The sequence below is a fragment of the Pongo pygmaeus genome, chromosome 1 (assembly GCF_028885625.2).
Source record: "Pongo pygmaeus isolate AG05252 chromosome 1, NHGRI_mPonPyg2-v2.0_pri, whole genome shotgun sequence".
NCBI classification, from domain to species: Eukaryota; Metazoa; Chordata; class Mammalia; order Primates; family Hominidae; genus Pongo; species Pongo pygmaeus.
This window is the reverse complement of record NC_072373.2, coordinates 213,988,368-214,109,953: the sequence shown is the minus strand read 5'-3', so window position 1 is coordinate 214,109,953 and position 121,586 is coordinate 213,988,368. Positions and strand designations below refer to the sequence as shown.

Below are 121,586 nucleotides of genomic sequence, written 5' to 3'. Positions count from 1 at the left end.
CATCTTAGACATATTATTGGAGACAGTAGAATCCTGCATCCAACAGGCACTTGGTGCAGATCTAAACCCACTGAGCTATGAGCTCATGTTCTCTATGTTCTATTAAGTATCATGAGCAGAAATTGAGCTCTTTGGCTTTTACCCACTGAGTATGGCTATAGGAGAGGTCTCTCTCTCTCTCTCTTTTTCTCTCTGATTATTTGCATGGTTATTTTTTGCCATCAGTGTGGGTTTTTGGTTCTGATGTTATGAAGTGAATTTCTTGGGACAATCTTTGTTGGGTCGTGTTGACAAGGATCCAGTCCCTGTTTGGGGATACATGACAGCTTATCTGGTCTGTGAGTCTTCTTTATTGTCTATTTGTTGTCCTGAGATAATGGTATTTCGTGATATTTGAGACTGCAGCAATGATAAGTTGTTCAGATCTTGTCTTTCCAATGTTTGGTAAAAATTTTATGGGCCCAATGGTTGTCAATATCTGCAAGAGTGGCATCTCTATTACAAGAGTGATCTTACTACTCAATGTCCCCCCTCCCACCCAACTTCGTTCCGTAGAAGCTCTTGGCTTTAACAAACTTACTATATCTAACAGTCATCTTAGTACAGGAAGAAAACTAAATCTGTAGCACGTAAGGAGCAGTTTTCTTTGATTGGTATATTCGGGTTTCTAACCAGCTGAAAAATTCAAATACATGTCCTTTAAGGATTAAGTTTAAAGCACACTACAGAAAGGAGAGAAAAGATTTATATGATCACATATAAGCAATGGAGTCAGCAATATGAGCGCTTTTCACAAGTATACAAATCAAATTTAATAATCTCCAGAACATTGAGGAAGTTCAGCCCTTAATGAAAATGAATGAAAAGAAATTATTCACCCACTGTTGTATGCCCTGGAAAGAGAATGTCCTGCCAGACTCAGAAGGGTATCACAATATTACTCAGATTTTCAGCAATGAAGGTCCTCCAAAGATCTAATGATGTTCATATTTTCAGTTTATTTCCTTCACTGATAAACATTGTTAATAGATACCATTGCCTTTGTTTTCACCTCAAGTGATGTTACTTAGCACAGTTCATTTCTTTAGAATGCCCCCTAGTTTGGTGGAAGGAATTTTCCTGCTTTATAAATATAGGATATTTTCTCATGAAACAAATTGGCATACTCTTTCAGTGAAGTGAATAGACAAATTAGGTCTCTAAAATTGTAAAGGAGTCACTGCCCCAATTATCTTAGGAACAATAATAATCACTTATATAAAATTAAAATAAGGAAATTAAGCCACATATGGTGGCTCATAGGTACAGTCCCAGCACTTTAAGTGTTGGAGACCAGCCTGGGCAGCATAGTGAAACCCCTGTCTCTACAAAGTTTTAAGTATTAGCTAATTTTTTAAAGTTGGCAGGGCATGATAATGCATGACTGTAATCTCAGGCTGCAGTGAACTATGATTGTGCCACTGCCCTCCAGCCTGGGTGACAGAATGAGACTCCAAACTCAAAAAAAGAAAAGAAAATTAAGAATTTGTTGAAAATTGTTTTACTACAATGCTAGGCTGCATGTCTTGCACCTGTACTCCCAGCAACTCAACAGGCTGAGGTGGAAGGATTGCTTTAGGGCAGCTGTTGGAGACCAGCCTGGGCAACAGGGCAAGACCTCATCTCTAAAAAAATACAAGGCAAGCTGAGCCAGGAGGATTGCCTGAGCCCAGAAGTTCCAAGTTGGTCAGCTATGATTGCCCCGCTGCACTCTAGCCTGGATAACACAGCAAGACCCTGTGCCTTATTTTTTATTTTATGTTTTTTTTACTACTTATGCTTTTTTATTTATTTTTGAGACAGAGTCTTGCTCTGTAGCCCAGGCTACAGTGCAGTAGTGTGATCTCAGCTCACTGCAAGCTCTGCCTCCCAGGTTGAAGCTATTTCCCTGCCTCAGCCTGCAGAGTAGCTGGGATTACAGGCGAATGCCACCATGCCCAGTTAATTTTTATATTTTTAGTAGGGACAGGGCTTCACCATGTTTGCTAGGCTGTTCTCAAACTCCTGACCTCAAGTGATGCACCTGTGTCGGCCTCCCAATGTGCTGGGATTACAGGTGTGAGCCACCTTGCCCAGCCTACTTATGCTTGAAATGTGAGGTTTCATTAGGGAAAAATTTTCTTGTTGAATTTCTAACATGAAAAAATTAATAGATTTAGCTGTAGATTAAATTAATGGTCCTGGTAGTTTGGTACAATAAAATAAATGAAATGAATTTGATAGCAGAGAGGTATCTTTGATGCTTTTGAACAATTAAAATAATGTAATATTTATTATATAAAGACATGAAAAAGTTCATTACATTATTATTTATTTATTTATTTATTTATTTATTTATTGAGATGTAGTCTCACTCTGTCGCCTAAGCTAGAGTACAGTGGTGCAATATCGGCTCACTGCAACCTCTGCTTCCTGGGTTCAAGCAATTCTACTTCCTCAGCCTCCTGAGTAGCTGGGATTACAGGCGCACACCACCACACCCAGCTAATTTTTGTATTTTTAGAAGACACGGGGTTTCACCATGTTGGTCAGGCTGGTCTTGAACTCCTGACCTCATGATCCACCTGCTACAGCTTCCCAAAGTGCTGGCGTTACAGGCATAAGCCACTGCACCTGACCCATTACATTATTTTTTAAGAATCATTGTGACTCTTTTGACAAATTAGAATGGTTTAACAATCTTGGTTAGGCTGGGCACAGTGACTCACACCTGTAATCTCAGCACTTTGGGAGCCCGAGGTCAGGAGTTTGAGAACAGCCTGGCCAACATGGTCAAACCCTGTCTGTACTAAAAATACAAAAATTAGCCGGGCATGGTGGGGGGCTCCTGTAATCCCAGCTACTCAGAAGACTGAGGCAGGAGAATCGCTTGAACTCAGGAGGCAGAGGTTGCACTGAGCCAAGATCGTGCCACTGCACTCCAGCCTGAGGGGGCAACAGAGTGAGATTCTGTCTCAAATAAATAAATAAATAAATAAAAATAAAATATAAAAAATTAAAATTATGTGTTGAAGTAAATTAAATATATGGCAATGAAAAGAGGCCTAGCATGACTGACTGCATTTTGCTCCTAACCCTTCCTACCCTGTGGTGATATCTTCCAGGTTAACTGCTTTCTCTTATTTCTGCACATAGGCCAAGCTATCTATGGGAGGGATTTAGCTTACAGTTTAACTTTAAAGCACAGATTATAATAATCCCTTCCCCAAACTAACTCCTGAGAAGATAGAGAGGTTGTATACACAAGTAACAGTGTTATGCTGAAGATTTATAAGAGCAGTGTGACCTGACAAAGGACAAAGAATTTTCACCATCCCCTTGGGCTCTCACTGCAGCCCATGTCTGTCATTGTCAGACCTCTTCACCTCAATCACCTCCTTCTTCCTCCCTTCCCTAACGTACAAGTAGCCTGAAAATCATACTAATTTAAGATGGTTCTTTAGGAGACTAGTTCACCATCTGTTCAGTTTGGTGGCTCTCTGGAATAAAGTCACCTTCCCTGCCCCTACACCTCAACCCTCGACTTATTGGCTGTCATGCAGCAAGCGGTGAGTGCAGTAAGCAGAGATCACACCACTGCACTCCAGTCTGGGTGACCCTGTCTCAAAAAAAAAAAAGAGAGAGAGAGAGAAATTTGGTTTTAGAACCAGACAAATTAAATGGGAGACTTACTTCCAATGAGACCTAGAAATGTCTAAATTTCTCAAATTTCTAAAAGAACTGAGAAAATTGCCTCCATTGAGGAAGTAAGCTGAAGGAGGTAAACTGTCATGTTTTCTGAATTGAGAAATATTGAGGAGGCTTTGACTCTTTTGCCTCCAACTGCTCCTTCTCCTCCTGCCCCTGCACCCGCATAGTCTTTCTTACCTGAGCCTTCCTGTCCTGCCTTGCCTCTTCTTCCATCACCATCACCTAAGGAGAGTCCCCAGGGCTCTGGCCCTTTCCCTGAAACTTCTGTTCTGAGAGTCCCTTTCAAGGTAAAACCCAAACCCACAGGAAGAGGGGAGCCTACCGTTGTGTATACCACTTCACCAAAATATGAATTAAGAATATTATAAAGGACTTCCCTGATCGAAACTTAAATACATTTCACTCTTCTCTTTCTAAAGCAGGCTCCAAGATCCTATAGGCTTTGGCAGAAAATTTGACTTAACTGTTGAAACCTTTGAGCCCAAATATTCTGATCTTTGTCAATTAATTCAAATGCTGGTGAAGAAGGCAAGGCCACTAACTGGTTGCAAAAGGTAAATTGGAAGGATTTTCAAAAAGGGACTGAAGCAGAACATGAAAGGTTCACATTTTCACCAAATATCTCCATGTTGCCATTTCCCAGGTCCTTCCTAAAAATATAGATTGGAGGATAATTCAGCAATGTACTAAAAAGCCAGACAAATCTGTCTTTGCTTAACTAAAATGATTTGAGAGCCAGGTGTGGTAGTTCATGCCTGTAATCCCAGCACTTTGGGAGGCTGAGGTGGGTGAATCACTTGAGGTCAGGAGTTCGAGACAAGCCTGACAACATGGTGAAACCCTGTCTCCACTAAAAATACAAAAATTAGCCAGGTGGCTACTCAGGAGGCTGAAGCAAAAGAATTGCTTGAACCCAGGAGGTGGCGCTTGCAGTGAGCTGAGATCCTGCCACTGCAATACAGCCCGGGAGACAGAGCAAGACTCTGTCTCACAAAGAAAAAAATAAAAAGGAAAAAGGAAAATAGAAAAAAAATAGCAGGGTAGTAGAAATATAATGCACACAAGAATGATAATCATGAAGACAATCTGATTCTAGAAGAGTAAGGGAGCCTATTCCATTAGGGAACCCACTGAAAACATCAAATCCCAGTTCACACCCCAGGGTGTGGGGTCGCGTGCCTGTAGTCCCAGCTACTCAGGAGGATTAGTAAGGAGCTTTGCTTGAATTCGTGAGGTCAAAGCAGAAGTAAACCATGATCATGCCACTGCACTCCAGCCTGGGTGACAGTGAGACCTTGTCTCAAAAACAAACAAACAAACAAAAACCCACAAAACCAAACAACAAATTGTCACCTCACTCTGAAATGACAGTGGCAAACACCACTTTGCTATTGGAAAATCAAAAGAAAAACAACTCCCTCTTTCTATCAACCTGGCCTCTTGCTCTAACATGTCTGACCCATGGTTTAAAATGCCCAAAAGATGATGTACTGAAATTATAATACACTTACCTGTTCTGCACCAGCGTTTATTTTTGTCTGGAGGAGATCACCATCCATGGTCCTATAAATGTCTAACTGCATGGAATGAGGAAGGGCAGTGTCTTTTAGGATATTTGGTTATATATATGTATATGGCTCTGAAGAAACTCAATGTTGGGCGAGTTCCCTCAAACTTTCCACTAGGCATGACCACTGCTCTATTATAGATAGAGATTCTGTGGGGCAAAACCTGAGAATTATGTGCCTGGCTATCAAGAAGATAGCTCCTTGCATTTTTTGGGGGAGAACACTTTTGCTTCAAGGGAGTGTTTCCTCCCAGGATTAGAAATCTTTCTGTAACCTCAGGAAACATTGCTAATGAAAACCAGGCATGGTGTGCTGCACAACTTGTAGTAATAAGTCAGAAGTTAAAAGGAAAAGGCAAGTTTTCCTGTACTTGGCTGACTCCAAGACCTGCAATAGATAGAGCCCTAGCAGATTCTTAATTACACTATCTGAAAAGTCAGAGCCCCAAGGAATGAGTTCTGGAGACTCTCTCAACACAGTCCACCCCTAACAAGGATAAGAGGAAAAAACAACAAATCCCTTCACTACCTTCTCTTTCCCCCCTTCCATTTCTAATTATACAAGTTTTGTTAAGTTCCTGATTTCCCTTCAGTGCAGCTGCAAGGTCACCAGCTATACTTGCATTGCAAGACCTGTCACAGTTTGATTAGCTGCCTTTCTTCTGCTTCTGTAAGCCCTCTTGCCTGCCCCACGAGTTTCGTGCCATCAAATTCCTGGTGTGCCATTGAAACTGGCTGACCCCCTTTCAGAAGTGTGTATAAAGTCAAGCCCTGTCTTTGTTCAGGGCTCAGCCTTTGGATTTTAATCTGCTGTGCCTGAGTGCAGTCAATAAATCCTCCTGTTCCACCTATTGGTCTCTCCGTTCTTCTGATTCCCACAACAGTAGTAGGGGACTGCGTTCACACTTTCCCCTGGTCTTTCATGGTATGAATAATAGACAGATTTTTTTTTTTTTTTTTTTGCCTATAGTCGCAGGCTCGGTCTCAGTGATTGTATGGTGTGGTCAGCTGTTTTTGTTTTTGTGAGACCTCGTTTTCTTTTTTCCTGTCCTGGGACAGATGTCTGTAGTCACTTGTCTCCTCGGGAGACAAATTTCAGTCTCTGTGGGGGAGGTCTCTCATGTTATCTGTGGTGGTACTACGCAGGCGGCGCTAAGGGATCTAGGCTTCCCTGCTTTGTAGATTGCTCAATGGTCCCAAAGGCCTAGTGACTTTTAACAGCACTTGAAAACCTTAGTGTTTTTCCACTGTCCCCAGGATCACCTCTTACACAGCCTCTTTTTTTGTTTGTTTGACTTTTTCTCTGAGAGACAGTCTTACTGTATCTCGTGGCATCTTGGTTGACGCGATCCTCCCACCTCAGCCTCTGGAGTAGCAGAGGCATGCGTCACCACAGCCAGCTAATTTCTGTTCTTGTTTTTGATGTTGTGGTGGTTGTTTTGTTTTTTTAAGAGTTGAAGTTTCGCCATGTTCCCCAGGCAACGTGCTCCCGGCGAAGTAGGCCGCCCGCCTGGGGGCGGGCTGGAGCCACGTCCCCGGGCTGTGGTCGCTGTGGGCACTGCGGGTACCGTACCCACCGCTGCCCGGCGCTGGAGGCCAAGAGAGCATTCCCGACGGGCTCCGCGGAAGCCCCGCCGCGTCCTGCGGCCCATCCTGCCCGAATTGTCACGGGCTGGGGGCGTGACAGGAGGCCGGGGCCTGCCCGGACGCAGCGGCCTGCAGGGCGCAGCCGTCCCTCCGCCGGTCGGGGTACCCTCGCTCAGTCTATGAGATAAATAAATAAATAAATAAATTAATTAATTAATAAATAAAAGATGGAGTCTTGCTCTGTTGCCCGGGATGGAGTGCAGTGGAGTGATCTCGGATGACTTCAACCTCTGCCTCCCAAGTTCAAGCGATTCTCCTGCCTCAGCCTCCTGAGTAACTGGGATTACAGGTGCATGCCACCACACCCGGCTAATTTTTGGATTTTTAGTAGAGACGGGATTTCATCATGTTGGCCAGGCTGGTCTCGAACCCCTGACTTCAAGTGATCCACCTGCGTTGACCTCCCAAAGTGCAGGGATTACAGGCATGAGCCACTGCACCAGCCAGAAGGGGGCATTAATATGCAGGCACTGTATAGGGCAACATCTGTGTGCACCTGTTACAAATCTTAATGCCGTGCATATGAGGGGTTCCTTCGTGTTCCCCTGGGGATGTTTGAGGTTGCCTGTATGTGTTATGTGTGTGTACATATCTTTAATCTCACATATGCACAGGTGGATTGACATCTCTGTTTGAATGTATTCCCATGAGCTCATGCCATTAATTCACCATGGCAGGAAATATTTACTGAGCGTGAGCCATGCCATTCCACAGCCACAATTCTAGTGCTAAGGTACAATGAGGAAGAAAAAATCGAGGTTTTCTGAGCTCACATTGGGATGGGGGCATGGTGGGGAGACACAGACATCAGTGTAATAAACAGAAACCACGACAGGGCTAAGTGTTCTGGAGGAGAGGTACATGGTGTACTGAGGACCCTGAGGTTGACCGAGGTGCACCTTTGAGCTTTGCGTGCATGGTTTGGGTTTGTGGGCTCACCTGCATGTGTCCACGCAGGCCCCATCTGCGTGTCTGTGAATAGGTGCATCGCCTCATGCACACGTGCACTGCCCCTGGGCTTGCCCTCATGTATCTGCTCCCCAGGGTGCCAGGCTATCAGCCTACAAGGCATTGTGGGTCTGGGCCCAGCCTGTCACTGCTACAGAGGCCTGAGCCTGCCTTCCCAGGAGGCCCAGGACTCTCACCCATGACCCTTCCCTGCAGCTGGAGCAGACTCTGTGGCTGGAATCTGGGGAGCTGGAGACGCAAGAGCCCAGGAGGCTGGTACGGCAGAGCGTGGAATTGCGGAGGCAGCTGCAGGAGGAGCAGGCCTCCTACCGGTGCAAGCTGCAGGCCTACCAGGAGGGCCAGCAGCGGCAGGCCCAGCTTGTGCAGCAGCTGCAGGGCAAGTTCAAGGCCACCCATTCCTGCTCTTTCCCTCCCACGTGTTCACATTGCCCTGCCCCCAGCCCTGGGGCTCACAATCAGCTCCCAATCCCCAGATTCTCCATTACAAGAAGAGGTTCTCGGAGCTGAAGCAGCTGTTGGAGAGATCTGGAGAGCTGGAGCAGCAGAGGCTGAGGGTGGGTGCCAGGGTGGGGCAGGGGCAGGCCCTGTCCTCCAGCTGCTCAGCCTGATGCTTTAAACTCTCACTCACCCAGGACACAGAGCACAGTCGAGACCTGGAGAGTGCTCTCATCTGGCTGGAGGAGGAGCAGCAGGGACGGCCAGGGCTGGCAGGATGGCCCCCTGGGCGAGCGCCTACTGATCCCTTGTGCCCCATTCAGGAGTGCCAGCCTGGCCCAGGTGAATGCCGTGCTCCGAGAACAGCTGGACCAGGCAGGCTCGGCCAACCAGGCTCTGAGTGAGGAGATACGAAAGGTGACCAGTGACTGGACACGCAGCCGCAAGGAGCTGGAACAGTGGGAGGCGGCATGGAGGTGCGAGGAGGAGGTGGGCATGGGGGTGCAGGGAGGCCAGCTTGACTCAAGAGGAAGGGGCACTGCAGATGAGGGAGGACTCAGAAGCCTGGAGAGGGAGAGGGAGCACTGTCCAAGGGAGCATGTTAGCAGAAGTAAATAGACGTCATCACAATAGCTGGTCTTTATCAATGTGTAGCATGTACCATGTGCACGGTGTGCATTGACCTTTATTCCTCGTGATAACTGCGTGTGATAGGTGCTATCATCCTCCTCATTTTAAAGAGAGGTTAAGGCCGGTCACGGTGGCTCATGCCTGTAATCCCAGCACTTTGGGAGGCTGAGGCAGGCAGATCACCTGAGGTCAGGAGTTCGAGAGCAGTCTGGCCAACATGGTGAAACCTCATCTCTACTACAAATACAAAATTTAGCCTGGCGTGGTGGCACACACCTGTCGTCCTAGCTATTCAAGAGGCTGAGAGATCATGCTACTGCACTCCATCCTGGGCAACAAAGCAAGACTCTGTCTTGAAATGAATAAATACATAAAGAGTGGTTAAGTAACCTGCCCACAGTCATGCAACTGGCAACTGGGATGAAAAGCTGGGTCCCTTGCATTTTTGCCCTTCCTTGCTGCCTGTTGCAGCCAAAAGAGGACTTGAAACCCAGGTCCCTGTGCAGGAGGGAGCCATGAGTCTTGGGAGGCTGAACGTGGCCGCTGCAACACAGCTCTATGCACAGGCCCACAGGAAGACCCACTCTCTGAACGACGGTGCCTCCCGGGATGGTCGGAGATGAGGGAAGCAGGGGAAGGGAGTAAACCCGCTCTCACACCAACACTTCCCTAGGCATGTCTTCCCTCCAGTCCTTCAATGCCTACTTCAGCAATGAGCACAGTCGCCTGCTCCTCCTCTGGAGGCAGGTGGTGGGGTTCTGGCGGTTGATCAGTGAGGTGAAGATGTTCACTGAGAGGTGAGGCCTGGCCGGGGATGGGGCAGCAGCTGAGAGCCAGCCCTGCTCTTTCCATCCAGCTCAATTCAGTTGAATTTCAGTTCAACTCAATACACCTACTGTGTACAAGGGCCTGTGAGGACACAGAGGCCACTTGTAATAACCATTACCACAGTCGTGGCAGTCAGCATTTATTAGATGTTTACTCTGGGCTAGGCTCTTTGTATATTTCATTTCAACTAATATTCATAGCTTCCCTGTGAGGTAGGAACTGTGTTCATTCCCATTTTATAGATGAGGACACTGAGGTGCAGAGAGATTGAGTGATCTTCCTGAGGTCACACAGTAGTACATAAGTGGCTGAGTCGGAGTTTCAAGTTCCTGACCTTTTCTTTTTTTTTTTTTTTTTTTTTTTTGAGGTGTAGTCTTGCTCTGTCACCAGGCTGGAATGCAGTGACACAATCTTGGATCACTGCAACCTCCACCTCCTGGGTTCAAGCAATTCTGGCTCAGCCTCCTGAGTTGCTGGGATAACAGGTACATGCTGCCATGCCTGGCTAATTTTTTTTTTGTATTTTAGTAGAGACGGGGTTTCACCATGTTGCCCAGGCTGGTCTCGAACCCCTGAGCTCAGGCGGAGCTTTAGCCTCCCAAAGTGCTGGGATTATAGGCAGGAGCCACCATGCCAGGCCGAAGTTCCTGATTTTAATCCACTAGAATATTCAGCTTTGCTACCAAGGACCTCACAGCCTCTAGTGATGAAAAGATGTAGATCCCCAAAATTCTCGACTGAGGAAGCGAGTGGTTAGTGATATGTACGTGGGACAGAGGGAATGTCCTTGAGGCTCAGAAGGATGGGAGGGGTGGGGAGGTCAGAAAAACCGATTTGTGGAGATGGAATTTGCACTGAGCATCAAGGGATGGGTACGGTTGAAGCAGAGCAGCAGGCACTCCAAGCAGCAGCAAGGCATGAGCAAAGGCATGGAGATGGGAGCCCATGGCAGCCAGGGGTTTGCAACAAAAAGCTGGTACAGGGAAAGGAGAACCTGCCTCAGCGGGGGAGCTTGGGCCTGCCTGATCTTTGAGCAGGGGTGTCTGATCGGTGTGAGCAGTCATCTCAACAGTAGTGTTGGGGGGGCTGTGGAGACAGCCCCAAAGCAGTAGGCCAAGGTGTTTCATTCAGTGTATTAAAAACATTTTAGCTAGTAATCTTTTCTTTTCTTTACGGCTCACTACAGCCTCAGCCTCCTGGTCTGAAGCAGTCCTCCTACCTCAGGTCCTGTGCAGCTGGGACCACAGGTGCATGCCACCAGGCTTGCTGATTTTTTTATTTCTTGTAGAGTCGAGGTCTCACTTTGTTGCCCAAGCTGGTCTTGAACTCTTGTGCCCAAGTGATCCTCCTGCCTTGGCCTCCCAAGGTGCTGGGATTACAGGCATGAGAAACTACACCTGGTTTAATAATCTTTTCTTAATATCATCAAATAGCCAGTGTCTACATTTTCCATATGTCTCATAAATGTCACAGATAGGCAAGGTGCGGTGGCTCACAGCTATAATCCCAGTACTTTGGGAGGCCAAGGAGGGCAGATCATCTGAGGTCTAGAGTTCGAGACCAGCCTGGCCAACGTGGTGAAACCCCCATCTCTACTAAAAATACAAAAATTATCCATGTGTGGTGACACATGCCTGTAATCCCAGCTACTGGGGAGGCTGAGGCACCAGACTCGTTTGAACCCAGGAGGCGGAGGTTTCAGTGAGTCGAGATCATACCACTGCACTCCAGCCTGGGTGACAGAGTGAAACTCTGTCTCTAAATAAATAAATAAATAAATAAAAAGTTACAGATAGTCTTGCCTTAGTTTTTTCTTTACAATTTGTTTGAATCCGGATCCACAGACATTCACAAAGTGTGAATGGTTGCTTTGTTTTTTGTTGTTGTTGTTGTTGTTGTTGATGTTTTGAGATGGAGTCTCACTTTGTTGCCCAGGCTGGAGTGCAGTGGCAGGATCTTGGCTCACTACAACCTCTGCCTCCTGGGTTCAGCAATTCTATGGCTTCAGCCTCTTGAGTAGCTGGGATTACAGGAGTGCGCCACCACGCCCAGCTAACTTCTGTAGTTTTAGTAGAGATGGGGGCTTCACCATGTTGGCCAGGCTGGTCTTGACCTCAGGTGATCCACCTACCTTGGTCTCCCAAAGTGCTGGGATCACAAGACTGAGCCACTGTGCCCAGCCCATGTTTTGTCTTTTAAGTCCCTTTTAACTTATTTGTTCAGGAAACTGGTCTAGCTGTCCTTGGAGATTCTCATGGTCTGGATTTTGCTGGTTGCATCCTTATGGTGTCAATTAACATGTTTCTTTATCCCATGTATTTCCTGTAAATTGGATGTTGGATCTAAAGCTAGGTCAGATTCAGGTTCTTCCGCTTGCTTTTTTTTTTTTTTTATCAAGAGTCCATAAGTAGACTGCATTCTTCCAGCAGAATGCCCCTATGCCTGGTGTCTCTCTTTTCAAGATCCAACCCACTCATCAGAGGCTGCAAAAGTGAGCTTCTCATTTAGTCTCTCCTGTGTATATTAATTAGAATTCTACAATGAGGCACTTTCCCTCCTTACTATTGGATTACCAGTGGTACACTTCCTTCAGGAAAGGAAAGGAAAGGATTTAACCTGTATTATGGACTTGAAATACGTTTTTTTTTTGAGGCAGTCTCTCTCCATCACCCAGGCTGGAGTGCAGTGACACAATCACAACTCATGTTAGGCTTGACCTTCCAGGCTCAAGTGATCCTCCCACCTCAGCCTCCCAAGTAGCTGGGACTATAAGTGTTCACCACTATACCCAGCTAATTTTTTTTTTTTTTTTGAGACAGGGTCTTGCTATGTCTCAAGAAATGGGCCACCACGCCTGACCTTAAAATACATTAAAAATGTATTTTAAGGCCAGGCGTCATGGCTCATGCCTGTAATCCCAGCACTTTGGGAGGCTGAGGCAGGTGGATCACTTGAGGTCAGGAGTTCAAGACCAACGTGGCCAGCATGGTGAAACCCCATCTCTTCTAAAAATACAAAAATTAGCTGGGTGTTGTGACGTGCATCTGTAATTCCAGCTACTTGGGAGGCTGAGGCAGGAGAATCGCTTGAACTGGAGAGGCGGAGGTTGCAGAGAGCTGAGATTGCACCAGTGCACTCCAGCCTGGGCAACAGAGCCAGACTCCATCTGAAAAACCAACAAACAAACAAAAAATTTTGTAAGTAGCATTTAAAATTTTTATATTTTACTTTTGATTAAGTCACATGTTCACATTTCAAAAGGGTACACAGTAAAATGGCTCCCTCTCACCTCTGACCCCAGATATTCCCATTCCTTCCTTGGAGGCAGGCAGCACTATCAGCTTCTTTTTCTTCTTATATATACAATTTTTTTCTTTCTTTTTTTTTTTTTTTGTTGGCCACCAAGTTACCACGAGAAGCATTGTCAGTTTCTTTTGCTATTTTCTTTTCTTTTTTTTTTTTTTGAGATGGAGTCTCATTCTGTCTCCCAGGCTGGAGTGTAGTGGCATGATCTTGGCTCACTGCAACCTCTGCCTCCTGGGTTCAAGCAATTCTCCCACCTCCGCCTTCCAAGTAGCTGTGATGACAGGCATGAGCCACTACAGGAAATACTCCAGCAGGAACTGGGTGCAGCGTACCAGACCACTATAATTCTAATTACAGGGTGTGGAGGTCAGATACGTTTTGTGGCTATTTTGTCTCTGTCTGTGGCTTGCTTGCCTTTTCACTTTCTTAGTGGTATCTTTTGATGAGAAGGTGTGGCTAATGTTGATGAAGTCTCATTTATCATGTCTTTCTTATACCTATATTTTTTCTGTGTCCTGCTTGTTGGTAGGGTAATCTTTGCCTACCAACAAGTCACAAAGTATCCTTGAAATGCTTTATATCTTTAACTTTAAGTTTTGGTGTATAATGCACCTGAAAGTACTTTTGTGTGTAGTGTGAGGGAGAATAACATTGTTGGTGTCCCCACATCCATATACAAATCCATTAATGGAAATGATTTATTTTCTTTTATTGAACTGCTTTTATTGAAAACCCATTTATTGACCATATAGCTGTGGTTCAGTTTCAAGTCTCTTAACTCAGTCTGTTTATCTATTTGTCACTCCTGATGCCTTGTCTATAATAGCTTATAGTAAGCCTTAAAGTCAGATAATACAAGTCCTTGTTCTTTTTTACACATTGCAATAAATTTTGAAATAGGTAATCACTCATAAAACCATCACACACATCAGGATATGTTGTCACTTCATCCGTTTCTGATATGGTTTGGCCGTGCCCTCCCCCAAATCTCAACTTGAATTGTACCTCCCAGAATTCCCATGTGTTGAGGGAGGGACCTAGGAGGAGGTCATTGAATCATAGGGGTGGGTCTTTCCTGTGCTATTCTCCTGATAGTGAATAAGTCTCACTATCTGATGGGTTTATCAGGGGTTTCTGCTTTTGCTTCTTCCTCATTTTCTCTTGCTGCTGCCATGTAAGAAGTGCCTTTTACCTCCCGCCATGATTCTGAGGCCTCCCCAGTCATATGGAAATGTAAGTCCAATTAAACCTCTTTTTCGTCCCGAACTCTGTTATGTATTTGGCAGCAGTGTGAAAATGGACTAATACACTCTCATTTCTGAGTGGGACACGCTCTCACTCACATATGCTGGTTGCTGACTTGTGACTGAAGATTCCCTATTGTACCCTCTAGGGACAATACATCTCCAGTTGTCTGCGGGGAGGAAGAACATGCAAAAAATCCACAACACTCAGTACAGAGTCTGGATTTAGTCCCATTAGTCTGAATATGCCCTTATAAAAGGGACCCCAGGGAGCTCTCTCGCCCTCTTTCTACCCCCTGAGGGTACAATGAGAAGGTGGCAGTCTACAACCAGGACAAAAGGCCCTCACCATAACCCTACCATGTCGGCACCTTGATCTCGGACTTCCAACCTCCAGAACTGTGAGAAATCAATTTCTGTTGTGAATCAGCCACCCAGTTGATGGTACAGTGTTACAGAAGCCCAACTAAGACAGAGATGGAATCCTATGGAGAGTGTCTAATTTGCTAAGCTGGTCATGAGGCGGGATGTTGCCAGTTAGAAACAGGAAGAGCTGACATTTTGTGTATATGAAAGAAGACAGTGGACAGGCCCATTGTGTCGGCTTTGTCTGCCTTGGCAAACTGGAGAGGGAAACTCCATTCACCATCGCCAGCCACGGGAGGACCGGGAGGAACTCCAGAGGAGGTTAGGTCGACTTCATGGTAACTTTAGATCCTGAAACCTCCCAGGATTTTTCTTGTCTTCCCTTTGCTCTCTCTTCTGTCTACCCAACAGGACAGGACTCGCCGCCTTTCTTTCCTGGCAGAAAGGGGTCCGTTGTGGACAGGACCAAAGTGAGCAGCCGGTTTCCCCTACGTGTTCTTCCTGGCCTGGGCATCTCGGGAGCTCAGGCTGACCCGAGACCTAACTCCCGGCGACTGGGACCAGCAGGAACCTGGAGGAGCGCGCGCACCGGGGTGGAGGTTGGGCGCCGGGGGACGAGAACCGCAGTCAAACCCTCTTCTTCCCGGGGCACTGCGCACCTGCACCCGGGGATGCAGAAGGAAGTGGCCCATAAAGCTTCTCTGCAACCGAAAGAGGCCTGAAGCTCCAGGAGGGCCGAGAGGAGCCTCGTTGAGCGAACCCAGCCTCTGCCTGGCTGGCCCTGGTCAACAGGCTCGGAAGAGTCCGATTTGAAGGACAGAGCGGGAGAAAAGACCTAAAGGTTTCCAATCTCATGATGTGGAGATGTTAAAAGCCTCCAATCCTAAGGTCCGACTGTGCGGAGGAGCGAGGGTGTCTCAAGCTGTATCGACCCCCGAGCCTTCATCTGGAGAGTCCTCTCCACAAGCTCAGAGAGCAGGACAACGCGCATCAGTGGTTCTCAAAAGGGGGCAACTTCGCCCTTACACTCCTCTCCCATCCTTGCTGGGACACTAGGTCACGACTAGGGGAAGCGGGGAGAGAGAATGTTAACCCCCTGGCATCTATCTAGTCAGCGGAGGCGACGGATGCTGCTAAACACCTTACAATCCACCGGAGGGCCCCTCCCCTTCCCCGAAGTAGCCATTCCGCAGAGGTGGAGAGACTCGCGTGAAGCTCAATGCCCACGCACTTAGCCGACGGGAAATCACGAATTGATGACCAGTCGGCTCTTGGATCGGAGGAAAAAACTCCAGCGTCAGAGGGAACTCTGGAAGTTTTGCCCGGAGCAAACGGAAGGGTGGTGTTGCCATCGCCTAAGATGGGAAAATGGCAGGTGTCACAGGTTGCAGGGGAAGGTCGGAGACCAGCTGAGGGCCCCGGAGCCTTCCTGGAAAGAGTTTCCCATCCAGCCCGTCTCGGTTCCGCATCCGTCTGATTCCTTATGATGTTGAGGGTGCTGGCGTCTGGGTCCTTTCTGATGCAGCGGGTGCCCCCGTCTCACCGCGGGCGCCTCCCGTCTCCCGCCTCCTCCTGGCAACCTGGTGCGCGGCTCCGGACCTGGCGACCCACGACCGGCTGGTCACTTGCTGCCGCCTCGCAAAGGCGCATCTCTAGTTCAGTGGTGAGCTGCGGCCGGGTCGCTGCAACTCGCTCCAGGACTCGGGATTCGGTGTCCCTCACGGAGCCCTCGGTGTGTCGCCTGCAGGCTCTTTTTTTGAAGAAAGCAGGGAGGGAATGGCCTTGTGAGAGACTCCAGGAGCAAAGAGCGACCCTCAAAAGGCCCAAGTCCTTCCAGAGCTCAGGGAAAGTGTCGCTTCTGGCCGAAGAAAGGAGAGAAAGCTCCCTCCCGTGTGTCCCTGGTGGTCTAGTGGCTAGGATTCGGCGCTTTCACCGCCGGGACCCGGGTTCGATTCCCGGTCAGGGAGTTGTTTCGCACTGGCCGCCCTCCCGCAGGAATCTTCCCTCACTAGGCTGTCAGCCGGCCTGCTCCAAGGGCCAGAGGCAGAACAGTCTCCGCAGCGAGGGGCAAAGCCGGGCGAAGGAGGGCAAGTCCTGGTGGACCACCTCTCACCACACACCGCTCCTGTTTATCTCCGTGTCCCTCATCCGCGGAAGCGGCTTTAGAGAGCGACTGAGCGTCTCGCTCAGGTGTACACAGCCGTGCAGAGATGCCAGCCCCCGTGGAGCTGCACCCAATGAGCTCACCCTCTTTCCGTCGCCACTTCGGAGGCGCCTATCGGGCTGAGCTGCGAATAACTAAGAGAGAGGCCAAGCCAAGTCATGGCGTTTGTGCCAGCCCCGGACACGGGCACCGGCCAGTCAGCGGAGCCTCCTCACCTCCGTTGGCAGCTAACGCGCTCGTTAGGCCTTCGGAAGAGGCGACCGGAGGCGATGCCAGCGAATTTGCTAGGGGGTGAGCGGCGGGTGAGGTCCTCGAGGGCGGTCCCGTTTGCTGATTGAGCGGTAGAGGGAGGCGATGTTCGCTGACCCAACAAGGACAGCAGGTTGAGCAGGCACAGATGGAAAACTGCTGCCGTGCCCTAAGCAGAAGGCAGGTGTAAAAATCAGCACTAAGACGTCGAAGCGATGGTACCACAGTGAAATCCCACGATGTCTACACTCTACCGAGCACATGTGCACGCTCCCCCTTTTCCATTCAGTACTCCCAAGAGGGATTCAAAGAACCCCGAGTCCACTGTAAGCTCAGGGGACAGCGGGAGCCAGGGAGGTGAAGTGCACCGAGGCAGCGGGCAGAACCGCGGGGGTGAGAGGGCGCGGTGGCTGCGAGGCGGCAGCCGCTGCTGAGAGGCGGCCTGGGTTGTCTTGTGGGGTGACCGTCGGTGGAATCTTTGGTGGAGAGTGGTTTGGAAGAATGGCGAGGGGCGGCAGTGGGGAGGGTGGTGACCCTGAGCGACCGGCCAGGGCGAGGAGGCTGTGCTGTCCCTGCAGGCCATGTGCTCCTTTCCACTTACCTGGCAGGGGGAGACCGTGGTCACGAAGGGGGTTCTCCCAGAGTGAAGCTTCTTCATCACACTCTAGAGTTGCTGATCCCTGTGATTTCCTCAGTGTGGGAAACGGTGTTTGTGCTGGAAGAGGCTGCACTCTTTACCTGACATAAGGGGGTTCAAGACTGACATCTCCTCACGCCCACCCGAAAACGTTTACATGGCTGCCTTGTCTCTTTTTTTTTTTTCTGTCCTAAAGTCGCCTCATCTTCACATCCCCTCATTTTTTCTTCCACACTCGAGAGTGTCTCCCTCTCTCATTAAAAGCTCCACCTAATATTTGAAATATCTCAACCAGAAAGACTGCAATAAATACATTATTTCATTCGTGGAAGCTACAGGCCAGCTAGGTTGAGAGTTGCTTGATATTTTCTGCTAAACGGTGAGGCATAGAGCACTTGGAAGGTTTCTTTTTGGGACATTGTTTGTGTACTCTTGGGTTTCCTTCTTTTCCCCAGACAGTATGGCGCTGTGGGGCCAGGGGTAAACCCTGCTTTCCGGCTTTCTGGCTGCAGATAAAGGCCGCAACTGGTGCAGGAATGAAAAGCAAACCAAAAGACACGTGGGTTCGCCCCCCTTGGGTCCAAGATAGAGTCTGACTGTACCAGGATTCGGATTAGAACAGAGGTTGCTGCAGGCACAACGCAGACTACTAACCAGTGTAGAATCCCAAGGCGCCCCACACCTACTGCCCATCGTTTTGCTTCCCCACCCCTCTTTTATCTATTTATGTATATTTTTTGAGAGACAGAATTTCGCTTTGTCGCCCAGAATGGAGGGCAGTGGCACGATCTTGGCTCACTGCTACCTCCGCCTCTCAGGTTCAAGCGATTCTCCTGCCTCAGCCTCCTGAGTAGCCGAGACTACAAGTGTGGGCCACCAAGCCCGTAGAGACGGGCTCTCACCATGTTTGCCCGGCTGGCCTCGAACTCCTGAATTCAAGTGAGTGATCCACCCACCTCGGCCTCCCAAAGTGCTGGGATTACTGGCGTGAGCCACCGCGCCTGGTCCCCCGATTTGTTTTTTATTAATGTAAAGACATTATACGATTTTTACTTCATTCTTGGGCAGCTATAGATTCTTGTGATTTTCTCTCACATCTTCTCCCCATTTCCCCCTCTCCATTCTGATACATGTCCCATTTTCTCTGCATCCAGCCGGTGCCCTCTGCACGGGTATCCTGGGCTGTCCCATTGTGTCGTCCTGGTCTCCCCTGCTTCTCCCTCCTCCTTTTCACGTTTTTCCTTTTGACTCCCCTGCCTCTTTCCCGCTCCCGTCCCACCGACCCCGTCTACTGAAGCCCAGTTGAGTGAAGGGAGAGCAAGCGGAGCAGATGATTGCCTGAAGGCGGCGCAAAAAAACAGAAAGAGCTACCATGAGAGCCGTGGGGGAGTTCGGCTTCCCTTGCGCCCTACTTAGCTCAGGCTGGGGTCGCAGATCCAGGCATTTCCAGAGGCACTGGCTTCTGAAGCAGGCGAGGGTCAACGCAGGGTGAAGGACATTCGGCCGCCCTTCTGGCTTCAGAGTCACGCAATGCACGCGTTTCTAACGAGCAACAACACGATTAGTCGACTCAGCCTCTCCGGTTTTCCGAAGCTTTGTAGTCTGCACAGTTGTCCTGCAGAAAGCGAATGGCAACCCCTTGGATTTAGTGATTGCTTAATCTATATAGAGATGAAAGCAAGCAGTTGATGTTGTCTCTGTGGCGCAATTGGTTAGCGCATTCTGCTCTTAACCGGAAGGTTGGTGGTTCGAGCCCACCCAGGGACGTGATTTTAAATGTCGGTGGTTGTGGCCAGGCGCAGTGCCTCACGCCTATTAATCCTAACACTTTGATAGGCCGACGTAGGGGAAGCCTCCACTGAGCTCAGAAGTTCAAGACCAGTGAGAATCCCATCTCATTAAAAACAAAAATTGCAGGTTTATCTATCTCCTCAGACCTATCACTGTATTGAAAAGTGAAACACTGTTCCCTTGTGTCTTGTGCATCCCATGAGGACACAAAGCAGAAGGTCCCCCTCCAAGTCTCCTAGAAAATAAGATCTCTGCATAACAAACTAGGTTGTGAGTGTGGGAAACAAAGTATTTGAAGAAACAAACTTCAAAAATTCTGCCTTGCTTTCCACAAAAATTAACCCATCACGGTCTGTCTTCAAGGGGCATCATACCTCTTCACATAACTCCTCTCCCTGCCTTTATGCTATTGTCATGCATTTTACTTTACACCTGTTATAAACCTTACAATCCATCTCTATTACTTTTGTTTCAAGAGTCAGATGTGTTTTTGTTTGTTTTTGGTTTTTTTTTTTGTTGTTGGTGGTGGTAATTTTAAGACGAGTCTTATTCTATCAGACAGGCTGGAGTGCAGTGGCACAGTCTTGGCTCACTGCAACCTCTGCTTTCTGGGTTCGAGCGATTCTCTGACTCAGACCCCTGAGTAGCAGAGATTACAGGCTTGGGCCACCACATCTGACTAATTTTTGAATTTTTAGTGGAGAGGAAGGTTCACCATATTGGCCAGGCTGGTCTCGAACTCCTGACCTCAAGTGATCCGCCTGCCTCGGCCTCCCAAATTGCCGGAATTACAGGCGTGAGCCATCGTGCCCGGCTAAACAGTCAGATGTTAAAATTATATATTTGCCTATGTAGATGTCATTTCTAGTGTCTTTTCTTTTTCATCCAGATTTTCATCCGGTGTCAGTTTCCTTCTGCCTGGAGGACTCCTTTAACTTGTCTATTAGGTGTCTTAAACTTGCACTATCATTCACTGATGCTCTGTTCATTTCAAAAAAAGAATTGTTGGCCAGGTGCGGTGGCTCACGCCTGTAATCCCAGCACTTTGGGAGGCTGAGGCAGGCGGATCAGGAGGTCAGGAGATCAAGACCATCCTGTCTAACACGGTGAAACACCGTCTCCACTAAAAATAGAAAAAAAAAAAATTTGCTGGGCATGGTTGTGGGTGCCTGTAGTCCCAGCAACTCAGGACACTAAGGCAGGGGAATCGTGTGAACCCAGGAGGGCGGAGCTTGCAGTGAGTTGAGATCATGCCAATGCACTCCAGCCTGGGCAACAGAGGAAGACTCCATCTCAAAAAAAAAAAAAAAAAAACTGATCACAAATAATTGTATATTTCTCACTGCATCTTGTGGTCAGAAAAGTTTGAGAAACTGCTCTACACAGGCAAATTACAGGTTCAATCTCTCCATCTACCTCTTTATCTCTTCTCTATTTTCCATGCTATGCAGACAAGACCATGGAGAGAGGAAGGCAAATTCCATCAATGGGTGGTGTTAAGCCTTTTCTATGAGGTAGCTGCACATTTGGGGCACTTCAATACTGGTTACTTCAGATTCTAGTATAGATTGTCCTTTTCATTTCTAGCCACATGGTAAAATTACTTGGGAGCTTTTTACGACTACTAGTGGCTTCCACCCACCTGGAAGCATTTCAATCAGAATCTCTATGTGTAGAGTCCAGGCACTTGTGTTAGTTAAAACCTCACCAGGCTTTATAATATGACAGAGTGGTTTGAAGCTACTGAGTAGACCTACCCTATTTCCTACCTTCCTCTTTGTTTCTCTTTCATCACAGGCTTCTTTCCCACGAGAAAGTAAAGATTTTAGTCTCTGTTTTCAGAGTCTCAAGTAAATCACTCTCTTTCTCAACTGGACTTCCAAGGCAAAGATTTCTTTCTATTTATCTGTCTGCATTTTTACAAAGTTGGTCTCTGGTTTCCCTTTTCCTAAAGCTAATTCACCACAAAGGTGCCCCTCAGGTCAAGGAGCTGGGCTTTCATGCACCTGCACCTGTCAATCATGGGTCAATATTTTGCAGGCAGGGTTGCTGGGTGCTGTGGAATTGACATAAACTCCCAGGTTTTGCCAGCTCTGAGCCTCAGGCAAGCTTGTGACTAAGTTACTCCAGTAGTCTGAGGATAGTCCTTACTCAGAAGGGTCTTCAGAAGCAAAAGCAAACATAGGCATGAGAGGGTAAAAAAAAAAATCTCATGTCATCTTGGCTTATACCTAAAAGAACTTGTGCAAGAATGGATATTAAGGTGGGTATTGTACATAGCAGAACTTAGTAAATACCAAGTCTGGGGTTTAAGGCATAGGCTGAGGAGATTTTGCAGATTTGTAAACATTTTTGCCAACTTGAACACACTTTTGTTTGGGTTTGGTTTTTCTCCTCAGTGGTAAGAGCTATGCACAATAGGGTAGCTAAGATATTATAATTTGAATCAATACATTTGTATTTTGCCAAGGACCAAGATGAACTATGATGATTTCAATTTTTTAGTACTTTATTTTCATCAGTTTGAAAATTAGGACTTTTGCTCCTTTTTTGGCTCATGGCACCTTTCTGGTTTTCACATTTTCTCAAAGGCCAGTAACTTAGAATCTAAATTATGATTGCTTATTCTTTCAGTACTCTAGGGGAAAGTTGATTTAATCTTGACAAATTGTATTCAATTAAAATATTTGTTCTCTTAAATCTTTTCTTTCTTTCTTTCTTTTTTCTTTCTTTTTTTCTTTTTTTTTTTTTGAGATGGAGTTTTTCTCTGTCACCCAGGCCAGTGTGCAGTGGCACAATCTTGGCTCACTGCAACCTCCACCTCCTGGGTTCAAATGACTCTCCTGCTTCAGCCTCCCGAGTAGCTGGGCCTATAGGCACATGCCATCATGCCTGGCTAATTTTTGTATTTTTAGTAGAGATGGGGTTTCCCCATGGTGTTCTCTTAAATCTTTTCACCTTTTACATTTGTGCTTCTTTTCTCCAATTTGCGATAGTGGAGTGTGGCTTGCAGCTAAATAGTATATTTCTCAGAGCTACTTATTCCTGGAGCCTAGCAGTCTGCGGGCCTGGAGGGGGAGCATCTAGAAAGCAGCCCTCTCTAAGTTGAGAATAACTATGAGAATTGTGGGTTATAAGGCTTTGAGCACCTCGGGCCTCCCCGTCCTCTTTTGTTTCTACTGTGCGGTGTGACAAGAGAAGGAACTCATCTGAGAGTGACTTCATATTGTGGCCTTTCACTGCTTAGCTCTGGAATTTTGATTCAGGCAAGCCAGGGGGAGTCTCTGGTATTCTTCTCTGAGAAGAAGAATTCATTATACAGCTGGACGATGGAATGTATGATCTGCCTGTAGAAGTTAGAGGTGCATCCTGATCCAGGAAATAATTACAATTTAGGCAAGTTATATATGCTTGCTTAAGAGAATGCTTTCTGCACAATTCATGTTCTTCCTTTCTATCTTAGCCTAGGGGAAAACCGTGGGGACTCAGGGCTGGAACTTTACTGTGATGGGGCAGAAGCTTAATTTTCACATGATTCTCAACAAATGGCAGCACATCACATGTATTATCATGTCCAATGGCTGCAATGTGAAGGAGGTTTTTCCGAAATAGTTTCTGCTTTGATAAAATATTAACTAGATGGATTCAAAGTCAAATTTGAAGAAAGCTGAGCAGGCAGAAGAAACAATCAGTGAACCTGAAGATAAGGCAATGGAAATCATCCAGTCTGAGGAACAGAAATAAAAAAAGATTGAAGAAAAGTGAACAGAGCCTAAGTGAAAAGCAAGTGGACCAACATATGCATTGTGGAATTTCTTTGTTTTTGTTGTTGTTTTGGGGAGATGGGAGGGGGGATGGAGTTTCATTTTTGCTGCCCAGACTGGAATGCAGTGGCGCGATCACAACTCACCACAATCTCTGCCTCCTGGTTTGAAGCAATTCTCCCACCTCAGCTTCCCGAGTAGCTGGGATTACAGGCATGCACCACCATGCCTGGCTAATTTTGTATTTTTAGTAGAGATGGGGTTTCTCCATGTTGTTCATGCTGTTCTCAAACTCCTGACCTCAGGTGATCCTCCCACCTCAGCCTCCCAAAATGCTGGGATTAGAGGCATGAGTTACCCCTCCCAGCCTCGCATTGTGGAATTTCTAAAGAAGAGGGAGAGAAGGGCAAAAGAGAATATTTGAAGAAATAATGGCTGAAAACTTCCCAAATTTGATGAAAGACAAGAATACAAACACAGTAGCCTAACAAACTCCAAGTAAGATACACTTAAAGAGACCTACACCAAAACACATTATAATCAAACTTTCAAAAGTCAAAGACAGAGAATCTTTAAATTGGTAAGAGAAAAGCAACTGGTCACATGCAAGAAATCTTTAATAAGATTATCAACAGATTTCTCATCAGAAACTTTGCAAGCTGGAAGGACAGGAAATCAAAAGCTGCCAACAACCAGGAGGGGTGGCTCATATCTATAATCCCAGCACTTTGGATGGCTGACGCAGGCGGGTCACTTGAGGTCAGGAGCTCAAGATCAGCCTGGCCAACATGGCAAAACACTGTCTCTATTAAAAATACAAAAATTAGCCAGGCGTGGTGGTGGGTGACTGTAATCCCAGCTACTTGAGAGACTGAGGTGGGAGAATCACTTGAACCTGGGAGGCAGAGGTTGCAGTAAGCCAAGATCTCACCACTGCACTCCAGCCTGGGTGATAGAGTGAGACTCCATCTTCATAAACAAACAAAAGCTGCCCGTGAAAGGGAAAAGGATCAATAAATGGATATTACAAAAAGTCCAAAGTCACAGAAATATCAAGCCAAAATAAACTGGGTTCCTGACTGGAAATGGAACCCAGGCTATGGCAGCAAACCACAGAAGTTCAGTACCGAACTGCAAGGTGGAGCAGACTTTACTGTGAATCCTGGAAGGGATCCAGAGCAGGCAGTTTGAGCTTATGAAGAATTTTAACTTTGTTTTGGGTCAAATTTTGCTCTTTAATTTAGTCAAGAGAATTTTTTTCCCTACACAACACACATAATATTGTCAAGAGAATTTTTAAGGGTAGCCATGACCCTACTATGTGTGTTTGTTTTAATTTGATCTTCCTATCAACTGTTAAAATAAGAGATCTCTAAAATGTTTTTTTTTAATTCAGGTGTCTAATTTAAGGGATCCATCTTCAGGCAATTGTCAATCAGAATTTCCAATGGTGTAATTATTGCAATAGCAATTCAACCAAATAGCCCCTTTGTGGAAAGCCCAGGATGTCATTTTCCAGGTTAACTTCCTGGGAAGGGCATAGAAGAGGCAATCCCAAAGATTCCCCTGCAAGAAAAAAGTTCAATGCAAGGACTAGACCACAGATGGGTAAGGATGATGTTTGCCTCCAGTAACCCACAAATTTGTGGGGGCTTCCCGTCACAGACCTGTGAATCTATAATACCATGTAGGCCATCTTGGGATTGAGCTTTCCTAGAACCAACCAGGCAACAAGAGTTGAGATGACAAAAGCCTCAAAGGGATGGGACTTCTTAAGACAAACCCCAAGATCTTGACACGGTCAGAACAAAAAGGGTGCTGGGGTTCCCAGCCATTTTCAGACAGGCCTCCTAGTATGACCTGAAAATTACCGCCTCTTTCCAGATAGTGGAAACCAAAAGAAAGTGCTCCCACTTGGTCACAAGTCAAGCTCTCAAGGACATAAAATAAGATGAGAAGGAACCTTAGCCGGTACCCACTTTTATGACAGAATAACACATAGAGACAAAGACAAAGGAAGAGACAATTTCTGGGAAGAAAGGGATTAAACAATAGGAATTGGTACACAAAATACCAAAAAGCACACCAGAGTCACTACACCCAAGACTAGTCACACAAATCCTTTTCTCCAATTAATCAAGATTTTGGAGAGAGAAAAGAAAGAAACAGTGATTTTTACTGTCCACTTGATGAGATTCCACACAGAGAAGGAGGCCGGGAGCCTGACTGGTAAAAAAATTCTTACCCTTATGACAGCTGATCAGATTCTGGGTTCTTCACTACAGCTTCCAGAAGAGCAGAGCTTTCCTATCCTGCTTACAGCTCCAAAACTGTAGGGGCCATTGGAAACCCTCCCTCTCAACCCTCTGAAATTTCACTCAAAAATCAAGTCAGAAAAGGCAAATTAATTGGAGAAAAGGCATGAAATGTACCAACATGTGCATGGGGAGAGTCACAGAGTGATTACCCTCCCCTACCCACAATGGGATGCAGAAGCTTATATACCATCTCGAGGTAACAGAATGAATGAGGGCTCAAAGCATGGCCAAAACCAGGTGCAATCAGAGTCAGAGGTATATCCAATTATTGTGGGCAAGATGATTGATGGGAGGGAGAGAAAATGAGGCTCGGCTAGCAAAGGTGGTCTTAATATATAAATGAAACCTTACAGGTAGGATCTCTCAGAGAGAATAAACCCTAAATGTTTCTTTCAGACCTTTACAGGTGTCAGACTCTCCGTTAATCTTTCCTAGATCTGGGCAAGGAAAGACATGGCTGTATCAATGCAGATTCCCTACAGATGCAAATCTCCTCAACAAAAGACAACTTTGCAAGGCTACCTCTGCAGCTGGCTTTCTGAACAGACATCTCAAAATATGTCCAAGAAGTGTATTTTGGGGTAAAATATTTTTAATTCCTTCACATCTACAGCCTGATGCACCTGCCGTTTCAATGCACCATTGTTGGTGGCAACTCCATTCTTCCCTACACTCAAGCCAAAAAACCAGGTTCTCCTTGAGGCTAGTCTTTTTCTCACAGCACACATCCAATTTGTCAGAAAACTTATGTCTCCTGTTTGGTTAATTACAGATTTTGATCTGCCAAATCTTTCTCTTTCTTGGTGTCTGAATTTTGGCAATGGAGTCTCCTGATACAGGCAGGATCGATTCTACTGACGATTCTCAAAACCGTCAGACATTTAAGAGCCTTAATCTCGGGGTCAGGGTTTGGGCCACCCTTGAACCTTTTCTTTGAGCCTACCCGTCAAAATCGGCCTGGCCAGGCCTGTCTTCAAGGCCCATGGACAGGGTCAGGTCATCCTGACGCTTCTTGAAGCTTCTCCCGCCAGGTCGGCAGCCACCCTCCCCTTCCCTCTGACCTGCAGAGAAGCTTCAGGGGGCATTTATTCAATTTGCTAGGAACCCACGGGCGCAGGTTCACGTGACTCTCTGGTTCCCACCGCACCCACAGCCCTCCTTGGTCCTCTCGCTGTCTGAAGCGGGTAGTAATGTTCCGGGTGAGTTTGGGTTCTGAAGACACCTAGTGAAGGACGGACCGGTAGGGAAGGGCACTGGCCCCTTAGGTCCTTCGCAGCCAGGGATCCGAAAAAGTTCTTGAAGAAATAGAAAGGGAGAGTTGGAAGTAGATCAAAGGGAAAGAAAATCCTAGATTTCCTATCCGAATGCACCATGAAGAGAAAGTCCGCCTCCTCTGGGACGCGTCCTCACATCGCTGGTGAACAGAGTTCCATTCTCCATTGGAGACCAAATCAGTTGACTTTGGCTTGACTCCTAGTGAAGAAGCCCCGCTTTGTCCTCCCCCGTTTAGCTCTTGATCCTGAAGCACTTGATTTTCTCTCCCGGGCTTTCGATGGATTTCAGGGATGCAACTGAGAAATTTGATTTTAATGCACTTAATTGAAGTCAGAATCTTTTAAAGTATTTTTGCAAAGAAAAACGTTTCCTTTTGCAATGAAGACATTCAGATGTGAGGAAAGTCACTAGGCTCTCACAAACACAAATTCCACGTCAGCAGGTAGGTTTGACCCCTCAGGTTGGGCACATTTTCACTGCACTGTTGGAACTTAAGATGAATCTAGGACATTCATGATTAATATTTTTAGGTTTTTAGTACAATTTAATATTTTAAATTTCAATACGCATTCTGAACATTGTATAACCAGCACAAGAAACCGGCTTTACGCCATATTTACAAACATAGGAAAGAAACATGATGTTTTAAAAGAAAATGCTTCCTAAATGGCAATATTTTTAAAGTACCCAGAGAAAAAAAGTTAACCTAGAATTCTATGCAAAAATAAAATTTCAAAACTGTGAGTGAAATAAGGACATTGAAAAACATACAAAAGCTAAAAGAATTCACCAACCCACACTACAAGAAATCTTAAGAGTCCTCCAGGCAGAAGCAAAAAGATACCAGATAAAAATGTGGACCTACACAGAGAAACGAATATTGGAGATGGCATTTAGAAAGCACGTACTACATGTTTTCTTATAATTTAAATCTTTCAAAAAATATTTGACGTAATAAATAAAAGTAAGAATGAATCACTTTTTAAAGCTTACAGTGCATAAAGTAAAAATACATAACACTAGGATAAAGGCCAGAAAGGGAGGCATAATGATACTAGAAAGCAGACTATGATAAATTAAAGATGTATCCCAGAAACCCTAAAGCAGCCTCTGAAATAAGAAAAGGGTTATAGCTAATAAAGCAACAAAGGAAAGAAAACGGAATGAAATAAAAGCTATGGAAACACTATGCTGGAACAACAACCCTCCAGGCCTCCACCCTATAGAAATACACCAGTGGCCAATGAGAGTGTACAAGAATGATGACTGCAGCATTATTTGTAATCATAAAATAATAAAACCAACGTAATTTTAAAGATATATGAAAAGGGTTTTCTTTATTTAACAGACAAGACAATTGAACAAACAAACAATGGAGGCAAGTCCTTTGCCTCAAGGAACACAGAGGGTCATGATGATGCTACTCCTGCAAGGATTTCAGGGTTCCCAGAAGCCTAGTTTTCTGTCTGGTTCTTCTGGAAGATGTTATTCTTGGGGAGCAATAGGTCCTCGAGTTTGGGACTCTTTCAGGTTCTCTCTCCATTTCCCCATTCTGCTACAATAAACAAACAAACAAAAACAATTCTCACTTCCAGAAGATCCCGCCTGTGCCTCTGCATGCGCATTTCAGGAGGTCTGGATGTCTGGTCCACCGCTCCCCGTCTTCTTTCCCAGCTTTTGCTTTTCCCTTTACCTGCTCTCGCCCTACAGCCCCACGGCGGGACAACCACCCAGCTGGGCCCCCGCGGCTCCACCGCGCAGAAGGTGCGACGGAGGCCCTGCCAGTTGCCCGCCCTGCGGGGTGCTGAGAAATCAACGCTTTGTAAAAGGAACTTCCCCATGGAAGAAAATCTGTTGATTTCCGCTCTCAGGGCTCTTCAAAGGACTAAAAGCTAAAGGCGACGATGAATTCATTCGACAAGTCCTAGTCGTGAGCCCTGGTGAGTACCAGACCCTGCTCCCCCCAGGGGACCCACGAGCGACCCTCACCACCATCCCTGCCCTGGTGGAGCCCCTGTGAGGAACACAAGATCTGAAGATGGCAGCGGAAGCTCCTCAGCGGCCCCCACAGCGACTGGGCAGGGTGGGCACAGGCTCCTTCAATGGGTGAAGGCGGCGCAAAGAACCGGAAGAACCATCCCCGGAGCCCGCAGGGCGTTCAGCTTCCCTTGGGCCCCCAGGCGGCTCGGGCTGGGTCGCCCACCGGGGAGTTTCTGGAAGCTTCTGAAGCAGGGGAGGGGCAGGGCGGGCGAAGGCAATTCGGCTGTTCTTCTGGCTCCAGAATCTCCTAACGCGCAGGTGTCCAACGTGACCGGCGCGACTCACCGCTCTAATCTCTCTGGTTTTCCAAGGCCTTGCTCAGTGGTCCTGCCGGGCGGGCCCTGAGAATAGACGGAACGGAGGAAGTTCAGTGAGTGCGCCCTTCCTATATGCCCAGTAGAGTCGGAAGCGCTTGTCTCTGTGGCGCAATCGGTTAGCGCATTCGGCTGTTAACCGAAAGGTTAGTGGTTCGAGCCCACCCAGGGACGCCTATTGGAACTTTTGAAGCATTCACGCATTGTCAATCACCAGATAAATGGGGAAGATTTTATCTTCCCGAAGTCCCAAGCCACTAATTTATGACTGATCCATGTCAAGGGCCCCCACCTTCCCAACCAGATTCTTAACTGGGTATCTCCTGAAATGCTGGGTTTACACCTGTGTAACTAAGGAATCCTGAAACAGAGACCTAGGAACCCACTTCTGGTGTGATAAAATTCTAATTCAGTCCCTTATACGCCTAAACGAGTAATTTACATACCTCCATTTTTTCATATTTTAGTAGTGGGAGTCCACTATTACCTCCAGGATGAGCCTGGGTTTCCTCATTGCTCTATCAATAATGTGACCAGTGGAATCATTCATCCCAATAGTGATCTTCTCCATCATTTTTGAAAACAGTATTTTTCCTCAGTTTATGCATGATTTATTTAACCCTTTTCAAAATGTTTTTGTTAGCCAGGTGTGGTGGCATGCACCTATAATCCCAGCTACTTGGGAGGCTGAGGCAGGGGAATCGTATGAACTTGGGAGGTGGAGGCTGCAATGAGCTGAGATGGCACCACTACACTCCAGCCTGGGCGTTACAGTGAGACTCCATCTCAAAAAAAAAAAAAAAAAAGTTTTTGAGATGATGTTAGTTTCATGGTTTTAGGATTACAAAGAAGGCTGTAGTCACCATTCTTGTACAGATATCTCTGGTCATTGTGGAAATGATTACACTGCAGACATTTCTATAGTGTAGAAAGCTGGATGCGCCATTGCTACATTATATTGCTTACATAATGCTTCTAACTTGAGTCCATTCTGCAAATGTATCTTTCACGGGAGCAGTACCAAATAATATTCCAATATGAATGTTTATAAGAGGAAAATGTGCAGGTGTGCAGTTGAGCTGCGTGCCTCTCCATGGGGCCCATGTGCATAAAATGGTGGCATTAGTAATCATCTGAGAATGGAGTCTGTGGCCCTCTGATGTCAAAAGCTGAGGCAGAGGACATGAAAACCCTTGCTGTACGTCCTCTGTAGTCTGGCCAGAATTATTCCTAGGTCGGTGGTCTCTTATCAGGAGGGAATGCTGCTTGCTTGTTTTGTCAAAACCACAAAGGGAGGGAAAGCATCAGGCTGTTGGTTGATAACAGTAGTGAAGCAAATCTTTCCAAAGGCTTGGTTTGTTAACCCTTAGGAAAAACAATCCTAATTCTTACAAGATGGTGCCATGCATTTCCAGGCTCTTGGTGTCCCAAAGAACTCTACATGACACACAAAGCAGCAAAGCAAAGCAAAAATTTATTAAGCACAGTAACACTCTCGGAGTGTGGAGAGTGGGCTGACCTCTGGGATGTGAGATCAGTATTAGTTTGGTGTACTTTGGGTCTTTGTATGTGTGGCTTTTTTTCTTCCCTTCACAAGGATGTCTAATCATTAGCCAGTGTTTGCCTTTTGATTGATAGGTGGGTTGTTTAGTTACTTTGGCCCTTGTGTGCTTGCACATTGCCTCCATCCCATAATTTTAAGTACATGCATGATATGCAGTCCATATGCATGAGTTTTAATGAGCTGATTATGATATGGAGTCATGTTAAGGATGCTTTTTTTCTCTAATGCACATGCGTATCTCTGAGGAGCTGCCCCTTTACTGGTTTGGATCTCGCCGGCCATGGGGTCCTTGCTTGCTTTTCCTTTTTTTTTTTTTTTGAGACAGAGTCTCATTATGTTGCCCAGGCTGGAGTGCAGTGGTGCAATCTCGGGTCACTGCAACCACCGCCTCCTGGGTTCAAGTGATGCTCCTGTCTCAGCCTCTCAATTAGCTGGGAGTACAGGAGTGCACCACCATGCCCAGCTAATTTTTTGTATTTTTAGTAGAGAAGGGATTTCACCATGTTGGCCAGGCTGGTCTCAAACTCCTGACCTCAAGTTATCTGCCTGCCTTGGCCTCCCAAAGTGCTGGGATTACAGGCATGAGCCACCGTGCCCAGCCTTGCTTGCTTTTTTAAATCTTACCTTTTGTTTTGGCTGCTCAACTTCTGCCTTTTATCTTGCTTCTTGCTCTCCCACACCATCACCTTGCTTTTCTTTCTGCTTTCACTCACTCTGCCTTTTATCCAACTTCCAATTCCCTCTGCTGTTCTCCTGCCTCATAATGGCAGTTAGTGAGAGGAGGTTTTAAGGTGGCATGTCTAACCTCCTAGCCTGCCACATCCAGAAACCACTTTCGAGGTTTCTCTGCAGTCCTGTCAGCCAAGAGGGAGTCCATTCAGTTGGTTGTAGGGCCTAGGGCTTATTTTTATTTCTCAATCCTGACAAGATAAGGCCGGATTAATGCAGATTCTTTGCAGGTGTAAATTTCCCCTCCAAAAGACAGTTTTGCAGAGTTACTTCTGTTTGCTGGCTCTCTGACAGCATCTTAAAATATGCCAAAGAAGTATATTCTGGGGTAAAATATTTTGATTTTCTTCATCTATCCAGAGCTTCACCATGCTGACAGCCTCCAATCCAAGCATACCTGAAGCTTTTCTTTGTTAGTTTGTTTGTTTGTTTGAGACACAGTCTCGCTCTGTCACCCAGGCTGGAGTGCAGTGGCGTGATCTCGACTCACTGCAAGCTTCGCCTCCCAGGTTCATGCCATTCTCCTGCCTCAGCCTCTGGAGTAGCTGGGACGATAGGTGACTGCCACCATGCCTGGCTAATTGTTTGCAAATTTTTTAGAAGAGATGGGGTTTCACCATCTTAGTCAGGATGGTCTTGATCTCCTGACCTTGTGACCACCCACCTGGGCCTCCCAAAGTGCTGAGATTACATGCATGAGCTACCGTGCCCAGCCCCTGAAGCCTTTCTTTTTAAAAAGCTTTCCCACCCTTATGACTGCCTTCAAGTCTCTGCCAAAACGCAAATAACAGTGACTGACTCCCTGCTATAGCAAGCTCAGAATAAAGAGCCTTTGCTTTTTTTCATTTGGGTGGTCTTTGTTTATTTGCAGAAGCTTCAATGTAGAGTTGACAAGGACTCCAATCTTTGACCAAACCTTAGTAGTTTCCTCTGAGCCCTTTTCTCTGTTACTTCTTCGCCTGCCAAGTCCAATTTTAGGAAACAATACTGTTGAGTCTAGTTTATCAAGAGTCTTCGCAACCACCTTTCATAGCTAATCAAGTTCCTCTTAGTAATTTTCCATCCACTGACTTTCTTATCTTGCCAATTGGCTATAATCTTCAACTCCTCCTGCTGTATTTGAGGTTGAGCCCAGTTCTCTGCTGGTCTCTCTTGCCTACTGTAGTACATACAATAAAATCTGTCTCATGTTTTTAACAAGTGTCCAGTGTAGACCCTCAGAAACTACCTTTACAAAATTATGACAATAAGAGAAAGCTGACATGGCTGACTCCATCTCGGTTCCAGCCTCACAGGCTAGCTGTCTTTGCTCATTCCTATGCAATTTCTCCCAAGCTATTTTTGGGAAAAATCGAGTTTATAGTTTAAATCAGGGGTCCCCAACCTTCAGGGCCACAAGACAGGTACTAGTCCATGGCCTGTCAGGAACCCAGCCGAACAGCAGGAGGTGAGCTGCAGGCTTTCAAGCATTGCCACCTGAGCTCCGCCTCTTGTCAGAACAGCATGAGCATTAGATGCTCATCAGAGCTCGGGCCCTATTGGGAACTGCTCATGTGAGTGATCCAGATTGTGCACTCCTTATGAGACTGTAACTAATGCCTGATGACCTGAGGTGGAACAGTTTCATCTGGAAACCATCCACCACCCCCTTCCATGGAAAAAGTATCTTCCACGAAACCAGTCCCTGGTGACAAAAAGGTTGGGGACAGCCAAAAAGGCTGGTTTCAATGATAACCTTCCCCAAAACTAAATTACCCCTGTAAAACTAATGAAAGATCGCCAAGTTAGGACGATGAAAGGGGCCTGATTCCTGATAAGATGTATGCTTCGTTAAATAATTACCAGCCGTTATTCCAGAAGTCACAAGATTCACAGCTTCCCCAATTACTGCTGTGAAGAACATCACTATTGTAGAAGCTAAGATTGGCCTCTTGAGATGTCTTTTCAGGCTTTTGCATTTCTGACCATTGGATGGCACCATCTGGCCCGAAAATCAACCAGTCCCTTTGCCCTCACCCAGCAGCTGACTCCATGCAGGAGGGCCATTTTCCATGCCCCTGTGATTTCATCCCGAACAATCAGCACAGCGCAAGCCCTAGCCCCCTCCCCAACAAACTATCTTTGAAAAACCCCTTACCTCCAAGCCTTCAGTGAGATTGGTTTGAGTAATAACATGTCGTGGCTGGCCTGTGTCAATGAAACTGTTTCCTGCAGTGCCATGGTCTCCTTGAATTGATTTTGTGTGTACATTGGGCAGGAAGAACCCATCAGGCAGTTACATCTGCAGGACGGTGCCAGTTCTTTCCACAAAGGCTGGTCAGATACCCAGAAAGTATTTCTCCACTACCACCTGGACAATGTGTCTCCCTGTCAATCTCCAGGGAATGGGGCCTGGATCAAGTATTTAGTATCCAGCAGTTACTACCCTGTCACCTAATCCCTCATTTTCAATATTTTGCCAAGCTTCCAGTGGCCTAACTGGCCACCACACCACAGAATCTTTACTTTATGGTCTCCAAGGAGAACTCTCCACTCGATGTTTTGTGATTTGAACAATGGAATAGAACGTGATACTGGTTGGCTGGGGGAGGTCCCCAGACATTGGTGGGATCTCGACCCCAGCCATGGCGTCCAGGCTCTTGACACCATCTCGAGAACAAAGTCAAAGATGAGTCAGCAAATAGTGAAAGAAGAGATTTATTGCAAAGCAAAAAGTACACACTCAAGAAAGGGGAGTTCGGGCATACTCGAGAGAGAACAATGGGTTCTGGGGTTTCATCTTGATGGGTTTCTTTAACCAAGGAGTGGAATATTCATGAAAATTCCTGGGTAAAGGTGGAGATTTCTCGGAACCGCGGTGCCATCCATTTTTACATCAAATATTGGTCTCAGAACTGTCATGGGACCGGTGGGTGTGTGATTTAGTATGTTAATGAGCATATAATGAGGGCCTAAGTAAAACCTCCATCAAATCCAGCACCACAGTGGGTCCACTCAGTCTTAGCCAGCTTGGTCCACACCCTGGTTTTTCAGCGTCTTAACAGCCCATAGCCTCAAGTCATGTAAATCTGCTGCCTAGAATTAGTTATCCTGTGACCACCCGGTAGTATTCCTGTCTCAAATCTACTTGTAAATATTCAAATGGTCATTGACTTGGGCATTCCAACTTTGCTTACTTCACAGTGTTTCCTGCGTAATATATAAGAAAAGATGATCCAGACATTTGTTAAACTTCTCAAATAAGATGTGTCCCAGGTATTTGTGTCAAATTTGGGTGATTTTGGTTTTGTCTTTGCAGAATATAAAAAACTAACATGAGGTAAGCACTAAGGTGTGGAGATGGCTGTGCAAGAGATGACAAAGTCCAACACCATGCTTGAGAGTGTCCAATCATCTCTTCTGGGGCAGCATATTTTTCTACAATACTGAATTTGGAAAAAAAAAAAACCAACAACATCAAAAAAAGAAAAACAAACCTACAAGATTCATGAAACTAGACAACTGTCTTTATAACATTACCAGTGATAAAACCAGTAAGGAAGGCTGGTTTGCAGTCATCTGAGCAGCCTCTTTACTTTCATAAATATGGTTTCTCTCTGATATTAAACGGCTTCCAATTGCAAGTGGAATGCTACATCACAAGGATAAGGACGCGAAGAGAACCGGTTTCTTCTGTAATCTGAAACACTCTAGTTTGAGAATTAAAAGCCATTATTTGAAGAAGGGTGCCCCCCAGCTCCATCTGGCCTCCGAAAGGTTGCTTCTCAACACAGGCTAAAGACCAGCTTCTTTGGGAGAGAGCAGATGCAGGGGAGGGAGAGAAAAAGGGAGAGGCAGACGTCATTTCCCCTTGCCGGCTCTGGCAGCGGATTGGTCGGTTGAGTGGCAGAAAGGCAGACGGGGACTTGGCAAGGCACTGTCGGTGACATCACGGATAGGGCGACTTCTATGTAGATGAGGCAGCGCAGGGGCTGCTGCTTCGCCACTTGCTGCTTCGCCACGAAGGAGTTCCCGTGCCGTGGGAGCGGGTTTAGGACCGCCGATCAGAACTGAAAATCCCAGCTGTATGTGAGGGCTGGAAAGGGCTCGAGAGTGCGCAGGGAAGTGACCGTGTGTGTAAAGAGTGAGGCGTATGAGGCTGTGGCGGGGCAGAGGCAGAAGATCTCATACTTACCTGGCAGGGGAGATACCATGATCACGAAGGTGGTTTTCCCAGGGCGAGGCTTATCCATTGCACTCCGGATGTGCTGACCCCTGCGATTTCCCCAAATGTGGGAAACTCGACTGCATAATTTGTGGTAGTGGGGGACTGCGTTCGCGCTTTCCCCTGACTTTATATAGTCGGAAGAATAGGCTGTACGTTACGGTTGTTTTTTTTCCCTTGTTTCTTTCTTTATTTGCGTTTTAGCCTTAAGTGTTAATCCTACAGTGGGAAACTGGGAAATAGAAAGTAACATGTAGCCTATCCGCGGTGGGAGAAAAAGCGAGCATCAGCCTTATTGGCGTTGTAACACAATCTAACAAGGGTGAAGTCCGCTCAGCTCTTCCCTTTCTATCCCGGCTGCTTTTTGCGGGGATTGGTCCGTGTTCCCCAGACTCTTGGTTTCTCACGCTGTGTGAAAATCTTCGTGTTTTTTCCTACCCCCCAGTCACCTCTTACACAGCCTCTGCTTCCAAGCGCAGCCCCCACAGGAGTTGGTAGGATTTCTGTGCTAGCGTAGAAACTACGCAGTCTGACGCTGTTCTCTGGGAACGCTGTTCTCTGGGAAGAAAGCAGGCCTTTGGGGCTCTCAATCCCCAGATTCTCCAGTACGAGAAGAGGTTCTCGGAGCTGTAGCAGCTGTTGGAGAGATCCGGAGAGCTGGAGCAGCAGCGGCTGAGGGTGGGTGCCAGGGTGGGGCAGGGGCAGGCCCTGTCCTCCACCTGCCCAGCCTGGTGCTTTAACCTCTCTCTCACCCAGGGCACAGAACACAGTCGAGACCTGGAGAGTGCCCTCATCTGGCTGGAGGAGGAGCAGCAGGGAGGGCCAGGGCTGGCAGGATGGCCCCCTGGGCGAGCGCCTACTGATCCCCTGTGCCCCATTCAGGAGTGCCAGCCTGGCCCAGGTGAATGCCATGCTCCGAGAACAGCTGGACCAGGCAGGTTTGGCCAACCAGGCTCTGAGTGAGGAGATACGAAAGGTGACCAGTGACTGGACACGCAGCCGCAAGGAGCTGGAGCAGTGGGAGGCGGCATGGAGGTGCGAGGAGGAGGTGGGCATGGGGGTGCAGGGAGGCCAGCTTGACTCAAAAGGAAGTGGCAGTGCAGAGGAGGGAGGACTCAGAAGCCTGGAGAGGGAGAGGGAGCACTGTCTAAGGGAGCATGTTAGCAGAAGTAAACAGATGTCATCACAATAGCTGGTCTTTATCAATGTGTAGCATGTACCATGTGTACCGTGTGAATTGACCTTTATTCCTCGTGATAACTGCATGTGGTATGTGCTATCATCCTCCTCATTTTAAAGAGAGGTTAAGGCCGGTCGCGGTGGCTCATGCCTGTAATCCCAGCACTTTGGGAGGCTGAGGCAGGCAGATCACCTGAGGTCAGGAGTTCGAGAGCAGTGTGGCCAACATGGTGAAACCCCATCTCTACTACAAATACAAAAATTAGCCTGGTGTGGTGGCACACACCTGTCGTCCTAGCTATTCGAGAGGCTGAGAGTTCATGCCACTGCACTCCATCCTGGGCAACAAAGCAAGACTCTGTCTTGAAATGAATAAATACATGAAGAGTGGTTAAGTAACCTGCCCACAGTCATGCAACTGGCAGCTGGGATGCAAAGCTAGGTCCCTTGCATTTTTGCCCTTCCTTGCTGCCTCTTGCAGCCAAAAGAGGACTTGAAACCCAGGTCCCTGTGCAGGAGGGAGCCATGAGGCTTGGGAGGCTGAGCGTGGCCGCTGCGACACAGCTCCGTGTACAGGCCCACAGGAAGACCGAGTCCCTGAACGATGGTGCCTCCCGGGATAATCAGAGATGAGGGAAGCAGGGGGAGGGAGTAAACCCGCTGTCACACCAACACTTCCCTCGGCATGTCTTCCCTCCAGTCCTTCAATGCCTACTTCAGCAATGAGCACAGTCGCCTGCTCCTCCTCTGGAGGCAGGTGGTGGGGTTCTGGCAGTTGATCAGTGAGGTGAAGATGTTCACTGAGAGGTGAGGCCTGGCCGGGGATGGGGCAGCAGCTGAGAGACAGCCCTGCTCTTTCCATCCAGCTCAATTCAGTTGAATTTCAGTTCAACTCAATACACCTACTGTGTACAAGGGCCTGTGAGGACACAGAGGCCACTTGTAATAACCATTACCACAGTCGTGGCAGTCAGCATTTATTAGATGTTTACTCTGGGCTAGGCTCTTTGTATATTTCATTTCAACTAATATTCATAGCTTCCCTGTGAGGTAGGAACTGTGTTCATTCCCATTTTATAGATGAGGACATTGAAGTGCGGAGAGGTTGAGTGATCTTCCTGAGGTCACACAGTAGTACATAAGTGGCTGAGTCGGAGTTTCAAGTTCCTGACTTTTTTTTTTTTTTTGAGATGGAGTCTTGCTCTGTCACCAGGCTGGAATGCAGTGACACAATCTTGAATCACTGCAACCACCACTTCCTGGGTTCAAGCAATTCTCCTGGCTCAGCCTCCCGAGTTGCTGGGATAACAGGTGCATGCTGCCATGCCTGGCTAATTTTTTTTTGTATTTTAGTAGAGACAGGATTTCACCATGTTGCCCAGGCTGGTCTCGAACCCCTGAGCTCAGGCGGAGCCTTAGCCTCCCAAAGTGCTGGGATTATAGGCATGAGCCACCATGCCATGCCAAAGTTCCTGATTTTAATCCACTAGAATATTCAGCTTTGCTACCAAGGACCTCACAGCCTCTAGTGATGAAAAGATGTAGATCCTCAAAATTCTAGACTGAGGAAGTGAGTGGTTAGTGATATGTACGTGGGACAGAGGAAATGTCCTCGAGGCTCAGAAGGATGGGAGGGGTGGGGAGGTCAGAAAAACCGATTTGTGGAGATGGAATTTGCACTGAGCATCAAGGGATGGGTACGGTTGAAGCAGAGCAGCAGGCACTCCAAGCAGGAGCAAGGCATGAGCAAAGGCATGGAGATGGGAGCCCATGGCAGCCAGGGGTTTGCAACAAAAAGCTGGTACAGGGAAAGGAGAGCCTGCCTCAGCGGGGGAGCTTGGGCCTGCCTGATCTTTGAGCAGGGGTGTCTGATCGGTGTGAGCAGTCAGCTCAACAGTAGTGTTGGGGAGGCCGTGGAGACAGCCCCAAGGCAGGAGGCCAAGGTGTTTCATTCAGTGTATTAAAAACACTTTAGCTAGTAATCTTTTCTTTTCTTTACGGCTCACTACAGCCTCAGCCTCCTGGTCTGAAGCAATCCTCCTACCTCAGGTCCTGTGCAGCTGGGACTACAGGTGCATGCCACCAGGCTTGCTGATTTTTTTATTTCTTGTAGAGTCGAGGTCTCACTTTGTTGCCCAGGCTGGTCTTGAACTCTTGTGCCCAAGTGATCCTCCTGCCTTGGCCTCCCAAGGTGCTGGGATTACAGGCATGAGAAACTACACCTGGTTTAATAATCTTTTCTTAATATCATCAAATAGCCAGTGTCTACATTTTCCATATGTCTCATAAATGTCACAGATAGGCAAGGTGTGGTGGCTCACGGCTATAATCCCAGTACTTCGGGAGACCAAGGGGGTCAGATCATCTGAGGTCTAGAGTTCGAGACCAGCCTGGCCAACATGGTGAAACCCCTATCTCTACTAAAAATACAAAAATTATCCATGTGTGGTGACACATGCCTGTAATCCCAGCTACTGGGGAGGCTGAGGCACCAGACTCGCTTGAACCCAGGAGGCGGAGGTTTCAGTGAGTCGAGATCACACCACTGCACTCCAGCCTGGGTGACAGAGTGAAACTCTGTCTCTAAATAAATAAATAAATAAAAAGTTACAGATAGTCTTGCCTTAGTTTTTTCTTTACAATTTGTTTGAATCCGGATCCATAGACATTCACAAAGTGTGAATGGTTGCTTTGTTTTTTTTTTGTTGTTGTTGCTGTTGTTGTTGTTTTGAGATGGAGTCTCACTTTGTTGCCCAGGCTGGAGTGCAGTGGCAGGATCTTGGCTCACTACAACCTCTGCCTCCTGGGTTCAGCAATTCTATGGCTTCAGCCTCTTGAGTAGCTGGGATTACAGGAGTGCGCCACCACGCCCAGCTAACTTCTGTAGTTTTAGTAGAGATGGGGGCTTCACCATGTTGGCCAGGCTGGTCTTGACCTCAGGTGATCCACCTACCTTGGTCTCCCAAAGTGCTGGGATTACAAGAGTGAGCCACTGTGCCCGGCCCCTGCTTTGTCTTTTAAGTCTCTTTTAACTTATTTGTTCAGGAAACTGGTCTAGCTGTCCTTGGAGATTCTCATCTTCTGGATTTTGCTGGTTGCATCCTTATGGTGTCAATTAACATGTTTCTTTATCCCATGTATTTCCTGTAAATTGGATGTTGGATCTAAAGCTAGGTCAGATTCAGGTTCTTCCACTTGCTTTTTTTTTTTTATCAAGAGTCCATAAGTAGAATGTATTCTTCCAGCAGAATGCCCCTATGCCTGGTGTCTCTCTTTTCAAGATCCAACCCACTCATCAGAGGCTGCAAAAGTGAGCTTCTCATTTAGTCACTCCTGTGTATATTCTTTAGAATTCTACAATGAGGCACTTTCCCTCCTTACTATTGGATAACCAGTGGTACACTTCCTTCAGGAAAGGAAAGGAAAGGATTTAACCTGTATTATGGACTTTAAATACGTTTTTTTTTTTTTGAGACAGTCTGTCTCCATCACCCAGGCTGGAGTGCAGTAGCACAATCACAACTCATGTTAGGCTTGACCTTCCAGGCTCAAGTGATCCTCCCACCTCAGCCTCCCAAGCAGCTGGGACTATAAGTGTTCACCACTATACCCAGCTAATTTTTTTTTTTTTTTTTTGAGACAGGGTCTTGCTACGTCTCAAGAAATGGGCCACCACACCACATTAAAAATACATTTTTAATGTATTTTAAGGCCAGGTGTCATGGCTCATGCCTGTAATCCCAGCACTTTTGGAGGCTGAGGCGGGTGGATCACCTGAGGTCAGGAGTTCAAGACCAACGTGGCCAGCATGGTGAAACCCCATCTATTCTAAAAATACAAAAATTAGCTGGGTGTTGTGATGTGCATCTGTAATTCCAGCTACTTGGGAGGCTGAGGCAGGAGAATCGCTTGAACTGGAGAGGGGGAGGTTGCAGAGAGCTGAGATTGCACCAGTGCACTCCAGCCTGGGCAACAGAGCCAGACTCCATCTGAAAAACCAACAAACAAACAAAAAATTTTGTAAGTAGCATTTAAAATTTTTATATTTTACTTTTGATTAAGTCACATGTTCACATTTCAAAAGGGTACACAGTAAAATGGCTCCCTCTCACCTCTGACCCCAGATATTCCCATTCCTTCCTTGGAGGCAAGCAGCATTATCAGCTTCTTTTTCTTTTTATATATACAATTTTTTTCTTTCTTTTTTTTTTTTTTTGTTCGCCACCAAGTTACCACGAGAAGCATTGTCAGTTTCTTTTTCTTTTTTCTTTTCTTTTTTTTTTTTTTTTTTTTGAGATGGAGTCTCGTTCTGTCTCCCAGGCTGGAGTGCAGTGGCACGATCTTGGCTCACTGCAACCTCTGCCTCCTGGGTTCAAGCAATTCTCCCACCTCCGCCTCCCAAGTAGCTGTGATGACAGGCATGAGCCTCCACAGAAAATACTCCAGCAGGAACTGGGTGCAGCGTACCAGACCACTATAATTCTAATTACAGGGTGTGGAGGTCAGATACGTTTTGTGACTATTTTGTCTCTGTCTGTGGCTTGCTTGCCTTTTCACTTTCTTAGTGGTATCTTTTGATGAGAAGGTGTGGCTAATGTTGATGAAGTCTCATTTGTCATGTCTTTCTTATACCTGTATTTTTTCTGTGTCCTGCTTGTTGGTAGGGTAATCTTTGCCTACCAACAAGTCACAAAGTATGCTTGAAATGCTTTATATCTTTACCTTTTAAGTTTTGGTGTATAATGCACCTGAAAGTACTTTTGTGTGTAGCGTGAGGGAGAATAACATTGTTGGTCTCCCCACATCCATATACAAATCCATTAATTGAAATGATTTATTTTCTCTTATTGAACTGCTTTTATTGAAAACCCATTTATTGACCGTATAGCTGTGGTTCAGTTTCAAGTCTCTTAACTCAGTCTGTTTATCTATTTGTCACTCCTGATGCCTTGTCTATAATAGCTTATAGTAAGCCTTAAAGTCAGATAATACAAGTCCTTGTTCTTTTTTACACATTGCAATAAATTTTGAAATAGGTAATCACTCATAAAACCATCACACACATCAGGATATGCTGTCACTTCATCCGTTTCTGATATGGTTTGGCCGTGCCCTCCCCCAAATCTCAACTTGAATTGTACCTCCCACAATTCCCATGTGTTGTGGGAGGGACCTAGGAGGAGGTCATTGAATCATAGGGGTGGGTCTTTCCTGTGCTATTCTCCTGATAGTGAATAAACCTCCCTATCTGATGGGTTTATGAGGGGTTTCTGCTTTTGCTTCTTCCTCATTTTCTCCTGCTGCCATGTAAGAAGTGCCTTTTACCTCCCGCCATGATTCTGAGGCCTCCCCAGTCATATGGAAATGTAAGTCCAATTAAACCTCTTTTTCGTCCCGAACTCTGTTATGTATTTGGCAGCAGTGTGAAAATGGACTAATACACTCTCATTTCTGAGGGGGACACATCCTCTCACTCACATATGCTGGTTACTGACTTGTGACTGAAGATTCTCTATTGTACCCTCTAGGGACAATACATCTCCAGTTGTCTGCGGGGAGGATGAACATGCAAAAAATCCACAACACTCAGTACAGAGTCTCGATTTAGTCCCATTAGTCTGAATGGGACTAATGCCCTTATAAAGGGACCCCGGGGAGCTCTCTCGCCCTCTTTCTACCCCCTGAGGGTACAATGAGAAGGTGGCAGTCTACAACCAGGACAAAAGGCCCTCACCATAACCCTACCATGTCAGCACCTTGATCTCGGACTTCCAACCTCCAGAACTGTGAGAAATCAATTTCCGTTGTGAATCAGCCACCCAGTTGATGCTACAGTGTTCCAGAAGCCCAACTAAGACAGAGATGGAGTCCCATGGAGGGTCTCTAATTTGCTAAGGTGGTCATCAGGCATGATGTTGCCAGTTAGAAACAGGAAGAGCTGACATTTTGTGTATATGAAAGAAGACAGTGGACAGGCCCATTGTGTCGGCTTTGTCCGCCTTGGCAAACTGGAGAGGGAAACTCGATTCACCATCGCCAACCACGGGAGGACCAGGAGGAACTCCAGAGGAGGTTAGGTCGACTTCATGGTAACTTTAGATCCTGAAACCTCCCAGGATTTTTCTTGTCTTCCCTTTGCTCTCTCTTCTGCCTACCCAACAGGACAGGACTCGCCGCCTTTCTTTCCCGGCAGAAAGGGGTCCGTTGTGGACAGGACCAAAGTGAGCAGCCGGTTTCCCCTACGTGTCCTTCCGGGACTCGGCGTCTGGGGAGCTCAGGCTGACCCGAGACCTAACTCCCGGCGAGTGGGACCAGCAGGAGCCTGGAAGAGCGCGCGCACCGGGGTGGAGGTTGGGCGCAGGGGGGCGAGAACCGCAGTCAAACCCTCTTCTTCCCGGGGCACTGCGCACCTGCCCCCGGGGATGCCGAAGGAAGTGGCCCATAAAGCTTCTCTGCAACCGAAAGAGGCCTGAAGCTCCAGGAGGGCCGAGAGGAGCCCCCTTGAGCGAACCCAGCCTCTGCCTGGCTGGCCCTGGTCAACAGGCTCGGAAGAGTCCGATTTGGAGGACAGAGCGGAAGAAAAGACCTAAAGGTTTCCAATCTCATGATGTGGAGATGTTAAAAACCTCCAATCCTAAGGTCCGACTGTGCGGAGGAGCAAGGGGGTCTGAAGCTGGATCGACCCCCGAGCCTTCATCTGGAGAGTCCTCTCCACAAGCTCAGAGAGCAGGACAACGCGCATCAGTGGTTCTCAAAAGGGGGCAACTTCGCCCTTACACTCCTCTCCCATCCTTGCTGGGACACTAGGTCACGACTAGGGGAAGCGGGGAGGGAGAATGTTAACCCCCTGGCATCTATCTAGTCAGCGGAGGCGACGGATGCTGCTAAACGCCTTACAATCCACCGGAGGGCCCCTCCCCTTCCCCGAAGTAGCCATTCCGCAGAGGTGGAGAGACTCGCGTGAAGCTCAATGCCCACGCACTTAGCCGACGGGAAATAACGAATTGATGACCAGTTGGCTCTTGGATCGGAGGAAAACACTCCAGCGTCAGACGGAACTCTGGAAGTTTTGCCCGGAGCAAACAGAAGGGTGGTGTTGCCATCGCCTAAGGTGGGAAAATGGCAGGTGTCACAGGTTGCAGGGGAAGGTCCGAGACCAGCTGAGGGCCCCGGAGCCTTCCTGGAAAGAGTTTCCCATCCAGCCCGTCTCGGTTCCGCATCCGTCTGATTCCTTATGATGTTGAGGGTGCTGGCGTCTGGGTCCTTTATGATGCAGCGGGTGCCCCCGTCTCACCCCGGGTGCCTCCCGTCTCCCGCCTCCTCCTGGCAACCTGGTGCGCGGCTCCGGACCTGGCGACCCACGACCGGCTGGTCACTTGCTGCCGCCTCGCAAAGGCGCATCTCTAGTTCAGTGGTGAGCTGCGGCCGGGTCGCTGCAACTCGCTCCAGGACTCGGGATTCGGTGTCCCTCACGGAGCCCTCAGTGTGTCGCCTGCAGGCTCTTTTTTTGAAGAAAGCAGGGAGGGAATGGCCTTGTGAGAGACTCCAGGAGCAAAGAGCGACCCTCAAAAGGCCCAAGTCCTTCCAGAGCTCAGGGAAAGTGTCGCTTCTGGCCGAAGAAAGGAGAGAAAGCTCCCTCCCGTGTGTCCCTGGTGGTCTAGTGGCTAGGATTCGGCGCTTTCACCGCCGCGGCCCGGGTTCGATTCCCGGTCAGGGAATTGTTTTGCACTGGCCGCCCTCCCGCAGGAATCTTCCTTCACTAGGCTGTCAGCGGGCCTGCTCCAAGGGCCAGAGGCAGAACAGTCTCCGCAGCGAGGGGCAAAGCCGGGCGAAGGAGGGCAAGTCCTGGTGGACCACCTCTCACGACACACCGCTCCTGTTTATCTCCGTGTCCCTCATCCGCGGAAGCGGCTTTAGAGAGCGACTGAGCGTCTCGCTCAGGTGTACACAGCCGTGCAGAGATGCCAGCCCCCGTGGAGCTGCACCCAATGAGCTCACCCTCTTTCCGTCGCCACTTCGGAGGCGCCTATCGGGCTGAGCTGCGAATAACTAAGAGAGAGGCCAAGCCAAGTCATGGCGTTTGTGCCAGCCCCGGACACGGGCACCGGCCAGTCAGCGGAGCCTCCTCCCCTCCGTTGGCAGCTAACGCGCTCGTTAGGCCTTCGGAAGAGGCGACCGGAGGCGATGCCAGCGAATTTGCTAGGGGGTGAGCGGCGGGTGAGGTCCTCGAGGGCGGTCCCGTTTGCTGATTGAGCGGTAGAGGGAGGCGATGTTCGCTGACCCAACAAGGACAGCAGGTGGAGCAGGCACAGATGGAAAACTGCTGCCGGCGCCCTAAGCAGAAGGCAGGTGTAAAAATCAGCACTAAGACGTCGAAGCGATGGTACCACAGTGAAATCCCACGATGTCTACACTCTACCGAGCACTTGCGCACGCTCCCCCTTTTCCATTCAGTTCTCCCAAGAGGGGTTCAAAGAACCCCGAGTCCACTGTAAGCTCGGGGGACAGCGGGAGCCAGGGAGGTGAAGTGCACAGAGGCAGCGGGCAGAACCGCGGGGGTGAGAGGGCGCGGTGGCTGCGGGGCCGGAGCCGCTGCTGAGAGGCGGCCTGGGTTGTCTTGTGGGGTGACCGTCGGTGGAATCTTTGGTGGAGAGTGGTTTGGAAGAATGGCGAGGGGCGGCAGTGGGGAGGGTGGTGACCCTGAGCGACCGGCCAGGGCGAGGAGGCTGTGCTGTCCCTGCAGGCCATGTGCTCCTTTCCACTTACCTGGCAGGGGGAGACCGTGGTCACGAAGGGGGTTCTCCCAGAGTGAAGCTTCTTCATCTCACTCTAGAGTTGCTGATCTCTGTGATTTCCTCAGTGTGGGAAACGGTGTTTGTGCTGGAAGAGGCTGCGCTCTTTACCTGACATAAGGGGGTTCAAGACTGACATCCCCTCACGCCCACCGGAAAACGTTTACATGGCTGCCTTGTCTCTTTTTTTTTTCCGTCCTAAAGTCGCCTCATCTTCACATCCCCTCATTTTTTCTTCCACACTCGAGAGTGTCTCTCTCTCTCATTAAAAGCTCCATCAAATATTTGAAATATCTCAACCAGAAAGACTGCAATAAATGCATTATTTCACTCGTGGAAGCTACAGGCCAGCTAGGTTGAGAGTTGCTTGATATTTTCTGCTAAACGGTGAGGCATAGAGCACTTGGAAAGTTTCTCTTTGGGACATTGTTTGTGTTCTCTTGGGTTTCCTTGTTTTCCCCAGACAGTATGGCGCTGTGGGGCCAGTGGTAAACCCTGCTTTCCGGCTTTCTGGCTGCAGATAAAGGCCGCAACTGGTGCAGGAATGAAAAGCAAACCAAAAGACACGTGGGTTCGCCCCCCTTGGGTCCAAGATAGAGTCTGACTGTACCAGGATTCAGATTAGAACAGAGGTTGCTGCAGGCACAACGCAGACTACTAACCAGTATAGAATCCCAAGGCGCCCCACACCTACTGCCCATCGTTTTGCTTCCCCACCCCTCTTTTATTTATTTATATATATTTTTTGAGAGACAGAATTTCGCTTTGTCGCCCAGAATGGAGGGCAGTGGCACGATCTGGGCTCACTGCTACCTCCACCTCTCAGGTTCAAGCGATTCTCCTGCCTCAGCCTCCTGAGTAGCCGAGACTACAAGCGTGCGCCACCACGCCCAGCTAATTTTTGTATTTGTAGTAGAGACGGGCTTTCACCATGTTTGCCCGGCTGGTCTCGAACTCCTGATTTCAAGTGAGTGATCCACCCACCTCGGCCTCCCAAAGTGGTGGGATTACAGGAGTGAGCCACCGCGCCTTGTCCCCCGATTTTTTTTTATTAATGTAAAGACATTATGCGATTTTTACTTCATTCTCGGGTAGCTACAGGTTCTTGTGATTTTCTCTCACATCTTCTCCCGGTTTCCCCCTCTCCATTCTGATACATGTCCCATCTTCTCTGCATCCAGCCGGTGCCCTCTGCACGGGCATCCTGGGCTGTCCCATTGTGTCATCCTGGTCTCCCCTGCTTCTCCCTCCTCCTTTTCACGTTTTTCCTTTTGACTCCCCTGCCTCTTTCCCGCTCCCGCCCCACCGACCCCGTCTACTGAAGCCGAGTTGAGTGAAGGGAGAGCAAGCGGAGCAGATGATTGTTTGAAGGCGGCGCAAAAAAACAGAATGAGCTACCATGAGAGCCGTCGGGGAGTTCGGCTTCCCTTGCGCCCTACTTGGCTCAGGCTGGGGTCGCAGATCCAGGCATTTCCAGAGGCACTGGCTTCTGAAGCAGGCGAGGGTCAACGCAGGGTGAAGGACATTCGGCCGCCCTTCTGACTTCAGAGTCACGCAATGCACGCGTTTCTAACGAGCAACAACACGATTAGTCGACTCAGCCTCTCCGGTTTTCCGAAGCTTTGTAGTCTGCACAGTTGTCCTGCAGAAAGCAAATGGCAACCCCTAGGGTTTAGTGATTGCTTAATCTATATAGAGATGAAAGCAAGCAGTTGATGTTGTCTCTGTGGCGCAATTGGTTAGCGCGTTCTGCTGTTAACCAGAAGGTTGGTGGTTCGGGCCCACCCAGGGACGTGATTTTAAATGTCGGTGGTTGTGGCCAGGCGCAGTGCCTCACGCCTATTAATCCTAACACTTCCATAGGCCGACGTAGGGGAAGTCTCCACTGAGCTCAGAAGTTCAAGACCAGTGAGAATCCCATCTCATTAAAAACAAAAATTGCAGGTTTATCTATCTCTTCAGACCTATCACTGTATTGAAAAGTGAAACACTGTTCCCTAGTGTCTTGTGCATCCCATGAAGACACAAAGCAGAAGGTCCCCCTCCAAGTCTCCTAGAAAATAAGATCTCTGCATAACAAACTAGGTTGTGTGTGTGGGAAACTGAAAGTATTTGAAGAAACAAACTTCAAAAATTCTGCCTTGCTTTCCACAAAAATTAACCCATCACGGTCTGTCTTCAAGTGGCATCATACCTCTTCACATAACTCCACTCCCTGCCTTTATGCTATTGTCATGCATTCTACTTTACACCTGTTATAAACCTTACAATCCATCTCTATTACTTTTGTTTCAAGAGTCAGATGTGTTTTTGTTTGTATTTGGTTTTTTTTTGTTGGTGGTGGTGGTGGTAATTTTAAGACAAGTCTTATTCTATCAGACAGGCTGGAGTGCAGTGGCACAGTCTTGGCTCACTGCAACCTCTGCTTTCTGGGTTTGAGCGATTCTCCTGACTCAGACCCCTGAGGAGCAGAGATTACAGGCTTGGGCCACCACATCTGACTAATTTTTGAATTTTTAGTAGAGAGGAAGGTTCACCATATTGGCCAGGCTGGTCTCGAACTCCTGACCTCAAGTGATCCGCCTGCCTCGGCCTCCCAAAGTGTCACAATTACAGGCGTGCGCCATCGTGCCCGGCTAAACAGTCAGATGTTAAAATTATATATTTGCCTATGTAGATGTCATTTCTAGTGTCTTTTCTTTTTCATCCAGATTTTCATCCGGTGTCAGTTTCCTTCTGCCTGGAGGACTCCTTTAACTTGTCTATTAGGTGTCTTAAACTTGCACTATCATTCACTGATGCTCTGTTCATTTTAAAAAAAGAATTGTTGGCCAGGTGCGGTGGCTCACGCCTGTAATCCCAGCACTTTGGGAGGCTGAGGCGGGCGGATCAGGAGGTCAGGAGCTCGAGACCATCCTGCCTAACACGGTGAAACCCCGTCTCCACTAAAAGTACAAAAAAAAAAAAAATTAGCTGGGCATGGTGGTGGGTGCCTGTAGTCCCAGCAACTCAGGACGCTAAGGCAGGGGAATGGTGTGAACCCAGGAGGGCGGAGCTTGTGGTGAGTTGAGATCATGCCAATGCACTCCAGCCTGGGCAACAGAGGAAGACTCCATCTCAAAAAAAAAAAAAAACTGATCACAAATAATTGTATATTTCTCACTGCATCTTGTGGTCAGAAAAGTTTGAGAAACTGCTCTACACAGGCAAATTACAGGTTCAATCTCTCCATCTACCTCTTTATCTCTTCTCTATTTTCCATGCTATGCAGACAAGACCATGGAGAGAGGAAGGCAAATTCCATCAATGGGTGGTGTTAAGCCTTTTCTATGAGGTAGCTGCACATTTGGGGCACTTCAATACTGGTTACTTCAGATTCTAGTATAGATTGTCCTTTTCATTTCTAGTCACATGGTAAAATTACTTGGGAGCTTTTTAAGACTACTAGTGGCTTCCACCCACCTGGAAGCATTTCAATCAGAATCTCTATGTGTAGAGTCCAGGCACTTGTGTTAGTTAAAACCTCACCAGGCTTTATAATATGACAGAGTGGTTTGAAGCTACTGAGTAGACCTACCCTATTTCCTACCTTTCTCTTTGTTTCTCTTTCACCACAGGCTTCTTTCCCATGAGAAAGTAAAGATTTTTGTCTCTGTTTTCAGAGTCTCAAGTAAATCACTCTCTTTCTCAACTGGACTTCCAAGGCAAAGATTTCTTTCTATTTATCTGTCTGCATTTTTACAAAGTTGGTCTCTGGTTTCCCTTTTCCTAAAGCTAATTCACCACAAAGGTGCCCCTCAGGTCAAGGAGCTGGGCTTTCATGCACCTGCACCTGTCAATCATGGGTCAATATTTTGCAGGCAGGGTTGCTGGGTGCTGTGGAATTGACATAAACTCCCAGGTATTGCCAGCTCTGAGCCTCAGGCAAGCTTGTGACTAAGTGACTCCAGTAGTCTGAGGATAGTCCTTACTCAGAAGGGTCTTCAGAAGCAAAAGCAAACATAGGCATGAGAGGGTAAAAAAAAAAAATCTCATGTCATCTTGGCTTATACCTAACAGAACTTGTGCAAGAATGGATATTAAGGTGGGTGTTGTACACAGCAGAACTTAGTAAATACCAAGTCTGGAGTTTAAGGGATAGGCTGAAGAGATTTTGCAGATTTGTAAACATTTTTGCCAACTTGAACACACTTTTGTTTGGGTTTGGTTTTTCTCCTCAGTGGTAAGAGCTATGCACAATAGGGTAGCTAAGATATTACAATTTGAATCAATACATTTGTATTTTGCCAAGGACCAAGATGAACTATGATGATTTAATTTTTTAGTGCTTTATTGTCATCAGTTTGAAAATTAGGACTTTTGCTCCTTTTTAGGCTTATGGCACCTTTTTGGTTTTCACATTTTCTCAAAGGCCAGTAACTTAGAATCTAAATTATGATTGCTTATTCTTTCAGTACTCTAGGGGAAAGTTGATTTAATCTGGACAAAATGTATTCAATTAAAATATTTGTTCTCTTAAATCTTTTCTTTCTGTCTTTCTTTTTTCTTTCTTTTTTTCTTTTTTTTTTTTTTTTTTTTTTTTTTGAGATGGAGTTTTTCTCTGTCACCCAGGCTAGTGTGCAGTGGCACAATCTTGGCTCACTGAAACCTCCACCTCCTGGGTTCAAATGACTCTCCTGCCTCAGCCTCCCGAGTAGCTGGGCCTATAGGCACATGCCATCATGCCTGGCTAATTTTTGTATTTTTAGTAGAGATGGGATTTCCCCATGTTGTTCTCTTAAATCTTTTCACCTTTTACGTTTGTGCTTCTTTTCTCCAATTTGCAATAGTGGAGTGTGGCTTGCAGCTAAATAGTATATTTCTCAGAGCTACTTATTCCTGGAGCCTAGCAGTCTGCGGGCCTGGAGGGGGAGCATCTAGAAAGCAGCCCTCTCTAAGTTGAGAATAACTATGAGAATTGTGGGTTATAAGGCTTTGAGCAGCTCTGGCCTCCCCGTCCTCTTTTGTTTCTGCTGTGGGGTGTGACAAGAGAAGGAACTCATCTGAGAGTGACTTCATATTGTGGCCTTTCACTGCTTACCTCTGGAATTTTGATTCAGGCAAGCTGAGGGGAGTCTCTGGTATTCTTCTCTGAGAAGAGGAATTCATTATACAGCTGGACAATGAAATCTATGATCTGCCTGTAGAAGTTAGAGGTGCATCCTCTTCCAGGAAATAATTACAATTTAGGCAGGTTATATATGTTTGCTTAAGAGAATGCTCTCTGCACATTTCATGTTCTTCCTTTCTATCTTAGCCTAGGGAGAAAACCGTGGGGACTCAGGGCTGGAACTTTACTGTGATGGGGCAGAAGCTTAATTTTCACATGATTCTCAACAAATGGCAGCACATCACATGTATTATCATGTCCAACGGCTGCAATGTGAAGGAGGCTTTTCCGAAATAATTTCTGCTTTGATAAAATATTAACTAGATGGATTCAAAGTCAAATTTGAAGAAAGCTGAGCAGGCAGAAGAAACAATCAGTGAACCTGAAGATAAGGCAATGGAAATCATCCAGTCTGAGGAACAGAAATAAAAAAAGATTGAAGAAAAGTGAACAGAGCCTAAGTGATCATCAAGTGGACCAACATATGCATTGTGGAATTTCTTTGTTGTTGTTGTTGTTTTGGGGGGGGTGGGAGGGGGGATGGAGTTTCATTTTTGCTGCCCAGACTGGAATGCAATGGCATGATCACAGCTCACCAGAATCTCTGCCTCCTGGTTTCAAGCAATTCTCCCACCTCAGCTTCCCAAGTAGCTGGGATTGCAGGCATGCACCACCATGCCTGGCTAATTTTGTATTTTTAGTAGAGATGGGGTTTCTCCATGTTGTTCAGGCTGGTCTCAAACTCCTGACATCAGGTGATCCTCCCACCTCAGCCTCCCAAAATGCTGGGATTACAGGCATGAGCTACCGCTCCCAGCCTCGCATTGTGGAATTTCTAAAGAAGAGGGAGAGAAGGGCAAAAGAGAATATTTGAAGAAATATTGGCTGAAAACATCCCAAATTTGATGAAAGACAAGAATATAAACACTGTAGCCTAACAAACTCCAAGTAAGATACACTTAAAGAGACCTACAACAAAACACATTATAATCAAACTTTCAAAAGTCAAAGACAGAGAATCTTTAAATTGGTAAGAGAAAAGCAACTGGTCACGTGCAAGAAATCTTTAATAAGATTATCAACAGATTTCTCATCAGAAACTTTGCAAGCTGGAAGGACAGGAAATCAAAAGCTGCCAACAGCCAGGAGGGGTGGCTCATATCTATAATCCCAACACTTTGGGTGACTGAAGCAGGCAGATCACTTGAGGTCAGGAGCTCAAGATCAGCCTGGCCAACATGGCAAAACCCTGTGTCTATTAAAAATACAAAAATTAGCCAGGCGTGGTGGTGGGTGACTCTAATCCCAGCTACTTGAGAGACCGAGGTGGGAGAATCACTTGAACCTGGGAGGCGGAGGTTGCAGTAAGCCAAGATCTCACCACTGCACTCCAACCTGGGTGATAGAGTGAGACTCTGTCTTCATAAACAAACAAACAAAAGCTGCCCGTGAAAGGGAAAAGGATCAATAAATGGATATTCCAAAAAGTCCAAACTCACAGAAAGATCAAGCCAAAATAAACTGTGTTCCTGACTGGAAATGGAGCCCAGGCTATGGCAGCAAACCACAGAAGTTCAGTACCGAACTGCAAGGTGGAGCAGACTTTACTGTGAATCCTGGAAGGGATCCAGAGCAGGCAGTTTGAGCTTATGAAGAATTTTAACTATGTTTTGGATAAAATTTTGCTCTTTAATTTTGTCAAGAGAAATTTTTTCCCTACACAACACACATAATATTGTCAAGAGAATTTTTCAGGGTAGCCATGACACTACTATGTGTGTTTGTTTTAATTTGATCGTCCTATCAACTGTTAAAATAAGAGATCTCTAAAATCTTTTTTTTTTAAATTCAGGTGTCTAATATTAGGGATTCATCTTCAGGCCATTGGCAATTGGAATTTCCAATGGTGTAATTATTGCAATAGCAATTCAACCAAATAGCTCTTTGTGGAAAGCCCAGGATGTCATTTTCCAGGTTAACTTCCAGGGAAGGGCATAGAAGAGGCAATCCCAAAGATTCCCCTGCAAGAAAAAAGTTCAATGCAAAGAGTAGACCACAGATGGGTAAGGATGATGTTTGCCTCCAGTAACCCACAAATTTGTGGAGGCTTCCAGTCACAGACCTGTGAATCTATAATACCATGTAGGCCATCTTGGGATTGAGCTTTCCTAGAACGAACCAGGCAACAAGAGTTGAGATGACAAAAGCCTCAAAGGGATGGGACTTCTTAAGACAAACCCCAAGATCTTGACATGGTCAGAACAAAAAGGGTGCTGGGGTTCCCAGCCATTTTCAGACAGGCCTCCTAGTATGACCTGAAAGATACCACCTCTTTACAGATAGTGGAAACCGAGAGAAAGTGCTCCTACTTGGTCACAAGTCAAGCTCTCAAGGACATAAAGTAAGATAAGAAGGAACCTCAACCGGTACCCCCTTTTATGACAGAATAACACATAGAGACAAAGACAAAGGAACAGACAATTTCAGGGAAGAAAGGGATTAAACAATAAGAATTGGTACACAAAGTACCAAAAAGCACACCAGAGTCACTACACCCAAGACTAGTCACACAAATCCTTTTCTCCAATTAATCAAGATTTTGGAGAGGGAAAAGAAAGAAACAGCGATTTTTACTGTCCACTTGATGAGATTCCACACAGAGAAGGAGGCCGGGAGCCTGGCTGGTAAAAAAATTCTTACACTTATGACAGCTGATCAGATTCTGGGTTCTTCACTGCAGCTTCCAGAAGAGCAGAGCTTTCCTATCCTGCTTACAGCTCCAAAACTGTAGGGTCCAATGGAAACCCTCCCTCATAACCCTCTGAAGTTTCACTCAAAAATCAAGTCACAAAAGGCAGATTAATTGGAGAAAAGGCATAAAATGTATTAACATGTGCATGGGGAGAGTCACAGAGTGATTACCCTCCCCTACCCACAATGGGATGCAGAAGCTTATATACCATCTCGAGGTAACAGAATGAATGATGGCTCAAAGCATGGCCAAAACCAGGTGCAATCAGAGTCAGAGGTATATCCAATTATTGTGGGCAAGATGAGTGATGGGAGGGAGAGAAAATGACGCTCGGCTAGCAAAGGTGGTCTTAATACGTAAATGAAACCTTACAGGTTGAAGTTCTCAGAAAGAATAAACCCTAAAAGTTTCTTTCAGACCTTTACAGGTGTCAGACTCTCTGTTAATCTTTCCTAGATCTGCACAAGGAAAGACATGGCTGTATCAATGCAGATTCCCTACAGATGCAAATCTCCTCGACAAAAGACAACTTTGCAAGGCTACCTCTGCAGCTGGCTTTCTGAAGAGACATCTCAAAATATGTCAAAGACGTGTATTTTGGGGTAAAATATTTTTAATTCCTTCACATCTACAGCCTGATGCACCTGCCGTTTCAATGCACCATTGTTGGTGGCAACTCCATTCTTCCCTACACTCAAGCCAAAAAACCAGGTTCTCCTTGAGGCTAGTCTTTTTCTCACAGCACACATCCAATTTGTCAGAAAACTTATGTTTCCTGTTTGGTTAATTACAGATTTTGATCTGCCCAATCTTTCTCTTTCTTGGTCTCTGAATTTTGGCAAAGGAGTCTCCTGATACAGGCAGGATCGATTCTACTGACGATTCTCAAAACCGTCAGACATTTAAGAGCCTTAATCTCGGGGTCAGGGTTTGGGCCATCCTTGAACCTTTTCTTTGGGCCTACCCGTCAAAATCGGCCTGGCCAGGCCTGTCTTCAAGGCCCAGGGACAGGGCCAGGTCACCCTGACGCTTCTTGAAGCTTCTCCCGCCAGGTCGGCAGCCACCCTCCCCTTCCCTCTGACCTGCAGAGAAGCTTCACGGGGCATTTATTCAATTTGCTAGGAACCCACGGGCGCAGGTGCGCGTGACTCTGTGGTTCCCACCCCACCCACAGCCCTCCTTGGTCCTCTCGCTGTCTGAAGCGGGCAGTAATGTTCCGGGTGAGTTTGGGTTCTGAAGACACCTAGTGAAGGAGGGACCGGTAGGGAAGGGCACTGGCCCCTTAGGTCCTTCGCAGCCAGGGATCCGAAAAAGGTCTTGAAGAAATAGAAAGGGAGAGTTGGAAGTAGATCAAAGGGAAAGAAAATCCTAGATTTCCTATCTGAAGGCACCATGAAGAGAAAGTCTGCCTCCTCTGGGCCGTGTCCTCACATCGCTGGTGAACCGAGTTCCATTCTCCATTGGAGACCAAATCAGTTGACTTTGGCTTGACTCCTAGTGAAGAAGCCATGCTTTGTCCTCCCCCGTTTAGCTCTTGATCCTGAAGCACTTGATTTTCTCTCCCGGGCATTCGATGGATTTCAGGGATGCAACTGAGAAATTTGTTTTTAATGCACTTAATTGAAGTCCGAATATTTTAAAGTATTTTTGCAAAGAAAAACGTTTCCTTTTGCAATGAAGACATTCAGATGTGAGGAAAATCACTAGGCTCTCACAAACACAAATTCCACGTCAGCAGGTAGGTTTGACCCTCAGGTTGGGCACATTTTCAGTGCACTGTTGGAACTTAAGATGAATCTAGGACATTCATGATTCATATTTTTAGGTTTTTAGTACAATTTAATATTTTAAATTTAAATACGCATTCTGAAAATTGTATAACCAGCAGAAGAAACCGGCTTTACGCCATATTTACAAACATAGGAAAGAAAGATGATATTTTAAATGACAATGCTTCCTAAATGGCAACATTTTTAAAGTACCCAGAGAAAAAAAGTTAACCTAGAATTCTATGCAAAAATAAAATTTCAAAACTGTGAATGAAATAAGGACATTGAAAAACATACAAAAGCTAAAAGAATTCACCAACCCACACTACAAGAAATCTTAAGGGTTCTCCGGGCAGAAGCAAAAGGATACCAGATAAAAATGTGGACCTACTCAGAGAAACGAATATTGGAGATGGCATTTAGAAAGCATGTACTACACGTTTTCTTATAGTTTAAATCTTTCAAAAAATATTTGATGTAATAAATAAAAGTAAGAATTAATCACTTTTTAAATCTTACAGTGCATAAAGTAAAAATACATAACACTAGGATAAAGGCCAGAAAGGGAGGCATAGTGATAGTAGAAAGCAGACTATGGTAAATTAAAGATGTATCCCAGAAACCCTAAAGCAGCCTCTGAAATAAGAAAAGGGTTATAGCTAATAAAGCAACAAAGGAAAGATAATGGAATGAAATAAAAGCTATGCAAACACTATGCTGGAACAACTACCCTCTAGGCATCCACCCTATAGAAATACACCAGTGGCCAATGAGAGTGTACAACAATGATGACTGCAGCATTATTTATAATCATAAAATAATAAAATCAACATAATTTCAAAGATATATGAAAAGGGTTTTATTTATTTAACAGACAGACAATTGAACAAACAAACAATGGAGGCAAGTCCTTTGCCAAAAGGAACACAGAGGGTCATGATGATGCTACTCCTGCAAGGATTTCAGGGTTCCCAGACGCCTAGTTTTCTGTCTGGTTCTTCCAGAAGATGTTATTCTTCGGGAGCAATAGGTCCTCGAGTTTGGGGCTCTTTCAGGTTCTCTCTCCATTTCCCCATTCTGCTACAATAAAAAAACAACCAAAACAATTCTCACTTCCAGAAGATCCCGCCTGTGCCTCTGCATGCGCATTTCAGGAGGTCTGGATGTCTGGTCCACCGCTCCCCGTCTTCTTTCCCAGCTTTTTCTTTTCCCTTTACCTGCTCTCGCCCTACAGCCCCACGGCGGGACCACCGCCCAGCTGAGCCCCCGCGGCTCCACCGCGCAGAAGGTGCGACGGGGGCCCTGCCAGTTGCCCGCCCTGCGGGGTGCTGAGAAATCAACGCTTTGTGAAAGGAACTTCCCCATGGAAAAAAATCTGTTGATTTCCGCTCTCAGGGCTCTTCAAAGGACTAAAAGCTAAAGGCCACGATCAATTCATTCGACAAGTCCTAGTCGTGAGCCCTGGTGAGTACCAGACGCTGCTCCCCCCAGGGGACCCACGAGCGACCCTCACCACCATCCCTGCCCTGGTGGAGCCCCTGTGAGGAACACAAGATCTGAAGATGGCAGCGGAAGCTCCTCAGCGGCCCTGAAAGCGACTGGGCAGGGTGGGCACAGGCTCCTTCAATGGGTGAAGGCGGCGCAAAGAACGGGAAGAACCATCCCCGGAGCCCGCAGGGCGTTCAGCTTCCCTTGGGCCCCCAGGCGGCTCGGGCTGGGTCGCCCACCGGGGAGTTTCTGGAAGCTTCTGAAGCAGGGGAGGGGCAGGGCGGGCGAAGGCAATTCGGCTGTTCTTCTGGCTCCAGAATCTCCTAACGCGCAGGTGTCCAACGTGACCGGCGCGACTCACCGCTCTAATCTCTCTGGTTTTCCAAGGCCTTGCTCAGTGGTCCTGCCGGGCGGGCCCTGAGAATAGACGGAACGGAGGAAGTTCAGTGAGTGCGCCCTTCCTATATGCCCAGTAGAGTCGGAAGCGCTTGTCTCTGTGGCGCAATCGGTTAGCGCGTTCGGCTGTTAACCGAAAGGTTGGTGGTTCAAGCCCACCCAGGGACGCTTATTGGAACTTTTGAAGCATTCACACATTGTCAATCACTGGATAAATGGGGAAGATTTTATCTTCCCGAAGTCCCAAGCCACTAATTTCTGACAGATGCATGTCAAGGACCCCCACCTTCCCCACCAGATTCTTAACCGGGTATCTCCTGAAATGCCGGCTTTACACCTGTGTAACTAAGGAATCCTGAAACAGAGACCCTAGGAACCCACTTCTGGTGTGATAAAATTCTAATTCAGTCCCTTATACGCTTAAACGAGTAATTTACATACCTCCATTTTTTCATATTTTAGTAGTGGGAGTCCACTATTACCTCCAGGATGAGCCTGGGTTTCCTGATTGCTCTATCAATAATGTGACCAGTGGAATCATTCATCACGATAGTGATCTTCTCCATCATTTTTGAAAACAGTATTTTTCCTCAGTTTATGCGTGATTTATTTAACCTTTTTCAAAATATTTTTGTTAGCCAGGTGTGGTGGCATGCACCTGTAATCCCAGCTACTTGGGAGGCTGAGGCAGGAGAATCGTTTGAACTTGGGAGGTGGAGGCTGCAGTGAGCTGAGATGGCACCACTAAACTCCAGCCTGGGCATTAGAGTGAGACTCCATCTCAAAAAAAAAAATGTTTTTGAGATGACGTTAGTTTCATGGTTTTAGGGTTACAAAGAATGCTGCAGTCACCATTCTTGTACAGATATCTTTGGTCATTGTGGAAATGTTTACACTGCAGACATTTCTATAGTGTAGAGAGCTGGATGCGCCATTGCTACATTATATTGCTTACATAATGCTTCTAATTTGAGTCCATTCTGCAAATTATCTTTCATGGGAGCAGTACCAAATAATATTCCAATATAAATGTTTATAAGAGGAAAATGTGCAGGTGTGCAGTTGAGCTGCGTGCCTCTCCATGGGGCCCATGTGCATAAAATGGTGGCATTAGCAATCATCTGAGAGTGGAGTTTGTGGCCCTCTGATGTCAAAAGCTGAGGCAGAGGACATGAAAACCCTTGCTGTACGTCCTCTGTAGTCTGGCCAGAATCATTCCTAGGTCGGTGGTCTCTCATCAGGAGGGAATGCTGCTTGCTTGTTTTGTCAAAACCACAAAAGGGAGGGAAACATCAGGCTGTTGGTTGATAACAGTGGTGAAGCAAATCTTTCCAAAGGCTTGGTTTGTTAAACCTTAGGAAAAAAAATCCTAACTCTTACAAGATGGTGCCATGCATTTCCAGGCTCTTGGTGTCCCAAAGAACTGTATATGACACACAAAGAAGCAAAGCAAAGCAAAAATTTATTAAGCACAGTAACACTCTCGGAGTGGGGAGAGTGGGCTGACCTCTGGGATGTGAGATCAGTATTAGTTTGGTGTACTTTGGGTCTTTGTATGTGTGGCTTTTTATCTTCTCTTCACAAGGATGTCTAATTGTTAGCCAGTGTTTGCCTTTTGATTGATAGGTGGGTTGCTTAGTTACTTTGGCCCTTGTGTGCTTGCACATTGCCTCCATCCCATAATTTTAACTACATGCATGATATGCAGTCCATATGCATGAGTTTTAATGAGCTGATTATGATATGGAGTCATGTTAAGGATACATTTTTTCTCTAATGCACATGCCTATCTCTGAGGAGCTGCCACTTTACTGGTTTGGATCTCGCCGGCCATGGGGTCCTTGCTTGCTTTTCTTTTCATTTTTTATTTTTTATTTTTTTTGAGACAGAGTCTCATTCTGTTGCCCAGTCTGGAGTGCAGTGGTGCAATCTTGGCTCACAGCAACCTCCGCCTCCTGGGTTCAAGCGATGCTCCTGTCTCAGCCTCCCAATTAGCTGGGAGTACAGGAGTGCACCACCATGCCCAGCTAATTTTTTGTATTTTTAGTAGAGACAGGGTTTCACCATGTTGGCCAGGCTGGTCTCAAACTCCTGACCTCAGGTGATCTGCCTGCCTTGGCCTTCCAAAGTGCTGGGATTACAGGCGTGAGCCACCGTGCCCAGCCTTGCTTGCTTTTTTAAATCTTACTTTTTGTTTTGGCTGCTCAACTTCTGCCTTTTATCTTGCTTCTTGCTCTCCCACACCATCACCTTGCTTTTGTTTCTGCTTTCACTCACTCTGCCTTTTTTCCAACTTCCAATTCCCTCTGCTGTTCTCCTGCCTCATAATGGCAGTTAGTGAGGGGAGGTTTTAAGGTGGCATGTCTAACCTCCTAGCCTGCCACATCCAGAAACCACTTTCGAGGTTTCTCTGCAGTCCTGTCAGCCAAGAGGGAGTCCATTCAGTTGGTTGTATGGACTAGGGCTTATTTTTATTTCTCAGTCCTGACAAGACAATGCTGGATTAATGCAGATTCTCTGCAGGTGTAAATTTCCCCTACAAAAGACAGTTTTGCAGAGTTACTTCTGTTTGCTGGCTCTCTGACAGCATCTTAAAATATGCCAAAGGAATATATTCTGGGGTAAAATATTTTGATTTTCTTCATCTATCCAGAGCTTCACCATGCTGACAGCCTCCAATCCAAGCATACCTGAAGCTTTTCTTTGTTTGTTTGTTTGTTTGTTTGAGACACAGTCTCGCTCTGTCACCCAGGCTGGAGTGCAGTGGCATGATCTCGACTCACTGCAAGCTTCACCTCTCAGGTTCATGCCATTCTCCTGCCTCAGCCTCTGGAGTAGCTGGGACTATAGGTGACTGCCACCATGCCTGGCTAATTGTTTGTAAATGTTTTAGAAGAGTTGGGGTTTCACCATGTTAGTCAAGATGGTCTTGATCTCCTGACCTCGTGACCACCCACCTGGGCCTCCCAAAGTGCTGAGATCATATGCATGAGCCACCGTGCCCGGCCCCTGAAGCCTTTCTTTTTAAAAAGCTTTCCCACCCTTATGACTGTCTTCAAGTCTCTGCCAAAACGCAAATAACAGTGACTGACTCCCTGCTATAGCAAGCTCAGAATAAATAGCCTTTGCTTTTTTTCATTTGGTTAGTCTTTGTTTATTTGCAGAAGCTTCAATGTAGAGTTGACAAGGACTCCAATCTTTGACCAAACCTTAGTAGTTTCCTCTGAGCCCTTTTCTCTGTTACTTCTTCGCCTGCCAAGTCCAATTTTAGGAAACAATACAGTTGAGTCTAGTTTAGCAAGAGTCTTCGCAACCACCTTTGATAGCTAATCAAGTTCCTCTTAGTAATTTTCCATCCACCGACTTTCTTATCTTGCCAATTGGCTATAATCTTCAACTCCTCCTGCTGTATTTGAGGTTCAGCACAGTTCTCTGCTGGTCTCTCTTGCCTACTGTAGTACATACAATAAAATCTGTCTCATGTTTTTAACAAGTGTCCAGTGTAGTCCTTCAGAAACTACCTTTGCAAAATTATGACAATAAGAGAAAGCTGACATGGCTGACTCCATCTTGGTTCTAGCCTCACCGGCTAGCTGTCTTTGCTCATTCCTATGCAATTACTCCCAAGCTAATTTTGGGAAAAATCGAGTTTATAGTTTAAATCAGGGGTCCCCAACCTCCAGGGCCACAAGACAGGTACTGGCCCATGGCCTGTTAGGAACCCAGCTGAACAGCAGGACGTGAGCTGCAGGCTTTCAATCATTACCACCTGAGCTCTGCCTCTTGTCAGATCAGCATGAGCATTAGATGCTCATCAGAGCTCGGGCCCTATTGGGAACTGCTCATGTGAGTGATCCAGATTGTGCACTCCTTATGAGACTGTAACCAATGCCTGATGACCTGAGGTGGAACAGTTTCATCTGGAAACCATCCACCACCCCCTTCCATGGAAAAAGTATCTTCCACGAAACCAATCCCTGGTGACAAAATGGTTGGGGACAGCCAAAAAGGCTGGTTTAAATGATAACCTTCCCCAAAAATAAATTACCCCTGTAAAACTAATGAAAGATCGCCAAGTTAGGAGGATGAAAGGGGCCTGATTCCTGATAAGATGTATGCCTCATTAAATAATTACCAGCCATTATTCCAGAAGTCACAAGATTCACAGCTTCCCCAATTACTGCTGTGAAGAACATCACTATTGTAGAACCCAAGATTGGCCTCTTGAGATGTCTTTTCAGGCTTTTGCATTTCTGACTATTGGATGGCACCATCTGGCCCGAAAATCAACCAGTCCCTTAGCCCCCACACAGCAGCTGACTCCATGCAGAAGGGCCATTTTCCACACACCTGTGATTTCATCCCCAACCATCAGCACCGCGCAAGCCCTAGCCCCCTCCCCAACAAACTATCTTTGAAAAACCTCTTACCTCCAAGCCTTCAGTGAGATTGGTTTGAGTAATAACTCTGTCTCCCACATGTCGTGGCTGGCCTGTGTCAATGAAACTGTTTCCTGCAGCGCCATGGTCTCCTTGAATTGATTTTGTGTGTACATTGGGCAGGAAGAGCCCATCAGGCAGTTACATCTGCATTACGGTGCCAGTTCTTTCCACAAAGGCTGGTCAGATACCCAGAAAGTATTTCTCCACTACCACCTGGACAATGTGTCTCCCTGTCAATCTCCAGGGAATGGGGCCTGGATCAAGTATTTAGTATTCAGCAGTTACTACCCTGTCACCTAATCCCTCATTTTCAATATTTTGCCAAGCTTCCAGTGGCCTAACTGGCCACCACACCACAGAATCTTCACTTTATGGTCTCCAAGGAGAACTCTCCACTCGATGTTTTGTGATTTGAACAATGGAATAGAACGTGATACTGGTGGGCTGGGGGAGGTCCCCGGACACTGGTGGGATCTCGACCCCAGCCGTGGTGTCCAGGCTCTTGACACCATCTCCAGAACAAAGTCAAAGATGAGTCAGCAAATAGTGAAAGAAGAGATTTATTGCAAAGCAAAAAGTACACACTCAAGAAAGGGGAGCTCGGGCATACTCGAGAGAGAACAATGGGTTCTGGGGTTTCATCTTGATGGGTTTCTTTAACCAAGGAGTGGAATATTCATGAAAATTACTGGGTAAAGGTGGAGATTTCTCGGAACTGTTGTGCCATCCATTTTTACATCAAATATTGGTCTCAGAACTGTCATGGCACTGGGTGGTGTGTGATTTAGTATGTTAATGAGCATATAATGAGGGCCTAGGTAAAACTTCCATCAAATCCAGCACCACAGTGGGTCCACTCAGTCTTAGCCAGCTTGGTCCACACCCTGGTTTTTCAGCGTCTTAACAGCCCATAGCCTCAAGTCATGTAAATCTGCTGCCTAGAATTAGTTATCCTGTGACCACCCGGTAGTATTCCTGTCTCAAATCTACTTGTAAATATTCAAATGGTCATTGACTTGGGCATTCCAACTTTGCTTACTTCAGTGTTTCCTGTGTAATATATAAGAAAAGATGATCCAGACATTTGTTAAACTTCTCAAATAAGATGTATCCCAGGTATTTGTGTCAAATTTGGATGATTTTGGTTTTGTCTTTGCAGAATATAAAAAACTAACATGAGGTAAGCGCTAAGGTGTGGAGATGGCTGTGCAAGAGATGACAAAGTCCAACACCATGCTTGAGAGTGTCCAATCATCTCTTCTGGGGCAGCATATTTTTCTACAATACTGAATTTGGAAAAAAAGAAAACCAACAACATCAAAAAAAAAAACAAACAAACCTACAAGATTGATGTAACTGGACAACTGTCTTTATAACATTACCAGTGATAAAACCAGTAAGGAAGGCTGGTTTGCAGTCATCTGAGCAGCCTCTTTACTTTCATAAATATGGTTTCTCTCTGATATTAAACGGCTTCCAATTGCAAGTGGAATGCTACATCACAAGGATAAGGATGCGAAGAGAACCGGTTTCTTCTGTAATCCGAAACACTCTAGTTTGAGAATTAAAAGCCATTATTTGAAGAAGGGTGCCCGGCTCCATCTGGTCTCCGAAAGGTTGCTCCTCAACACAGGATAAGGATCAGCTTCTTTGGAAGAGAACAGATGCAGGGGCGGGAGGGAAAAAGGGAGAGACAGACGTCACTTCCCCTTGCCGGCTCTGGCAGCGGATTGGTCGGTTGAGTGGCAGAAAGGCAGACAGGGACTTGGCAAGGCACTGTCGGTGACATCACGGATAGGGCGACTTCTATGTAGATGAGGCAGCGCAGGGGCTGCTGCTTCGCCACTTGCTGCTTCGCCACGAAGGAGTTCCCGTGCCGTGGGAACGGGTTTAGGACCGCTGATCAGAACTGAAAATCCCAGCTGTGTGTGAGGGCTGGCAAGGTCTCGGGAGTGCGCAGGGGAAGTGACCGTGTGTGTAAAGAGCGAGGCGTATGAGGCTGTGACGGGGCAGCGGCATAAGATCTCATACTTACCTGGCAGGGGAGATACCATGATCACGAAGGTGGTTTTCCCAGGGCGAGGCTTATCCATTGCACTCCGGATGTGCTGACCCCTGCGATTTCCCCAAATGTGGGAAACTCGACTGCATAATTTGTGGTAGTGGGGGACTGCGTTCGCGCTTTCCCCTGACTTTGTATAGTTTGAAGAACAGACTGTACCTTAAGGGTGATTTTTTTCTTTTCTCTTTCTTTGTACGAGGTTTAGCGTTTTAGACTTAATCGTTAATCCTACAGTGGAAAGCAGGGGAATAGAAAGTAACAGGTCTCCTGTTCGCGGTAGGAGAAAAAGCTAGCATCAGCCTTATTGACATTGTAACACAAACTAACTAGGGTGAAGATCGCTCAGCTCTTCCCTTTCTACCGGGGCTGCTTTTTGCGGTGATTGGTCCGCGTTCTCCAGTCTCTTGGTTTCTCACGCTCTGTGAAAATCTTCGTGTTTTTTCCTACCCCCCAAGTCACCTCTTACACAGCCTCTGCTTCCAAGCGCAGCCCCCACAGGAGATTGTAGGATTTCTGTGCTAGCGGGGAATGTGTTCTCACCTCTTAGAGCCAGGTAGAAACTATTCAGTAGGGCGCTGTTCTCTGGGAAGAAAGCAGGGCCTTTGGGGCTCTCAGTGTCCCCGTTGGGTTGTAGACATAACAGGCTTACTTTGCGTAGGGGAAAGGCTCTACCCGCCGCCAGGTGCCCTAGCGCATATTCCTCGAGGCCCGCACGTCAGAACCGCAGTCTCACCTGTCTTGGCCGAAATGGGCTGCGATTCTCCTTCAGATAGAAGGAGGGAAGTTTTATGAGGAGCCAGGTCCAGTTTCTCTACTATCTCCTGCTGTCTGTGTATCTAGTCTTTCTTCAGACTTTATTTAAGCGACAGCTTCATGTTTGATGTCTCGCTCCAACATCCTACATCCATTACCAGGCAACTTTCTAGATAGCACCCCGACTCATCCTTCGCACCCCCAAGCAGCCCTTTCCTATTTCTGGGGCCAGTGTCCTCCCCCGTCCCTCTTTCTTCAGGCCCTCGCTTATCACCTTCATGGACAGAAAATACTTAGCTCTCTCTTAACCTGTGGTTTATGCCTGACACGCGTCAGTGCCCTGGCAAATTCCTTAATACCCCTTCTCAAATAGCACTGTAAATGCATCTCTTTTTAAATCCCAGAATTATCTAATTGGTTTCGTCCCTGAACTACATGAATACTAGTATTCCACTACAGAAGAAAACCCGAGGCCTAGTGATGGCGGTTCTGGGCATTGTGCCAGCCTCTCCCAGGGTATATTTTCTGACCTCACATACTTTTGATCAACTGAGGTCAGGAGTTCGAGACCAGCCTGACCAACATGGTGAAACTCTGTCTCTACTAAAAATACAAAAAAAAAAAAAAAAAAAAGAAAAGAAAGAAAGAAATTGCGGGGCGCGGTGATGAGTGTCTGTAATCCCAACTACTCGGGAGGCTGAGGCAGGAGAATCGCTTGAACCCGGGAGGCGGAGGTTACAGTGAGCCGAGATCGCGCCATTTCACCCCAGCCTGGGCAACAGAGCGAGACTCTGTCTCAAAAAAAGAAAAAAATTAGTCCATCTGAGACATATTATTGGAGACAGTAGAATCCTGCGTCCAACAGGCACTTGGTGCAGATCTGCACCCATTGAGCTATTGGCTCATGTTCCCTATGTTCTATTAAGTATCATGAGCAGAAATTGAGCTCTTTGGCTTTTACCCACTGAGTATGGCTATAGGACAGGTCGCTCTCTGTCTCTCTTTCTCTCTCATTATTTGCATGGTTATTTTTTGCCATCAGTGTGGGTTTTTGGTTTTGAGGTTATGAAGTGAATTTCTGGGGACAATCTCTGTTGGGTCGTGTTGACAAGGATCCAGTCCCTGTTTGGGGATACATGACAGCTTATCTGGTCTGTGAGTCTTCTTTATTGTCTATTTATTGTCCTGAGATAATGGTATTTCGTGATATTTGAGACTGCAGCAATGATAAGTTGTTCAGATCTTGTCTTTCCAATGTTTGGTAAAAATTTTATGGCCCCAATAGTTGTCAATATCTGCAAGAGTGGCATCTTTATTACAAGAGTGATCTTACTACTCAATGTCCCCCCTCCCACCAAACTTCGTTCCATAGGAGCTCTTGGCTTTAACAAACTTACTATATCTAAAAGACATCTTAGTACAGGAAGAAAGCTAAATCTATAGCATGTAAGGAGCAGTTTTCTTTGACTGGTATATTTGGGTTTCTAACCAGCTGAAAAATTCAAATACATGTCCTTTAAGGATTAAGTTTAAACCACACTACAGAAAGGAGAGAAAAGATTTATATGATCACATATAAGCGATATCACCATCCATGGTCCTATAAATGTCTAACAGCATGGAATGATGAAGGGCAGTGTCTTTTAGGATTTTTGGTTATATCTATATATATGGCTCTGAAGAAACCCAACGTTGGGCGAGTTCCCTCAAACTTTTCACTAGGCATGACCACTGCTCTATTTTAGATAGAGATTCTGTGGGGCAAAACCTGAGAATTATGTGCCTGGCTATCAAGAAGACAGCTCCTTGCATTTTTTGGGGGAGAACACTTTTGCTTCAAGGGAGTGTTTCCTCCCGGGATTAGAAATCTTTCTGTAACCTAAGGAAACATTGCTGATGAAAACCAGGCATGGTGTGCTGCACAACTTGTAGTAATAAGGCAGAAGTTAAAAGGAAAAGGCAAGTTTTCCTGTACTTGGCTGACTCCAAGACCTGCAATAGATAGAGCCCTAGCAGATTCTTAATTACACTATCTGAAAAGTCAGAGCCCCAAGGAATGAGTTCTGGAGACTCTCTCAACACAGTCCACCCCTAACAAGGATAAGAGGTAAAAACAACAAATCCCTTCACTACCTTCTCTTTCCCCCTTTCCATTTCTAATTATACAAGTTTTGTTAAGTTCCTGATTTCCCTTCAGTGCAGCTGCAAGGTCACCAGCTATACTTGCATTGCAAGACCTGTCACAGTTTGATTAGCTGCCTTTCTTCTGCTTCTGTAAGCCCTCTTGCCTGCCCCACGAGTTTCGTGCCATCAAATTCCTGGTGTGCCATTGAAACTGGCTGACCCCCTTTCAGAAGTGTGTATAAAGTCAAGCCCTGTCTTTGTTCAGGGCTCAGCCTTTGGATTTTAATCTGCTGTGCCTGAGTGCAGTCAATAAATCCTCCTGTTCCACCTATTGGTCTCTCCGTTCTTCTGATTCCCACAACAGTAGTAGGGGACTGCGTTCACACTTTCCCCTGGTCTTTCATGGTATGAATAATAGACAGATTTTTTTTTTTTTTTTTTTTGCCTATAGTCGCAGGCTCGGTCTCAGTGATTGTATGGTGTGGTCAGCTGTTTTTGTTTTTGTGAGACCTCGTTTTCTTTTTTCCTGTCCTGGGACAGATGTCTGTAGTCACTTGTCTCCTCGGGAGACAAATTTCAGTCTCTGTGGGGGAGGTCTCTCATGTTATCTGTGGTGGTACTACGCAGGCGGCGCTAAGGGATCTAGGCTTCCCTGCTTTGTAGATTGCTCAATGGTCCCAAAGGCCTAGTGACTTTTAACAGCACTTGAAAACCTTAGTGTTTTTCCACTGTCCCCAGGATCACCTCTTACACAGCCTCTTTTTTTGTTTGTTTGACTTTTTCTCTGAGAGACAGTCTTACTGTATCTCGTGGCATCTTGGTTGACGCGATCCTCCCACCTCAGCCTCTGGAGTAGCAGAGGCATGCGTCACCACAGCCAGCTAATTTCTGTTCTTGTTTTTGATGTTGTGGTGGTTGTTTTGTTTTTTTAAGAGTTGAAGTTTCGCCATGTTCCCCAGGCAACGTGCTCCCGGCGAAGTAGGCCGCCCGCCTGGGGGCGGGCTGGAGCCACGTCCCCGGGCTGTGGTCGCTGTGGGCACTGCGGGTACCGTACCCACCGCTGCCCGGCGCTGGAGGCCAAGAGAGCATTCCCGACGGGCTCCGCGGAAGCCCCGCCGCGTCCTGCGGCCCATCCTGCCCGAATTGTCACGGGCTGGGGGCGTGACAGGAGGCCGGGGCCTGCCCGGACGCAGCGGCCTGCAGGGCGCAGCCGTCCCTCCGCCGGTCGGGGTACCCTCGCTCAGTCTATGAGATAAATAAATAAATAAATAAATAAATTAATTAATAAATAAAAGATGGAGTCTTGCTCTGTTGCCCGGGATGGAGTGCAGTGGAGTGATCTCGGATGACTTCAACCTCTGCCTCCCAAGTTCAAGCGATTCTCCTGCCTCAGCCTCCTGAGTAACTGGGATTACAGGTGCATGCCACCACACCCGGCTAATTTTTGGATTTTTAGTAGAGACGGGATTTCATCATGTTGGCCAGGCTGGTCTCGAACCCCTGACTTCAAGTGATCCACCTGCGTTGACCTCCCAAAGTGCAGGGATTACAGGCATGAGCCACTGCACCAGCCAGAAGGGGGCATTAATATGCAGGCACTGTATAGGGCAACATCTGTGTGCACCTGTTACAAATCTTAATGCCGTGCATATGAGGGGTTCCTTCGTGTTCCCCTGGGGATGTTTGAGGTTGCCTGTATGTGTTATGTGTGTGTACATATCTTTAATCTCACATATGCACAGGTGGATTGACATCTCTGTTTGAATGTATTCCCATGAGCTCATGCCATTAATTCACCATGGCAGGAAATATTTACTGAGCGTGAGCCATGCCATTCCACAGCCACAATTCTAGTGCTAAGGTACAATGAGGAAGAAAAAATCGAGGTTTTCTGAGCTCACATTGGGATGGGGGCATGGTGGGGAGACACAGACATCAGTGTAATAAACAGAAACCACGACAGGGCTAAGTGTTCTGGAGGAGAGGTACATGGTGTACTGAGGACCCTGAGGTTGACCGAGGTGCACCTTTGAGCTTTGCGTGCATGGTTTGGGTTTGTGGGCTCACCTGCATGTGTCCACGCAGGCCCCATCTGCGTGTCTGTGAATAGGTGCATCGCCTCATGCACACGTGCACTGCCCCTGGGCTTGCCCTCATGTATCTGCTCCCCAGGGTGCCAGGCTATCAGCCTACAAGGCATTGTGGGTCTGGGCCCAGCCTGTCACTGCTACAGAGGCCTGAGCCTGCCTTCCCAGGAGGCCCAGGACTCTCACCCATGACCCTTCCCTGCAGCTGGAGCAGACTCTGTGGCTGGAATCTGGGGAGCTGGAGACGCAAGAGCCCAGGAGGCTGGTACGGCAGAGCGTGGAATTGCGGAGGCAGCTGCAGGAGGAGCAGGCCTCCTACCGGTGCAAGCTGCAGGCCTACCAGGAGGGCCAGCAGCGGCAGGCCCAGCTTGTGCAGCAGCTGCAGGGCAAGTTCAAGGCCACCCATTCCTGCTCTTTCCCTCCCACGTGTTCACATTGCCCTGCCCCCAGCCCTGGGGCTCACAATCAGCTCCCAATCCCCAGATTCTCCATTACAAGAAGAGGTTCTCGGAGCTGAAGCAGCTGTTGGAGAGATCTGGAGAGCTGGAGCAGCAGAGGCTGAGGGTGGGTGCCAGGGTGGGGCAGGGGCAGGCCCTGTCCTCCAGCTGCTCAGCCTGATGCTTTAAACTCTCACTCACCCAGGACACAGAGCACAGTCGAGACCTGGAGAGTGCTCTCATCTGGCTGGAGGAGGAGCAGCAGGGACGGCCAGGGCTGGCAGGATGGCCCCCTGGGCGAGCGCCTACTGATCCCTTGTGCCCCATTCAGGAGTGCCAGCCTGGCCCAGGTGAATGCCGTGCTCCGAGAACAGCTGGACCAGGCAGGCTCGGCCAACCAGGCTCTGAGTGAGGAGATACGAAAGGTGACCAGTGACTGGACACGCAGCCGCAAGGAGCTGGAACAGTGGGAGGCGGCATGGAGGTGCGAGGAGGAGGTGGGCATGGGGGTGCAGGGAGGCCAGCTTGACTCAAGAGGAAGGGGCACTGCAGATGAGGGAGGACTCAGAAGCCTGGAGAGGGAGAGGGAGCACTGTCCAAGGGAGCATGTTAGCAGAAGTAAATAGACGTCATCACAATAGCTGGTCTTTATCAATGTGTAGCATGTACCATGTGCACGGTGTGCATTGACCTTTATTCCTCGTGATAACTGCGTGTGATAGGTGCTATCATCCTCCTCATTTTAAAGAGAGGTTAAGGCCGGTCACGGTGGCTCATGCCTGTAATCCCAGCACTTTGGGAGGCTGAGGCAGGCAGATCACCTGAGGTCAGGAGTTCGAGAGCAGTCTGGCCAACATGGTGAAACCTCATCTCTACTACAAATACAAAATTTAGCCTGGCGTGGTGGCACACACCTGTCGTCCTAGCTATTCAAGAGGCTGAGAGATCATGCTACTGCACTCCATCCTGGGCAACAAAGCAAGACTCTGTCTTGAAATGAATAAATACATAAAGAGTGGTTAAGTAACCTGCCCACAGTCATGCAACTGGCAACTGGGATGAAAAGCTGGGTCCCTTGCATTTTTGCCCTTCCTTGCTGCCTGTTGCAGCCAAAAGAGGACTTGAAACCCAGGTCCCTGTGCAGGAGGGAGCCATGAGTCTTGGGAGGCTGAACGTGGCCGCTGCAACACAGCTCTATGCACAGGCCCACAGGAAGACCCACTCTCTGAACGACGGTGCCTCCCGGGATGGTCGGAGATGAGGGAAGCAGGGGAAGGGAGTAAACCCGCTCTCACACCAACACTTCCCTAGGCATGTCTTCCCTCCAGTCCTTCAATGCCTACTTCAGCAATGAGCACAGTCGCCTGCTCCTCCTCTGGAGGCAGGTGGTGGGGTTCTGGCGGTTGATCAGTGAGGTGAAGATGTTCACTGAGAGGTGAGGCCTGGCCGGGGATGGGGCAGCAGCTGAGAGCCAGCCCTGCTCTTTCCATCCAGCTCAATTCAGTTGAATTTCAGTTCAACTCAATACACCTACTGTGTACAAGGGCCTGTGAGGACACAGAGGCCACTTGTAATAACCATTACCACAGTCGTGGCAGTCAGCATTTATTAGATGTTTACTCTGGGCTAGGCTCTTTGTATATTTCATTTCAACTAATATTCATAGCTTCCCTGTGAGGTAGGAACTGTGTTCATTCCCATTTTATAGATGAGGACACTGAGGTGCAGAGAGATTGAGTGATCTTCCTGAGGTCACACAGTAGTACATAAGTGGCTGAGTCGGAGTTTCAAGTTCCTGACCTTTTCTTTTTTTTTTTTTTTTTTTTTTTGAGGTGTAGTCTTGCTCTGTCACCAGGCTGGAATGCAGTGACACAATCTTGGATCACTGCAACCTCCACCTCCTGGGTTCAAGCAATTCTGGCTCAGCCTCCTGAGTTGCTGGGATAACAGGTACATGCTGCCATGCCTGGCTAATTTTTTTTTTGTATTTTAGTAGAGACGGGGTTTCACCATGTTGCCCAGGCTGGTCTCGAACCCCTGAGCTCAGGCGGAGCTTTAGCCTCCCAAAGTGCTGGGATTATAGGCAGGAGCCACCATGCCAGGCCGAAGTTCCTGATTTTAATCCACTAGAATATTCAGCTTTGCTACCAAGGACCTCACAGCCTCTAGTGATGAAAAGATGTAGATCCCCAAAATTCTCGACTGAGGAAGCGAGTGGTTAGTGATATGTACGTGGGACAGAGGGAATGTCCTTGAGGCTCAGAAGGATGGGAGGGGTGGGGAGGTCAGAAAAACCGATTTGTGGAGATGGAATTTGCACTGAGCATCAAGGGATGGGTACGGTTGAAGCAGAGCAGCAGGCACTCCAAGCAGCAGCAAGGCATGAGCAAAGGCATGGAGATGGGAGCCCATGGCAGCCAGGGGTTTGCAACAAAAAGCTGGTACAGGGAAAGGAGAACCTGCCTCAGCGGGGGAGCTTGGGCCTGCCTGATCTTTGAGCAGGGGTGTCTGATCGGTGTGAGCAGTCATCTCAACAGTAGTGTTGGGGGGGCTGTGGAGACAGCCCCAAAGCAGTAGGCCAAGGTGTTTCATTCAGTGTATTAAAAACATTTTAGCTAGTAATCTTTTCTTTTCTTTACGGCTCACTACAGCCTCAGCCTCCTGGTCTGAAGCAGTCCTCCTACCTCAGGTCCTGTGCAGCTGGGACCACAGGTGCATGCCACCAGGCTTGCTGATTTTTTTATTTCTTGTAGAGTCGAGGTCTCACTTTGTTGCCCAAGCTGGTCTTGAACTCTTGTGCCCAAGTGATCCTCCTGCCTTGGCCTCCCAAGGTGCTGGGATTACAGGCATGAGAAACTACACCTGGTTTAATAATCTTTTCTTAATATCATCAAATAGCCAGTGTCTACATTTTCCATATGTCTCATAAATGTCACAGATAGGCAAGGTGCGGTGGCTCACAGCTATAATCCCAGTACTTTGGGAGGCCAAGGAGGGCAGATCATCTGAGGTCTAGAGTTCGAGACCAGCCTGGCCAACGTGGTGAAACCCCCATCTCTACTAAAAATACAAAAATTATCCATGTGTGGTGACACATGCCTGTAATCCCAGCTACTGGGGAGGCTGAGGCACCAGACTCGTTTGAACCCAGGAGGCGGAGGTTTCAGTGAGTCGAGATCATACCACTGCACTCCAGCCTGGGTGACAGAGTGACTCTGTCTCTAAATAAATAAATAAATAAATAAAAAGTTACAGATAGTCTTGCCTTAGTTTTTTCTTTACAATTTGTTTGAATCCGGATCCACAGACATTCACAAAGTGTGAATGGTTGCTTTGTTTTTTGTTGTTGTTGTTGTTGATGTTTTGAGATGGAGTCTCACTTTGTTGCCCAGGCTGGAGTGCAGTGGCAGGATCTTGGCTCACTACAACCTCTGCCTCCTGGGTTCAGCAATTCTATGGCTTCAGCCTCTTGAGTAGCTGGGATTACAGGAGTGCGCCACCACGCCCAGCTAACTTCTGTAGTTTTAGTAGAGATGGGGGCTTCACCATGTTGGCCAGGCTGGTCTTGACCTCAGGTGATCCACCTACCTTGGTCTCCCAAAGTGCTGGGATCACAAGACTGAGCCACTGTGCCCAGCCCATGTTTTGTCTTTTAAGTCCCTTTTAACTTATTTGTTCAGGAAACTGGTCTAGCTGTCCTTGGAGATTCTCATGGTCTGGATTTTGCTGGTTGCATCCTTATGGTGTCAATTAACATGTTTCTTTATCCCATGTATTTCCTGTAAATTGGATGTTGGATCTAAAGCTAGGTCAGATTCAGGTTCTTCCGCTTGCTTTTTTTTTTTTTTTATCAAGAGTCCATAAGTAGACTGCATTCTTCCAGCAGAATGCCCCTATGCCTGGTGTCTCTCTTTTCAAGATCCAACCCACTCATCAGAGGCTGCAAAAGTGAGCTTCTCATTTAGTCTCTCCTGTGTATATTAATTAGAATTCTACAATGAGGCACTTTCCCTCCTTACTATTGGATTACCAGTGGTACACTTCCTTCAGGAAAGGAAAGGAAAGGATTTAACCTGTATTATGGACTTGAAATACGTTTTTTTTTTGAGGCAGTCTCTCTCCATCACCCAGGCTGGAGTGCAGTGACACAATCACAACTCATGTTAGGCTTGACCTTCCAGGCTCAAGTGATCCTCCCACCTCAGCCTCCCAAGTAGCTGGGACTATAAGTGTTCACCACTATACCCAGCTAATTTTTTTTTTTTTTTTTGAGACAGGGTCTTGCTATGTCTCAAGAAATGGGCCACCACGCCTGACCTTAAAATACATTAAAAATGTATTTTAAGGCCAGGCGTCATGGCTCATGCCTGTAATCCCAGCACTTTGGGAGGCTGAGGCAGGTGGATCACTTGAGGTCAGGAGTTCAAGACCAACGTGGCCAGCATGGTGAAACCCCATCTCTTCTAAAAATACAAAAATTAGCTGGGTGTTGTGACGTGCATCTGTAATTCCAGCTACTTGGGAGGCTGAGGCAGGAGAATCGCTTGAACTGGAGAGGCGGAGGTTGCAGAGAGCTGAGATTGCACCAGTGCACTCCAGCCTGGGCAACAGAGCCAGACTCCATCTGAAAAACCAACAAACAAACAAAAAATTTTGTAAGTAGCATTTAAAATTTTTATATTTTACTTTTGATTAAGTCACATGTTCACATTTCAAAAGGGTACACAGTAAAATGGCTCCCTCTCACCTCTGACCCCAGATATTCCCATTCCTTCCTTGGAGGCAGGCAGCACTATCAGCTTCTTTTTCTTCTTATATATACAATTTTTTTCTTTCTTTTTTTTTTTTTTTGTTGGCCACCAAGTTACCACGAGAAGCATTGTCAGTTTCTTTTGCTATTTTCTTTTCTTTTTTTTTTTTTTGAGATGGAGTCTCATTCTGTCTCCCAGGCTGGAGTGTAGTGGCATGATCTTGGCTCACTGCAACCTCTGCCTCCTGGGTTCAAGCAATTCTCCCACCTCCGCCTTCCAAGTAGCTGTGATGACAGGCATGAGCCACTACAGGAAATACTCCAGCAGGAACTGGGTGCAGCGTACCAGACCACTATAATTCTAATTACAGGGTGTGGAGGTCAGATACGTTTTGTGGCTATTTTGTCTCTGTCTGTGGCTTGCTTGCCTTTTCACTTTCTTAGTGGTATCTTTTGATGAGAAGGTGTGGCTAATGTTGATGAAGTCTCATTTATCATGTCTTTCTTATACCTATATTTTTTCTGTGTCCTGCTTGTTGGTAGGGTAATCTTTGCCTACCAACAAGTCACAAAGTATCCTTGAAATGCTTTATATCTTTAACTTTAAGTTTTGGTGTATAATGCACCTGAAAGTACTTTTGTGTGTAGTGTGAGGGAGAATAACATTGTTGGTGTCCCCACATCCATATACAAATCCATTAATGGAAATGATTTATTTTCTTTTATTGAACTGCTTTTATTGAAAACCCATTTATTGACCATATAGCTGTGGTTCAGTTTCAAGTCTCTTAACTCAGTCTGTTTATCTATTTGTCACTCCTGATGCCTTGTCTATAATAGCTTATAGTAAGCCTTAAAGTCAGATAATACAAGTCCTTGTTCTTTTTTACACATTGCAATAAATTTTGAAATAGGTAATCACTCATAAAACCATCACACACATCAGGATATGTTGTCACTTCATCCGTTTCTGATATGGTTTGGCCGTGCCCTCCCCCAAATCTCAACTTGAATTGTACCTCCCAGAATTCCCATGTGTTGAGGGAGGGACCTAGGAGGAGGTCATTGAATCATAGGGGTGGGTCTTTCCTGTGCTATTCTCCTGATAGTGAATAAGTCTCACTATCTGATGGGTTTATCAGGGGTTTCTGCTTTTGCTTCTTCCTCATTTTCTCTTGCTGCTGCCATGTAAGAAGTGCCTTTTACCTCCCGCCATGATTCTGAGGCCTCCCCAGTCATATGGAAATGTAAGTCCAATTAAACCTCTTTTTCGTCCCGAACTCTGTTATGTATTTGGCAGCAGTGTGAAAATGGACTAATACACTCTCATTTCTGAGTGGGACACGCTCTCACTCACATATGCTGGTTGCTGACTTGTGACTGAAGATTCCCTATTGTACCCTCTAGGGACAATACATCTCCAGTTGTCTGCGGGGAGGAAGAACATGCAAAAAATCCACAACACTCAGTACAGAGTCTGGATTTAGTCCCATTAGTCTGAATATGCCCTTATAAAAGGGACCCCAGGGAGCTCTCTCGCCCTCTTTCTACCCCCTGAGGGTACAATGAGAAGGTGGCAGTCTACAACCAGGACAAAAGGCCCTCACCATAACCCTACCATGTCGGCACCTTGATCTCGGACTTCCAACCTCCAGAACTGTGAGAAATCAATTTCTGTTGTGAATCAGCCACCCAGTTGATGGTACAGTGTTACAGAAGCCCAACTAAGACAGAGATGGAATCCTATGGAGAGTGTCTAATTTGCTAAGCTGGTCATGAGGCGGGATGTTGCCAGTTAGAAACAGGAAGAGCTGACATTTTGTGTATATGAAAGAAGACAGTGGACAGGCCCATTGTGTCGGCTTTGTCTGCCTTGGCAAACTGGAGAGGGAAACTCCATTCACCATCGCCAGCCACGGGAGGACCGGGAGGAACTCCAGAGGAGGTTAGGTCGACTTCATGGTAACTTTAGATCCTGAAACCTCCCAGGATTTTTCTTGTCTTCCCTTTGCTCTCTCTTCTGTCTACCCAACAGGACAGGACTCGCCGCCTTTCTTTCCCGGCAGAAAGGGGTCCGTTGTGGACAGGACCAAAGTGAGCAGCCGGTTTCCCCTACGTGTTCTTCCTGGCCTGGGCATCTCGGGAGCTCAGGCTGACCCGAGACCTAACTCCCGGCGACTGGGACCAGCAGGAACCTGGAGGAGCGCGCGCACCGGGGTGGAGGTTGGGCGCCGGGGGACGAGAACCGCAGTCAAACCCTCTTCTTCCCGGGGCACTGCGCACCTGCACCCGGGGATGCAGAAGGAAGTGGCCCATAAAGCTTCTCTGCAACCGAAAGAGGCCTGAAGCTCCAGGAGGGCCGAGAGGAGCCTCGTTGAGCGAACCCAGCCTCTGCCTGGCTGGCCCTGGTCAACAGGCTCGGAAGAGTCCGATTTGAAGGACAGAGCGGGAGAAAAGACCTAAAGGTTTCCAATCTCATGATGTGGAGATGTTAAAAGCCTCCAATCCTAAGGTCCGACTGTGCGGAGGAGCGAGGGTGTCTCAAGCTGTATCGACCCCCGAGCCTTCATCTGGAGAGTCCTCTCCACAAGCTCAGAGAGCAGGACAACGCGCATCAGTGGTTCTCAAAAGGGGGCAACTTCGCCCTTACACTCCTCTCCCATCCTTGCTGGGACACTAGGTCACGACTAGGGGAAGCGGGGAGAGAGAATGTTAACCCCCTGGCATCTATCTAGTCAGCGGAGGCGACGGATGCTGCTAAACACCTTACAGTCCACCGGAGGGCCCCTCCCCTACCCCGAAGTAGCCATTCCGCAGAGGTGGAGAGACTCGCGTGAAGCTCAATGCCCACGCACTTAGCCGACGGGAAATCACGAATTGATGACCAGTCGGCTCTTGGATCGGAGGAAAAAACTCCAGCGTCAGAGGGAACTCTGGAAGTTTTGCCCGGAGCAAACGGAAGGGTGGTGTTGCCATCGCCTAAGATGGGAAAATGGCAGGTGTCACAGGTTGCAGGGGAAGGTCGGAGACCAGCTGAGGGCCCCGGAGCCTTCCTGGAAAGAGTTTCCCATCCAGCCCGTCTCGGTTCCGCATCCGTCTGATTCCTTATGATGTTGAGGGTGCTGGCGTCTGGGTCCTTTCTGATGCAGCGGGTGCCCCCGTCTCACCGCGGGCGCCTCCCGTCTCCCGCCTCCTCCTGGCAACCTGGTGCGCGGCTCCGGACCTGGCGACCCACGACCGGCTGGTCACTTGCTGCCGCCTCGCAAAGGCGCATCTCTAGTTCAGTGGTGAGCTGCGGCCGGGTCGCTGCAACTCGCTCCAGGACTCGGGATTCGGTGTCCCTCACGGAGCCCTCGGTGTGTCGCCTGCAGGCTCTTTTTTTGAAGAAAGCAGGGAGGGAATGGCCTTGTGAGAGACTCCAGGAGCAAAGAGCGACCCTCAAAAGGCCCAAGTCCTTCCAGAGCTCAGGGAAAGTGTCGCTTCTGGCCGAAGAAAGGAGAGAAAGCTCCCTCCCGTGTGTCCCTGGTGGTCTAGTGGCTAGGATTCGGCGCTTTCACCGCCGGGACCCGGGTTCGATTCCCGGTCAGGGAGTTGTTTCGCACTGGCCGCCCTCCCGCAGGAATCTTCCCTCACTAGGCTGTCAGCCGGCCTGCTCCAAGGGCCAGAGGCAGAACAGTCTCCGCAGCGAGGGGCAAAGCCGGGCGAAGGAGGGCAAGTCCTGGTGGACCACCTCTCACCACACACCGCTCCTGTTTATCTCCGTGTCCCTCATCCGCGGAAGCGGCTTTAGAGAGCGACTGAGCGTCTCGCTCAGGTGTACACAGCCGTGCAGAGATGCCAGCCCCCGTGGAGCTGCACCCAATGAGCTCACCCTCTTTCCGTCGCCACTTCGGAGGCGCCTATCGGGCTGAGCTGCGAATAACTAAGAGAGAGGCCAAGCCAAGTCATGGCGTTTGTGCCAGCCCCGGACACGGGCACCGGCCAGTCAGCGGAGCCTCCTCACCTCCGTTGGCAGCTAACGCGCTCGTTAGGCCTTCGGAAGAGGCGACCGGAGGCGATGCCAGCGAATTTGCTAGGGGGTGAGCGGCGGGTGAGGTCCTCGAGGGCGGTCCCGTTTGCTGATTGAGCGGTAGAGGGAGGCGATGTTCGCTGACCCAACAAGGACAGCAGGTTGAGCAGGCACAGATGGAAAACTGCTGCCGTGCCCTAAGCAGAAGGCAGGTGTAAAAATCAGCACTAAGACGTCGAAGCGATGGTACCACAGTGAAATCCCACGATGTCTACACTCTACCGAGCACATGTGCACGCTCCCCCTTTTCCATTCAGTACTCCCAAGAGGGATTCAAAGAACCCCGAGTCCACTGTAAGCTCAGGGGACAGCGGGAGCCAGGGAGGTGAAGTGCACCGAGGCAGCGGGCAGAACCGCGGGGGTGAGAGGGCGCGGTGGCTGCGAGGCGGCAGCCGCTGCTGAGAGGCGGCCTGGGTTGTCTTGTGGGGTGACCGTCGGTGGAATCTTTGGTGGAGAGTGGTTTGGAAGAATGGCGAGGGGCGGCAGTGGGGAGGGTGGTGACCCTGAGCGACCGGCCAGGGCGAGGAGGCTGTGCTGTCCCTGCAGGCCATGTGCTCCTTTCCACTTACCTGGCAGGGGGAGACCGTGGTCACGAAGGGGGTTCTCCCAGAGTGAAGCTTCTTCATCACACTCTAGAGTTGCTGATCCCTGTGATTTCCTCAGTGTGGGAAACGGTGTTTGTGCTGGAAGAGGCTGCACTCTTTACCTGACATAAGGGGGTTCAAGACTGACATCTCCTCACGCCCACCCGAAAACGTTTACATGGCTGCCTTGTCTCTTTTTTTTTTTTCTGTCCTAAAGTCGCCTCATCTTCACATCCCCTCATTTTTTCTTCCACACTCGAGAGTGTCTCCCTCTCTCATTAAAAGCTCCACCTAATATTTGAAATATCTCAACCAGAAAGACTGCAATAAATACATTATTTCATTCGTGGAAGCTACAGGCCAGCTAGGTTGAGAGTTGCTTGATATTTTCTGCTAAACGGTGAGGCATAGAGCACTTGGAAGGTTTCTTTTTGGGACATTGTTTGTGTACTCTTGGGTTTCCTTCTTTTCCCCAGACAGTATGGCGCTGTGGGGCCAGGGGTAAACCCTGCTTTCCGGCTTTCTGGCTGCAGATAAAGGCCGCAACTGGTGCAGGAATGAAAAGCAAACCAAAAGACACGTGGGTTCGCCCCCCTTGGGTCCAAGATAGAGTCTGACTGTACCAGGATTCGGATTAGAACAGAGGTTGCTGCAGGCACAACGCAGACTACTAACCAGTGTAGAATCCCAAGGCGCCCCACACCTACTGCCCATCGTTTTGCTTCCCCACCCCTCTTTTATCTATTTATGTATATTTTTTGAGAGACAGAATTTCGCTTTGTCGCCCAGAATGGAGGGCAGTGGCACGATCTTGGCTCACTGCTACCTCCGCCTCTCAGGTTCAAGCGATTCTCCTGCCTCAGCCTCCTGAGTAGCCGAGACTACAAGTGTGGGCCACCAAGCCCGTAGAGACGGGCTCTCACCATGTTTGCCCGGCTGGCCTCGAACTCCTGAATTCAAGTGAGTGATCCACCCACCTCGGCCTCCCAAAGTGCTGGGATTACTGGCGTGAGCCACCGCGCCTGGTCCCCCGATTTGTTTTTTATTAATGTAAAGACATTATACGATTTTTACTTCATTCTTGGGCAGCTATAGATTCTTGTGATTTTCTCTCACATCTTCTCCCCATTTCCCCCTCTCCATTCTGATACATGTCCCATTTTCTCTGCATCCAGCCGGTGCCCTCTGCACGGGTATCCTGGGCTGTCCCATTGTGTCGTCCTGGTCTCCCCTGCTTCTCCCTCCTCCTTTTCACGTTTTTCCTTTTGACTCCCCTGCCTCTTTCCCGCTCCCGTCCCACCGACCCCGTCTACTGAAGCCCAGTTGAGTGAAGGGAGAGCAAGCGGAGCAGATGATTGCCTGAAGGCGGCGCAAAAAAACAGAAAGAGCTACCATGAGAGCCGTGGGGGAGTTCGGCTTCCCTTGCGCCCTACTTAGCTCAGGCTGGGGTCGCAGATCCAGGCATTTCCAGAGGCACTGGCTTCTGAAGCAGGCGAGGGTCAACGCAGGGTGAAGGACATTCGGCCGCCCTTCTGGCTTCAGAGTCACGCAATGCACGCGTTTCTAACGAGCAACAACACGATTAGTCGACTCAGCCTCTCCGGTTTTCCGAAGCTTTGTAGTCTGCACAGTTGTCCTGCAGAAAGCGAATGGCAACCCCTTGGATTTAGTGATTGCTTAATCTATATAGAGATGAAAGCAAGCAGTTGATGTTGTCTCTGTGGCGCAATTGGTTAGCGCATTCTGCTCTTAACCGGAAGGTTGGTGGTTCGAGCCCACCCAGGGACGTGATTTTAAATGTCGGTGGTTGTGGCCAGGCGCAGTGCCTCACGCCTATTAATCCTAACACTTTGATAGGCCGACGTAGGGGAAGCCTCCACTGAGCTCAGAAGTTCAAGACCAGTGAGAATCCCATCTCATTAAAAACAAAAATTGCAGGTTTATCTATCTCCTCAGACCTATCACTGTATTGAAAAGTGAAACACTGTTCCCTTGTGTCTTGTGCATCCCATGAGGACACAAAGCAGAAGGTCCCCCTCCAAGTCTCCTAGAAAATAAGATCTCTGCATAACAAACTAGGTTGTGAGTGTGGGAAACAAAGTATTTGAAGAAACAAACTTCAAAAATTCTGCCTTGCTTTCCACAAAAATTAACCCATCACGGTCTGTCTTCAAGGGGCATCATACCTCTTCACATAACTCCTCTCCCTGCCTTTATGCTATTGTCATGCATTTTACTTTACACCTGTTATAAACCTTACAATCCATCTCTATTACTTTTGTTTCAAGAGTCAGATGTGTTTTTGTTTGTTTTTGGTTTTTTTTTTTGTTGTTGGTGGTGGTAATTTTAAGACGAGTCTTATTCTATCAGACAGGCTGGAGTGCAGTGGCACAGTCTTGGCTCACTGCAACCTCTGCTTTCTGGGTTCGAGCGATTCTCTGACTCAGACCCCTGAGTAGCAGAGATTACAGGCTTGGGCCACCACATCTGACTAATTTTTGAATTTTTAGTGGAGAGGAAGGTTCACCATATTGGCCAGGCTGGTCTCGAACTCCTGACCTCAAGTGATCCGCCTGCCTCGGCCTCCCAAATTGCCGGAATTACAGGCGTGAGCCATCGTGCCCGGCTAAACAGTCAGATGTTAAAATTATATATTTGCCTATGTAGATGTCATTTCTAGTGTCTTTTCTTTTTCATCCAGATTTTCATCCGGTGTCAGTTTCCTTCTGCCTGGAGGACTCCTTTAACTTGTCTATTAGGTGTCTTAAACTTGCACTATCATTCACTGATGCTCTGTTCATTTCAAAAAAAGAATTGTTGGCCAGGTGCGGTGGCTCACGCCTGTAATCCCAGCACTTTGGGAGGCTGAGGCAGGCGGATCAGGAGGTCAGGAGATCAAGACCATCCTGTCCAACACGGTGAAACACCGTCTCCACTAAAAATAGAAAAAAAAAAAATTTGCTGGGCATGGTTGTGGGTGCCTGTAGTCCCAGCAACTCAGGACACTAAGGCAGGGGAATCGTGTGAACCCAGGAGGGCGGAGCTTGCAGTGAGTTGAGATCATGCCAATGCACTCCAGCCTGGGCAACAGAGGAAGACTCCATCTCAAAAAAAAAAAAAAAAAAACTGATCACAAATAATTGTATATTTCTCACTGCATCTTGTGGTCAGAAAAGTTTGAGAAACTGCTCTACACAGGCAAATTACAGGTTCAATCTCTCCATCTACCTCTTTATCTCTTCTCTATTTTCCATGCTATGCAGACAAGACCATGGAGAGAGGAAGGCAAATTCCATCAATGGGTGGTGTTAAGCCTTTTCTATGAGGTAGCTGCACATTTGGGGCACTTCAATACTGGTTACTTCAGATTCTAGTATAGATTGTCCTTTTCATTTCTAGCCACATGGTAAAATTACTTGGGAGCTTTTTACGACTACTAGTGGCTTCCACCCACCTGGAAGCATTTCAATCAGAATCTCTATGTGTAGAGTCCAGGCACTTGTGTTAGTTAAAACCTCACCAGGCTTTATAATATGACAGAGTGGTTTGAAGCTACTGAGTAGACCTACCCTATTTCCTACCTTCCTCTTTGTTTCTCTTTCATCACAGGCTTCTTTCCCACGAGAAAGTAAAGATTTTAGTCTCTGTTTTCAGAGTCTCAAGTAAATCACTCTCTTTCTCAACTGGACTTCCAAGGCAAAGATTTCTTTCTATTTATCTGTCTGCATTTTTACAAAGTTGGTCTCTGGTTTCCCTTTTCCTAAAGCTAATTCACCACAAAGGTGCCCCTCAGGTCAAGGAGCTGGGCTTTCATGCACCTGCACCTGTCAATCATGGGTCAATATTTTGCAGGCAGGGTTGCTGGGTGCTGTGGAATTGACATAAACTCCCAGGTTTTGCCAGCTCTGAGCCTCAGGCAAGCTTGTGACTAAGTTACTCCAGTAGTCTGAGGATAGTCCTTACTCAGAAGGGTCTTCAGAAGCAAAAGCAAACATAGGCATGAGAGGGTAAAAAAAAAAATCTCATGTCATCTTGGCTTATACCTAAAAGAACTTGTGCAAGAATGGATATTAAGGTGGGTATTGTACATAGCAGAACTTAGTAAATACCAAGTCTGGGGTTTAAGGCATAGGCTGAGGAGATTTTGCAGATTTGTAAACATTTTTGCCAACTTGAACACACTTTTGTTTGGGTTTGGTTTTTCTCCTCAGTGGTAAGAGCTATGCACAATAGGGTAGCTAAGATATTATAATTTGAATCAATACATTTGTATTTTGCCAAGGACCAAGATGAACTATGATGATTTCAATTTTTTAGTACTTTATTTTCATCAGTTTGAAAATTAGGACTTTTGCTCCTTTTTTGGCTCATGGCACCTTTCTGGTTTTCACATTTTCTCAAAGGCCAGTAACTTAGAATCTAAATTATGATTGCTTATTCTTTCAGTACTCTAGGGGAAAGTTGATTTAATCTTGACAAATTGTATTCAATTAAAATATTTGTTCTCTTAAATCTTTTCTTTCTTTCTTTCTTTTTTCTTTCTTTTTTTCTTTTTTTTTTTTTGAGATGGAGTTTTTCTCTGTCACCCAGGCCAGTGTGCAGTGGCACAATCTTGGCTCACTGCAACCTCCACCTCCTGGGTTCAAATGACTCTCCTGCTTCAGCCTCCCGAGTAGCTGGGCCTATAGGCACATGCCATCATGCCTGGCTAATTTTTGTATTTTTAGTAGAGATGGGGTTTCCCCATGGTGTTCTCTTAAATCTTTTCACCTTTTACATTTGTGCTTCTTTTCTCCAATTTGCGATAGTGGAGTGTGGCTTGCAGCTAAATAGTATATTTCTCAGAGCTACTTATTCCTGGAGCCTAGCAGTCTGCGGGCCTGGAGGGGGAGCATCTAGAAAGCAGCCCTCTCTAAGTTGAGAATAACTATGAGAATTGTGGGTTATAAGGCTTTGAGCACCTCGGGCCTCCCCGTCCTCTTTTGTTTCTACTGTGCGGTGTGACAAGAGAAGGAACTCATCTGAGAGTGACTTCATATTGTGGCCTTTCACTGCTTAGCTCTGGAATTTTGATTCAGGCAAGCCAGGGGGAGTCTCTGGTATTCTTCTCTGAGAAGAAGAATTCATTATACAGCTGGACGATGGAATGTATGATCTGCCTGTAGAAGTTAGAGGTGCATCCTGATCCAGGAAATAATTACAATTTAGGCAAGTTATATATGCTTGCTTAAGAGAATGCTTTCTGCACAATTCATGTTCTTCCTTTCTATCTTAGCCTAGGGGAAAACCGTGGGGACTCAGGGCTGGAACTTTACTGTGATGGGGCAGAAGCTTAATTTTCACATGATTCTCAACAAATGGCAGCACATCACATGTATTATCATGTCCAATGGCTGCAATGTGAAGGAGGTTTTTCCGAAATAGTTTCTGCTTTGATAAAATATTAACTAGATGGATTCAAAGTCAAATTTGAAGAAAGCTGAGCAGGCAGAAGAAACAATCAGTGAACCTGAAGATAAGGCAATGGAAATCATCCAGTCTGAGGAACAGAAATAAAAAAAGATTGAAGAAAAGTGAACAGAGCCTAAGTGAAAAGCAAGTGGACCAACATATGCATTGTGGAATTTCTTTGTTTTTGTTGTTGTTTTGGGGAGATGGGAGGGGGGATGGAGTTTCATTTTTGCTGCCCAGACTGGAATGCAGTGGCGCGATCACAACTCACCACAATCTCTGCCTCCTGGTTTGAAGCAATTCTCCCACCTCAGCTTCCCGAGTAGCTGGGATTACAGGCATGCACCACCATGCCTGGCTAATTTTGTATTTTTAGTAGAGATGGGGTTTCTCCATGTTGTTCATGCTGTTCTCAAACTCCTGACCTCAGGTGATCCTCCCACCTCAGCCTCCCAAAATGCTGGGATTAGAGGCATGAGTTACCCCTCCCAGCCTCGCATTGTGGAATTTCTAAAGAAGAGGGAGAGAAGGGCAAAAGAGAATATTTGAAGAAATAATGGCTGAAAACTTCCCAAATTTGATGAAAGACAAGAATACAAACACAGTAGCCTAACAAACTCCAAGTAAGATACACTTAAAGAGACCTACACCAAAACACATTATAATCAAACTTTCAAAAGTCAAAGACAGAGAATCTTTAAATTGGTAAGAGAAAAGCAACTGGTCACATGCAAGAAATCTTTAATAAGATTATCAACAGATTTCTCATCAGAAACTTTGCAAGCTGGAAGGACAGGAAATCAAAAGCTGCCAACAACCAGGAGGGGTGGCTCATATCTATAATCCCAGCACTTTGGATGGCTGACGCAGGCGGGTCACTTGAGGTCAGGAGCTCAAGATCAGCCTGGCCAACATGGCAAAACACTGTCTCTATTAAAAATACAAAAATTAGCCAGGCGTGGTGGTGGGTGACTGTAATCCCAGCTACTTGAGAGACTGAGGTGGGAGAATCACTTGAACCTGGGAGGCAGAGGTTGCAGTAAGCCAAGATCTCACCACTGCACTCCAGCCTGGGTGATAGAGTGAGACTCCATCTTCATAAACAAACAAAAGCTGCCCGTGAAAGGGAAAAGGATCAATAAATGGATATTACAAAAAGTCCAAAGTCACAGAAATATCAAGCCAAAATAAACTGGGTTCCTGACTGGAAATGGAACCCAGGCTATGGCAGCAAACCACAGAAGTTCAGTACCGAACTGCAAGGTGGAGCAGACTTTACTGTGAATCCTGGAAGGGATCCAGAGCAGGCAGTTTGAGCTTATGAAGAATTTTAACTTTGTTTTGGGTCAAATTTTGCTCTTTAATTTAGTCAAGAGAATTTTTTTCCCTACACAACACACATAATATTGTCAAGAGAATTTTTAAGGGTAGCCATGACCCTACTATGTGTGTTTGTTTTAATTTGATCTTCCTATCAACTGTTAAAATAAGAGATCTCTAAAATGTTTTTTTTTAATTCAGGTGTCTAATTTAAGGGATCCATCTTCAGGCAATTGTCAATCAGAATTTCCAATGGTGTAATTATTGCAATAGCAATTCAACCAAATAGCCCCTTTGTGGAAAGCCCAGGATGTCATTTTCCAGGTTAACTTCCTGGGAAGGGCATAGAAGAGGCAATCCCAAAGATTCCCCTGCAAGAAAAAAGTTCAATGCAAGGACTAGACCACAGATGGGTAAGGATGATGTTTGCCTCCAGTAACCCACAAATTTGTGGGGGCTTCCCGTCACAGACCTGTGAATCTATAATACCATGTAGGCCATCTTGGGATTGAGCTTTCCTAGAACCAACCAGGCAACAAGAGTTGAGATGACAAAAGCCTCAAAGGGATGGGACTTCTTAAGACAAACCCCAAGATCTTGACACGGTCAGAACAAAAAGGGTGCTGGGGTTCCCAGCCATTTTCAGACAGGCCTCCTAGTATGACCTGAAAATTACCGCCTCTTTCCAGATAGTGGAAACCAAAAGAAAGTGCTCCCACTTGGTCACAAGTCAAGCTCTCAAGGACATAAAATAAGATGAGAAGGAACCTTAGCCGGTACCCACTTTTATGACAGAATAACACATAGAGACAAAGACAAAGGAAGAGACAATTTCTGGGAAGAAAGGGATTAAACAATAGGAATTGGTACACAAAATACCAAAAAGCACACCAGAGTCACTACACCCAAGACTAGTCACACAAATCCTTTTCTCCAATTAATCAAGATTTTGGAGAGAGAAAAGAAAGAAACAGTGATTTTTACTGTCCACTTGATGAGATTCCACACAGAGAAGGAGGCCGGGAGCCTGACTGGTAAAAAAATTCTTACCCTTATGACAGCTGATCAGATTCTGGGTTCTTCACTACAGCTTCCAGAAGAGCAGAGCTTTCCTATCCTGCTTACAGCTCCAAAACTGTAGGGGCCATTGGAAACCCTCCCTCTCAACCCTCTGAAATTTCACTCAAAAATCAAGTCAGAAAAGGCAAATTAATTGGAGAAAAGGCATGAAATGTACCAACATGTGCATGGGGAGAGTCACAGAGTGATTACCCTCCCCTACCCACAATGGGATGCAGAAGCTTATATACCATCTCGAGGTAACAGAATGAATGAGGGCTCAAAGCATGGCCAAAACCAGGTGCAATCAGAGTCAGAGGTATATCCAATTATTGTGGGCAAGATGATTGATGGGAGGGAGAGAAAATGAGGCTCGGCTAGCAAAGGTGGTCTTAATATATAAATGAAACCTTACAGGTAGGATCTCTCAGAGAGAATAAACCCTAAATGTTTCTTTCAGACCTTTACAGGTGTCAGACTCTCCGTTAATCTTTCCTAGATCTGGGCAAGGAAAGACATGGCTGTATCAATTTAGATTCCCTACAGATGCAAATCTCCTCAACAAAAGACAACTTTGCAAGGCTACCTCTGCAGCTGGCTTTCTGAACAGACATCTCAAAATATGTCCAAGAAGTGTATTTTGGGGTAAAATATTTTTAATTCCTTCACATCTACAGCCTGATGCACCTGCCGTTTCAATGCACCATTGTTGGTGGCAACTCCATTCTTCCCTACACTCAAGCCAAAAAACCAGGTTCTCCTTGAGGCTAGTCTTTTTCTCACAGCACACATCCAATTTGTCAGAAAACTTATGTCTCCTGTTTGGTTAATTACAGATTTTGATCTGCCAAATCTTTCTCTTTCTTGGTGTCTGAATTTTGGCAATGGAGTCTCCTGATACAGGCAGGATCGATTCTACTGACGATTCTCAAAACCGTCAGACATTTAAGAGCCTTAATCTCGGGGTCAGGGTTTGGGCCACCCTTGAACCTTTTCTTTGAGCCTACCCGTCAAAATCGGCCTGGCCAGGCCTGTCTTCAAGGCCCATGGACAGGGTCAGGTCATCCTGACGCTTCTTGAAGCTTCTCCCGCCAGGTCGGCAGCCACCCTCCCCTTCCCTCTGACCTGCAGAGAAGCTTCAGGGGGCATTTATTCAATTTGCTAGGAACCCACGGGCGCAGGTTCACGTGACTCTCTGGTTCCCACCGCACCCACAGCCCTCCTTGGTCCTCTCGCTGTCTGAAGCGGGTAGTAATGTTCCGGGTGAGTTTGGGTTCTGAAGACACCTAGTGAAGGACGGACCGGTAGGGAAGGGCACTGGCCCCTTAGGTCCTTCGCAGCCAGGGATCCGAAAAAGTTCTTGAAGAAATAGAAAGGGAGAGTTGGAAGTAGATCAAAGGGAAAGAAAATCCTAGATTTCCTATCCGAATGCACCATGAAGAGAAAGTCCGCCTCCTCTGGGACGCGTCCTCACATCGCTGGTGAACCGAGTTCCATTCTCCATTGGAGACCAAATCAGTTGACTTTGGCTTGACTCCTAGTGAAGAAGCCCCGCTTTGTCCTCCCCCGTTTAGCTCTTGATCCTGAAGCACTTGATTTTCTCTCCCGGGCTTTCGATGGATTTCAGGGATGCAACTGAGAAATTTGATTTTAATGCACTTAATTGAAGTCAGAATCTTTTAAAGTATTTTTGCAAAGAAAAACGTTTCCTTTTGCAATGAAGACATTCAGATGTGAGGAAAGTCACTAGGCTCTCACAAACACAAATTCCACGTCAGCAGGTAGGTTTGACCCCTCAGGTTGGGCACATTTTCACTGCACTGTTGGAACTTAAGATGAATCTAGGACATTCATGATTAATATTTTTAGGTTTTTAGTACAATTTAATATTTTAAATTTCAATACGCATTCTGAACATTGTATAACCAGCACAAGAAACCGGCTTTACGCCATATTTACAAACATAGGAAAGAAACATGATGTTTTAAAAGAAAATGCTTCCTAAATGGCAATATTTTTAAAGTACCCAGAGAAAAAAAGTTAACCTAGAATTCTATGCAAAAATAAAATTTCAAAACTGTGAGTGAAATAAGGACATTGAAAAACATACAAAAGCTAAAAGAATTCACCAACCCACACTACAAGAAATCTTAAGAGTCCTCCAGGCAGAAGCAAAAAGATACCAGATAAAAATGTGGACCTACACAGAGAAACGAATATTGGAGATGGCATTTAGAAAGCACGTACTACATGTTTTCTTATAATTTAAATCTTTCAAAAAATATTTGACGTAATAAATAAAAGTAAGAATGAATCACTTTTTAAAGCTTACAGTGCATAAAGTAAAAATACATAACACTAGGATAAAGGCCAGAAAGGGAGGCATAATGATACTAGAAAGCAGACTATGATAAATTAAAGATGTATCCCAGAAACCCTAAAGCAGCCTCTGAAATAAGAAAAGGGTTATAGCTAATAAAGCAACAAAGGAAAGAAAACGGAATGAAATAAAAGCTATGGAAACACTATGCTGGAACAACAACCCTCCAGGCCTCCACCCTATAGAAATACACCAGTGGCCAATGAGAGTGTACAAGAATGATGACTGCAGCATTATTTGTAATCATAAAATAATAAAACCAACGTAATTTTAAAGATATATGAAAAGGGTTTTCTTTATTTAACAGACAAGACAATTGAACAAACAAACAATGGAGGCAAGTCCTTTGCCTCAAGGAACACAGAGGGTCATGATGATGCTACTCCTGCAAGGATTTCAGGGTTCCCAGAAGCCTAGTTTTCTGTCTGGTTCTTCTGGAAGATGTTATTCTTGGGGAGCAATAGGTCCTCGAGTTTGGGACTCTTTCAGGTTCTCTCTCCATTTCCCCATTCTGCTACAATAAACAAACAAACAAAAACAATTCTCACTTCCAGAAGATCCCGCCTGTGCCTCTGCATGCGCATTTCAGGAGGTCTGGATGTCTGGTCCACCGCTCCCCGTCTTCTTTCCCAGCTTTTGCTTTTCCCTTTACCTGCTCTCGCCCTACAGCCCCACGGCGGGACAACCACCCAGCTGGGCCCCCGCGGCTCCACCGCGCAGAAGGTGCGACGGAGGCCCTGCCAGTTGCCCGCCCTGCGGGGTGCTGAGAAATCAACGCTTTGTAAAAGGAACTTCCCCATGGAAGAAAATCTGTTGATTTCCGCTCTCAGGGCTCTTCAAAGGACTAAAAGCTAAAGGCGACGATGAATTCATTCGACAAGTCCTAGTCGTGAGCCCTGGTGAGTACCAGACCCTGCTCCCCCCAGGGGACCCACGAGCGACCCTCACCACCATCCCTGCCCTGGTGGAGCCCCTGTGAGGAACACAAGATCTGAAGATGGCAGCGGAAGCTCCTCAGCGGCCCCCACAGCGACTGGGCAGGGTGGGCACAGGCTCCTTCAATGGGTGAAGGCGGCGCAAAGAACCGGAAGAACCATCCCCGGAGCCCGCAGGGCGTTCAGCTTCCCTTGGGCCCCCAGGCGGCTCGGGCTGGGTCGCCCACCGGGGAGTTTCTGGAAGCTTCTGAAGCAGGGGAGGGGCAGGGCGGGCGAAGGCAATTCGGCTGTTCTTCTGGCTCCAGAATCTCCTAACGCGCAGGTGTCCAACGTGACCGGCGCGACTCACCGCTCTAATCTCTCTGGTTTTCCAAGGCCTTGCTCAGTGGTCCTGCCGGGCGGGCCCTGAGAATAGACGGAACGGAGGAAGTTCAGTGAGTGCGCCCTTCCTATATGCCCAGTAGAGTCGGAAGCGCTTGTCTCTGTGGCGCAATCGGTTAGCGCATTCGGCTGTTAACCGAAAGGTTAGTGGTTCGAGCCCACCCAGGGACGCCTATTGGAACTTTTGAAGCATTCACGCATTGTCAATCACCAGATAAATGGGGAAGATTTTATCTTCCCGAAGTCCCAAGCCACTAATTTATGACTGATCCATGTCAAGGGCCCCCACCTTCCCAACCAGATTCTTAACTGGGTATCTCCTGAAATGCTGGGTTTACACCTGTGTAACTAAGGAATCCTGAAACAGAGACCTAGGAACCCACTTCTGGTGTGATAAAATTCTAATTCAGTCCCTTATACGCCTAAACGAGTAATTTACATACCTCCATTTTTTCATATTTTAGTAGTGGGAGTCCACTATTACCTCCAGGATGAGCCTGGGTTTCCTCATTGCTCTATCAATAATGTGACCAGTGGAATCATTCATCCCAATAGTGATCTTCTCCATCATTTTTGAAAACAGTATTTTTCCTCAGTTTATGCATGATTTATTTAACCCTTTTCAAAATGTTTTTGTTAGCCAGGTGTGGTGGCATGCACCTATAATCCCAGCTACTTGGGAGGCTGAGGCAGGGGAATCGTATGAACTTGGGAGGTGGAGGCTGCAATGAGCTGAGATGGCACCACTACACTCCAGCCTGGGCGTTACAGTGAGACTCCATCTCAAAAAAAAAAAAAAAAAAGTTTTTGAGATGATGTTAGTTTCATGGTTTTAGGATTACAAAGAAGGCTGTAGTCACCATTCTTGTACAGATATCTCTGGTCATTGTGGAAATGATTACACTGCAGACATTTCTATAGTGTAGAAAGCTGGATGCGCCATTGCTACATTATATTGCTTACATAATGCTTCTAACTTGAGTCCATTCTGCAAATGTATCTTTCACGGGAGCAGTACCAAATAATATTCCAATATGAATGTTTATAAGAGGAAAATGTGCAGGTGTGCAGTTGAGCTGCGTGCCTCTCCATGGGGCCCATGTGCATAAAATGGTGGCATTAGTAATCATCTGAGAATGGAGTCTGTGGCCCTCTGATGTCAAAAGCTGAGGCAGAGGACATGAAAACCCTTGCTGTACGTCCTCTGTAGTCTGGCCAGAATTATTCCTAGGTCGGTGGTCTCTTATCAGGAGGGAATGCTGCTTGCTTGTTTTGTCAAAACCACAAAGGGAGGGAAAGCATCAGGCTGTTGGTTGATAACAGTAGTGAAGCAAATCTTTCCAAAGGCTTGGTTTGTTAACCCTTAGGAAAAACAATCCTAATTCTTACAAGATGGTGCCATGCATTTCCAGGCTCTTGGTGTCCCAAAGAACTCTACATGACACACAAAGCAGCAAAGCAAAGCAAAAATTTATTAAGCACAGTAACACTCTCGGAGTGTGGAGAGTGGGCTGACCTCTGGGATGTGAGATCAGTATTAGTTTGGTGTACTTTGGGTCTTTGTATGTGTGGCTTTTTTTCTTCCCTTCACAAGGATGTCTAATCATTAGCCAGTGTTTGCCTTTTGATTGATAGGTGGGTTGTTTAGTTACTTTGGCCCTTGTGTGCTTGCACATTGCCTCCATCCCATAATTTTAAGTACATGCATGATATGCAGTCCATATGCATGAGTTTTAATGAGCTGATTATGATATGGAGTCATGTTAAGGATGCTTTTTTTCTCTAATGCACATGCGTATCTCTGAGGAGCTGCCCCTTTACTGGTTTGGATCTCGCCGGCCATGGGGTCCTTGCTTGCTTTTCCTTTTTTTTTTTTTTTGAGACAGAGTCTCATTATGTTGCCCAGGCTGGAGTGCAGTGGTGCAATCTCGGGTCACTGCAACCACCGCCTCCTGGGTTCAAGTGATGCTCCTGTCTCAGCCTCTCAATTAGCTGGGAGTACAGGAGTGCACCACCATGCCCAGCTAATTTTTTGTATTTTTAGTAGAGAAGGGATTTCACCATGTTGGCCAGGCTGGTCTCAAACTCCTGACCTCAAGTTATCTGCCTGCCTTGGCCTCCCAAAGTGCTGGGATTACAGGCATGAGCCACCGTGCCCAGCCTTGCTTGCTTTTTTAAATCTTACCTTTTGTTTTGGCTGCTCAACTTCTGCCTTTTATCTTGCTTCTTGCTCTCCCACACCATCACCTTGCTTTTCTTTCTGCTTTCACTCACTCTGCCTTTTATCCAACTTCCAATTCCCTCTGCTGTTCTCCTGCCTCATAATGGCAGTTAGTGAGAGGAGGTTTTAAGGTGGCATGTCTAACCTCCTAGCCTGCCACATCCAGAAACCACTTTCGAGGTTTCTCTGCAGTCCTGTCAGCCAAGAGGGAGTCCATTCAGTTGGTTGTAGGGCCTAGGGCTTATTTTTATTTCTCAATCCTGACAAGATAAGGCCGGATTAATGCAGATTCTTTGCAGGTGTAAATTTCCCCTCCAAAAGACAGTTTTGCAGAGTTACTTCTGTTTGCTGGCTCTCTGACAGCATCTTAAAATATGCCAAAGAAGTATATTCTGGGGTAAAATATTTTGATTTTCTTCATCTATCCAGAGCTTCACCATGCTGACAGCCTCCAATCCAAGCATACCTGAAGCTTTTCTTTGTTAGTTTGTTTGTTTGTTTGAGACACAGTCTCGCTCTGTCACCCAGGCTGGAGTGCAGTGGCGTGATCTCGACTCACTGCAAGCTTCGCCTCCCAGGTTCATGCCATTCTCCTGCCTCAGCCTCTGGAGTAGCTGGGACGATAGGTGACTGCCACCATGCCTGGCTAATTGTTTGCAAATTTTTTAGAAGAGATGGGGTTTCACCATCTTAGTCAGGATGGTCTTGATCTCCTGACCTTGTGACCACCCACCTGGGCCTCCCAAAGTGCTGAGATTACATGCATGAGCTACCGTGCCCAGCCCCTGAAGCCTTTCTTTTTAAAAAGCTTTCCCACCCTTATGACTGCCTTCAAGTCTCTGCCAAAACGCAAATAACAGTGACTGACTCCCTGCTATAGCAAGCTCAGAATAAAGAGCCTTTGCTTTTTTTCATTTGGGTGGTCTTTGTTTATTTGCAGAAGCTTCAATGTAGAGTTGACAAGGACTCCAATCTTTGACCAAACCTTAGTAGTTTCCTCTGAGCCCTTTTCTCTGTTACTTCTTCGCCTGCCAAGTCCAATTTTAGGAAACAATACTGTTGAGTCTAGTTTATCAAGAGTCTTCGCAACCACCTTTCATAGCTAATCAAGTTCCTCTTAGTAATTTTCCATCCACTGACTTTCTTATCTTGCCAATTGGCTATAATCTTCAACTCCTCCTGCTGTATTTGAGGTTGAGCCCAGTTCTCTGCTGGTCTCTCTTGCCTACTGTAGTACATACAATAAAATCTGTCTCATGTTTTTAACAAGTGTCCAGTGTAGACCCTCAGAAACTACCTTTACAAAATTATGACAATAAGAGAAAGCTGACATGGCTGACTCCATCTCGGTTCCAGCCTCACAGGCTAGCTGTCTTTGCTCATTCCTATGCAATTTCTCCCAAGCTATTTTTGGGAAAAATCGAGTTTATAGTTTAAATCAGGGGTCCCCAACCTTCAGGGCCACAAGACAGGTACTAGTCCATGGCCTGTCAGGAACCCAGCCGAACAGCAGGAGGTGAGCTGCAGGCTTTCAAGCATTGCCACCTGAGCTCCGCCTCTTGTCAGAACAGCATGAGCATTAGATGCTCATCAGAGCTCGGGCCCTATTGGGAACTGCTCATGTGAGTGATCCAGATTGTGCACTCCTTATGAGACTGTAACTAATGCCTGATGACCTGAGGTGGAACAGTTTCATCTGGAAACCATCCGCCACCCCCTTCCATGGAAAAAGTATCTTCCACGAAACCAGTCCCTGGTGACAAAAAGGTTGGGGACAGCCAAAAAGGCTGGTTTCAATGATAACCTTCCCCAAAACTAAATTACCCCTGTAAAACTAATGAAAGATCGCCAAGTTAGGACGATGAAAGGGGCCTGATTCCTGATAAGATGTATGCTTCGTTAAATAATTACCAGCCGTTATTCCAGAAGTCACAAGATTCACAGCTTCCCCAATTACTGCTGTGAAGAACATCACTATTGTAGAAGCTAAGATTGGCCTCTTGAGATGTCTTTTCAGGCTTTTGCATTTCTGACCATTGGATGGCACCATCTGGCCCGAAAATCAACCAGTCCCTTTGCCCTCACCCAGCAGCTGACTCCATGCAGGAGGGCCATTTTCCATGCCCCTGTGATTTCATCCCGAACAATCAGCACAGCGCAAGCCCTAGCCCCCTCCCCAACAAACTATCTTTGAAAAACCCCTTACCTCCAAGCCTTCAGTGAGATTGGTTTGAGTAATAACATGTCGTGGCTGGCCTGTGTCAATGAAACTGTTTCCTGCAGTGCCATGGTCTCCTTGAATTGATTTTGTGTGTACATTGGGCAGGAAGAACCCATCAGGCAGTTACATCTGCAGGACGGTGCCAGTTCTTTCCACAAAGGCTGGTCAGATACCCAGAAAGTATTTCTCCACTACCACCTGGACAATGTGTCTCCCTGTCAATCTCCAGGGAATGGGGCCTGGATCAAGTATTTAGTATCCAGCAGTTACTACCCTGTCACCTAATCCCTCATTTTCAATATTTTGCCAAGCTTCCAGTGGCCTAACTGGCCACCACACCACAGAATCTTTACTTTATGGTCTCCAAGGAGAACTCTCCACTCGATGTTTTGTGATTTGAACAATGGAATAGAACGTGATACTGGTTGGCTGGGGGAGGTCCCCAGACATTGGTGGGATCTCGACCCCAGCCATGGCGTCCAGGCTCTTGACACCATCTCGAGAACAAAGTCAAAGATGAGTCAGCAAATAGTGAAAGAAGAGATTTATTGCAAAGCAAAAAGTACACACTCAAGAAAGGGGAGTTCGGGCATACTCGAGAGAGAACAATGGGTTCTGGGGTTTCATCTTGATGGGTTTCTTTAACCAAGGAGTGGAATATTCATGAAAATTCCTGGGTAAAGGTGGAGATTTCTCGGAACCGCGGTGCCATCCATTTTTACATCAAATATTGGTCTCAGAACTGTCATGGGACCGGTGGGTGTGTGATTTAGTATGTTAATGAGCATATAATGAGGGCCTAAGTAAAACCTCCATCAAATCCAGCACCACAGTGGGTCCACTCAGTCTTAGCCAGCTTGGTCCACACCCTGGTTTTTCAGCGTCTTAACAGCCCATAGCCTCAAGTCATGTAAATCTGCTGCCTAGAATTAGTTATCCTGTGACCACCCGGTAGTATTCCTGTCTCAAATCTACTTGTAAATATTCAAATGGTCATTGACTTGGGCATTCCAACTTTGCTTACTTCACAGTGTTTCCTGCGTAATATATAAGAAAAGATGATCCAGACATTTGTTAAACTTCTCAAATAAGATGTGTCCCAGGTATTTGTGTCAAATTTGGGTGATTTTGGTTTTGTCTTTGCAGAATATAAAAAACTAACATGAGGTAAGCACTAAGGTGTGGAGATGGCTGTGCAAGAGATGACAAAGTCCAACACCATGCTTGAGAGTGTCCAATCATCTCTTCTGGGGCAGCATATTTTTCTACAATACTGAATTTGGAAAAAAAAAAAACCAACAACATCAAAAAAAGAAAAACAAACCTACAAGATTCATGAAACTAGACAACTGTCTTTATAACATTACCAGTGATAAAACCAGTAAGGAAGGCTGGTTTGCAGTCATCTGAGCAGCCTCTTTACTTTCATAAATATGATTTCTCTCTGATATTAAACGGCTTCCAATTGCAAGTGGAATGCTACATCACAAGGATAAGGACGCGAAGAGAACCGGTTTCTTCTGTAATCTGAAACACTCTAGTTTGAGAATTAAAAGCCATTATTTGAAGAAGGGTGCCCCCCAGCTCCATCTGGCCTCCGAAAGGTTGCTTCTCAACACAGGCTAAAGACCAGCTTCTTTGGGAGAGAGCAGATGCAGGGGAGGGAGAGAAAAAGGGAGAGGCAGACGTCATTTCCCCTTGCCGGCTCTGGCAGCGGATTGGTCGGTTGAGTGGCAGAAAGGCAGACGGGGACTTGGCAAGGCACTGTCGGTGACATCACGGATAGGGCGACTTCTATGTAGATGAGGCAGCGCAGGGGCTGCTGCTTCGCCACTTGCTGCTTCGCCACGAAGGAGTTCCCGTGCCGTGGGAGCGGGTTTAGGACCGCCGATCAGAACTGAAAATCCCAGCTGTATGTGAGGGCTGGAAAGGGCTCGAGAGTGCGCAGGGAAGTGACCGTGTGTGTAAAGAGTGAGGCGTATGAGGCTGTGGCGGGGCAGAGGCAGAAGATCTCATACTTACCTGGCAGGGGAGATACCATGATCACGAAGGTGGTTTTCCCAGGGCGAGGCTTATCCATTGCACTCCGGATGTGCTGACCCCTGCGATTTCCCCAAATGTGGGAAACTCGACTGCATAATTTGTGGTAGTGGGGGACTGCGTTCGCGCTTTCCCCTGACTTTATATAGTCGGAAGAATAGGCTGTACGTTACGGTTGTTTTTTTTCCCTTGTTTCTTTCTTTATTTGCGTTTTAGCCTTAAGTGTTAATCCTACAGTGGGAAACTGGGAAATAGAAAGTAACATGTAGCCTATCCGCGGTGGGAGAAAAAGCGAGCATCAGCCTTATTGGCGTTGTAACACAATCTAACAAGGGTGAAGTCCGCTCAGCTCTTCCCTTTCTATCCCGGCTGCTTTTTGCGGGGATTGGTCCGTGTTCCCCAGACTCTTGGTTTCTCACGCTGTGTGAAAATCTTCGTGTTTTTTCCTACCCCCCAGTCACCTCTTACACAGCCTCTGCTTCCAAGCGCAGCCCCCACAGGAGTTGGTAGGATTTCTGTGCTAGCGTAGAAACTACGCAGTCTGACGCTGTTCTCTGGGAACGCTGTTCTCTGGGAAGAAAGCAGGCCTTTGGGGCTCTCAATCCCCAGATTCTCCAGTACGAGAAGAGGTTCTCGGAGCTGTAGCAGCTGTTGGAGAGATCCGGAGAGCTGGAGCAGCAGCGGCTGAGGGTGGGTGCCAGGGTGGGGCAGGGGCAGGCCCTGTCCTCCACCTGCCCAGCCTGGTGCTTTAACCTCTCTCTCACCCAGGGCACAGAACACAGTCGAGACCTGGAGAGTGCCCTCATCTGGCTGGAGGAGGAGCAGCAGGGAGGGCCAGGGCTGGCAGGATGGCCCCCTGGGCGAGCGCCTACTGATCCCCTGTGCCCCATTCAGGAGTGCCAGCCTGGCCCAGGTGAATGCCATGCTCCGAGAACAGCTGGACCAGGCAGGTTTGGCCAACCAGGCTCTGAGTGAGGAGATACGAAAGGTGACCAGTGACTGGACACGCAGCCGCAAGGAGCTGGAGCAGTGGGAGGCGGCATGGAGGTGCGAGGAGGAGGTGGGCATGGGGGTGCAGGGAGGCCAGCTTGACTCAAAAGGAAGTGGCAGTGCAGAGGAGGGAGGACTCAGAAGCCTGGAGAGGGAGAGGGAGCACTGTCTAAGGGAGCATGTTAGCAGAAGTAAACAGATGTCATCACAATAGCTGGTCTTTATCAATGTGTAGCATGTACCATGTGTACCGTGTGAATTGACCTTTATTCCTCGTGATAACTGCATGTGGTATGTGCTATCATCCTCCTCATTTTAAAGAGAGGTTAAGGCCGGTCGCGGTGGCTCATGCCTGTAATCCCAGCACTTTGGGAGGCTGAGGCAGGCAGATCACCTGAGGTCAGGAGTTCGAGAGCAGTGTGGCCAACATGGTGAAACCCCATCTCTACTACAAATACAAAAATTAGCCTGGTGTGGTGGCACACACCTGTCGTCCTAGCTATTCGAGAGGCTGAGAGTTCATGCCACTGCACTCCATCCTGGGCAACAAAGCAAGACTCTGTCTTGAAATGAATAAATACATGAAGAGTGGTTAAGTAACCTGCCCACAGTCATGCAACTGGCAGCTGGGATGCAAAGCTAGGTCCCTTGCATTTTTGCCCTTCCTTGCTGCCTCTTGCAGCCAAAAGAGGACTTGAAACCCAGGTCCCTGTGCAGGAGGGAGCCATGAGGCTTGGGAGGCTGAGCGTGGCCGCTGCGACACAGCTCCGTGTACAGGCCCACAGGAAGACCGAGTCCCTGAACGATGGTGCCTCCCGGGATAATCAGAGATGAGGGAAGCAGGGGGAGGGAGTAAACCCGCTGTCACACCAACACTTCCCTCGGCATGTCTTCCCTCCAGTCCTTCAATGCCTACTTCAGCAATGAGCACAGTCGCCTGCTCCTCCTCTGGAGGCAGGTGGTGGGGTTCTGGCAGTTGATCAGTGAGGTGAAGATGTTCACTGAGAGGTGAGGCCTGGCCGGGGATGGGGCAGCAGCTGAGAGCCAGCCCTGCTCTTTCCATCCAGCTCAATTCAGTTGAATTTCAGTTCAACTCAATACACCTACTGTGTACAAGGGCCTGTGAGGACACAGAGGCCACTTGTAATAACCATTACCACAGTCGTGGCAGTCAGCATTTATTAGATGTTTACTCTGGGCTAGGCTCTTTGTATATTTCATTTCAACTAATATTCATAGCTTCCCTGTGAGGTAGGAACTGTGTTCATTCCCATTTTATAGATGAGGACATTGAAGTGCGGAGAGGTTGAGTGATCTTCCTGAGGTCACACAGTAGTACATAAGTGGCTGAGTCGGAGTTTCAAGTTCCTGACTTTTTTTTTTTTTTTGAGATGGAGTCTTGCTCTGTCACCAGGCTGGAATGCAGTGACACAATCTTGAATCACTGCAACCACCACTTCCTGGGTTCAAGCAATTCTCCTGGCTCAGCCTCCCGAGTTGCTGGGATAACAGGTGCATGCTGCCATGCCTGGCTAATTTTTTTTTGTATTTTAGTAGAGACAGGATTTCACCATGTTGCCCAGGCTGGTCTCGAACCCCTGAGCTCAGGCGGAGCCTTAGCCTCCCAAAGTGCTGGGATTATAGGCATGAGCCACCATGCCATGCCAAAGTTCCTGATTTTAATCCACTAGAATATTCAGCTTTGCTACCAAGGACCTCACAGCCTCTAGTGATGAAAAGATGTAGATCCTCAAAATTCTAGACTGAGGAAGTGAGTGGTTAGTGATATGTACGTGGGACAGAGGAAATGTCCTCGAGGCTCAGAAGGATGGGAGGGGTGGGGAGGTCAGAAAAACCGATTTGTGGAGATGGAATTTGCACTGAGCATCAAGGGATGGGTACGGTTGAAGCAGAGCAGCAGGCACTCCAAGCAGGAGCAAGGCATGAGCAAAGGCATGGAGATGGGAGCCCATGGCAGCCAGGGGTTTGCAACAAAAAGCTGGTACAGGGAAAGGAGAGCCTGCCTCAGCGGGGGAGCTTGGGCCTGCCTGATCTTTGAGCAGGGGTGTCTGATCGGTGTGAGCAGTCAGCTCAACAGTAGTGTTGGGGAGGCCGTGGAGACAGCCCCAAGGCAGGAGGCCAAGGTGTTTCATTCAGTGTATTAAAAACACTTTAGCTAGTAATCTTTTCTTTTCTTTACGGCTCACTACAGCCTCAGCCTCCTGGTCTGAAGCAATCCTCCTACCTCAGGTCCTGTGCAGCTGGGACTACAGGTGCATGCCACCAGGCTTGCTGATTTTTTTATTTCTTGTAGAGTCGAGGTCTCACTTTGTTGCCCAGGCTGGTCTTGAACTCTTGTGCCCAAGTGATCCTCCTGCCTTGGCCTCCCAAGGTGCTGGGATTACAGGCATGAGAAACTACACCTGGTTTAATAATCTTTTCTTAATATCATCAAATAGCCAGTGTCTACATTTTCCATATGTCTCATAAATGTCACAGATAGGCAAGGTGTGGTGGCTCACGGCTATAATCCCAGTACTTCGGGAGACCAAGGGGGTCAGATCATCTGAGGTCTAGAGTTCGAGACCAGCCTGGCCAACATGGTGAAACCCCTATCTCTACTAAAAATACAAAAATTATCCATGTGTGGTGACACATGCCTGTAATCCCAGCTACTGGGGAGGCTGAGGCACCAGACTCGCTTGAACCCAGGAGGCGGAGGTTTCAGTGAGTCGAGATCACACCACTGCACTCCAGCCTGGGTGACAGAGTGAAACTCTGTCTCTAAATAAATAAATAAATAAAAAGTTACAGATAGTCTTGCCTTAGTTTTTTCTTTACAATTTGTTTGAATCCGGATCCATAGACATTCACAAAGTGTGAATGGTTGCTTTGTTTTTTTTTTGTTGTTGTTGCTGTTGTTGTTGTTTTGAGATGGAGTCTCACTTTGTTGCCCAGGCTGGAGTGCAGTGGCAGGATCTTGGCTCACTACAACCTCTGCCTCCTGGGTTCAGCAATTCTATGGCTTCAGCCTCTTGAGTAGCTGGGATTACAGGAGTGCGCCACCACGCCCAGCTAACTTCTGTAGTTTTAGTAGAGATGGGGGCTTCACCATGTTGGCCAGGCTGGTCTTGACCTCAGGTGATCCACCTACCTTGGTCTCCCAAAGTGCTGGGATTACAAGAGTGAGCCACTGTGCCCGGCCCCTGCTTTGTCTTTTAAGTCTCTTTTAACTTATTTGTTCAGGAAACTGGTCTAGCTGTCCTTGGAGATTCTCATCTTCTGGATTTTGCTGGTTGCATCCTTATGGTGTCAATTAACATGTTTCTTTATCCCATGTATTTCCTGTAAATTGGATGTTGGATCTAAAGCTAGGTCAGATTCAGGTTCTTCCACTTGCTTTTTTTTTTTTATCAAGAGTCCATAAGTAGAATGTATTCTTCCAGCAGAATGCCCCTATGCCTGGTGTCTCTCTTTTCAAGATCCAACCCACTCACCAGAGGCTGCAAAAGTGAGCTTCTCATTTAGTCACTCCTGTGTATATTCTTTAGAATTCTACAATGAGGCACTTTCCCTCCTTACTATTGGATAACCAGTGGTACACTTCCTTCAGGAAAGGAAAGGAAAGGATTTAACCTGTATTATGGACTTTAAATACGTTTTTTTTTTTTTTGAGACAGTCTGTCTCCATCACCCAGGCTGGAGTGCAGTAGCACAATCACAACTCATGTTAGGCTTGACCTTCCAGGCTCAAGTGATCCTCCCACCTCAGCCTCCCAAGCAGCTGGGACTATAAGTGTTCACCACTATACCCAGCTAATTTTTTTTTTTTTTTTTGAGACAGGGTCTTGCTACGTCTCAAGAAATGGGCCACCACACCACATTAAAAATACATTTTTAATGTATTTTAAGGCCAGGTGTCATGGCTCATGCCTGTAATCCCAGCACTTTTGGAGGCTGAGGCGGGTGGATCACCTGAGGTCAGGAGTTCAAGACCAACGTGGCCAGCATGGTGAAACCCCATCTATTCTAAAAATACAAAAATTAGCTGGGTGTTGTGATGTGCATCTGTAATTCCAGCTACTTGGGAGGCTGAGGCAGGAGAATCGCTTGAACTGGAGAGGGGGAGGTTGCAGAGAGCTGAGATTGCACCAGTGCACTCCAGCCTGGGCAACAGAGCCAGACTCCATCTGAAAAACCAACAAACAAACAAAAAATTTTGTAAGTAGCATTTAAAATTTTTATATTTTACTTTTGATTAAGTCACATGTTCACATTTCAAAAGGGTACACAGTAAAATGGCTCCCTCTCACCTCTGACCCCAGATATTCCCATTCCTTCCTTGGAGGCAAGCAGCATTATCAGCTTCTTTTTCTTTTTATATATACAATTTTTTTCTTTCTTTTTTTTTTTTTTTGTTCGCCACCAAGTTACCACGAGAAGCATTGTCAGTTTCTTTTTCTTTTTTCTTTTCTTTTTTTTTTTTTTTTTTTTGAGATGGAGTCTCGTTCTGTCTCCCAGGCTGGAGTGCAGTGGCACGATCTTGGCTCACTGCAACCTCTGCCTCCTGGGTTCAAGCAATTCTCCCACCTCCGCCTCCCAAGTAGCTGTGATGACAGGCATGAGCCTCCACAGAAAATACTCCAGCAGGAACTGGGTGCAGCGTACCAGACCACTATAATTCTAATTACAGGGTGTGGAGGTCAGATACGTTTTGTGACTATTTTGTCTCTGTCTGTGGCTTGCTTGCCTTTTCACTTTCTTAGTGGTATCTTTTGATGAGAAGGTGTGGCTAATGTTGATGAAGTCTCATTTGTCATGTCTTTCTTATACCTGTATTTTTTCTGTGTCCTGCTTGTTGGTAGGGTAATCTTTGCCTACCAACAAGTCACAAAGTATGCTTGAAATGCTTTATATCTTTACCTTTTAAGTTTTGGTGTATAATGCACCTGAAAGTACTTTTGTGTGTAGCGTGAGGGAGAATAACATTGTTGGTCTCCCCACATCCATATACAAATCCATTAATTGAAATGATTTATTTTCTCTTATTGAACTGCTTTTATTGAAAACCCATTTATTGACCGTATAGCTGTGGTTCAGTTTCAAGTCTCTTAACTCAGTCTGTTTATCTATTTGTCACTCCTGATGCCTTGTCTATAATAGCTTATAGTAAGCCTTAAAGTCAGATAATACAAGTCCTTGTTCTTTTTTACACATTGCAATAAATTTTGAAATAGGTAATCACTCATAAAACCATCACACACATCAGGATATGCTGTCACTTCATCCGTTTCTGATATGGTTTGGCCGTGCCCTCCCCCAAATCTCAACTTGAATTGTACCTCCCACAATTCCCATGTGTTGTGGGAGGGACCTAGGAGGAGGTCATTGAATCATAGGGGTGGGTCTTTCCTGTGCTATTCTCCTGATAGTGAATAAACCTCCCTATCTGATGGGTTTATGAGGGGTTTCTGCTTTTGCTTCTTCCTCATTTTCTCCTGCTGCCATGTAAGAAGTGCCTTTTACCTCCCGCCATGATTCTGAGGCCTCCCCAGTCATATGGAAATGTAAGTCCAATTAAACCTCTTTTTCGTCCCGAACTCTGTTATGTATTTGGCAGCAGTGTGAAAATGGACTAATACACTCTCATTTCTGAGGGGGACACATCCTCTCACTCACATATGCTGGTTACTGACTTGTGACTGAAGATTCTCTATTGTACCCTCTAGGGACAATACATCTCCAGTTGTCTGCGGGGAGGATGAACATGCAAAAAATCCACAACACTCAGTACAGAGTCTCGATTTAGTCCCATTAGTCTGAATGGGACTAATGCCCTTATAAAGGGACCCCGGGGAGCTCTCTCGCCCTCTTTCTACCCCCTGAGGGTACAATGAGAAGGTGGCAGTCTACAACCAGGACAAAAGGCCCTCACCATAACCCTACCATGTCAGCACCTTGATCTCGGACTTCCAACCTCCAGAACTGTGAGAAATCAATTTCCGTTGTGAATCAGCCACCCAGTTGATGCTACAGTGTTCCAGAAGCCCAACTAAGACAGAGATGGAGTCCCATGGAGGGTCTCTAATTTGCTAAGGTGGTCATCAGGCATGATGTTGCCAGTTAGAAACAGGAAGAGCTGACATTTTGTGTATATGAAAGAAGACAGTGGACAGGCCCATTGTGTCGGCTTTGTCCGCCTTGGCAAACTGGAGAGGGAAACTCGATTCACCATCGCCAACCACGGGAGGACCAGGAGGAACTCCAGAGGAGGTTAGGTCGACTTCATGGTAACTTTAGATCCTGAAACCTCCCAGGATTTTTCTTGTCTTCCCTTTGCTCTCTCTTCTGCCTACCCAACAGGACAGGACTCGCCGCCTTTCTTTCCCGGCAGAAAGGGGTCCGTTGTGGACAGGACCAAAGTGAGCAGCCGGTTTCCCCTACGTGTCCTTCCGGGACTCGGCGTCTGGGGAGCTCAGGCTGACCCGAGACCTAACTCCCGGCGAGTGGGACCAGCAGGAGCCTGGAAGAGCGCGCGCACCGGGGTGGAGGTTGGGCGCAGGGGGGCGAGAACCGCAGTCAAACCCTCTTCTTCCCGGGGCACTGCGCACCTGCCCCCGGGGATGCCGAAGGAAGTGGCCCATAAAGCTTCTCTGCAACCGAAAGAGGCCTGAAGCTCCAGGAGGGCCGAGAGGAGCCCCCTTGAGCGAACCCAGCCTCTGCCTGGCTGGCCCTGGTCAACAGGCTCGGAAGAGTCCGATTTGGAGGACAGAGCGGAAGAAAAGACCTAAAGGTTTCCAATCTCATGATGTGGAGATGTTAAAAACCTCCAATCCTAAGGTCCGACTGTGCGGAGGAGCAAGGGGGTCTGAAGCTGGATCGACCCCCGAGCCTTCATCTGGAGAGTCCTCTCCACAAGCTCAGAGAGCAGGACAACGCGCATCAGTGGTTCTCAAAAGGGGGCAACTTCGCCCTTACACTCCTCTCCCATCCTTGCTGGGACACTAGGTCACGACTAGGGGAAGCGGGGAGGGAGAATGTTAACCCCCTGGCATCTATCTAGTCAGCGGAGGCGACGGATGCTGCTAAACGCCTTACAATCCACCGGAGGGCCCCTCCCCTTCCCCGAAGTAGCCATTCCGCAGAGGTGGAGAGACTCGCGTGAAGCTCAATGCCCACGCACTTAGCCGACGGGAAATAACGAATTGATGACCAGTTGGCTCTTGGATCGGAGGAAAACACTCCAGCGTCAGACGGAACTCTGGAAGTTTTGCCCGGAGCAAACAGAAGGGTGGTGTTGCCATCGCCTAAGGTGGGAAAATGGCAGGTGTCACAGGTTGCAGGGGAAGGTCCGAGACCAGCTGAGGGCCCCGGAGCCTTCCTGGAAAGAGTTTCCCATCCAGCCCGTCTCGGTTCCGCATCCGTCTGATTCCTTATGATGTTGAGGGTGCTGGCGTCTGGGTCCTTTATGATGCAGCGGGTGCCCCCGTCTCACCCCGGGTGCCTCCCGTCTCCCGCCTCCTCCTGGCAACCTGGTGCGCGGCTCCGGACCTGGCGACCCACGACCGGCTGGTCACTTGCTGCCGCCTCGCAAAGGCGCATCTCTAGTTCAGTGGTGAGCTGCGGCCGGGTCGCTGCAACTCGCTCCAGGACTCGGGATTCGGTGTCCCTCACGGAGCCCTCAGTGTGTCGCCTGCAGGCTCTTTTTTTGAAGAAAGCAGGGAGGGAATGGCCTTGTGAGAGACTCCAGGAGCAAAGAGCGACCCTCAAAAGGCCCAAGTCCTTCCAGAGCTCAGGGAAAGTGTCGCTTCTGGCCGAAGAAAGGAGAGAAAGCTCCCTCCCGTGTGTCCCTGGTGGTCTAGTGGCTAGGATTCGGCGCTTTCACCGCCGCGGCCCGGGTTCGATTCCCGGTCAGGGAATTGTTTTGCACTGGCCGCCCTCCCGCAGGAATCTTCCTTCACTAGGCTGTCAGCGGGCCTGCTCCAAGGGCCAGAGGCAGAACAGTCTCCGCAGCGAGGGGCAAAGCCGGGCGAAGGAGGGCAAGTCCTGGTGGACCACCTCTCACGACACACCGCTCCTGTTTATCTCCGTGTCCCTCATCCGCGGAAGCGGCTTTAGAGAGCGACTGAGCGTCTCGCTCAGGTGTACACAGCCGTGCAGAGATGCCAGCCCCCGTGGAGCTGCACCCAATGAGCTCACCCTCTTTCCGTCGCCACTTCGGAGGCGCCTATCGGGCTGAGCTGCGAATAACTAAGAGAGAGGCCAAGCCAAGTCATGGCGTTTGTGCCAGCCCCGGACACGGGCACCGGCCAGTCAGCGGAGCCTCCTCCCCTCCGTTGGCAGCTAACGCGCTCGTTAGGCCTTCGGAAGAGGCGACCGGAGGCGATGCCAGCGAATTTGCTAGGGGGTGAGCGGCGGGTGAGGTCCTCGAGGGCGGTCCCGTTTGCTGATTGAGCGGTAGAGGGAGGCGATGTTCGCTGACCCAACAAGGACAGCAGGTGGAGCAGGCACAGATGGAAAACTGCTGCCGGCGCCCTAAGCAGAAGGCAGGTGTAAAAATCAGCACTAAGACGTCGAAGCGATGGTACCACAGTGAAATCCCACGATGTCTACACTCTACCGAGCACTTGCGCACGCTCCCCCTTTTCCATTCAGCTCTCCCAAGAGGGGTTCAAAGAACCCCGAGTCCACTGTAAGCTCGGGGGACAGCGGGAGCCAGGGAGGTGAAGTGCACAGAGGCAGCGGGCAGAACCGCGGGGGTGAGAGGGCGCGGTGGCTGCGGGGCCGGAGCCGCTGCTGAGAGGCGGCCTGGGTTGTCTTGTGGGGTGACCGTCGGTGGAATCTTTGGTGGAGAGTGGTTTGGAAGAATGGCGAGGGGCGGCAGTGGGGAGGGTGGTGACCCTGAGCGACCGGCCAGGGCGAGGAGGCTGTGCTGTCCCTGCAGGCCATGTGCTCCTTTCCACTTACCTGGCAGGGGGAGACCGTGGTCACGAAGGGGGTTCTCCCAGAGTGAAGCTTCTTCATCTCACTCTAGAGTTGCTGATCTCTGTGATTTCCTCAGTGTGGGAAACGGTGTTTGTGCTGGAAGAGGCTGCGCTCTTTACCTGACATAAGGGGGTTCAAGACTGACATCCCCTCACGCCCACCGGAAAACGTTTACATGGCTGCCTTGTCTCTTTTTTTTTTCCGTCCTAAAGTCGCCTCATCTTCACATCCCCTCATTTTTTCTTCCACACTCGAGAGTGTCTCTCTCTCTCATTAAAAGCTCCATCAAATATTTGAAATATCTCAACCAGAAAGACTGCAATAAATGCATTATTTCACTCGTGGAAGCTACAGGCCAGCTAGGTTGAGAGTTGCTTGATATTTTCTGCTAAACGGTGAGGCATAGAGCACTTGGAAAGTTTCTCTTTGGGACATTGTTTGTGTTCTCTTGGGTTTCCTTGTTTTCCCCAGACAGTATGGCGCTGTGGGGCCAGTGGTAAACCCTGCTTTCCGGCTTTCTGGCTGCAGATAAAGGCCGCAACTGGTGCAGGAATGAAAAGCAAACCAAAAGACACGTGGGTTCGCCCCCCTTGGGTCCAAGATAGAGTCTGACTGTACCAGGATTCAGATTAGAACAGAGGTTGCTGCAGGCACAACGCAGACTACTAACCAGTATAGAATCCCAAGGCGCCCCACACCTACTGCCCATCGTTTTGCTTCCCCACCCCTCTTTTATTTATTTATATATATTTTTTGAGAGACAGAATTTCGCTTTGTCGCCCAGAATGGAGGGCAGTGGCACGATCTGGGCTCACTGCTACCTCCACCTCTCAGGTTCAAGCGATTCTCCTGCCTCAGCCTCCTGAGTAGCCGAGACTACAAGCGTGCGCCACCACGCCCAGCTAATTTTTGTATTTGTAGTAGAGACGGGCTTTCACCATGTTTGCCCGGCTGGTCTCGAACTCCTGATTTCAAGTGAGTGATCCACCCACCTCGGCCTCCCAAAGTGGTGGGATTACAGGAGTGAGCCACCGCGCCTTGTCCCCCGATTTTTTTTTATTAATGTAAAGACATTATGCGATTTTTACTTCATTCTCGGGTAGCTACAGGTTCTTGTGATTTTCTCTCACATCTTCTCCCGGTTTCCCCCTCTCCATTCTGATACATGTCCCATCTTCTCTGCATCCAGCCGGTGCCCTCTGCACGGGCATCCTGGGCTGTCCCATTGTGTCATCCTGGTCTCCCCTGCTTCTCCCTCCTCCTTTTCACGTTTTTCCTTTTGACTCCCCTGCCTCTTTCCCGCTCCCGCCCCACCGACCCCGTCTACTGAAGCCGAGTTGAGTGAAGGGAGAGCAAGCGGAGCAGATGATTGTTTGAAGGCGGCGCAAAAAAACAGAATGAGCTACCATGAGAGCCGTCGGGGAGTTCGGCTTCCCTTGCGCCCTACTTGGCTCAGGCTGGGGTCGCAGATCCAGGCATTTCCAGAGGCACTGGCTTCTGAAGCAGGCGAGGGTCAACGCAGGGTGAAGGACATTCGGCCGCCCTTCTGACTTCAGAGTCACGCAATGCACGCGTTTCTAACGAGCAACAACACGATTAGTCGACTCAGCCTCTCCGGTTTTCCGAAGCTTTGTAGTCTGCACAGTTGTCCTGCAGAAAGCAAATGGCAACCCCTAGGGTTTAGTGATTGCTTAATCTATATAGAGATGAAAGCAAGCAGTTGATGTTGTCTCTGTGGCGCAATTGGTTAGCGCGTTCTGCTGTTAACCAGAAGGTTGGTGGTTCGGGCCCACCCAGGGACGTGATTTTAAATGTCGGTGGTTGTGGCCAGGCGCAGTGCCTCACGCCTATTAATCCTAACACTTCCATAGGCCGACGTAGGGGAAGTCTCCACTGAGCTCAGAAGTTCAAGACCAGTGAGAATCCCATCTCATTAAAAACAAAAATTGCAGGTTTATCTATCTCTTCAGACCTATCACTGTATTGAAAAGTGAAACACTGTTCCCTAGTGTCTTGTGCATCCCATGAAGACACAAAGCAGAAGGTCCCCCTCCAAGTCTCCTAGAAAATAAGATCTCTGCATAACAAACTAGGTTGTGTGTGTGGGAAACTGAAAGTATTTGAAGAAACAAACTTCAAAAATTCTGCCTTGCTTTCCACAAAAATTAACCCATCACGGTCTGTCTTCAAGTGGCATCATACCTCTTCACATAACTCCACTCCCTGCCTTTATGCTATTGTCATGCATTCTACTTTACACCTGTTATAAACCTTACAATCCATCTCTATTACTTTTGTTTCAAGAGTCAGATGTGTTTTTGTTTGTATTTGGTTTTTTTTTGTTGGTGGTGGTGGTGGTAATTTTAAGACAAGTCTTATTCTATCAGACAGGCTGGAGTGCAGTGGCACAGTCTTGGCTCACTGCAACCTCTGCTTTCTGGGTTTGAGCGATTCTCCTGACTCAGACCCCTGAGGAGCAGAGATTACAGGCTTGGGCCACCACATCTGACTAATTTTTGAATTTTTAGTAGAGAGGAAGGTTCACCATATTGGCCAGGCTGGTCTCGAACTCCTGACCTCAAGTGATCCGCCTGCCTCGGCCTCCCAAAGTGTCACAATTACAGGCGTGCGCCATCGTGCCCGGCTAAACAGTCAGATGTTAAAATTATATATTTGCCTATGTAGATGTCATTTCTAGTGTCTTTTCTTTTTCATCCAGATTTTCATCCGGTGTCAGTTTCCTTCTGCCTGGAGGACTCCTTTAACTTGTCTATTAGGTGTCTTAAACTTGCAGTATCATTCACTGATGCTCTGTTCATTTTAAAAAAAGAATTGTTGGCCAGGTGCGGTGGCTCACGCCTGTAATCCCAGCACTTTGGGAGGCTGAGGCGGGCGGATCAGGAGGTCAGGAGCTCGAGACCATCCTGCCTAACACGGTGAAACCCCGTCTCCACTAAAAGTACAAAAAAAAAAAAAATTAGCTGGGCATGGTGGTGGGTGCCTGTAGTCCCAGCAACTCAGGACGCTAAGGCAGGGGAATGGTGTGAACCCAGGAGGGCGGAGCTTGTGGTGAGTTGAGATCATGCCAATGCACTCCAGCCTGGGCAACAGAGGAAGACTCCATCTCAAAAAAAAAAAAAAACTGATCACAAATAATTGTATATTTCTCACTGCATCTTGTGGTCAGAAAAGTTTGAGAAACTGCTCTACACAGGCAAATTACAGGTTCAATCTCTCCATCTACCTCTTTATCTCTTCTCTATTTTCCATGCTATGCAGACAAGACCATGGAGAGAGGAAGGCAAATTCCATCAATGGGTGGTGTTAAGCCTTTTCTATGAGGTAGCTGCACATTTGGGGCACTTCAATACTGGTTACTTCAGATTCTAGTATAGATTGTCCTTTTCATTTCTAGTCACATGGTAAAATTACTTGGGAGCTTTTTAAGACTACTAGTGGCTTCCACCCACCTGGAAGCATTTCAATCAGAATCTCTATGTGTAGAGTCCAGGCACTTGTGTTAGTTAAAACCTCACCAGGCTTTATAATATGACAGAGTGGTTTGAAGCTACTGAGTAGACCTACCCTATTTCCTACCTTTCTCTTTGTTTCTCTTTCACCACAGGCTTCTTTCCCATGAGAAAGTAAAGATTTTTGTCTCTGTTTTCAGAGTCTCAAGTAAATCACTCTCTTTCTCAACTGGACTTCCAAGGCAAAGATTTCTTTCTATTTATCTGTCTGCATTTTTACAAAGTTGGTCTCTGGTTTCCCTTTTCCTAAAGCTAATTCACCACAAAGGTGCCCCTCAGGTCAAGGAGCTGGGCTTTCATGCACCTGCACCTGTCAATCATGGGTCAATATTTTGCAGGCAGGGTTGCTGGGTGCTGTGGAATTGACATAAACTCCCAGGTATTGCCAGCTCTGAGCCTCAGGCAAGCTTGTGACTAAGTGACTCCAGTAGTCTGAGGATAGTCCTTACTCAGAAGGGTCTTCAGAAGCAAAAGCAAACATAGGCATGAGAGGGTAAAAAAAAAAAATCTCATGTCATCTTGGCTTATACCTAACAGAACTTGTGCAAGAATGGATATTAAGGTGGGTATTGTACACAGCAGAACTTAGTAAATACCAAGTCTGGAGTTTAAGGGATAGGCTGAAGAGATTTTGCAGATTTGTAAACATTTTTGCCAACTTGAACACACTTTTGTTTGGGTTTGGTTTTTCTCCTCAGTGGTAAGAGCTATGCACAATAGGGTAGCTAAGATATTACAATTTGAATCAATACATTTGTATTTTGCCAAGGACCAAGATGAACTATGATGATTTAATTTTTTAGTGCTTTATTGTCATCAGTTTGAAAATTAGGACTTTTGCTCCTTTTTAGGCTTATGGCACCTTTTTGGTTTTCACATTTTCTCAAAGGCCAGTAACTTAGAATCTAAATTATGATTGCTTATTCTTTCAGTACTCTAGGGGAAAGTTGATTTAATCTGGACAAAATGTATTCAATTAAAATATTTGTTCTCTTAAATCTTTTCTTTCTGTCTTTCTTTTTTCTTTCTTTTTTTCTTTTTTTTTTTTTTTTTTTTTTTTTGAGATGGAGTTTTTCTCTGTCACCCAGGCTAGTGTGCAGTGGCACAATCTTGGCTCACTGAAACCTCCACCTCCTGGGTTCAAATGACTCTCCTGCCTCAGCCTCCCGAGTAGCTGGGCCTATAGGCACATGCCATCATGCCTGGCTAATTTTTGTATTTTTAGTAGAGATGGGATTTCCCCATGTTGTTCTCTTAAATCTTTTCACCTTTTACGTTTGTGCTTCTTTTCTCCAATTTGCAATAGTGGAGTGTGGCTTGCAGCTAAATAGTATATTTCTCAGAGCTACTTATTCCTGGAGCCTAGCAGTCTGCGGGCCTGGAGGGGGAGCATCTAGAAAGCAGCCCTCTCTAAGTTGAGAATAACTATGAGAATTGTGGGTTATAAGGCTTTGAGCAGCTCTGGCCTCCCCGTCCTCTTTTGTTTCTGCTGTGGGGTGTGACAAGAGAAGGAACTCATCTGAGAGTGACTTCATATTGTGGCCTTTCACTGCTTACCTCTGGAATTTTGATTCAGGCAAGCTGAGGGGAGTCTCTGGTATTCTTCTCTGAGAAGAGGAATTCATTATACAGCTGGACAATGAAATCTATGATCTGCCTGTAGAAGTTAGAGGTGCATCCTCTTCCAGGAAATAATTACAATTTAGGCAGGTTATATATGTTTGCTTAAGAGAATGCTCTCTGCACATTTCATGTTCTTCCTTTCTATCTTAGCCTAGGGAGAAAACCGTGGGGACTCAGGGCTGGAACTTTACTGTGATGGGGCAGAAGCTTAATTTTCACATGATTCTCAACAAATGGCAGCACATCACATGTATTATCATGTCCAACGGCTGCAATGTGAAGGAGGCTTTTCCGAAATAATTTCTGCTTTGATAAAATATTAACTAGATGGATTCAAAGTCAAATTTGAAGAAAGCTGAGCAGGCAGAAGAAACAATCAGTGAACCTGAAGATAAGGCAATGGAAATCATCCAGTCTGAGGAACAGAAATAAAAAAAGATTGAAGAAAAGTGAACAGAGCCTAAGTGATCATCAAGTGGACCAACATATGCATTGTGGAATTTCTTTGTTGTTGTTGTTGTTTTGGGGGGGGTGGGAGGGGGGATGGAGTTTCATTTTTGCTGCCCAGACTGGAATGCAATGGCATGATCACAGCTCACCAGAATCTCTGCCTCCTGGTTTCAAGCAATTCTCCCACCTCAGCTTCCCAAGTAGCTGGGATTGCAGGCATGCACCACCATGCCTGGCTAATTTTGTATTTTTAGTAGAGATGGGGTTTCTCCATGTTGTTCAGGCTGGTCTCAAACTCCTGACATCAGGTGATCCTCCCACCTCAGCCTCCCAAAATGCTGGGATTACAGGCATGAGCTACCGCTCCCAGCCTCGCATTGTGGAATTTCTAAAGAAGAGGGAGAGAAGGGCAAAAGAGAATATTTGAAGAAATATTGGCTGAAAACATCCCAAATTTGATGAAAGACAAGAATATAAACACTGTAGCCTAACAAACTCCAAGTAAGATACACTTAAAGAGACCTACAACAAAACACATTATAATCAAACTTTCAAAAGTCAAAGACAGAGAATCTTTAAATTGGTAAGAGAAAAGCAACTGGTCACGTGCAAGAAATCTTTAATAAGATTATCAACAGATTTCTCATCAGAAACTTTGCAAGCTGGAAGGACAGGAAATCAAAAGCTGCCAACAGCCAGGAGGGGTGGCTCATATCTATAATCCCAACACTTTGGGTGACTGAAGCAGGCAGATCACTTGAGGTCAGGAGCTCAAGATCAGCCTGGCCAACATGGCAAAACCCTGTGTCTATTAAAAATACAAAAATTAGCCAGGCGTGGTGGTGGGTGACTCTAATCCCAGCTACTTGAGAGACCGAGGTGGGAGAATCACTTGAACCTGGGAGGCGGAGGTTGCAGTAAGCCAAGATCTCACCACTGCACTCCAACCTGGGTGATAGAGTGAGACTCTGTCTTCATAAACAAACAAACAAAAGCTGCCCGTGAAAGGGAAAAGGATCAATAAATGGATATTCCAAAAAGTCCAAACTCACAGAAAGATCAAGCCAAAATAAACTGTGTTCCTGACTGGAAATGGAGCCCAGGCTATGGCAGCAAACCACAGAAGTTCAGTACCGAACTGCAAGGTGGAGCAGACTTTACTGTGAATCCTGGAAGGGATCCAGAGCAGGCAGTTTGAGCTTATGAAGAATTTTAACTATGTTTTGGATAAAATTTTGCTCTTTAATTTTGTCAAGAGAAATTTTTTCCCTACACAACACACATAATATTGTCAAGAGAATTTTTCAGGGTAGCCATGACACTACTATGTGTGTTTGTTTTAATTTGATCGTCCTATCAACTGTTAAAATAAGAGATCTCTAAAATCTTTTTTTTTTAAATTCAGGTGTCTAATATTAGGGATTCATCTTCAGGCCATTGGCAATTAGAATTTCCAATGGTGTAATTATTGCAATAGCAATTCAACCAAATAGCTCTTTGTGGAAAGCCCAGGATGTCATTTTCCAGGTTAACTTCCAGGGAAGGGCATAGAAGAGGCAATCCCAAAGATTCCCCTGCAAGAAAAAAGTTCAATGCAAAGAGTAGACCACAGATGGGTAAGGATGATGTTTGCCTCCAGTAACCCACAAATTTGTGGAGGCTTCCAGTCACAGACCTGTGAATCTATAATACCATGTAGGCCATCTTGGGATTGAGCTTTCCTAGAACGAACCAGGCAACAAGAGTTGAGATGACAAAAGCCTCAAAGGGATGGGACTTCTTAAGACAAACCCCAAGATCTTGACATGGTCAGAACAAAAAGGGTGCTGGGGTTCCCAGCCATTTTCAGACAGGCCTCCTAGTATGACCTGAAAGATACCACCTCTTTACAGATAGTGGAAACCGAGAGAAAGTGCTCCTACTTGGTCACAAGTCAAGCTCTCAAGGACATAAAGTAAGATAAGAAGGAACCTCAACCGGTACCCCCTTTTATGACAGAATAACACATAGAGACAAAGACAAAGGAACAGACAATTTCAGGGAAGAAAGGGATTAAACAATAAGAATTGGTACACAAAGTACCAAAAAGCACACCAGAGTCACTACACCCAAGACTAGTCACACAAATCCTTTTCTCCAATTAATCAAGATTTTGGAGAGGGAAAAGAAAGAAACAGCGATTTTTACTGTCCACTTGATGAGATTCCACACAGAGAAGGAGGCCGGGAGCCTGGCTGGTAAAAAAATTCTTACACTTATGACAGCTGATCAGATTCTGGGTTCTTCACTGCAGCTTCCAGAAGAGCAGAGCTTTCCTATCCTGCTTACAGCTCCAAAACTGTAGGGTCCAATGGAAACCCTCCCTCATAACCCTCTGAAGTTTCACTCAAAAATCAAGTCACAAAAGGCAGATTAATTGGAGAAAAGGCATAAAATGTATTAACATGTGCATGGGGAGAGTCACAGAGTGATTACCCTCCCCTACCCACAATGGGATGCAGAAGCTTATATACCATCTCGAGGTAACAGAATGAATGATGGCTCAAAGCATGGCCAAAACCAGGTGCAATCAGAGTCAGAGGTATATCCAATTATTGTGGGCAAGATGAGTGATGGGAGGGAGAGAAAATGACGCTCGGCTAGCAAAGGTGGTCTTAATACGTAAATGAAACCTTACAGGTTGAAGTTCTCAGAAAGAATAAACCCTAAAAGTTTCTTTCAGACCTTTACAGGTGTCAGACTCTCTGTTAATCTTTCCTAGATCTGCACAAGGAAAGACATGGCTGTATCAATGCAGATTCCCTACAGATGCAAATCTCCTCGACAAAAGACAACTTTGCAAGGCTACCTCTGCAGCTGGCTTTCTGAAGAGACATCTCAAAATATGTCAAAGACGTGTATTTTGGGGTAAAATATTTTTAATTCCTTCACATCTACAGCCTGATGCACCTGCCGTTTCAATGCACCATTGTTGGTGGCAACTCCATTCTTCCCTACACTCAAGCCAAAAAACCAGGTTCTCCTTGAGGCTAGTCTTTTTCTCACAGCACACATCCAATTTGTCAGAAAACTTATGTTTCCTGTTTGGTTAATTACAGATTTTGATCTGCCCAATCTTTCTCTTTCTTGGTCTCTGAATTTTGGCAAAGGAGTCTCCTGATACAGGCAGGATCGATTCTACTGACGATTCTCAAAACCGTCAGACATTTAAGAGCCTTAATCTCGGGGTCAGGGTTTGGGCCATCCTTGAACCTTTTCTTTGGGCCTACCCGTCAAAATCGGCCTGGCCAGGCCTGTCTTCAAGGCCCAGGGACAGGGCCAGGTCACCCTGACGCTTCTTGAAGCTTCTCCCGCCAGGTCGGCAGCCACCCTCCCCTTCCCTCTGACCTGCAGAGAAGCTTCACGGGGCATTTATTCAATTTGCTAGGAACCCACGGGCGCAGGTGCGCGTGACTCTGTGGTTCCCACCCCACCCACAGCCCTCCTTGGTCCTCTCGCTGTCTGAAGCGGGCAGTAATGTTCCGGGTGAGTTTGGGTTCTGAAGACACCTAGTGAAGGAGGGACCGGTAGGGAAGGGCACTGGCCCCTTAGGTCCTTCGCAGCCAGGGATCCGAAAAAGGTCTTGAAGAAATAGAAAGGGAGAGTTGGAAGTAGATCAAAGGGAAAGAAAATCCTAGATTTCCTATCTGAAGGCACCATGAAGAGAAAGTCTGCCTCCTCTGGGCCGTGTCCTCACATCGCTGGTGAACCGAGTTCCATTCTCCATTGGAGACCAAATCAGTTGACTTTGGCTTGACTCCTAGTGAAGAAGCCATGCTTTGTCCTCCCCCGTTTAGCTCTTGATCCTGAAGCACTTGATTTTCTCTCCCGGGCATTCGATGGATTTCAGGGATGCAACTGAGAAATTTGTTTTTAATGCACTTAATTGAAGTCCGAATATTTTAAAGTATTTTTGCAAAGAAAAACGTTTCCTTTTGCAATGAAGACATTCAGATGTGAGGAAAATCACTAGGCTCTCACAAACACAAATTCCACGTCAGCAGGTAGGTTTGACCCTCAGGTTGGGCACATTTTCAGTGCACTGTTGGAACTTAAGATGAATCTAGGACATTCATGATTCATATTTTTAGGTTTTTAGTACAATTTAATATTTTAAATTTAAATACGCATTCTGAAAATTGTATAACCAGCAGAAGAAACCGGCTTTACGCCATATTTACAAACATAGGAAAGAAAGATGATATTTTAAATGACAATGCTTCCTAAATGGCAACATTTTTAAAGTACCCAGAGAAAAAAAGTTAACCTAGAATTCTATGCAAAAATAAAATTTCAAAACTGTGAATGAAATAAGGACATTGAAAAACATACAAAAGCTAAAAGAATTCACCAACCCACACTACAAGAAATCTTAAGGGTTCTCCGGGCAGAAGCAAAAGGATACCAGATAAAAATGTGGACCTACTCAGAGAAACGAATATTGGAGATGGCATTTAGAAAGCATGTACTACACGTTTTCTTATAGTTTAAATCTTTCAAAAAATATTTGATGTAATAAATAAAAGTAAGAATTAATCACTTTTTAAATCTTACAGTGCATAAAGTAAAAATACATAACACTAGGATAAAGGCCAGAAAGGGAGGCATAGTGATAGTAGAAAGCAGACTATGGTAAATTAAAGATGTATCCCAGAAACCCTAAAGCAGCCTCTGAAATAAGAAAAGGGTTATAGCTAATAAAGCAACAAAGGAAAGATAATGGAATGAAATAAAAGCTATGCAAACACTATGCTGGAACAACTACCCTCTAGGCATCCACCCTATAGAAATACACCAGTGGCCAATGAGAGTGTACAACAATGATGACTGCAGCATTATTTATAATCATAAAATAATAAAATCAACATAATTTCAAAGATATATGAAAAGGGTTTTATTTATTTAACAGACAGACAATTGAACAAACAAACAATGGAGGCAAGTCCTTTGCCAAAAGGAACACAGAGGGTCATGATGATGCTACTCCTGCAAGGATTTCAGGGTTCCCAGACGCCTAGTTTTCTGTCTGGTTCTTCCAGAAGATGTTATTCTTCGGGAGCAATAGGTCCTCGAGTTTGGGGCTCTTTCAGGTTCTCTCTCCATTTCCCCATTCTGCTACAATAAAAAAACAACCAAAACAATTCTCACTTCCAGAAGATCCCGCCTGTGCCTCTGCATGCGCATTTCAGGAGGTCTGGATGTCTGGTCCACCGCTCCCCGTCTTCTTTCCCAGCTTTTTCTTTTCCCTTTACCTGCTCTCGCCCTACAGCCCCACGGCGGGACCACCGCCCAGCTGAGCCCCCGCGGCTCCACCGCGCAGAAGGTGCGACGGGGGCCCTGCCAGTTGCCCGCCCTGCGGGGTGCTGAGAAATCAACGCTTTGTGAAAGGAACTTCCCCATGGAAAAAAATCTGTTGATTTCCGCTCTCAGGGCTCTTCAAAGGACTAAAAGCTAAAGGCCACGATCAATTCATTCGACAAGTCCTAGTCGTGAGCCCTGGTGAGTACCAGACGCTGCTCCCCCCAGGGGACCCACGAGCGACCCTCACCACCATCCCTGCCCTGGTGGAGCCCCTGTGAGGAACACAAGATCTGAAGATGGCAGCGGAAGCTCCTCAGCGGCCCTGAAAGCGACTGGGCAGGGTGGGCACAGGCTCCTTCAATGGGTGAAGGCGGCGCAAAGAACGGGAAGAACCATCCCCGGAGCCCGCAGGGCGTTCAGCTTCCCTTGGGCCCCCAGGCGGCTCGGGCTGGGTCGCCCACCGGGGAGTTTCTGGAAGCTTCTGAAGCAGGGGAGGGGCAGGGCGGGCGAAGGCAATTCGGCTGTTCTTCTGGCTCCAGAATCTCCTAACGCGCAGGTGTCCAACGTGACCGGCGCGACTCACCGCTCTAATCTCTCTGGTTTTCCAAGGCCTTGCTCAGTGGTCCTGCCGGGCGGGCCCTGAGAATAGACGGAACGGAGGAAGTTCAGTGAGTGCGCCCTTCCTATATGCCCAGTAGAGTCGGAAGCGCTTGTCTCTGTGGCGCAATCGGTTAGCGCGTTCGGCTGTTAACCGAAAGGTTGGTGGTTCAAGCCCACCCAGGGACGCTTATTGGAACTTTTGAAGCATTCACACATTGTCAATCACCAGATAAATGGGGAAGATTTTATCTTCCCGAAGTCCCAAGCCACTAATTTCTGACAGATGCATGTCAAGGACCCCCACCTTCCCCACCAGATTCTTAACCGGGTATCTCCTGAAATGCCGGCTTTACACCTGTGTAACTAAGGAATCCTGAAACAGAGACCCTAGGAACCCACTTCTGGTGTGATAAAATTCTAATTCAGTCCCTTATACGCTTAAACGAGTAATTTACATACCTCCATTTTTTCATATTTTAGTAGTGGGAGTCCACTATTACCTCCAGGATGAGCCTGGGTTTCCTGATTGCTCTATCAATAATGTGACCAGTGGAATCATTCATCACGATAGTGATCTTCTCCATCATTTTTGAAAACAGTATTTTTCCTCAGTTTATGCGTGATTTATTTAACCTTTTTCAAAATATTTTTGTTAGCCAGGTGTGGTGGCATGCACCTGTAATCCCAGCTACTTGGGAGGCTGAGGCAGGAGAATCGTTTGAACTTGGGAGGTGGAGGCTGCAGTGAGCTGAGATGGCACCACTAAACTCCAGCCTGGGCATTAGAGTGAGACTCCATCTCAAAAAAAAAAATGTTTTTGAGATGACGTTAGTTTCATGGTTTTAGGATTACAAAGAATGCTGCAGTCACCATTCTTGTACAGATATCTTTGGTCATTGTGGAAATGTTTACACTGCAGACATTTCTATAGTGTAGAGAGCTGGATGCGCCATTGCTACATTATATTGCTTACATAATGCTTCTAATTTGAGTCCATTCTGCAAATTATCTTTCATGGGAGCAGTACCAAATAATATTCCAATATAAATGTTTATAAGAGGAAAATGTGCAGGTGTGCAGTTGAGCTGCGTGCCTCTCCATGGGGCCCATGTGCATAAAATGGTGGCATTAGCAATCATCTGAGAGTGGAGTTTGTGGCCCTCTGATGTCAAAAGCTGAGGCAGAGGACATGAAAACCCTTGCTGTACGTCCTCTGTAGTCTGGCCAGAATCATTCCTAGGTCGGTGGTCTCTCATCAGGAGGGAATGCTGCTTGCTTGTTTTGTCAAAACCACAAAAGGGAGGGAAACATCAGGCTGTTGGTTGATAACAGTGGTGAAGCAAATCTTTCCAAAGGCTTGGTTTGTTAAACCTTAGGAAAAAAAATCCTAACTCTTACAAGATGGTGCCATGCATTTCCAGGCTCTTGGTGTCCCAAAGAACTGTATATGACACACAAAGAAGCAAAGCAAAGCAAAAATTTATTAAGCACAGTAACACTCTCGGAGTGGGGAGAGTGGGCTGACCTCTGGGATGTGAGATCAGTATTAGTTTGGTGTACTTTGGGTCTTTGTATGTGTGGCTTTTTATCTTCTCTTCACAAGGATGTCTAATTGTTAGCCAGTGTTTGCCTTTTGATTGATAGGTGGGTTGCTTAGTTACTTTGGCCCTTGTGTGCTTGCACATTGCCTCCATCCCATAATTTTAACTACATGCATGATATGCAGTCCATATGCATGAGTTTTAATGAGCTGATTATGATATGGAGTCATGTTAAGGATACATTTTTTCTCTAATGCACATGCCTATCTCTGAGGAGCTGCCACTTTACTGGTTTGGATCTCGCCGGCCATGGGGTCCTTGCTTGCTTTTCTTTTCATTTTTTATTTTTTATTTTTTTTGAGACAGAGTCTCATTCTGTTGCCCAGTCTGGAGTGCAGTGGTGCAATCTTGGCTCACAGCAACCTCCGCCTCCTGGGTTCAAGCGATGCTCCTGTCTCAGCCTCCCAATTAGCTGGGAGTACAGGAGTGCACCACCATGCCCAGCTAATTTTTTGTATTTTTAGTAGAGACAGGGTTTCACCATGTTGGCCAGGCTGGTCTCAAACTCCTGACCTCAGGTGATCTGCCTGCCTTGGCCTTCCAAAGTGCTGGGATTACAGGCGTGAGCCACCGTGCCCAGCCTTGCTTGCTTTTTTAAATCTTACTTTTTGTTTTGGCTGCTCAACTTCTGCCTTTTATCTTGCTTCTTGCTCTCCCACACCATCACCTTGCTTTTGTTTCTGCTTTCACTCACTCTGCCTTTTTTCCAACTTCCAATTCCCTCTGCTGTTCTCCTGCCTCATAATGGCAGTTAGTGAGGGGAGGTTTTAAGGTGGCATGTCTAACCTCCTAGCCTGCCACATCCAGAAACCACTTTCGAGGTTTCTCTGCAGTCCTGTCAGCCAAGAGGGAGTCCATTCAGTTGGTTGTATGGACTAGGGCTTATTTTTATTTCTCAGTCCTGACAAGACAATGCTGGATTAATGCAGATTCTCTGCAGGTGTAAATTTCCCCTACAAAAGACAGTTTTGCAGAGTTACTTCTGTTTGCTGGCTCTCTGACAGCATCTTAAAATATGCCAAAGGAATATATTCTGGGGTAAAATATTTTGATTTTCTTCATCTATCCAGAGCTTCACCATGCTGACAGCCTCCAATCCAAGCATACCTGAAGCTTTTCTTTGTTTGTTTGTTTGTTTGTTTGAGACACAGTCTCGCTCTGTCACCCAGGCTGGAGTGCAGTGGCATGATCTCGACTCACTGCAAGCTTCACCTCTCAGGTTCATGCCATTCTCCTGCCTCAGCCTCTGGAGTAGCTGGGACTATAGGTGACTGCCACCATGCCTGGCTAATTGTTTGTAAATGTTTTAGAAGAGTTGGGGTTTCACCATGTTAGTCAAGATGGTCTTGATCTCCTGACCTCGTGACCACCCACCTGGGCCTCCCAAAGTGCTGAGATCATATGCATGAGCCACCGTGCCCGGCCCCTGAAGCCTTTCTTTTTAAAAAGCTTTCCCACCCTTATGACTGTCTTCAAGTCTCTGCCAAAACGCAAATAACAGTGACTGACTCCCTGCTATAGCAAGCTCAGAATAAATAGCCTTTGCTTTTTTTCATTTGGTTAGTCTTTGTTTATTTGCAGAAGCTTCAATGTAGAGTTGACAAGGACTCCAATCTTTGACCAAACCTTAGTAGTTTCCTCTGAGCCCTTTTCTCTGTTACTTCTTCGCCTGCCAAGTCCAATTTTAGGAAACAATACAGTTGAGTCTAGTTTAGCAAGAGTCTTCGCAACCACCTTTGATAGCTAATCAAGTTCCTCTTAGTAATTTTCCATCCACCGACTTTCTTATCTTGCCAATTGGCTATAATCTTCAACTCCTCCTGCTGTATTTGAGGTTCAGCACAGTTCTCTGCTGG

At 47.0% G+C, this 121,586-nt stretch overlaps 1 protein-coding gene, 1 long non-coding RNA gene, 13 other non-coding genes and 2 pseudogenes across 15 annotated transcripts; all 17 read left to right on the top strand.

Moving 5' to 3' along the window:
* Positions 1–16,616: 16,616 nt before the first annotated feature.
* Positions 16,617–16,688, top strand: TRNAE-UUC (transfer RNA glutamic acid (anticodon UUC)). The gene has a single exon. It is a non-coding gene; the product is annotated as a tRNA-Glu (tRNA).
* Positions 16,689–18,901: 2,213 nt separating this feature from the next.
* On the top strand, positions 18,902–29,304 carry LOC129007459 (uncharacterized; annotated as a pseudogene).
* On the top strand, positions 19,465–19,538 carry TRNAK-CUU (transfer RNA lysine (anticodon CUU)). Its single transcript has one exon. It is a non-coding gene; the product is annotated as a tRNA-Lys (tRNA).
* Positions 29,305–29,373: 69 nt separating the features above from the next.
* TRNAN-GUU (transfer RNA asparagine (anticodon GUU)) lies at positions 29,374–29,447 on the top strand. The gene has a single exon. It is a non-coding gene; the product is annotated as a tRNA-Asn (tRNA).
* A 6,285-nt stretch (positions 29,448–35,732) lies between these two features.
* LOC129022562 (U1 spliceosomal RNA) lies at positions 35,733–35,896 on the top strand. Its single transcript, XR_008496469.1, has one exon. It is a non-coding gene; the product is annotated as a U1 spliceosomal RNA (small nuclear RNA).
* An 8,290-nt stretch (positions 35,897–44,186) lies between these two features.
* Positions 44,187–54,449, top strand: LOC134737828 (uncharacterized). Its single transcript, XM_063649031.1, has 2 exons — positions 44,187–45,440; positions 54,099–54,449. The coding sequence occupies exon 1, from the start codon at positions 44,187–44,189 to the stop codon at positions 44,985–44,987; it is 801 nt and encodes a 266-aa protein (XP_063505101.1). The 3' UTR covers positions 44,988–45,440; positions 54,099–54,449.
* TRNAE-UUC (transfer RNA glutamic acid (anticodon UUC)) lies at positions 44,596–44,667 on the top strand. Its single transcript has one exon. It is a non-coding gene; the product is annotated as a tRNA-Glu (tRNA).
* A 2,940-nt stretch (positions 54,450–57,389) lies between the features above and the next one.
* TRNAN-GUU (transfer RNA asparagine (anticodon GUU)) lies at positions 57,390–57,463 on the top strand. Its single transcript has one exon. It is a non-coding gene; the product is annotated as a tRNA-Asn (tRNA).
* Positions 57,464–62,151: 4,688 nt separating this feature from the next.
* LOC129006501 (uncharacterized) lies at positions 62,152–63,929 on the top strand. Its single transcript, XR_008492012.1, has 2 exons — positions 62,152–62,314; positions 62,897–63,929. It is a non-coding gene; the product is annotated as an uncharacterized LOC129006501 (long non-coding RNA).
* On the top strand, positions 63,765–63,928 carry LOC129022558 (U1 spliceosomal RNA). The gene has a single exon (XR_008496466.1). It is a non-coding gene; the product is annotated as a U1 spliceosomal RNA (small nuclear RNA).
* Positions 63,930–77,469: 13,540 nt separating the features above from the next.
* On the top strand, positions 77,470–77,541 carry TRNAE-UUC (transfer RNA glutamic acid (anticodon UUC)). The gene has a single exon. It is a non-coding gene; the product is annotated as a tRNA-Glu (tRNA).
* Positions 77,542–80,317: 2,776 nt separating this feature from the next.
* TRNAK-CUU (transfer RNA lysine (anticodon CUU)) lies at positions 80,318–80,391 on the top strand. The gene has a single exon. It is a non-coding gene; the product is annotated as a tRNA-Lys (tRNA).
* A 9,835-nt stretch (positions 80,392–90,226) lies between these two features.
* TRNAN-GUU (transfer RNA asparagine (anticodon GUU)) lies at positions 90,227–90,300 on the top strand. The gene has a single exon. It is a non-coding gene; the product is annotated as a tRNA-Asn (tRNA).
* Positions 90,301–95,733: 5,433 nt separating this feature from the next.
* LOC129007352 (uncharacterized) lies at positions 95,734–105,313 on the top strand (annotated as a pseudogene).
* On the top strand, positions 96,586–96,749 carry LOC129022552 (U1 spliceosomal RNA). Its single transcript, XR_008496464.1, has one exon. It is a non-coding gene; the product is annotated as a U1 spliceosomal RNA (small nuclear RNA).
* A 135-nt stretch (positions 105,314–105,448) lies between the features above and the next one.
* Positions 105,449–105,520, top strand: TRNAE-UUC (transfer RNA glutamic acid (anticodon UUC)). The gene has a single exon. It is a non-coding gene; the product is annotated as a tRNA-Glu (tRNA).
* Positions 105,521–118,241: 12,721 nt separating this feature from the next.
* On the top strand, positions 118,242–118,315 carry TRNAN-GUU (transfer RNA asparagine (anticodon GUU)). The gene has a single exon. It is a non-coding gene; the product is annotated as a tRNA-Asn (tRNA).
* Positions 118,316–121,586: the final 3,271 nt, after the last annotated feature.

What these genes read in the sequence shown, in the direction of transcription:
- LOC134737828 (XM_063649031.1), top strand. Translation starts at nt 44,187, where the DNA reads ATGTTGAGGGTGCTGGCGTCTGGGTCCTTTATGATGCAGCGGGTGCCC.